Source organism: Pseudochaenichthys georgianus, chromosome 20, assembly GCF_902827115.2.
Source record: "Pseudochaenichthys georgianus chromosome 20, fPseGeo1.2, whole genome shotgun sequence".
Taxonomy (NCBI): domain Eukaryota; kingdom Metazoa; phylum Chordata; class Actinopteri; order Perciformes; family Channichthyidae; genus Pseudochaenichthys; species Pseudochaenichthys georgianus.
The window spans coordinates 2,136,015-2,280,193 of record NC_047522.1 but is presented as its reverse complement, the minus strand read 5'-3'; the positions used below and the strand labels follow the sequence as shown (position 1 = coordinate 2,280,193).

General features: G+C 42.1%; 3 protein-coding genes and 4 long non-coding RNA genes across 8 annotated transcripts; 5 read left to right on the top strand and 2 right to left on the bottom strand.

Annotated features, from left to right (window-relative positions):
- Window positions 1-3,041: 3,041 nt before the first annotated feature.
- Window positions 3,042-4,640, top strand: LOC139432866 (lipocalin-like). Its single transcript, XM_071206905.1, has 6 exons — window positions 3,042-3,200; window positions 3,416-3,555; window positions 3,817-3,896; window positions 4,032-4,145; window positions 4,225-4,326; window positions 4,412-4,640. The coding sequence occupies exons 1-6, from the start codon at window positions 3,108-3,110 to the stop codon at window positions 4,429-4,431; spliced, it is 549 nt and encodes a 182-aa protein (XP_071063006.1). The 5' UTR covers window positions 3,042-3,107; the 3' UTR covers window positions 4,432-4,640.
- A 61,834-nt stretch (window positions 4,641-66,474) lies between these two features.
- On the top strand, window positions 66,475-68,006 carry LOC117465841 (lipocalin-like). The gene is made up of 6 exons (XM_034108891.2): window positions 66,475-66,710; window positions 66,926-67,065; window positions 67,327-67,406; window positions 67,498-67,599; window positions 67,679-67,780; window positions 67,865-68,006. The coding sequence occupies exons 1-6, from the start codon at window positions 66,618-66,620 to the stop codon at window positions 67,882-67,884; spliced, it is 537 nt and encodes a 178-aa protein (XP_033964782.1). The 5' UTR covers window positions 66,475-66,617; the 3' UTR covers window positions 67,885-68,006.
- Window positions 68,007-75,570: 7,564 nt separating this feature from the next.
- LOC117466007 (uncharacterized) lies at window positions 75,571-77,413 on the top strand. The gene is made up of 4 exons (XR_004554232.2): window positions 75,571-75,632; window positions 75,730-75,900; window positions 76,148-76,324; window positions 76,693-77,413. It is a non-coding gene; the product is annotated as an uncharacterized lncRNA (long non-coding RNA).
- A 6,752-nt stretch (window positions 77,414-84,165) lies between these two features.
- Window positions 84,166-92,681, bottom strand: LOC139435892 (uncharacterized). The gene is made up of 3 exons (XR_011645102.1): window positions 92,608-92,681; window positions 91,700-92,007; window positions 84,166-84,533 (listed from the first exon to the last, which is right to left on the bottom strand). It is a non-coding gene; the product is annotated as an uncharacterized lncRNA (long non-coding RNA).
- An 8,309-nt stretch (window positions 92,682-100,990) lies between these two features.
- Window positions 100,991-104,681, top strand: LOC117465982 (uncharacterized). 2 transcript variants are annotated; one of them, XM_071206944.1, is made up of 9 exons: window positions 100,991-101,065; window positions 101,654-101,720; window positions 101,878-102,557; window positions 102,676-102,721; window positions 102,923-103,014; window positions 103,297-103,407; window positions 103,517-103,620; window positions 103,873-104,042; window positions 104,303-104,681. In XM_071206944.1, exons 2-9 carry the CDS (start codon window positions 101,694-101,696, stop codon window positions 104,504-104,506), a joined length of 1,434 nt encoding a protein of 477 aa, XP_071063045.1. In that variant the 5' UTR covers window positions 100,991-101,065; window positions 101,654-101,693; the 3' UTR covers window positions 104,507-104,681. The 2 variants fall into 2 exon arrangements, with proteins under 2 accessions (XP_071063045.1, XP_033964998.1); XM_034109107.2 differs by having other exon boundaries at window positions 103,870-104,042.
- An 8,237-nt stretch (window positions 104,682-112,918) lies between these two features.
- On the top strand, window positions 112,919-114,068 carry LOC139435871 (uncharacterized). Its single transcript, XR_011645079.1, has 5 exons — window positions 112,919-113,021; window positions 113,140-113,185; window positions 113,387-113,478; window positions 113,760-113,870; window positions 113,980-114,068. It is a non-coding gene; the product is annotated as an uncharacterized lncRNA (long non-coding RNA).
- A 22,767-nt stretch (window positions 114,069-136,835) lies between these two features.
- Window positions 136,836-137,227, bottom strand: LOC139435914 (uncharacterized). Its single transcript, XR_011645126.1, has 2 exons — window positions 137,155-137,227; window positions 136,836-136,934 (listed from the first exon to the last, which is right to left on the bottom strand). It is a non-coding gene; the product is annotated as an uncharacterized lncRNA (long non-coding RNA).
- Between the last annotated feature and the right edge of the window lie 6,952 nt (window positions 137,228-144,179).

Here is a 144,179-nt window from a genome sequence, read left to right as displayed (position 1 = left end):
ATGAGTTCATGTGTAAAAAGGGGGAGTGTAAACTTCACAATTTACATTTTTCAATCTGACCATTGATTGACAGTTTTAGAATTAACCTGCTCCATATCTGGGGATAAGATACTGTTTGATGGATGTTGACATGTTTCTAATATTGATTGAGTTATAACAGGTAATGCAGAATCAGTGGCCAAGGGGCTACTGTGAGAGATGTAATTCCAGAATGGAATACTGAATAAGTTGACCTGTGATAATGAAACAATTGTGTAATATTTCAACAGGTATTAAAGTAACTGAGGTTTGAAATGTAGAAAAGAACATATTCAAGTTAAAGCTAAAACATAGTAATGTAATGAGACAACATCATGTAACTAGCCTGGTAAAGAGGTACAAGCCATATACTTTATTGTTTAGGTCATTATGGGGATATACATTTAATCTAAATTCATAATAGAAAGACATTTGATGATAGTTTGTTGGAATTCTGTATTCATTTTTTCCGATTGATAATATCTAAGCACTGACAGGTAGAAGCAGTATCACCAGGAAATCATTCACTTTGTCAGTATCATGATTTTGGTTGTTTTTGAATCCATAACATTAGTGTGTTTCTTTACCAGAAACATTAGCAGTTCATATTATATTTAGATTTTAAATAGGATCTCAAGGATTTCATTAAAAATAACACGGAAACTTGTCAGAAATTCAGAGCTATTGAAATATGTTATTTAGTTCACCTAAAGATGTTGGGGTTTTGTTTTGTTGGCACAGTCCAAGTATTATGATTCTGAAGCTGCACTGGCAGATAGGAGGTCTACAATTAATTTAGAAAACCTGTTCACAGACGGCTGTTGTTTTAAGACGGAGGAGGAGGATCCAGAAGACATCTCTCTAGCAGGCAGCCCAGAAGCCGCCGTCAGCGGATCGGGGGACAAAGACACGGCAAGCCAAGACAGCACAGGGGACTACACTCTCCGCTGAAACAGGTTGATATAGCCGGTGTGGACTTTGTTTTAATATCCCATTTTTTGAGGAACTTTGTTTTAATATCCCATTTTTTGAGGAACTTTGTTTTAATAACCCATTTTTTGAGGGAGAAGCTGCCCCTTCCCCTTCGTACCAAATGCCCTTGCTGGCTTACCCGTCGGAGGAGGACGAGCACGATGACTCAGCCGACAACGACACATTTTTTTAACATATTTTGGTCACTGTCATAAGAAATTGTTATGGTGGACTGTTCCTAAATGTTTAAAAGTGCTCTAAATCCCAGCGACTGATGGATTTATATAAATGTTGGGGAACAGACAGTAGAAAATAATGACAGTGGTTATGTTTAAACTGCTGTGTATAAGTTGAGCTCTGAAGGTGAGATCAAAAGAGGGATTAAAGCAAACAGATATTGTTCTAAACTGTATTAAAGTAAACAGGTATTATCTTGAACTGTATTGAAGTGAACATGTATTATTTGGGACTGTTTTAAAGTTTGAACCTTCTTACTTACACTCCATGACCCAGATACCCTGCCACACACACATACACCTCCTCTCATCAGCAGACACACACATACACTTCCTCTCACCAGCACACACACATACACTCACTGACCCAGCTATCAGCACACACACACACACACACACACACACACACACACACACACACACACACACACACACACACACACACCACACACACACACACACACACACACACACACACACACACACACACACACACACACATACACTTCCCCCTACCAGCACACACACAGGTTATTTTCAAGGTTCTTTCTGGGGCCAATATAGTCTCAAGCACCAATATATCTGTGTACAATGTTTGATACCAATATATCTGTGTACAATGTTTGCTACCAATATATCTGTGTACAATGTTTGATTGTTTGGGAAAGAATAGTTTGTGTGAAACCTTCCTTGGGAAATTAAAGGAGTGGAGTCCGGTGGAAGATAAGAAGTGACTCTCCGCCCCAAATATATCCATATATACTGTTGTTTATTCATGCAAAATGCCCCCTGTTTCTGACTGGCTGGTCCCGATATCTGTATCGCACGGCAGTAGAGCGGGGAGCCCGGAGTGCTCTGTTACAGGGCACTCTGTATTTCGTATTGTGTTTTTTACCATTAAAACCAGATTATTGTTATAACTTTTATGCCGGTGTTTTGAACTCCTTATTTTATTAAATCTGACCAGGCTCATCTAACGGACGGCGCGGAGCGGAGGTGGGCTTTAAGCCACCACTACTGTGTTTGCTCCTACAGGTGTCAAACTCAATTTCATCGCGGGCCACATTAGCATTATGGTTACACGCAAAGGGCCGGTTGTAACTATAAATATACAGTACCAGTCAAAAGGTGGACACACCTTCTCATCAAGGTTTTTATTTATTTTAATAATTGTCTACATTGTAGATAATTACTAAATAATTCAAAACTATAAAAGAACACATATGGAATTATCTAGTAAACAAAAAATTGTTAAAAAATCCAGAATATGATTTATATTTTAGATATTAGCCCCCTTTTGCCTTGATGACAGCTTTGCACACTCTTGGCTTCTCAATATAAATATAAATATGTAAATATATAATATTAAATAATGTATTATATTACATTATTGTCTCTGCATTGGATTATTATCAGTTCTCATAATAACTTCACAAATAACTACGTCTGAAAGCAGAAGTCTAGGGAAAATAATTGAAAGCAAATATTCAACAATTACACCAATTGTATTGAATATAATAATCTTTGCAAGCTCTTGCGGGCCACATAAACTGAGTTCACGGGCCAGATTTGGCCCACGGGCCTTGAGTTTGACACCCCTGCTCTAGACCGACAATTTTTTGGAGCTGGAAGTGAACCGGATTCCGGAGCTAAGAGGCGGCGCCGCTGCGGTGTGAACAGGAAAAACCGGCACTTTTCAGGCTCCAGCTCCGAGCCGGAGCTGAAAACGCGTTGGTGTGAAAGGGGAGGCTAGCAGGGGGAGGAGACAGGAGGAGGAGGGAACAGGACTCTGCAGGATATAAGGAGCCTGCACCCTTACTCTTTTACCTTACATTCCTGAACTCTTCTTACTGCTGAAGCCCAGAACACAAAGGAGCAGCCATGAAGAACACGCTGATGATGCTGGTCGCCCTCATGTGTGCGCTGACCGTCTGCGCTGACATCACACCGGCCGCAGACTTCGACCTGCAGAAGGTAAGAGACGGATTAGATTCTGCTGATATTCCACAAACAAATAAAGCTGGTTATTCCTGCAGTAACTGTGGTTGTGTAACATGTTTATTGCATGAGGTTTTAAGAGTTTAAATGAAATGATTCAATATGCTGCTGTTCAGATAACCTCTCACCTACTTTGCATTGATATATTTGAGTTTATAAGTCTTTATTGACCCCTTCTATTTTTCTTTTAGATGTCAGGCAAGTGGTACACTGTCGCATTCGCCAGCAACGCTCAGTGGTTTGTGAACCACAAGGCAGGAATAAAGACTGGGACAGCTGTAATTGTGCTGACTGAAGGAGGGGACATGGACCTCACCTATGCCAGCTTGAAGTGAGTGATCTCTATGCAATAATACTTTAAATCAATATAAGGATTCTCCTGGGGAAAAAAGAAAAATAAACTGACACGGGCTGACACTTACTGCATATTATTGTTAAGTTGTATTGCTTTGTTAGTCCAAAAACCCCAATATACTGTATAATCAGAAAAGCAGGTATTTATGGGGAATATTCTCTGAAATGTCTGTATTATATAATATGATTGATCAACAAATCAACAATTCTAAAACAAACCTCTTCTTCAATCTTTTAGAGACGACGGTTCCTGCTTCAGAGCAACTCACACCGCTCAGAAAACAGAGACTCCTGGTCGCTTCACCTTCCACAGCCAGGGTGAGTAGAGCACAACATACACACACACACACACACACACACACACACACACACACACACACACACACACACACACACACACACATTTGACGTAGCGATTCAACAGCCTGACCTTTCTATTTCTGCTCTCATCAGTTGGGAACAACGACAACGTCATGACCATTGTTGAAGTTGTGAACGACGACTACGCCCTGCTGCACACCATCAAGACGAAGGAGGAAGTGTCTGAGGCCTTCATCGCAGTCTACAGTGAGTGAAGAGAGACACACTGTGTGATGGAATAGCTGTGTGATTTGGTGAAGGTGAAATAAACTCTGTGTGTTTGCAGGCCGCACTCCTGAGTCCAGTGAGGTGGTGCAGCAGAAGTTCACCCAGCTCGTTCTGGAAACTGGAGTCCTGCCCGACAACGCCGTCATCCTGCCACAGATCGGTAATGCAGAAAAACAGCACTTTCATAAAAACTAATTTAACGTTTCCTCACTTATACTCATTGTCCTCATCATGTGTTGTTACAGCTGAGTGTCCCGCAGTCTGAGGACCCCCTGCTGACTCCCCCCCCTCACTGTGATCCGCAACATCACAAAGCTACACCTGAGACGGTTTTCTTTCCTGCTGCTGCTGCATACTAAAGAGCAATCCTGACCCTCCTTCAGGGCTCACCCCCCCCCCACTCTGCCCCTAAACTGTGGCTTCAGAGCGACACAACAGAAGAGCTGATAGTGAACAGAGGGAATGATTGCAAGAGACCGTGAATGCTGTTTGTTGTCTGAGTGTTTGTTGATATAAACTTAAAGCCACAAAAAAAAAAAGATGGGTTCAGTGTTAAGATTCTTCCTAGAAACGGCAACGTTTCAAATCTTTAGAATCATGAATGTCAAATCAATTTTTCCAATTACATTACACACATGATTAACAGGCATACAATTAGATCTCCAGGAATTACACAGGGGCTAGTTTTTTTGTAAACAGCCCTACAGACAGATTAAAGGGTTAATGTAATACTAGATTAGCTAAATACACAAACAAAGTTCTATTATGGGCCTCTTTGCAAGTAATCACATATAATAAAGCTCTGCATAGGACTTTATGAATCAAACCAGGAAGGAGCAATCTTCAATTGTAATTAAACTGACACTGGACTCGGTACTAGTTTGACTTCTACCAAAATAAAGTACTTTTACTGTGTACTTTGTGAGTAATCCTCTGTCAGAGTCCCCTCCATAGTACATAATGCATGTTTTTCTGCTATCTTTGATGAATGATAAAAATACAATTTTACCATTACTTCTTAATGAAATTGATAATGGTTGACTTTGTATTAGTTAGCCTAACAATACATTGAAGTACTTTTACTGTGTATTTATTGAGAAATACTCTGTCAAAGTCCCCTGCTGAGAACAAAATCAAGCCACTTCTGCTAAGTTTGATGAGGGAATTATTTGTTGTTGCCATTAGTTATTCATGAGATTGATCCTGTTGGACTCAGTACTAGTGAAACTACCCCCACAAGTACTATGAAGTACTTACTGTGTACTTTCCCAATAATCCTCTGTCAAGGTCCCCTCATGAGTAAGAATGCATGTTTTTCTGCTATTTTTAATAAGCGTTAAAAAAACTTTCTTCCTGAGACTGATATTATTGGACAGAGTATTTTAAGAGGATGGTATACTATGATATCAACAATACTTCCAGTCAGTACTCCGGCGGCAGCATTTTTACCCCTTGGAAAGTATTTAGAGACTATCCTGGATAACTGGCCCCAAATATCCTTCAGAAAAGTGACACACCCTGTCACTCCGATTGGCCTCTTATGAAGCTGCTGTCTTTTAATAAATGACTATTTCTGTGCTGCTAATTATTTCCTCGCAGATTCATCAGCCTCATCCTTCCATCAGTCCCAGTCAACGCCTCCAGCACACTTCCAGTGTCTGACTCCATATGATATTGTCCTGATGCCCCATGATCACAAAATGACGACTCTAGAGTCTGAGTGCCAAGGACCTCATATTATGTCTGTCATTAATGTTACATCACCCATTATAACAGTTGTCATTCATTTGTTCTCTTCTCTTGACTGTAAAGTCCTTTTCCTGCACCATTTTAAGGCTTCAAGAACAGGCATTTTAACTGTATGTGTTTGGAGAAATAACACAATCAATGGCCAATAATTGTACTTTAAACTCTGAATCTTGTAGTGCTTGAACAATTACATACTGGCTAAGCTGGCCAAGTTATATGCCTTTTTTTGTAAACTATTTTTCAACTATTTTAGGCTGTAAACCTTTATTGACTAAACATTTTTGAATAATTTACTATAATTTAGAAAGGTTTTTGCGACAAATAATTTCCAAATTAAACTTTTTCTCATTTGATATTTAAATTTTGAAATGTTTATGTAACACAACTCAGACCGCAAGGGCATTATAGGTGTAGAAAACGTTCATTTATTAACTTCCACAAGGCACATGTGCTAGATGTCAGCATCTCAAACGATCTCAAAGCACAACACACAGAAACACTTCTTCTGTTCATGTCCAGAATAAAACAATCATGAACCATGAGGTGATCTGCCCCCTTGTGGTATAAACATGCATGTGCAGGTAGACAACCTCAGCCTTATGGTTGCTACATTCCTCCTATAGTTCCGTCTAATCCAAATATCCATTCACAGGTAGCAATTAGCTTGACTCGGACAAAAAAGGTCTCAGGATAGTTTGTCTTTACTTAAAACAAAATGTATCAATTACAAACACATATTTTCACAGGTCAAAGAACTACGTTGCTCTGTGCTTCTTTTTCCTTCTCACACACAATCACCAGCAGCTGCCGTCGGCTATAATGTCTCGTAATCACAAAACAGCTGCGGTCGTCTATGCCGTCAATTCCACACGGCTGGTTCAAATAAATGATACAACACTATCAACAAAGGATTATAATATACAAATATATCAAATTATACATTTTAACATACCGTCACCTTCTTAAACTAATGGCCTAAGTTATATTTTAGAGAACAAATTTGTTTTGCCTAAATCATCTCTGACACACACACACACACACACACACACACACACACACACACACACACACACACACACACACACACACACACACACACACACACACACACACACACACACACACACACACACACACACACACACACACACACACACACACACACACACACACACACACACACACACACACACACACACACACACACACACACACACACACACACACACACACACACACACACACACACACACACACCCTGGTGACCGGACATCTCCTTCATAAAACGAGGTGATCTGCCCCCTTGTGATATAAACATATATGTGCAGGTAGACAACCTCAGCCTTATGGTTGCTTCATTCCTCCTATAGTTCCATCTAATCCAAATATCCATTCACAGGTAGCAATAAGCTTGACTCGGACAAAATACGTCTCAGGATAGTTTGTCTTTACTTAAAACAAAAGGTATCAATTACAAACACATATTTTCACAGGTCAAAAAACTACCTTGCTCTGTGCTTCTTTTTCCTTCTCACACACAATGACCGGCAGCTGCCGTCGGCTATAATGTCTCGTAATCACAAAACAGCTGCGGTCGTCTCTGCCGTCAATTCCACACGGCTGGTTCAAATAAATGATATAACACTATCAACAAAGGATTATAATATACAAATATATCAAATTATACATTTTAACATACCGTCACCTTCTTAAACTAATGGCCTAAGTCATATTTTAGAGAAAATGTTTTTTTTGCCTAAATCATCTCTGACACACACACGCGCGCACACACACACACACACACACACACACACACACACACACACACACACACACACCCTGGTGACCGGACATCTCCTTCATAAAACGAATAATAAGGCATAATAATCAATAATAAGGCAGTTCAATGTGTGTGTGTGTGTGTGTGTGTGTGTGTGTGTGTGTGTGTGTGTGTGTGTGTGTGTGTGTGTGTGTGTGTGTGTGTGTGTGTGTGTGTGTGTGTGTGTGGTTAAAACAAAGCAGCCTGCAGTTGCTCTTTCGCTGTTTTAAAGAAGGTAAACACAGTGAAGGCACAGCTCCACTTCCCACTTGGCGAACCGGTAACTTTCTTGTGCACACGAGAGCGTATCTCTTGTGCACAAGAAAGTATATCGTGATTAGCAAAACTGTTTTTTTGTCCGTTCCACAAAACATGTTTAACGACCATAAACACACTCGTACCGTCCATAGGTACCGGCGGTCTATCTGCCAAAACAAACTTAAAGTGGACCTATCATGCTATATTTGAAAAATATATTGTAGGGCCATACCTATATAAAACATGTCGGTGAAGTTTTTTTCTTCAAAATATCAAACAGATCATGCATTTTAGCCATGCCTCATTTCGCTCTATTTGCTCTTTTCCAGCCCTGTTTTTGCAAGGGCTGATTCTGTGAGAAATCTTCTTCGCTGGTTTTGTGGCAGACTACAGCGCCACTTACAGGCCTGGCATATGTACTACAGCGTCTCCAGCGCTTTCGAGCGATCTCTCATTCCCCTGATAGGTGGAGAGTTGCCCATATAGGCGGAGCACCCCTTTTCTGACGTCAGAAAAATTCAAATCTCAAATTTGGGTATGGAGGAAAAGATAGAAGGTTGTGTTTTCTGACACTTGGTGAGTTCCCTGACACACCAGGGACACATATTCATGTATAAAAGACGTACAAAAGTGAATTTTGCATGATAGGTCCCCTTTAACCTCTTAAGCCCCACGGGCCCGAGCTCGGGTCCGAAAATGCTATATATGTAGCAACAGTGCTATATCTGAAGTGTCATTCATGAAACTATTAACATTCCATACCCATCTGACCGGAGGAAACTTGGCTAACTGACGATACGAAAAAAAAAAAAAATTCCGAAAAATAAGTCTCACAAGAAGCCTCTAAATGAGCCCATGTCAAAAACGGGCACTTGCTATTTCTGCTCATAACTCACAAAAACGATCATTTATAATTCATACTTTCTGCACAAACAACACATTTTCTGAAAGCTGAGATTCCACAGATTCCATGGGTATACACCCCATCACTACAGGCACAACCTTAACCGAGCTAGCAGCCAGAACATAGCAAGTAAACAATATCATTTGTCAAATCAATGACAATAATTAGGTCTTACCTTGGCTGTTTTGTGATCAAAAGTTGTGTTCAAAGGAATAAAAACGCTGCTCAGGGTTAATCCAATGTCCCGTGTCACTTTAAAATGAGTACTGATAATCAATCCTTTCATTCACGGCAGAAGAGTAGGTCCAACGATTAACAGTCCGTGGCTTCAGCTGCGGGAGATGCAGTTTACGCATAGCTCCCCCTCCGCAGGCGTAACGTATTTACGTATTTTGAAACTGCTACTCGATTTGATTGGCTCTAACGATTCAAAAAAGGTGTCAATCGCCCAAATCGACCAATGGGTTCCAGAGATAGGAGCTTGCGTAACTATAGATAAAGGCAGAAAAGCTGGTTTACGCACAGCCCACTCGTTTGAAGCAGCATACTAGGCTATAGCATAGCATAGCATGTCCCGCAGCGACAGGAGAGAAGAGAACGGCAGATCGATCAGCAAAACAGCTGGATTTGTTTTCTTTGTCTTCATTGTAACAATGGCAGCCAGAAAGAATACTTTTTTGTCCGTCGAGGAGGCATTGGACATCGTATTTCAGGACTCTCCGTCGGAAGATAGTGATCTCGTCACACATACAGGGGACAGTAATGACTCTGATTATGAACCCCCGTCACCGGAAAGGTATGTAATCTCTCTGTTTGTATCTATTATTTATTTGGTGTAAGAGTATTCTTCTGTTTGTATCTATTTGTTATTTATTTTGTGTAAGAGTGTATTCAACTTTAGTAATTTCACACACGTGACAATAACACGACGGCATCCATCTTGTGATATAATGTTCTTTCACACACTCAACAACAAACAGAGAAGATGGATGACGTTTCTTGTTCTTGTTGTTGAAATAAACAAGACATACATGTACGGTATTACATTAAATTTCATTTAGCTGACGCTTTTATCCGAAGTGACTTACAACTATATATATATATAATATACATATATACATATATATACACATATATATATATATACATACATATATATACACATATATACATATATATACATACATATACACATATATATATACATATATATACATACATATACACATATATATATATATATATATATACATACATATATATATATATACATACATATACATACATACATATACATATACATATATATATATGTATATATGTATATATATGTATGTGTGTATGTATATTTATGTATATATATGTATGTATATATATGTGTATATGTATGTCGATTAAATATGTTAATCGACTGACAGCCCTAATATATACACATGTGTATATATATATATACTCATGTGTACAACAAACACATATATGACGGACGGAATATTAATATTAAATATTGAACAGGTTATATGAAACCCGTCTCACATAATTTACACGGTATACATTTTGAGTGATATAATGTTATTTCACACACTCAACATTGATGTTCTGCTGTTGTTGTAGAGAAATTATTTCTGATTTGAGTTACATTTTTGAAAGTACAAGCCAGAGAATTAATCTATTTGTTTTTTCCACATTTGTTTTCACAGTGAGGAAGGCGATGAGGATATGGCTTCTGGATGCCCGAGTATTATGGGGAAGATGCCACCAAGGTCAGGAGGTACTGCAGAAGGTGCTCTGATGCTGGCAACAGAAGGGTGAAGACACCTGTGTGCTGCAGGAAGTGTCAGGTCCCTCTGTGCTTCACTTCCAAAAATAACTGTTATGACTTACTGGAGTAATACTGTAACATTCAGGGTTTGTATACATTTTTTTTTTTTACCCAAAAAATGCTTCTGGTATTGTGTGTTGCTAATTTTTTTTAAATAAATCTGCTCCAGTTGGAGTCAAATGTTTCCTAAATTTCCTAATTTGTATTGTGCAAGTAACATGCATCTCATGCAAAGAGGGAACTTCCCACACACACACACCGCACATACAGACACACACATACTCATATATATATATTAGGGCTGTCAAGTTAACGCGTTAATAACGCGTTAACGCAAAAAAAAATTAACGCCACTAACTATTTTAACGCGATTAACGCATGTGTATTTTTTTTCCTCGGCCGCCCCGTAGTTTCAGAGCGCATCGAGTTTAAAATACCATCTGCTGACAGCCCCGCTCCTGCCGCCCGCTTGTGGCAGACCCTATGGGCAGACCACACTTCCACGCTCACCGGCAGGCACCGACTGGCCATCGGGAGGACCGGGAGGGTGTGTGTTTGTGTGGCCCGAGCGAGCGAGAGAGAGACCTTACGTGCATTGTTGTTGTTGTTAGCATCTGGTTCTAGCTAGCTGTGCTAACGGATATAAGGAGCTGTTTAAATGAAAACAGAGGAGCGACATTTCGCCACAACTGCACCGAGCACTTGACTTGATGCAGGAAGCCAGACAGTGGGACATTGTAGGAGAAGTCAGCACACTCATGATTGCAGCGTCCAGGCAGCTCCCGTTCGAGCATATGCCTTGAGTTGCACATAGCTCCAACGATCACACACACACACACACACACACACACACACACACACACACACACACACACACACACACACACACACACACTCCATTTGTATTGTATGAGAGAGGTTCCAGGTTGTTGTGTTTAATATTCATGAGAATATTTGTCATTGTTCAAATGATAATAAACATTAGCATAAAGCATATTTGTCCACTCATATGTTGATAAGAGTATTAAAAACTTGAAAAATATTCCTCTAAGGTACATTTAGAACAGATAAAAAATGTGCGATTAATCGCGATTAACTATGGACAATCATGCGATTAATCGCGATTAAATATTTTAATCGACTCACAGCCCTAATTAGGACACATCCTGGGGATTGTGTTTACAAACATTGACCAGACCGTTCACCACCCCCCACCCCCCATGTTGCCAATGCTGTCCTGTGTTGCGAACTCTTTGTTTAAAACGAATTGGCCATCGGAATGTGTGGAGGAAGGGTCACATTCCACAGCTCTCCCCCCCCCCACTCTGTAGGTTAATTCATACTGGTCCTCTCACGCACATACATCCTCCTTACAGTATGCATATAGGCTATATGAGTCCGTGTATCTATGGACCATTTGTTTTTCTTTATTAAAAAAGTAAACGGAAGAGCGTCTTACTAAATGGTCTAATGGTCAGTGGAGCGAGGGGGGGGGGGCCGCAAAACTCGCGGAAGTGATTTAAAAACAAAAAGCACTCGTTTGCTTGGAACAAAGAAAACGGCCAAGAAACACATTGAGTCCAGAAAATGAATGTTATTAAGGGCTGTAAATATAATAAGCCTGTGTCTAAAATTGACAACAAGCTTATTATATTTACAGCCCTTAAGATACACTTTTGTGTAACAGCTGACCACCATGACATACTTTGTTTTAGTAGATTTTGCATGTGAGCAAAATGTATAAATATGAGCATTACATTATATGAATATGAGAATAAAATGCATGAATGTGTGAGTGACAATATATGAATGTGTGCATTGAAATATGATAATATGAGAGCAAAATGTATGAATGTGTGAGTGTAAATATATACGTGTGTGAGAGTGAAAATGTATGTATGTATGTAAAAGGAGAATATATGTGTGTGAGAGTGAAAATGTATGTATGTGTCACAGTCTTAAGGAGAACCCAAATGCAGCACTCGAGAAACCAAGGAGAATTGGTAATATCCTTTATTGGAGATTCCACTGGATCGGAGGAATACCAACCGGGCAGTATAACGCACCGGAGGACAGCGGGCAGAAGGTGAGTCAGGGACAGGCAGAGAGTCAGGGACAGGCAGAGGGTCAGGGAGTAAGCGAGGCGGTCAGCGTGGATACAGGCAGGGTCGGATAACAGGCCAGGCAGGATAGTCGAGGGACAGGCAGGATCAGGAAACAGGCAGAGCAGGCAGGTCGGGGACAGGCAGGGTCGGAACCGGGTAGGCAATCTAGTGTTGAACGCGGGAGAGACAAGCATGAGGCAAAGTACAATCTGGCAAAGAGTGTGTGTCAGGTGCGAGTTTAAATACTGGCAGAAGCTAATGGGTGCAGAAGAGAAAGAGAGTGAGTTAACGAGTGGGTGTGGAAAACAGGTGAGACAGGTGAATGGAAAACTACTGGTGAATGATGGAGCAGACTATGACAGAACCCCCCCCTTAATGGACGGCTCCTGACGTCCCTAAATGCTAATCTACAGATGAAGGTGGGAGGTGGGATTAGTACTCATCTGAAAAAGTTCTTTCCGCCTCCCTCTCCTGCCCCCTGTGGGAATCTGCATCTTCATCAGAAGCCTGCCCCTCGCTGTCCTCCTCTGACGAGCTGACGGTAAGAGGAGAGACTCTCCCTGTGTCTCTGCCCGTCAACGTGACGGTCTTAGACGGTTGCTCGGGATTACGCCGATGGAACTCCCTGATGAGCCGGGGGTCCAACACATGACGAGCTGGAACCCAACACCTCTCCTCAGGGCCGTAACCCTTCCAGTCCACCAGGTACTGGACTCCTCTTCCTCTGCGACGGGAACGAAGAAGTCGTCGGAGAGTGTACGTAGGCCCGCCGTCAATCATCCGGGGGGGTGGTGGGGGAGGGATCGCAGGAACCAAGGCACTCTCTCGGACAGGTTTGATCCTGGAAACGTGGAAGGTGGGATGGATCCGCAGAGTCCGAGGCAGTCTTAGCCTTACTGCTGCGGGATTGATTATTCTGACAATCTCAAACGGTCCAATGAATTTAGGTGCAAGTTTCTTTGAATCCACCCGTAAAGGAATATCCCGGGAGGAAAGCCATACCTTTTGGCCCACCTGGTAGACAGGTGCTTCAGAACGTCGGCGGTTGGCAGAGGAGGCGTACCGGTTGGCCGAACAGACGAGAGTTCTCCGGGCTTGATTCCAGGTCTGTCGACAACGACGGATGAAAGCCTGGACGGACGGACAGGTAACCTCCCTCTCCAGGGCCGGAAACAGAGGGGGTTGAAGCCCGTAAGCACACTGAAATGGGGACAGCTTGGTGGCCGAACTGACCAGAGTGTTGTGGGCGTACTCGACCCAGAGCAGCTGTTTAGCCCAGGCCGCTGGGTTCTTGGAGACTATACATCGTAAGGTTGTCTCCATCTCCTGGTTCTTTCTTTCTGTCTGACCATTGGACTGCGGATGGAAACCGGATGACAGACTGACCGTGGCCCCAAGGAGCGTGCAGAATTCCCTCCAGAACACCGAGGTAAATTGAGGACCACGATCGGAAACCACATCAGTAGGCAGCCCATGGAGCCGGAACACATGGAGCAGGACCAGCTCTGCCGTCTCTTTAGCTGAGGGGAGCTTGGGTATCGGCACAAAATGAGCCATCTTACTGAATCGGTCTACCACCGTCAAGATGGCAGTGTGTCCGTTGGACGGTGGCAGACCAGTAACAAAGTCCAAAGAAATGTGAGACCAGGGGCGATGAGGGATAGGCAGAGGTCGTAGGAGACCAGCAGGAGCTTGGTGAGAAGTCTTGTTCTGATTGCAAACGGGGCAGGCATTAACAAATTCCCTGGTGTCCTCCTTAAGTGTTGCCCACCAGAACCTTTGCTGGACTACCTCCCATGTGCGTTGGATCCCAGGATGGCAGGTGAGTCTGGAGTTATGAGCCAACTGGAGAACATCAGACCTCAACGTCTGCGGAACGAACAGGCGGTTCGGAGGACAGGCACTGGGTCCCGGCTGGTCCTGCTGGGCAGCCTTGACCCTCTCCTCCACCTCCCAGATGAGGGCGGCGACAAGCTGAGAAGTCGGAAGGATGGTGTCCAAGCCCCTGGGAATGTTACCTCCCTCTCCAAACTGACGAGAAAGAGCGTCAGCCTTAATGTTCCGAGAACCAGGGCGGTAGGAGAGGGAGAAATTGAACCTAGTGAAGAAAAGGGCCCATCTAGCCTGTCGGGAATTCAGTCTGCGGGCCGACCGGATGTACTCCAAATTCTTGTGGTCGGTCCACACCAGGAAAGGTTGACTGGTCCCCTCGAGCCAGTGACGCCACTCCTCCAGAGCCAACTTCACTGCTAGCAGCTCCCGGTTTCCCACATCATAATTCCTTTCCGCTGGAGTCAAACGCTTTGAAAAGAAAGCACAGGGATGGAGTTTTTGGCTGTCCATTGCTCGCTGAGACAGGATGGCTCCCACCCCCATATCAGAAGCATCCACCTCCAAAACAAACTGTCTTACAGGATCGGGTACTCGGAGGATGGGGCCGGAGGTGAACCTCGCCTTAAGGTTCTGGAATGCCTCCTCAGCCGAGAAGGACCACTGGAACATGACCTTAGAGGAGGTCAGGGCTGTGAGAGGAGCGGCCAAGGTACTGTATCCACGAATGAACCTCCGGTAGAAGTTGGCGAACCCGAGGAACTGTTGTAGCCGCTTCCGGGAATCTGGAACCGGCCAGGAAGTGACTGCATCAACCTTGGCAGGATCCATCTCGATGCTCCCTTGTCCCACGATGTATCCCAGAAAAGAGACAGAGGATGTGTGAAACTCGCACTTCTCCGTTTTAACAAACAGCGAGTTCTCGAGTAATCTCCTGAGAACCGCCTGGACGTGGTGCACGTGTTCTTTCAGTGTCTTGGAAAAGATCAGGATGTCATCCAAGTAAACAAACACGTGTCGGTCCAACATGTCTCTGAGCACATCATTTACCAACGCCTGGAATACTGCAGGGGCGTTGGTAAGCCCAAAAGGCATGACTAGGTACTCGTAGTGCCCCGAGGTGGTGTTGAAGGCGGTCTTCCACTCATCCCCCTCGCGAATACGTACCAAGTGGTACGCGTTACGCAAGTCCAGCTTCGTGAATATGGTTGCTCCCTGCAACAACTCAAATGCAGAAGAGATAAGAGGCAGTGGGTATCGATTCTTGATTGTAATGTTATTAAGACCCCGAAAGTCGATACAGGGCCTTAGGGTCTTGTCTTTCTTCTCTACAAAGAAGAACCCTGCGCCAGCAGGTGATGAGGACGGGCGAATAATCCCAGCCGCCAGAGCGTCATTGATATAAGTCTCCATGGAAACTCTTTCCGGAGCAGACAGGGAGTACAATCGACCCCTGGGAGGGCTGGTGCCGGGATGCAGGTCGATGGCACAGTCGTAGGGCTGGTGTGGTGGTAGGGAAGTAGCCCTCGACTTGCTGAATACTTCCTTGAAGTCCAGATATTCCGGTGGAACTCCTGTAACATCCAGAACTTGGCTGGGGTTCCCCGAGCGTTGAGGCGCGGCAGCCTGTTTCAGACAGATCTGATGACAAGAGGGGCTCCATCCCAAAATGGCTCCCGTCTCCCAGTCAATGTTAGGGTTGTGGCGGCGGAGCCATGGGTAACCCAGGATAAGCGGGATATGTGGAGACCGGAGAACATGAAACTGAATAGTCTCGTGATGGTTCCCAGACAGGAGCATGTGAACGGGTACAGTCTGATGAGTCACTGTCCCCAGCAGGTGACCGTCTAAGGCGTTGGCTGGAACTGGGCGAGATAAGGGAACCCGGTCTATACCCAACTGCAGCATAAGCTCTTCATCCATAATACTCGCGTCCGAACCAGAGTCAATAAAAACTGCAAGAGCCTGAGAGCTATCCGGCAATAGCAACCTGGCGTGGCTCAATGGTCTCTGAGTGGGAACAAATCCAGGGGTTTGGCTCACCAGTATGTTCCCCATTACTGCTGAGCCTTGCCTTTTACCGGGCAGTGAGAAACGAAATGGCCGGCCCGGCCGCAGTAGAGACACAGGTTACGACGTCTGCGATGCTCACGTTCCTCCAAAGTGAGGTTGGTGCGACCCACCTGCATGGGCTCATCCCCCCCTGGTTGCGGCTCTGGAGTGAGGTGAGGAGTCGCAGCCAAACTCGGACGTCGGGGCGCCCAGGCATGTTGAACTTCCGCCGATCGTCGCTCCCGTCTCCGTGTCTGGATGCGCCGATCCATGCGGGAAGTCAGTTCAATCAACCCATCCAGTGAATTGGGCAAATCAAACGACACAAGCTCATCTTTGATGTAATCCGCCAACCCACGCAGATAGGCGTCACACTGGGCTGCAGAATTCCAGTTGCTGAGGCGGCTCCGGGTGCGAAACTCAATGGCATAATCCACTATAGATCCATTACCCTGGCTCAGGTTCAATAGTCCTCCTGCAGCGTCTGGACCCACAGACACGGGTCCAAACACCTTGCGCAGCTCCGCAGAAAAAGCGGGGAACGAAGAGCAGGCGGGTGTTTGTTGCTCCCATTCCGCTGTGCCCCACAGTCGGGCTTTCCCAGTCAAATGATTGACCGTGAACGCCACACGAGCAGCTTCAGAAGCGAAAGTGTGTGGCTGCAGTGCAAACAGGATAGAACAGTTCGTAAGAAACGGGCTGCAGCCCTCCGGTTCCCCGGCGTAGCGCTCCGGAGTTCCCACCCGAGGCTCCGGGGTAAATCCCATCAGAGGTGATGCAGAAGCGGATGTCGACGGCATAGGAAGAGGCGCTGGAGCGGCCACTCCTGCCACTAGCTGCTGCACAGTAGCCGTTAGCTGCTGTAGCTGTGCAGCTAAATAGGTTAGCGTCTGGTCATGTGAAGATGTAGCATGATGAGCCTCGGTGGCCAGGGCGGCTATCGAGGCTTCCTGCCTCTGGAAAGCGTCCTCAACTCTCTCGAAACGGTCTCTTGGTGAAGAGGAGTGCGCTGGGTCCATGTTCTGGCCAGATTGTTCTGTCACAGTCTTAAGGAGAACCCAAATGCAGCACTCGAGAAACCAAGGAGAATTGGTAATATCCTTTATTGGAGATTCCACTGGATCGGAGGAATACCAACCGGGCAGTATAACGCACCGGAGGACAGCGGGCAGAAGGTGAGTCAGGGACAGGCAGAGAGTCAGGGACAGGCAGAGGGTCAGGGAGTAAGCGAGGCGGTCAGCGTGGATACAGGCAGGGTCGGATAACAGGCCAGGCAGGATAGTCGAGGGACAGGCAGGATCAGGAAACAGGCAGAGCAGGCAGGTCGGGGACAGGCAGGGTCGGAACCGGGTAGGCAATCTAGTGTTGAACGCGGGAGAGACAAGCATGAGGCAAAGTACAATCTGGCAAAGAGTGTGTGTCAGGTGCGAGTTTAAATACTGGCAGAAGCTAATGGGTGCAGAAGAGAAAGAGAGTGAGTTAACGAGTGGGTGTGGAAAACAGGTGAGACAGGTGAATGGAAAACTACTGGTGAATGATGGAGCAGACTATGACAGTATGTAAAAGGAGAATATATGTGTGTGAGAGTGAACATGTATGTAAAAGGAGAATATATGTGTGTAAGAGTGAAAATGTATGTATATAAAAGGAGAATATATGTGTGTAAGAGTGAAAATGTATGTATGTAAAAGGAGAATATATGTGTGTAAGAGTGAAAATGTATGTATGTAAAAGGAGAATATATGTGTGTAAGAGTGAAAATGTATGTATGTAAAAGGAGAATATATGTGTGTGAGAGTGAAAATATGCTGCATTTTGAATGTCCGATAGTCCACCATTTCCACCGGAAATATCAAACATTTAATAAAAGTGAAAAACAATGAACAAGACTTAACGTATTCATCATAATTAATTATATTTATTTCGTATGGATGTAGGATTTTTGACTTTATTTAGAGCAGTGATCTTCTACTATATGAACATTTTGGACCCAAAATCACAAAAAAAACGTAAAAACAGATTTTGAAAATGATATTATTTTTCATATAGGTAACACAAACATACACAATGAAACCATTTAAAAGCTGTAAATATATACATGGGATGTCACTATGATAATGTGAAAGTTTGATTGAGGTAGCATGGGATTTCATTCTGATAAGGCAAAAGTGTTATTATAAATATAATACAAATATATATATACACATTATGTACAAAAATCTGTTTTTTCTGTCTTTATCTGTGCCACGCTTCAAAGCGGTTTCTGTCAACTACGACACAGAGGGCAACATCACAGATTTCTCCTCCTCCATGTCAAAAAACAAGCTTACAGCTTGACTCACGTTCAGAGTTCTCTTCATCATAGTTGAATCTTCAAAACTCTAAATCTATCTAACTATATCTAAATTCTCAATGTTTGTCTGTCACTTTACTTCAATCGCAGTCTCCCGCTGTCTCTCTTTGTCTCCCGCCGCCTGTCTTCGTATATCTTTGTCTCTCTCCATTTCCCGCCGTCTCTCTTCGGTTCCCACCGTCTCTCTTCGGTTCCCACCGTCTCTCTTCGTCTATTTTCGTCTCGTTTCGTCTCGTTTCGTATCACTCCGTTTACCTGATTACCTCACCCCCTCCCTGGTAAATACATCCTGTTGAGCAGAATCTACAGTTTCCAGTATTTTCCGTTTCGTAAAATGATAAAATTCGGTGAAGATATTAAAATATGTGCTTCCATTATTCATACTTCTGAAATATATCTGTATTAACTTTATATCATCGTATGTCTGTGTTTATTGGCTATTTTTGCATGAAACAAAGACTGGCATATAGTTTCAAGCCAGTACTTTCGACAGAAATACACATATACATCCTGTTAAGCAGGATATACAGTTTCCAGTATTTTCCGTTTCGTAAAATGATCAAATTCGGCGAAGATATTCAAATATGTGCTTCCATTTTTCATACTTTTGAAATGTATTAACTTTATATCATCGTATCTCCGTGTTTACTGGGTATTTTTGCATGAAACAAAGACTGGGATATAGTTTCAAGCCAGTACTTTCGACAGAAACACACGGCAATGTTGTCCGGACTGTTGTTTTTATGCGGCACCGGCTTGAACAGGTCATGTGATCTGATCACATCGGCGTGACGGTCGACTCCAAAGGGTTATTATTAAATACCTATAAGTATTTTTACAACTTGTATTTAGAAATATTCCGTTGTAATTATTGATGCATACATGTGTTCATCCATTCAATGTGGCATCTGCTATAATGGGGTTAATGTATGATATTACTTAATAATACAATACATTATAATATATGATATGATAATTACATTTTAGTTTTATTAATTTCTTATTTCATAGTTTCTCATTATTATTATTTGTATCGCTCATCTTATTTTTGATTTTATTAATCTGTGTGAATCTGTGCTGTCCTGTTTTTCACTCTCACCCTGTTGCTGTTTGAACTGCTGAATTTCCCCACGGGATTAATAAAAGTCCATCTTATCTTATCTTAATGTATAAGTTGATTTACTTCAATCTACTGTACTGTGTAAAAACACCCCAACAATATTACAAGAAATATACTGCATAAAGCAAACTATATACTTTATTTGATCTAACATATTGATGTTTCTACAACACCCATGTCTTTGTGTATTTTGTGAATAAACCATCTCATGGTTAAATCCTGTAATTGAACAAATGGGGAAATTGGGCAACGCCCTCTAGCAATTTGGCAACACCCCCAGCCACTGGCATCCGCTGGGCTTTTGACTGGGACACACCCATTTGTATCACTATCTGGGGTGCTACATCTGTATATGGGCAACTCTCCACCTATCAGGGGAATGAGAGACCGCTCGAAAGTGCTGGATACGCTGTAGTACATATGCCAGGCCTGTAAGTGGCGCTGTAGTCTGCCACAAAAGCAGCGAAGAAGACTTCTCACAGAATCAGCCCTTGCAAAAACAGGGCTGGAAAAGAGCAAATAGAGCGAAATGAGGCATGGCTAAAATGCATGATCTGTTTGATATTTTGAAGAAAAAAACGTCACCGACATGTTTTATATAGGTATGGCCCTACAATATATGTTTCAAATATAGCATGATAGGTCCACTTTTAGTTTGTTTTGGCGGATAGACCGCCGGTACCTATGGACGGTACGAGTGTGTTTATGGTCGTTAAACATGTTTTGTGAAACGGACAAAAAAACGGTTTTGCTAATCACGATATACTTTCTTGTGCACAAGAGATACGCTCTCGTGTGCACGAGAAAGTTACCGGTTCGCCAAGTAGGAAGTGGAGCTGTCTCTTCACTGTGTTTACCTTCATTAAAACAGCTAAAGAGCAACTGCAGGCTGCTTTGTTTTAACCACACACACACACACACACACACACACACATCGAACTGCCTTATTATTGATTATTACGCCTTATTATTCGTTTTATGAAGGACATGTCCGGTCACCAGGGTGTGTGTGTGTGTGTGTGTGTGTGTGTGTGTGTGTGTGTGTGTGTGTGTGTGTGTGTGTGTGTGTGTGTGTGTGTGTGTGTGTGTGTGCGTGCGCGCGTGTGTGTGTGTGTGTGTGTCAGAGATGATTTAGGCAAAAAAAACATTTTCTCTAAAATATGACTTAGGCCATTAGTTTAAGAAGGTGACGGTATGTTAAAATGTATAATTTGATATATTTGTATATTATAATCCTTTGTTGATAGTGTTATATCATTTAGTTGAACCAGCCGTGTGGAATTGACGGCATAGACGACCGCAGCTGTTTTGTGATTACGAGACATTATAGCCGACGGCAGCTGCTGGTGATTGTGTGTGAGAAGGAAAAAGAAGCACAGAGCAACGTAGTTTTTTGACCTGTGAAAATATATGTTTGTAATTGATACCTTTTGTTTTAAGTAAAGACAAACTATCATGAGACGTATTTTGTCCGAGTCAAGCTTATTGCTACCTGTGAATGGATTTTTGGATTAGATGGAACTATAGGAGGAATGAAGCAACCATAAGGCTGAGGTTGTCTACCTGCACATGCATGTTTATACCACAAGGGGGCAGATCACCTTATGGTTCATGATTGTTTTATTCTGGACATGAACAGAAGAAGTGTTTCTGTGTGTTGTGCTTTGAGATCGTTTGAGATGCTGACATCTTGCACATGTGCCTTGTGGAAGTTAATAAATGAACGTTTTCTACACCTATAATGCCCTTGCGGTCTGAGTTGTGTTACATAAACATTTCAAAATTTAAATATCAAATGAGAAAAAGTTTAATTTGGAAATTATTTGTCACAAAAACCTTTCTAAATTATAGTAAATTATTCAAAAATGTTTAGTCAATAAAGGTTTACAGCCTAAAACAGTTGTAAAATAGTTACCAAAAAAAGGCATATAACTTGGCCGGCTTAGCCAGTGTGTAATTTTTCAAGCACTATAAGATTCAGAGATTAAAGTACAATTCTTGGCTATTGATTGTGTTATTTCCCCAAACACATGACAACAAATGCCTGTTCTTGAAGCCTTAAAATGGTGCAGGAAAAGGACTTTACAGTCAAGAGAAGAGAAAAAAGGAATGAAAACTGTTATAATGGGTGATGTAACATTAATGACAGACATAATATGAGGTCCTTGGCACTCAGACTCTAGAGTCGTCATTTTGTGATCATGGGGCATCAGGACAATATCGGAGTCAGACACTGGAAGTGTGCTGGAGGCGTTGACTGGGACTGATGGAAGGATGAGGCTGATGAATCTGCGAGGAAAGAATTAGCGGCAGAGAAATAGTCATTTATTAAAAGACAGCAGCTTCATAAGAGGCCAACCAGAGTGACAGGGTGTGTCACTTTGCTGAAGGATATTTGGGACCAGTTATCCAGGATAGTCTCTAAATACTTTCCAAGGGGTAAAAATGCTGCTGCCGGAGTACTGACTGGAAGTATTGTTGATATCATAGTATACCATCCTCATAAAATACTCTGTCCAATAATATCAGTCTCAGGAAGAAAGTTTTTTTAACGCTTATTAAAAATAGCAGAAAAACATGCATTCTTACTCATGAGGGGACCTTGACAGAGGATTATTGGGAAAGTACACAGTAAGTACTTCATAGTACTTGTGGGGGTAGTTTCACTAGTACTGAGTCCAACAGGATCAATCTCATGAATAATTAATTGCAACAACAAATAATTCCCTCATCAAACTTAGCAGAAGTGGCTTGATTTTGTTCTCAGCAGGGGACTTTGACAGAGTATTTCTCAATAAATACACAGTAAAAGTACTTCAATGTATTGTTAGTAGTAGGCTAACTAATACAAAGTCAACAATTATCAATTTCATTAAGAAGTAATGGTAAAATTGTATTTTTATCATTCATCAAAGATAGCAGAAAAACATGCATTATGTACTATGGAGGGGACTCTGACAGAGGATTACTCACAAAGTACACAGTAAAAGTACTTTATTGTGGTAGAAGTCAAACTAGTACCGAGTCCAGTGTCAGTTTAATTACAATTGAAGATTGCTCCTTCCTGGTTTGATTCATAAAGTCCTATGCAGAGCTTTATTATATGTGATTACTTGCAAAGAGGCCCACAATAGAACTTTGTTTGTGTATTTAGCTAATCTAGTATTACATTAACCCTTCAATCTGTCTGTAGGGTTGTTTAAAAAAAAAACTAGCACCTGTGTAATTCCTGGAGATCTAATTGTATGCCTGTTAATCATGTGTGTAATGTAATTTGCAAAATTGATTTGACATTCATGATTCTAAAGATTTGAAACGTTGCCGTTTCTAGGAAGAATCTTAACACTGAAACACTATATTTTTTTCTGGCTTTACATGTAAGTTTATTTCAACAAACACTCAGACGACAAACAGCATTCACGGTCTCTTGCAATCATTCCCTCTGTTCACTATCAGCTCTTCTGTTGTGTCGCTCTGAAGCCACAGTTTAGGGGCAGAGTGGGGGCGGTGAGCCCTGAACGAGGGTCAGGATTGCTCTTTAGTATGCAGCAGCAGCAGGAAAGAAAACCGTCTCAGGTGTAGCTTTGTGATGTTGCGGATCACAGTCAGGGGGGGGAGTCAGCAGGGGGTCCTCAGACTGCGGGACACTCAGCTGTAACAACACAGGATGAGGACAATGAGTATAAGTGAGGAAACGTTAAATGAGTTTTTATGAAAGTGCTGTTTTTCTGCATTACCGATCTGTGGCAGGATGACGGCGTTGTCGGGCAGGACTCCAACTAACCAGAACGAGCTGGGTGAACTTCTGCTGCACCACCTCACTGGACTCAGGAGTGCGGCCTGCAAACACACAGAGTTTATTTCACCTTCACCAAATCACACAGCTATTCCATCACACAGTGTGTCTCTCTTCACTCACTGTAGACTGCGATGAAGGCCTCAGACACTTCCTCCTTCGTCTTGATGGTGTGCAGCAGGGCGTAGTCGTCGTTCACAACTTCAACAATGGTCATGACGTTGTCGTTGTTCCCAACTGATGAGAGCAGAAATAGAAAGGTCAGGCTGTTGAATCGCTACGTCAAATGTGTGTGTGTGTGTGTGTGTGTGTGTGTGTGCGTGCGTGCGTGCGTGCGTGCGTGCGTGCGTGTGTGTGTGTGTGTGTGTGTGTGTGTGTGTGTGTGTGTGTGTGTGTGTGTGTGTGTGTGTGTGTGTGTGTGTGTGTGTGTGTGTGTGTGTGTGTGTGTTGCTGCATGTAGCAGCTGCGTGTGTGTAAACTGCCCCGCCCCCTCGCACACAGACGGGGATAAATCTCTTAAACGGAGTTGGGGACACTTAAACTGCAATGTAATGTTTGTGTAGCAATAATACATACAACATATATCGGGGGCACAGGTTGTTTATCCTTGACAGTCGCACAGTGGGCACACACTGAGTGTTTTCATATTCAGCAAATGTGAACACGCTAAACTGCAGACCTCAAGAAGAAATAATACTTTCATTCACTCACGGCAAAAGTTACTTTACTTACTATAAGAACTCACGGTAAAAAAATGCACTCCCTATGCCATTGTCATGAAGGTGGAATCTAACTATATCCAGAATAAGTTTGATTGGATCCAGGCTAGAAACATGTTTATTTCTGCTGTAAAGTTAGTTGGGCATTTTAACATGGGGGTCTATGGGAATTGCTCCTTTTTGCATCCATCCCCTGTCGGCCACTAGATGAACTGCAGTTTGTGGCACTTCCTTCTGGGCTTCCCGGCTCTGCGCTATGAAGCGCTGATTGGCTGTGGGTGGGCCAGACGTGCATGTGGGTGGGCCCAGGCCTACCCGGGCCCACCCACAGCTACGCCGCTGTGCAGAAGTATTATTTTAAGCAACACATTAGGTTAACGAAACACTCAACTCAAATGTAATTAAAATCAGATCCACTCGTATCTTAGATGGGGCAGTGATATCATAAAACTGTTACGCTTTCAAACACTCTGTAGTTTATTTATTTTGGAACCAGTTGTTCTGTATTCACCTTGCAGGCTTGTATCCTGGATTATTATGGTTAAGTCATGGATGACTAATATTAGACAAATATTAACTTTAAAGTTCATATTTGTCTAATATTAGTTTACTTTTCAATAATGAAGTATGACGCTGCGCTGTCAGTACACTAATATTAGTCAAATATGAACTTTAAAGTTCATATTTGTCTAATATTAGTTTACTTTTCATTAATGAAGTATGACGCTGCGCTGCCAGTACACCAGTCCCTGTTTGTGATTGGTCAAATGTTGCTAACCCCACCCCTTTCACGTGAACGCGCTCTCAGCTGGTGAGAGAAGCCCTGGCTTGATTTACCAAGTTGATATTAACCAGCGTCGAGATCTCGTTTGTTAGGGTTAGTTTAGATAACTCAAACATATCCAGGGTTTGAACTGGCTTCGTAGTACAGGGCACAGGTGGCTGCATAGCAGTGATGTTACGTATTGCGCCGAGGCTTCGGAGCGTGTGTCGAGTAATCCCCGAAGCTTTTTGTGAAGCTTGTTTCGAGGCATGTATCGTTTTGAGCCAGTGACGTCATCGATGACAAATGAAGCCTCGCTGCCTGTCGATACCACGTGACTGCTTCAGGAAGCGCTTCAGATCGGTTGAACCGTTGAACCACAACGCTCATATTACCCACGCCATGGATGTATAATAAGAACCATATTACCCCTCCTGTACCCGGGCCCGGTGACACGATGGAATTAAGAGAGCTCAGACCCTCACTCATATAGAGGTCGGAACATGTCATAAGTATAAATAGATACAAGCATAAATAAATGCAGGAATAAAAACATGAATAAATACAGGAATAACTATGCTCCAGTGTTTTCAGGGAGATTCAGTATGTGTGTGCTGTGGCTCAGCTGGAAAGCAGTTGACTCACATCCGCAGGGTCCCTGGTTCAACGACTGAACAATACGTCTTTTTTAGCTACAACTAAATGAGATAATGAAGTTAATAAATGTATTCTTTGATATGGTTTAGCCTTTCTCAGGCTACAACATGGTTAAGTTTACGAATATTATTAAGGAATACAAATCCCTCTTTGCAATGTTTACCAGCCTCTTTAATCACAATCATTAAACTGGAATAAATACAATATTGTTAACATGAACATATGATTTAATGTTCGTTGTTTAGAGGTATTCTATGGCTTTACTCATTGTGAACTCGGTATGATAGAGCACACTGTTGAGATGTCCAATCTGCCTGTTTTACACACTTTGACCAACAGGGGGTTTGTGTTCAAATGAAGCCCATGATGAAGCCTCATGAGATGAACCCTTTTGCGAACCAATTGGCTGGAAAGCTTCAAAGCTTCATAAGGCTTCATCTCGCCATCACTACTGCATAGCAGTGCTAATGTCAAAGACACAAACATTATACATTATATTTTTATTTTACCAGGATGCAGTGACACAAATATTTGGGGATATAGCATATAGCACCCGCCGCCCCTGCCGATGAGATTGTGCAGGAGAGACGGAGTTTCCAGCGATACCTCTGATCACATGGTGCACACAGCGGTCGCGGTACTTTATGTTATGTTAGAATGCTAACTTTTGGTGAATTTAGGAGAAATCGAATAGACAAACTATAGTAAAATAAACACTTAAATGTGTATTTTGTACGTTTTCCTTCCAAAAGCCTGAAAGAAAACATTTTATAGAATCAAAATAGCACAAAATCTCAAAATTGACCAGTACTTGAAAACCGATGTTTTTGCCTGCCGTGTCTCGCCTTAAAATACATTAGTAGTTACCTTGTGGAGTATTCACAATAACTAACCGTAACGGGTAATGAATATACTTTATTACTCGTTTCCATGCATGTCAATTGCAGATATATGTTAGTCTTCTCAAGCACCAACTATCAAATATCTCTCCTGATTGTTGGCACTTGACAATCACCTTACCTGAATTTTACTCAGGTCACGTGTAACTAAAGTCTGATTTAAGGGTTGTTTATATTTCACATCATTAATCAGAATCTGCAAAGTAACTCAAATAAATGCAGTGGAGTAAAAATACCAGGTTAACCTCTGAATTGTCGTCGAGTAGAATTACAAAGTAACAATGAGTCATGTATATTAATGCTGCGCATTATGGACACAAGCGATTTTCACCCATTTATTAATTATATGTTTTACATTTGATAACACCAATGTGTTTAATACTGGCAACTTCTAATTGTGGGAAAACCGAAAACGTTCAGTAGAGACGTCCCATAGAACATTTTGCGAAACACAATAGCCAGCATGTGTAGTTCTGGGGGGGCGTTCGATTCCAGTTTTGGATAGTCTGGCGTGGTTTCGTTCCATTTCATACAGCTGTGTGGACGCTCTGCGTAACCTTACGGGGACTGTAGTCCTAAACGATAGCTGGGGATTATGGGTAGTGTAGTGTTTTCAGCCATCCTAAACTCAGAAATGTTGACAATCGCAATGATGCTCGAAATGTCCCTTATAGGCCTACGTCTGTTTCCGGTTATTATTATTTTGAAATTCAGTTCCTGACAGACGCCAAAAAAGCCCGAGATTATGGAATTAAACCAATAAATAAAAGCAAGGATAATTGTGTGTTATTGGTGAGTAAATAACAGTGTGTTATTTTGAAAAGAATAACAAATTAGAAGGAAAAAAATATTTAAAAATACAGATTTCCGTATGCTGAGGCTCTGAGCCCCATTTATTTTCCTCACAGACGGCAACAAAAGTCTGAAATTATACGATTTAAAATAAAAGCAATAATTGTGGCTTGATATTGAGTAAGAACATGTTTTTATGAACCACACAGCTTCCGGTCTCCCACGACCCGACCGGAGTAAAAGACGTGCTGCAGGCAGTAGATTAAAAATTAAAAATCGTGTTCACCAACACGATTTTTAATCTATTGATTCGTGTTCACCATCACGATTTGCCCCTTTTTTTCGTGTTGCACAGCACGATTTTAAAAGCAATGTATTTCTACTGGTAACATGTTTCGTGCCTGCAGGCTGCATCACGTCTTTTTCTCCGGTCGGGTCGTGGAAGACCGGAAGTTGTGTGGTTCATAAAAACATGTTCTTACTCAATATCAAGCCACAATTATTGCTTTTATTTTAAATTGTATAATTTCGGACTTGTGTTGCCATCTGTGAGGAAAATAAATGGGGCTCAGAGCCTCAGGATACTGAAATCTGTATTTTTAAATATTTTTTCCTTCTAATTTGTTATTCTTTTCAAAATAACACACTGTTATTTACTCACCAATAACACACAATTATCCTTGCTTTTATTTATTGGTTTAATTCCATAATCTCGGGCTTTTTTGGTGTCCGTCAGGAACTGAATTTCAAAATAAAAATAACCGGAAACAGACGTAGGCCTGTAAGGGACATTTCGAGCATCATTGCGATTGTCAACATTTCTGAGTTTAGGATGGCCGAAGACACTACACTACCCATAATCCCCAGCTATCGTTTAGGACTACAGTTCCCGTAAGGTTACACCGAGCGTCAAACAGCTGGGTGAAATGGAACGAAACCACGCCAGACTATCCAAAACTGGAATCGAACACCCCTCCAGAACTACACATGCTGGCTATTGTGTTTCGCAAAATGTTCTATGGGACGTCTCTACTGAACGTTTTCGTTTTCCCCACAATTAGAAGTTGCCATTATTAAACACATTGGTGTTATCAAATGTAAAACATATAATTAATAAATGGGTGAAAATCACTTGTGTCCATAATGCGCAGCATTATATTAATGCCGTATATCCACATGACAGCTCATTGCTACTTTGTAATTCTACTCCACTACAATTCAGAGGTTAACCTGGTATTTTTACTCCACTGCATTTATTTGAGTTACTTTGCAGATTCTGATTAATGATGTGAAATATAAACAACCCTTAAATCAGACTTTAGTTACACCTGAGTACAATTCAGGGAAGGTGATTGTCAAGTGCCAACAATCAGGAGAGATATTTGATAGTTGGTGCTTGAGAAGACTAAACATGTATCTGCAATTGACATGAATGGAAACAAGTAATAAAGTATATTCATTACTCGTTATTCTCTACTAATAGTTAATTAAAGACTGTATATTATGGCTATTTTGCACATCCCTTTCAAGATTTTCAAAGGTTTATTGACATATCATACACAACCAGTGTTGGGTGTAACGCGTTACAAAAGTAACGTAGTTACAGTAATATATTACTTTTTGCTGTAACGAAGTCATGTAACGCATTACTAATGAAATGTGGGTAATATATTACCCGTTACAATGCTCAGTAACGCAGTTACAACACATTTTAACCCGAAATTAAATGGTGTTTTGTTTTTTAACAATGTACTAACATAGCGAGACATTCCGACACCAGACATACGTGTGAGTAGATTAGTAAACCAGGTGTTTACCCTTCAGGCCTCGCGCCGGGATCTATTCAAAAAAGAGAACGGAGCGAAAAATACTAACAACAAATTGTGTCAGGTGCGCGTGACCTGCTCCGCTGCGCGTGCATCATTTCCAAAGTGCTTCCACAGCAGTGACACACATCTGTGGATAATCATTTATACGAAAATTGTTAAAGCAACCATCACTAAACGCCAGCAACACTGCATCTACTGCAGACCGTAGCAACGGGTCAGATGGGGACATCACGTTACCCTCCGTTGTGGACACTAGCTTACTCCCGCCTGACTCGCCGCCCTCAACCCCGGAGCAGCAGTCTTCATCGCCCGAAACTACGCCGCCCCTCTGCGGCCCGCAGGTGCCAGCCAGGATACCACGGCGAAACAGAGCCTGCCCAGGTATATCTAAACAAGTACCCGCCTGTACAGTGGGGTTAGGTGGTCATTTTGCAGCTCGTGGTATACAAATAGACAAGGGCTAGAATATGTGAAAATAGTGCCATGCCTGTAGAAATGTTGGGTAAAAAATAATGCATACAATAGCACAGATGCCTTCACCACGAATGGCTACACAAAGATCTCATATCCCAAGCTTCTCACCGAGCTAATGTTGCAGCTGAAATGTTCTCCAGGTCACAAATTCAACCTCACATGATGATGTGATACCAGTTTTCAAGCACAGTAAATATTCTCTTCCCAGAGTATATGATGGGACCAAGGTGATGTTTAGTAGGCTACATGGTTTTAATAATACTTTTGCTTTTCAATGTTTGCCATTTCAAACCATGAGCTGGTTCAAATAATATTTGCCTTGATTTACAATATGTTCTCATTTGTTTTATCAGTACAGTTTTGAAGCTTTTGTGCTTTTCTTTGCCACAGTCCACTTTGGACTATATGAGATATTTCAGGATTGCACTTTTAACTCACTTGAAATGTTCTCACTTGCTTGGTTTCAAAACATAACAAATGCTATAATCTGTTCATTGGGGACCATCAATGCTATTTTTCATTGCTGTTGCCGGCCACTATTGCTCATGTAAACCTGCTACTGCTGCGCCCCCTGTAACCTCAGATGCACCCGGAGTCATGTTGTTCTGGAGCCGGGCCTGCACACGGCCATATACTAAACAAAATACAGAGACCATTCCGTGTCCTGTTAGTGTTTACTTCCTGTCTGCCTTCTTCTGGTGATTTATCTGACGTCCAGCGCTCCGTCTTTTAACCTCTTTTCCTTTCTCTTTCTTGATCCTCCTTAGCAACCTTCATTATAGTCCTTGAGAGTGGTCTGTACTACTGGATTAACAACGTGTCACATGTTAAGAATTTACAATCAGAATCGAGTATTCAACTAAGCCGTGTAATACAAGTTGTTAGTAGCCTTAAGGGCCTACACAGTTGGTATGCTGCTATACCACATTGCCCTTCATTGGATGTATAATGAGCTGCACTAAACTACATTTTAGCATTTAAAATACATAGCCATTCTTTTGCGGTTATTTTGGTGAAAGTAACTAGAGAAGTAACTAAAGTAGTGTAACTCATTACATTTCAGAGAGAGTAATTTTGTAATGTAACTTATTACTTTCAAAAGAGAGTAATAAGTAATATGTAATATATTACATTTTGGAAGTAACTTGCCCAACACTGTACACAACTACGGTGTAGTTATGCAATGAATGAAAAACTTGGGTCACAGGTCGACAGTGCATTACAAGACATCTATCAATATGTGTGTACCTCCACCATTAAACTGTCATATTCTGCACATTTCTTATTCTATCTACATACATAAGAGTATAATTAATGTGTATAATATCAGTTAAAATAAGTGCTTCAACATAGTTAACATTGCAGGAAAGCAATATATTAGACGTTAATTACTTTGTCAGGCTTAATATTTAATGTTTAAATAAAGGTTAATCCGTTTTTCTGTTTTGCACCTCCTCCTATTAATATCTGTGCATCCTGCACTAAACTGTTTTATTGTAGAGATCACTTATAGTATCTTCTTGATTTTTTATATTCTATATTTCTATATTTATACTTTCCCCCTATGAAAGTATGTACTCTTAATATTTTTTTAATCAAATATAACACGTAAAAACAATAATTCAATAATGTGCTTTAACCACTAGGAGGTGCACACAAGGTGCACACAGCCATAATAACTTTGTATTATTAGTGTGTATGTATAACATCTGAAGATGTATAGTTATGCATGCTTTCACATCATTTTACAGCATATTGCTATACTATTTCAGACTCAGTATTTACATTCTTACATTCAAAGAAAATCAGTAATATCTTTAAAAACTACAGTCCTTTTCTATCAGCTGTGCACCGTTATGGTGTAAATATAACCTATCTACGAATTAGATCAAATGTAAAAGTCAGCCGAATTAGTGTTGATACTGCAAGGAGACGTATTGTGTGAAGAGAAATTGAAGATGTTGTTTAATTGTTGATATATTTATGATCCACGTCAAGTATTCAGTTTTGGCGCCATTTCTTCCAGTTTTTCCAAAGGTCTTCTCATCAGGGCTCTCTAAATAAAGAACTACGGCAGATCTGTAATATGTAATGCAGCCGAACCGTGTATTACAATGCCGTTATGTGATGACTTTCAAAGAGAAAAGCAAGAGCACTCGGAATGAAGTATTATTTTATACTTTTTAAATGTTTTCCGGATTTCATATAATATAAACACCAAATCCCAGCATGCATTGCGGCTAACACATCCAATCAGCGAGCTTAAAACCATAGCTGAGGATCTTGGGTAATCGCTCGAAATGCCTACGTCTGTTTCCGGTTATATTTATTTTAAAATTCAGTTCCTGACGGACGCCAAAAAAGCCCGGGATTATGGAATTAAACCAATAAATAAAAGCAAGGATAATTGTGTGTTATTGGTGAGTAAATAAAAGTGTGTTATTTTGAAAATAATAAAAAATTAGAAGGAAAAAAAGATTTAAAAAATACAGATTTCAGTATCCTGAGGCTCTGAGCCCCATTTATTTTCCTCACAGACGACAACAAAAGTCCGAAATTATACGATTTAAAATAAAAGCAATAACTGTGGCTTGATATTGAGTAAGAAGATGTTTTTATGAACCACACAGCTTCCGGTCTTCCACGACCCGACCGGAGAAAAAGACGTGCTGCAGCCTGCAGGCACGAAACACATTACCAGTAGAAATACATTGCTTTTAAAATCGTGCTGTGCAACACGAAAAAAAGGGGCAAATCGTGATGGTGAACACGAATCAATAGATTAAAAATCGTGTTGGTGAACACGAAATACCGTGAGACTGGGTTGGTGTGTCATACTACAGCAAGGAGTATGGAAGAATATGCTTTTGATTTGATATTTATAATGTAAATCTTCAATAAATATGGCCTCATCTTCAATAACTTTACTATTATACAGTATATTTCTACCAAACTCACTATTTGCATTGTTGTTGTTAGCATCTGGTTAGCTAGCTGCGCTAACGGATATTCGAAGCTGTTTCTAAAACAAGAAAAGGGAGAGCTCTGTCCTTTCAGATTGAGAGAGATAACTACAGCTCAGTGAGGTAAGGGACTCTCTGTTTAGATAGTTAACTTTAGTCAAAAGTTATCTCAGTGGGTCTCAAACGGTTTGGTCACCATTTATGAGAATACATGAAAAACAGTTATGAAATACTATATATGACAGTAAAACAAGAATACAGTTTAAAAGGTGAGTGATTTGTAAACATATCCATAAAGAAAAAGAAAATCTGGTTACCATAAAGTAATTTTGCTCTCAAAGTGCACCAGGTTGATGCATTTAACTTCAATATTTAAAAATATTGCCCCCGGACCCCCCCCCCCCACTTATAAAATAACACTTTACCTCTGCTTACACCTATATACCATGTTATATGCTGTGAGCTGATTATCGAGCCTTCATTGTAAGAGTCGTGGGTACACTGTGTAAGTGCGTATTCCACTGTAGCGCCGGTACATCCATGGGAAACCCTAGTTTGTACATGTTCAATACATTTGTAACACTGTACACATGAACGTTTCTTTTTTCGGTTCACCAAATGCTCGATCCTTGGTCCTTGAAATGCATTTAGAGAAATGAGATGTCCTTCAACATGGCGCGCTGAAATTCATTTCCGGGTCACTACCGGAGGACCAAGGGGTCGAGGAGTCGAGGAGGGGGATTTGATGAAATGAGAAAGGGCCCTGGTATCACCGACTGACCAGTTGCATTGTGGGTAATGTAGGTGCCATGTTTTGGACAAGGAAGATCAATAATATGGCAAGAGAAATAGATAAACTGGCTTCAGTCTGATAATCATTTCTAATACTGTAGCAGGTGCTCTGTTAAAAGACTATTGCAGTCTAATTTGTGTAACGTAAATGGAAAATCCTAGAAAGTTATTAGGACATTGAACCTATCACTGTTGCCTTCAGGGCATGCTTTTATCCTCTGTTTATTTATGTGTCAATTTCTTCCCTCTGGTAGCCGACTGCTTATTCTTACTATGTCATGTTGTACCTTTTATAGCGTCCTTGGGTTTAAAATAAATAAATATTTTATTTCATTTACTTGTAGTCTTTAATACTTTCAATTTGGTTGTTCATTTGATTTGCATTATTTATCACTCTTTTCGTATATTGTTTCGGTAGTTGTTCACCTGGCTGTTGTCAGCTGCCAACAAATACCAGGGGATAAATATATTTGCATTAAATTGCACTGAATTCGGTTAATAATGTTTTTTTCCTAAACAATACAGAATCTCCCCACAAGGGGGCAGCCTATGACCTGTCTCTGACTGACCTTCACAGTATATTTTAAAGATAATTAAGCCAATGACAATGAGTTAATGAAATTAGAGGTATGAAACGTGAAATAAACTGTCCATATTACCTGCAAAAATACTTTAAAATTAGCTATTTTATTCCAATAGGTTTGTGAGAGCAAGATATAGATTGTTGTGTTTTTTGAATAATTGAAAAAAGCCTAGATTTTTTTTTTTTTTTTTGTTCTTACTCAATATCAAGCCACAATTATTGCTTTTATTTTAAATCGTATAATTTCGGACTTTTGTTGCCGTCTGTGAGGAAAATAAATGGGGCTCAGAGCCTCAGGATACTGAAATCTGTATTTTTAAATCTTTTTTTCCTTCTAATTTGTTATTCTTTTCTAAATAACACACTGTTATTTACTCACCAAAAACACACAATTATCCTTGCTTTTATTTATTGGTTTAATTCCATAATCTCTGGCTTTTTTGGTGTCCGTCAGAAACTGAATTTCAAAATAAAAATAACCGGAAACAGACGTAGGCCTGTAAGGGACATTTCGAGCATCATTGCGATTGTCAACATTTCTGAGTTTAGGATGGCCGAAGACACTACACTACCCATAATCCCCAGCTATCGTTTAGGACTACAGTTCCCGTAAGGTTACGCAGAGCGTCAAACAGCTGGGTGAAATGGAACGAAACCAAGCCAGACTATCCACAACTGGAATCGAACACCCCTCCAGAACTACACATGCTGGCTATTGTGTTTCGCAAAATGTTCTATGGGACGTCTCTACTGAACGTTTTCGTTTTTCCCACAATTAGAAGTTGCCATTAGTAAACACATTGGTGTTATCAAATGTAAAACATATAATTAATAAATGGGTGAAAATCGCTTGTGTCCATAATGCGCAGCATTATATTAATGCCGTATACCCACATGACAGCTCATTGCTACTTTGTAATTCTACTCCACTACAATTCAGAGGTTAACCTGGTATTTTTACTCCACTGCATTTATTTGAGTTACTTTGCAGATTCTGATTAATTATGTGAAATATAAACAACCCTTAAATCAGACTTTAGTTACACCTGAGTAAAATTCAGGGAAGGTGATTGTCAAGTGCCAACAATCAGGAGAGATATTTGATAGTTGGTGCTTGAGAAGACTAAACATGTATCTGCAATTGACATGAATGGAAACAAGTAATAAAGTATATTCATTACTCGTTATTCTCTACTAATAGTTAATTAAAGACTGTATATTATGGCTATTTTGCACATCCCCTTCAAGATTTTCAAAGGTTTATTGACATATCATACACAACTACGGTGTAGTTATGCAATGAATGAAAAACTTGGGTCACAGGTTCCTCAACAGTGCATTACAAGACATCTATCAATATGTGTGTACCACCATTAAACTGTCATATTCTGCACATTTCTTATTCTATCTACATACATAAGAGTATAATTAATGTGTATAATATCAGTTAAAATAAGTGCTTCAACATAGTTAACATTGCAGGAAAGCAATATATTAGACGTTAATTACTTTGTCAGGCTTAATATTTAATATTTAATGTTTAAATAAAGGTTAATCCGTGTTTCTGTTTTGCACCTCCTCCTATTAATATCTGTGCATCCTGCACTAAACTGTTTTATTGTAGAGATCACTTATAGTATCTTCTTGATTTTTTATATTCTATATTTCTATATTTATACTTTCCCCCTATGAAAGTATGTACTCTTAATATTTTTTTAATCAAATATAACACGTAAAAACAATAATTCAATAATGTGCTTTAACCACTAGGAGGTGCACACAAGGTGCACACAGCCATAATAACTTTGTATTATTAGTGTGTATGTACAACATCTGAAGATGTATAGTTTTATGCATGCTTTCACATCATTTTACAGCATATTGCTATACTATTTCAGACTCAGTATTTACATTCTTACATTCAAAGAAAATCAGTAATATCTTTAAAAACTACAGTCCTTTTCTATCAGCTGTGCACCGTTATGGTGTAAATATAACCTATCTATGAATTAGATCAAATGTAAAAGTCAGCCGAATTAGTGTTGATACTGCAAGGAGACGTATTGTGTCAAGAGAAATTGAAGATGTTGTTTAATTGTTGATATATTTATGATCCACGTCAAGTATTCAGTTTCGGCGCCATTTCTTCCAGTTTTTCCAAAGGTCTTCTCATCAGGGCTCTCTAAATAAAGAACTACAGCAGATCTGTAATATGTAATGCAGCCGAACCGTGTATTACAATGCCGTTATGTGATGACTTTCAAAGAGAAAAGCAAGAGCACTCGGAATTAAGTATTATTTTATACTTTTTAAATGTTTTCTGGATTTCATATAATATAAACACCAAATCCCAGCATGCATTGCGGCTAACACATCCAATCAGCGAGCTTAAAACCATAGCTGAGGATCTTGGGTAATCGCTCGAAATGCCTACTCTGTTTCCGGTTATATTTATTTTTGAAATTCAGTTCCTGACGGACGCCGAAAAAGCCCGAGATTATGGAATTAAACCAATAAATAAAAGCAAGGATAATTGTGTGTTATTGGTGAGTAAATAACAGTGTGTTATTTTGAAAAGAATAACAAATTAGAAGGAAAAAAAGATTTAAAAATACAGATTTCAGTATCCTGAGGTTCTGAGCCCCATTTATTTTCCTCACAGACGACAACAAAAGTCTGAAATTATACGATTTAAAATAAAAGCAATAACTGTGGCTTGATATTGAGTAAGAACATGTTTTTATGAACCACACAGCTTCCGGTCTTCCACGACCTGACCGGAGAAAAATATGTGCTGCAGCCTGCAGGCACGAAACACATTACCAGTTGAAATACATTGCTTTTAAAATCGTGCTGTGCTACACGAAAAAAAGGGGCAAATCGTGTTGGTGAACACGAATCAATAGATTAAAATACGTGTTGGTGAACACGAAATGCCGTGAGACTGGGTTGGATGGACAACAGTGGCACAGAGTGAAGCTCAATTCATCGGCAGCAGCAGCCTCATGAATGTTCAACCTTGACATGCTCTATCAAACATGCATGTTTGCGAGTGTGTGTGCGTGTGTGTGTGTGTGTGTGTGTGTGTGTGTGTGTGTGTGTGTGTGTGTGTGTGTGTGTGTGTGTGTGTGTGTGTGTGTGTGTGTGTGTGTGTGTGTGTGTGTGTGTCACAGAGGGTGGGTGTAAGCCTCTTGGGTATTTGTATAGCGTGCAGCTCTGTCAATGTACCTGCTGCATAAAACCCCACAGATCTATGCTTCAAATGTAAGAATAAAGAAACGTTTACTGGACTTTTATCGCCTACGCATTCTGAATTTGTGGTTAGTTAAACCCATCCCTCAAATCAGGAGACATAAAGATACCTAACTGAATCGGATTAATGAGAATTCATGCAGCAGCAGCAACAGCAAGTCATTGTATTAAGTGTAATAGCAGTAATCTGGGGAAAGGGGCAAAGGCTCAACACCTCGAAGGCACAAAGGATTAAAAAGCCAAATATGATCTTTTCCTTCCCAGATTAGGATCCCAGTTTGAACAAATATTAAGTATATTTTGGGGGAATTTGATGCTTCTTTGACCAATCACTGCATGAAATTAAGAGCATCAATAGAACTCGAGTTGTTTGATCTCATCTGTGTGAACCAATCTCCTTTTATCCAATAAAACAAATCGTCTGACCTACACATAAACATAAATGCACGCACTGCAAACCCACAGCCCAACGTCAGTCTCAGATGTAAAAATACCGGTTTGTAAAATGACGTAAGACTCAAGTGTTTGGCCATAGGCGGCGCATGAGGCTCAGGTTTGGGAAGGCTAAATAACTTTTTTTACCTGACGCTTCCCGCCTCCGGTGTCTATAGAAAAGAGATCAACTCAGTGTGCGGAGTTTAAATCTCTCAAGTCATATTACAGGATAAAGGAAATACAGTTTAAACTGCCGTATGCAGAAAAGACGCCGACATGTCGCACTTATCATTCATATTACATCATCAATCAGATCATCGATCATATAATATCATAATATATCATATATTTCCTTATCTGAGTCAGCTTCTCCAGCCGTATTTGGTCGTGCAACACTTACAGTGTCACATACTGTATGCAGAAGTATTATTTTAAGCAAAACATTATGTTGACGAAACACTTGCCTAGTTAGCTAGCGCGACTTTGTCAGCTTTGAAGGTAAGATGTCAGTAATGAATCGCGAGCAGCTTATATATCAATGATGCTGGGTAACTAACAAGCAGAATTTAGATTGATTATTAAAGCAAACAGATATTGTTCTAAACTGTATTAAAGTAAACAGGTATTATCTTGAACTGTATTGAAGTGAACATGTATTATGTGGGACTGTTTTAAAGTAATCCTATATATATATATAGACCTTCTTACTAACACTCCATGACCCAGATACCCTGCCACACACACATACACCTCCTCTCATCAGCACACACACACACTTCCTCTCACCAGCACACACATACACTCACTGACCCAGATATCAGCACACACACACACACATACACACACACACACACACACACACATACGCGTCCCCCCACCAGCACACACACAGGTTCTTTTCAAGGTTCTTTCTGGGGCCAATATAATCTCAAGCACCAATATATCTGTGTACAATGTTTGATACCAATATATCTGTGTACAATGTTTGATACCAATATATCTTTGTACAATGTTTGATACCAATATATCTGTGTACAATGTTTGATACCAATATATATGTGTACAATGTTTGATACCAATATATCTGTGTACAATGTTTGATTGTTTGGGAAAGAATAGTTTGTGTGAAACCTTCCTTGGGAAATTAAAGGAGTGGAGTCCGGTGGAAGATAAGAAGTGACTCTCCGCCCCAAATATGTCCATATATACTCTTGTTTATTCATGCAAAATGCCCCCTGTTTCTGACTGGCTGGTCCCGATATCTGTATCGCACGGCAGTAGAGCAGGGAGATCGGAGTGCTCTGTTACAGGGCACTCTGTATTTCGTATTGTGTTTTTTTACCATTAAAATCAGATTATTGTTATAACTTTTATGCCGGTGTTTTGAACTCCTTCTTTTATAAATCTGACCAGGCTCATCCAACGGGCGGAGCGGAGGTGGGCTTTAAGCCACCACTACTGTGTTTGCTCCTACAAGTTGGTGACCCCGACGTGATGAGTGCTGGTCTCTAGGAGGACCACCGACAGCTAGCGGACGGAATTCAGTCCAGGGGAGGACACCCCGGATACCACTGACAACTACACCAGGGCGTCCTACATGATACAAAGGTAAAACAGATACCTGTTGATTACCAAAATCTGTGATTTGGCTTTGCTACAAACATTTTAGAGTTGTCAGTGGCGTTCTCAGTGTTCTTAGTCATGGTAAAAAATACAGTAGGCCTACTGTAGAAAGTAAGAAAGTGCTTAGTCAGGTAGGACATTCCGGATCCAAGGCACCGAGTTATAGTTAAAGAAAGTGTTTATAGAGTCAGGTAGGACATTCCGGACCTATGGGGCACTAAGTGTTTGTAGACTCAGGTAGGACATTCCGGACTATCGCTCCTGATATTCTACCGTTTCTCACCCATTTCATCAACACTTCTCTAACTTCTGGTCACTTTCCAAACAGTCTCAAGGAGGCAAGAGTAAACCCTCTCCTAAAGAAACCCATTCTCAACCCGTCTGATGTTATAAACTACAGGCCTGTCTCTCTCCTCCCGTTCCTGTCTAAAACACTTGAACGCGCTGCCTTTAGACAACTCTCCTGTTATCTCCATCAGAACAACCTTCTGGATCCGCACCAGTCTGGTTTCAAGGCAGGTCACTCCACATAAACTGCCCTCCTTGCTGTCACTGAGGAACTGCACACGGCTAAAGCAGCCTCCCTCTCGTCTGTCATCCTCCTGTTGGACCTGTCTGCTGCATTCGACACGGTGAACCATCAGATCCTCCTTCACACTCTCCAAGAACTTGGAGTATCAGGCTCTGCACTTTCCCTCCTCACCTCATACCTCAAAGACCGCACCTTCAGGGTTACTTGGAGAGGGTCGGAGTCCGACCCTTGTCAATTAACTACAGGGGTCCCTCAGGGCTCTGTTCTTGGTCCCCTCCTCTTCTCCTTGTACACAAACTCACTCGGATCAGTCATTAGCCCGCATGGTTTTTCATACCACTGCTACGCTGACGACACCCAATTAATTCTGTCCTTTCCCCGCTCAGAGACCCAGGTCGTCGCACACATCTCTGCTTGTCTAGCTGACATCTCTCAGTGGATGTCTTCTCACCACCTCAAGCTCAACCTTGACAAGACTGAACTGCTTTTCCTTCCGGGAAAAGATTGTCCCACTCTTGACAGGACAATCAACATCGGTACCTCTATTGTTTCCCCGACTCAGACTGCAAGGAATCTGGGTGTGACCCTAGATAACAACCTGTCCTTCACTGCAAACATCACTGCTACAACCCGCTGCTGCAGATACACGCTTTACAACATCAGGAGGATGCGTCCCCAGCTGACCCAGAAAGCGACGCAGGTTCTGGTCCAGGCTCTCGTCATCTCACGCCTACTGCAACGCCTACTGGTCTACCTGCATGTGCCATCTGACCTCTGCAGCTCATGCAGAATGCAGCTGCTCGTCTGGTCTTCAACCTTCCTAAATGTTCCCACACCACGCCGCTCCTCCGCTCCCTTCACTGGCTTCCGGTAACTGCTAGAATCCACTTCAAGACAATGGTACTTGCGTACCATGCTGCGAATGGATCTGGCCCTTCCTACATCCAGGACATGGTTAAACTGTACACCCCAGCATGTGCAATCCGCTCTGCATCAGCCAAACTGCTCGCTGCACCCTCACTGCGAGGGGGACCCAAGTTCCCATCAGCAAAAACATGTGGGTTTGCTATCCTGGCTCCAAAATGGTGGAATGAGCTCCCCATTGACATCAGGACAGCAGAAAGCTTACACACCTTCCGGCGCAGACTGAAAACTCATCTCTTTCGACTCCACTTGGAGCGATAGAACTATTAACAAAGCACTTATATACTAATAAAGGACTGGCTTATCTAAAGCCAGTTGAGTAGCACTTGAAATGTGTTTGCTCTATGAAACCTGATGTACTTATATGATTCTGTTTTCTTCAAGTTTGTATGTTGTTGGTCGAACACACTTATTGTAAGTCGCTTTGGATAAAAGCATCAGCTAAATGCAATGTAATGTAATGTAATGTGGTATTTGTCATTAACTGAGAATTGTACTTAATTATATTTCAAGAAAATAATTATATTACATACAGTAACGTTAAGGGAAAGTAAAACGTGGTTTACTGTGTATATGACGTACCTAGAAAGATTAATGTCTATACAAATTGAATATAATAGTTGATTCCACCTAGATTAGACATAGACAGAGGAGAATTTGTTAGACATGAAATAACAAACTCACTGTAAGAAATATATATATATTATAAATGTTATTTGGGAGTAGTATACAAAGTGACTCTCATTTGATGGTTGTTTAAAGTAGGAAAACGCAAGACCACAATTGTATTTTTAGGTTATGAATAAAACAAAAGGTAGTATAGTGATAAGCAGAAAGGTTTTTGAACGCTTGTCAGTCAGAAGGACTCTATTAATGTGTATATGACAGGGGTGCTTATGCCCGCTTCGGTTTTCAATGTCCGCCATGGTTAAAACAGAGGATTGGTGGCATTTTCAGTTCATTGCTTACTTCCACACGCCTTTTCCCCTCCTTGTCTCTTTCATGACTTTATTTAATGCATTAGAACGATTGCTATCGTAACTTTCCGTGTTTCTAGAAGTTAAACTCACAGTTCATATTACGGAGTATATTTCCGGAACGGCCTTTCAAAATAAAAGCCACAGGCCGCTGTTCACCAGAGATGCCTTCACAATAAAACAGTAATTAGCTTAACAATATATTTAACTTATATTACGTCGTTAAACATTGATTTTAATTCATTACAGTTTTCAAGAGAGAGATTTAAATTGAGTTTTTCTCAGTAGCCGAATGGCTGTGATTACAGCAACATTGGATAGTTGTGCACCACCTTTTGGGTTCTCTGAATCAGTGTGTTGGTGAAGAGTTGCTCACTGCAAAAAGAAGACGTGTGCAAAGAACACATCTCTGAGGAGGTATTGACATTTTGCTTGTGCCTCGTTGTCAAGGCAACAGTGGTGTGAAGAGGTACTGCGGTTTGGGGGGGATTTCTGCTGTACAGAGGACAACGTGTGTCTGCCAAGTGATTCCTTCCCTCATCCCAATGCCAGGGAGAGTTTCCTTGAAGCCCACTGACCAGGGCCGGTCCTAGCTTTTTGGGGACCCTGCCACTGACTACAGCTGCATCACTGACTGTGCTCATTATGACAAGATCTTGAGACATGCTTGTCTCAGATTGTTCAGACTCTGAAGGAATGATGCAATGATTTTACAGCATAATTGTGCAAGAGTTTCCAAGGGAGTGGTGTAGAAACCTTAATGCTTAGTGTTCAGATAAGAGGCTGCTTGTTTAAATGATGGTCTGGAATACTGAAAAGATTAAAGTTTAAATACTTGTTTAGCAAACAAGACATCTGATTATTATGTCACACATAATAATCTTGACATAGAAACTAGCTATGGGTAAAATGTGTGGTTGTTATACCATTGTTATCATGAACAAACGATAAATAAGGAAATAGTATCTGCTTAAAGATGAACGGATTTCATATCCTAGAGAGGATTAGTTATTGTGAATACTCCACAAGGTATCTACTAATGTATTTTAAGGCGAGACACGGCAGGCAAAAACATCGGTTTTCAAGTACTGGTCAATGTTGAGATTTTGTGCTATTTTGATTCTATAACATGTTTTCTTTCAGGCTTTTGGAAGGAAAACTTACAAAATACACATTTAAGTGTTTATTTTACTATAGTTTGTCTATTTGCGTCAATAAATGTCTTCTAAATTCACCAACAGTTAGCATTATAACGTAACATAAAGTACCGCGACCGCTGTGTGCACCATGTGATCAGAGGTATCGCTGGAAAGCTCCGTCTCTCCTGCACAATCTCATCGGCAGGGGCGGCGGGTGCTGTAGGTTAGGGAAAGCTAAGCCTTCCAAAATATTTGTGTCACTGCATCCTGGTAAAATAAAAATATAATGTTTGTGTCTTTGACATTAGCACTGCTATGCAGCCACCTGTGCCCTATACTACGAAGCCAGTTCAAACCCTGGATATGTTTGAGTTATCTAAACTAACCCTAACAAACGAGATCTCGACGCTGGTTAATATCAACTGGGTAAATCAAGCCAGGGCTTCTCTCACCAGCTGAGAGCGCGTTCACGTGAAAGGGGTGGGGTTAGCAATATTTGACCAATCACAAACAGGGACAAGTGTACTGACAGCGCAGCGTCATACTTTATTAATGAAAAGTAAACTAATATTAGACAAATATGAACTTTTAGTTCATATTTGTCTAATATTAGTCATCCATGACTTAAACATAATAATCCAGGATACAAGCCACCTGCAAGGTGAATACAGAACAACTGGTTACAAAATAAATAAACTACCGAGTGTTTGAAAGTGTAACAGTTTTATGATATCACTGCCCCATCTAAGACACGAGTGGATATGACTTTAATTACATTTGAGTTGAGTGTTTCGTCAACCTAATGTGTTGCTTAAAATAATACTTCTGCATACAGTATGTGACACTGTGAGTGTTGCATGGCCAGATACGGCTCAGCTGACTCAGATAAGGAGATAATATAGGCTATGATATTATATGATCGATGATCTGATTGAATGTGATATGAATGATAAGTGCGACACGTCTGCGTCTTCTCTGCATACAGCAGTTTAAACTGTATTTCCTTTATCCTGTAATATGACTTGATAGATTTAAACTCCGCACACTGAGCTCTGATTTTTCAGCAGGCGGTGCTTTCACTGAGTTGATCTCTTTTCTATAGACGCCGGAGGCGGGCAGCGTCAGGTAAAAAAAAGTGATTTAGCCTTCCCAAACCTGAGCCTCACGTGCCGCCTATGCTCATCGGACCCAAATATGGTCATTTTCTTTGTATCAGCAACCAATCGTGAAAGCATAAAGGGGTCTTAAACCAAGAAACGAAATCTCATTGGCTGGTGTCAATTTCTGACAACGTGATTCGTTCAGATGCGTCACGTGGTGTGCTAAAACACTTCCTGGTTAGCTTTCCGCTAGAAATTGATATCTCAAAATAGCAAAAGAACGGCAAAAAAAACGTTCACAGAGAAGACGACAACAATTGTCACTTGCACGAAGCAAGGTTATACAAAAAACAAATGACCTCGAACATGAAATACATTCACGGAGTGCGTTGAGGCGCAAGCTGTCATCCAAAGAACAGGAGGGTTTAGCTAGCGCCTCACTGCAATCCTTAAAGGTCGTTTTCTCAAAATGAGTTTTTTCTCCTACTCTGAGTTCGAAATTTCAACTTCAGTACCACGTAGATACACCAAAGCTTCCAGTTATATTCCTATCAATATTATGAAGGCTTTTACAGAAGGATTTGTTCATATATCATTCATAGCCTGACTTATACAACATTGTATACCTAAAAACATGGCGAAAATTGATATTTTAGGGCTATTGACAGTATTTTCTGATTTATGGAGTGATAAAAAGAGAAATCCAATATCCCTTCTGTAAAAGCCTTAGATACTAATATGACTACAAAATGAAACAAGAATTTTGAACCTGGCTTTATCCAAAGTTCAGATTTCGATTCCTGAAATGTGTTAAAAGCTGTGCATGTTTTATGAGATATGGATAATTTGCATATTTAAACATGCTATTTCAGAAAACTTATAATACAAAAAACAATTGCCTTATTGTAAGTAAGTAACTGGAGAAATGTCTAGCTGATACTTTTAAGTTAAAAAAATTACCCTATTCACCTGGGGTGTCTCGCCTTAAAGAACCACATTTAAAGAACTTGAATTGACTTGATAAATAAGTGAAGATAAGAAGATGTATTAACCATGAATTAATCAATTGGTAAATTAAAAATAGAGGAAAACTATTAAAGTGAAGTGAAAAATCATCCTAAAACACACTGAGGGAAAGGGGGGGAGGCATGATGGAAGTATGCACTACACTTTAAGTAGTGGGTGTTTGGGAGTTAGGAGTACAGTGTAGAACCATATTCTTCAATCTTTTCATCATGTTTACAAATTATTCTTTTAGAGTTTTTATTCATGTGTGAATTTGGTAGTGTTTTAATTTGTTACAGTATTGATCAGTTCAAAGGGAGAGTTTTAGTAACATCTCTATAAGATCAGACACATATTTAATTATATAGGCCATGTTGAAGGGAAAGCTAGTTCTAAACAAAATATAGTATTTCATTTCGAGGTATTGGCTTCACCATTGTGGCATATATTACTACAGGAGAACTTTTTATGGGGAAATAACTGTTGTTTGTTGTTCAAACTGTAGAGTTTAAAAACAGCTAATTTAATTTTGAAAAAGCAATATAATTGGGAGTAAACACATGTGGGGCCTTGGATCACCCATTGTAAAGGTGCATATTATTGACAACCAATAGGGAGAAGGGGTCACTTGACCCACCCTGCAGTGGTTTTTAAAATCTTAGTTGCAGCTTCACAGGGAGCGCACGGCACCAGATTATGAGTTTAAAAGATAAGCGTCACCACCTCCTAATGGACATCTATTTAATTAGTAATTAACTGACATTTAGAGATGTTAGAAAGTAAAAACATAACTACCATAAGTGATCATTCCTAAATTCAACTACAAACCATTGATGAAAGTACTTCTATTTTTAAATCCTTAATAAAGGAATGAGTGATTGTTACATGTTCGTACACCCAAGGTTCCACTCACTGTTAGGGAGGTTAAACGTTGTTCTTTAAGTGGACCAGAATTGAAGATAAATTAATATAATGAGTTATGAAATACATAGCAGAGCTTTACAGATCCTAATAATGTTTTGACTCAAGATAATAATTATATGCACAAGTTTCTGAAATAGATCTATTAGACATTTTAATATAGATTAGGTGTTAATAAACTGCAGTAGTAGTACTATAAGGAAGTGACATTTTTGGCTAACACATTTCAGGGAATGTGGGAAACAGCTGTTCCAATGAAAAGTTGCATTCTTGCATTCTTTCTTTTTAGTAATGCATATTTTACTAATCACTCCCCTTTCAAACTGTGTTTTTGATTTTTTTTTTTACTGACCTATAGTACACATTGGAATTATTTATTAACTTGTTTTTTACAACTAGGCCTATATTGGATAGATGGAGATATTTGTTTACATGTATGACCATTCCCTTTGAGACCCACTGAGATAAGGCCAGTAGATATTAGGCTGGAATGGATGGTTGGTTTAGCTGGTTTGGTTTAGCTACCAGCTAAACCAAACCAGCTAAACCAGCCATCCTGGCCAGCTAAAAAAAACAGCATAGACCAGCACAGTATGCTGGTATGCTGGGCTGGTCACAAGCATCCATCGATCACCAGCTTATGCTTAATAATAGTATTAAATATACAATGCTGGAAGCATACCGGGATTCCAGGTGACCAGCATACATTGTTTAAATACTGGTATAATTATTTAAACCAGAGAACATAAATATATTACAAAGATTGATTGATTGATTGATTGATTGATCGACCAAAATAAAGACATTGTAAAGTGTTCATAACAGTATTTTAATTGAATAAACAGCAATAAATAGCTAGTTAATATAATAAAATGCACAGTAACAATACAATGATTATACAAATAACACCCAACCTGCAAATCAACCTATACACCTATTATCAGTGTCTTGCGCGATTTTTACTCCCGCTATTTTTCTAAATCTAAAAGCGGAAAAGAACGGGGGAATCGCCCGTTGCTGTACAATCAAACATGTGTTGATTTGCACAGACAACAGGCCACTGCTATGGAAGCAACCTACCTCAATTGCCAGGAAGGAGTACGATCTGCGCAGCTTCTGAACGCAGCCAGGCGGCTGCTGTTCTGGACGCGCACACACACGTTGCTCTCCATCAGAGCAATGTATATTCCCGGCGAATTTAACAGAGGGGCTCGCAGAACACAGCAGCCGTTGTATGCGAGGAGTATGGAGACTCAGACCTGTGTCACGCACACTGGCGCCTCAGTAGGATTTGGCTTGGTGTTACGCGCACTAAAGCAAAGCCCCATTTGAACCTCATCAGGTTCCCCTTAACCTGTTAAGCCCTGTTAAGCCCTGGGTTTTCTTTTCAGGGCTTTTCAGGGCATCTTAATATTTAAAAACTATTAATGTGTTATACCAGATTAACAAGAAGAATCTCAGCTAACTGACAATACGAACCATTTTTACAGAAACAAAACACAAGTCTCACAAGAAGCGTTAGCATTAGCCCTTAGCTAAAACGGGCAGATGCTACTTCCGGTGCTAACTAACAAAAACGATCTTTAAAACTTAATATTTTCTGCAAAAACTACATATCATCTGAAAGCTGATACTCCATAGATTATTTGGTTATAAGTATCATCACTGTAGGACACAAACTTACTGAGCTAGCAGCCAGAACAGAGAAGAAAAAAAACAACAGTTTTCAAAACCATAACAATAATTATGTCTTACCGTTGCTGTTTTGTGATCAAAGCTCGTGTTCAAGGGAATAGAAACGCTGCTTAAAGTTAATCCAATGTCTCTTAGTCACTTTAGAATTGTTCCTGATAATCTATCATTACATTCATGGCAGCAGAGTAGGTATAAAGTTTCGCAGTCCCGAGCTAACGTTGTCTCACGTGCTGTTTACGCAAACCTCTCTCTACTTGACGTAAGTGTTTAGCGGGACTTACTAACTGTCACTCGATTCTATTGGTTCTAACGGTTCAGAAAAGGTGTCAATCACCCAAATCGACCAATGGGTTCCAAATATATGATCCTGCGTAGTATAAACTACGCCCGCTCCGGCTCCATTACGCATTACGTAGCCAGAAGGGAGAGCTTCACCACAGAGCAGGTGCTAGAGATGCTAGCTGACGATAGCTATGATCATACCAGATGACTCTTCGTCGGATGATGAAGATCTCCTCCAGCCAGACCTGGATCCGGACAGTAGTGACTCGGATGTTGAACTTCCACCACGGGAAAGGTATGTAATCTCTCTGTTTTTATATATTACTTGTGTGTTTGGTGAAACTGCGTCACAGTGCTAGCTTAGCCAAGAAGCTACAGGAATGATTAGGCAAAATGCTAAATAGTGTTACTTGTCTTTTTGGAGTTACATTTTCTAAATGAATGGCCAGTGAATGAATATAAATGTGTTTACTTATGTATTTGGTGTAATACTATTCATTTATAGTCCAATATTATCCTGTATAAGCCAGTGAATTTATCTAATCTCTTTGTTTTTCCACATTTATTAGATGAGGTGTGACCCCAGCAGGACAAAGCCACACATCCAGAAGACTTTCAGGGAGCAGCTTGCTGCAGAATTGTTGGAGTTTGCTGAATGCCCTGCTGAAGGCCCTGCACCTCCACCACCCCCTCCTCCACCACCCACATGCATGCCCGAGTATTATGGGGAAGATGCCACCAAGGTCAGGAAGAACTGCAGGAGGTGCCTAGATGCTGGACTCAAAAGGGTGAAGACACCTGTGTACTGCAGGAAGTGCCAGGTCCCTCTGTGCTTCACTGTCAAAATGAACTGTTTCAGGGAGTGGCACGACCTAAATACTGGAACATTCAGGTAGGTATAAAGTTCAGGTAGGTATAACATTTTGCGAGTGTTTAATTAAAAAAAAAATACTTGTTGTTTTTATATACCTAGTGTGATTTTATTGTATAGTGTGTTGGTAAAATATTTGTTGTTTTTACAAACCTACAGTGTGGTTTTATTGTATAGTACGTTGGTAAAATAATTGTTTTTACATGCCTATAGTGTGTTGGTAAAATGTTTGAAATAAATCTGCCCCAGTTGGAGTCAAATGTTACCTATGTTTCCGTTTTTTTTTGTTGTGCAAGTACACCTACACACAATGACCTACAGTGTAGTTTTATTGTATAGTGCGTTGGTACAGTTACATACACACACAGCTACACTTACACATACACACCTACACATTACCACACAGCTACACTTACATACCCAAGAATATTTAAAAAAAAAATCTTCCCGGGGAAGATGGACTACCATCATCACCACCATTTTGGACACCAGAATATTTTAGTACTACTGCTGCTCATTTTGCTCCTTGGGCCAAGACGTCTCTGTTTATGGAGACAGTGAAATCGGTGTTGGTTGATATTGTGGAGAGGGTGATACATCGGTACAGAGAAGAAATCTGCAACGGGTGCCGAGTCAGTCACCCCGGCCAGAGGCAACACGATTTTCTGAATCACATGCCCGATTTTTTCTTCAGAAACAATTACAACGCGTGACTGAAAAGACTCTGGCTCACCGACTTCATTACTGAGATCGACCAGACTCTTATTGATAAGGACATTTTCACGGATGATTGGAGGATCCAAGGCGCTTCGGAGGCTCTACTTCACAATCTCAAAAATTGCAGACGCTTCAAGGAGAGACTTGAAAAGATCCATGCCGAGGTGGACGGAGAAGAAGAAGACTAATAACCAGCAGTTGACTGAAGCCAGGGATTTGTTCGATACATTAACTTTTTTTTCCGTTAAAGTAAAATAAAAATGGGAAACTACTATGCAAAATGCTCTGTATATATTGATCATAATGTAGTCAATTCGCTTTTAATAAGTGTGGTGATGAGGACGATTGAAAACAGAACGAGTAGTGACCCCTGTGTAAAAAGAATGGCTGAAGTTTGTAAACTGGAAGACATTTTGGATATCGTTTGTTCTGGCAGTACTATTCCGGGTCATTGGGAAACGATTGTAAACGAAACATTTAAAGTGGTCCTGGAATCTTCATTTTCCGAAACATTCTGTAACATTACCGCAGAAATGAAACAAACATCAAAAGTGTATTATGTGCTCTCATTGTATGCTCTGTTTGTAGATGTAATTCATCTTTGTGTCGAAAACAGCATACACATGAATATTTTGACTGAAGTGAAAAAACTCCATCACGATATCTCCAGTAATATGGGGAATTCTAAACTGGAGACGGTCCTGGGGATGCTACAATCAGTATAACTATTGATTTTGTGTGTGAAAATATAAAAATGTAAATAGGACATTTTAAAAAAAGTTGTTTACATTTAAAAACTGTTGTCTTCATTATAACAAGGGGAGAATAACAGGGAAGATGTAGGATAAATGTGTATCGAAACATGCGTATTATACACCCGCAGAAACGCAGAAACACAGAAACGCAGAAACACAGACACACAGAAAACACTAGTATGGTATTTGTGTTTTCAGTGTTTTCTGTGTGTCTGTACACACAACGCACAAATCATTTAAAACAAACCCTGAATCAAATTTAGAGAGGACCATTAAGGGTCAGATGGTTGACGAAATCTACTAAAACAAAGTACTTCATTATCTACTTTTCAGCTTTTATACACAAAAGTGTATCTTTCAGTAACTTTCTCAGAGAATTTAAGCATAAATCTGTCAAATGTTCAAAACAGCCTTGTTTCACTGAAATAGCCTCAACATCACAAACTGCCATTAAGAGTCAGAATCCTAATTAAATCTACTAAAACAAAGTACTTCATGGTAGTGGTCAGCTTTTAAACACAAAAGTGTATCTTTCAGTCACTTTCTGAGATAATTAGACATACATCTTTAAAATGGTCAAAACAGCCTTGTTTCACTGAAATAGCCTCAAAATCACAAACTGCCATTAAGAGTCAGATGCTTGACGAAATCTACTGACACAGAGTACTTTCATGGTAGTGGTCAGCTTTTAAACACAAAAGTGTATATTTCGGTAACTTTCTGAGAGAATTAAGCATAAATCAGTCAAATGTTCAAAACAGCCTTGTTTCACTGAAATAGCCTCAAAATCACAAACTGCCATTAATGGCTCATTTCCACTGCAGCGGTTAGCGCCGTTTAAGCGTCCTTAACCGTCCTCAAGTGGCCAGGCCAGTTTTTGGTGGCCTTTCCATATAGCCTAGCACCGGCTAGCCGGTACTTTCTCCCTCTTTTTCCGGCCCCATAAAATCGTGGTTCTATCGTGCCAGGGCTGAACTAGTAACGTCAACACTCTCGAATGCTGATTGGTCAGAGAGAATTATCACAAGATCGCGCGCGAGATAATCCCTAGCGTCGCATATATATCTAGAAGCAAGCTTGCAGCATTTTTATAAACAGCATTTTTATAAACAGCATTTTTGTAAACGGAGGAGCTACAAAAATGGCAACGTCTAAGAAAAGCACACCGTGGTCGACCGAGGAGGTGACGACGTTCCTAAATCTCATTGGGGATGATAAAATCCAGCGGGAGCTCGACGGAACAACTAGAAATGTGAAAGTGTTCCAGGATGTCTCTTTACAGATGTCCGAACGCGGATTTTCGAGGACTTTCCTGCAGTGTAGGGAAAAACTCAAAAAGATGAATAGTGAATATCGCCAAGTAAAGGACAACAATAACACGAGTGGTGCGGGTAGGAAACAATGGAAGTGGTTCGACTTGTCGGACCATATTTACGGCCATAGACCGGCCAACGTTGGGAGGGAGAGACGCCTGGACTCTGCAACGGCTTTACTGGAGTCCCTGCAAGGTACGCTCACTTCTAACAAAGAAGTCTATTTTATCCTTACATTAATGTTCGACAACCCATGCTTTTATGGAGCCCCGAAGAGCTACATAGCTAGCTAAGGCAGATAGCCTTAGCTAGAGCTATTGTTTGCTAACACCATATGTGCCATTGTTTACGTTCAGTTTTTCTTTTCTATAGTTGTTGTTGCTATTTAGTATTGTGCTGCAGTAGTTTCTGGAATTAACAAGTCATTTTGCTGTTCTAGATGATTACATCGGGACTAGTGAGGAGGAACATTCCCGAACAACGGGTGATGGCAGTGTTCCGTCCACAACATCGTCATCGAATCCAGAACGGACCCCAGCTCGACCACAGACACCAGCCGAAGAACCGACACCAACTCAACCACCAACGCCGAGTGCCATCACGACGCCGCAGCGTGTGGTTCTAGGTAAGAAATAGAAATGGCAAAACGACTGGAATTGTGTTTTGTTTTTTTAAACCTTGGATCATCCATCATCAGTAATTAAAATAAGCTATACCACTGTGTGGAAATACTCTGTTACAAGTAAAGTCTTAGCTCGTAAGCAGCTAGTACAGTTGTGTGTGACATCCTATCATATACATATATTTATATTCATTATCAACAGGCTGACAATAATGTAATTCACTTTCACAATCATTGTAAACATCTAGGGCCAGAACTTTCTTTAGTTCACCTTACTGTTGTTCTGTTTATACATGTTATTCTTATATCCTTGTGTGACCTGTACCTGTCCAGTGTTTTTTCCTTATTGCTAATTATTATCTTATTGTCACCTAGGCAAGAGGAAACGAGGAACAGAGGATCTGGCCCAGCAGGAACGGCACCATGAACAGCACATGGCCCAGCAGGAACGGCACTTGGACTGGGCCAAAGCGTCTGCTGAGCGGAGATGGGAGTTGGATGCGGCCTTGAGAAGGGAGGAGGCTGTCTTGAGAAGGGAGGAGGCCGTTCAAGCAGAGACCTTCAACCTAGCCTTCCTGCGCACTCTTGGCGAGTTGCTAGGAGGACTGGGCAGCCGATGTCGCCCGTCTCTTCCGTGATACTTCAAATAACCTTAATAGTTATCGTACATATTATATATTTTTTATCTAGTTGATTTTTAAATGCAACATTTGTACTTCCTTGTTTATTTATTTTCTTTAAAATGTTAATTTTATATTTATTTTTACAATGCCATGTATATTTATGCTGGCTGCAATACAGTTTTACATTTTTTATTTGTATTGTTTAATGGCATGCCTTTTTGATGCAACATTTGTTTTGTATTTGTATACTGCCATCAATAAAGTACTTCTTTGACTTATCTTATCTCTTGTTGATAATGAATTGCACCCAACAGATACATAATCTTGATTTAGAGAAGATATAAACATACATGAATTTATAAAAGCAATAACAAACACCATAAGTTAGGAAAAAGCCCATAAGATAAGTTAGTTTTAAGAGATTTAAAGCAAGAAATTGAGTCTGCTAGCTTGAGGTCCTCCTCTAAAACATTATTACATGTTTATTTTGTAATATTATTAAGAATACATGATAAATACATAATACATGTGGTAGAAATTGCTCAATTGTAATACCCTCGTTCTACTAGACTCAAACAACACATTCCTTATTTATTTCAAAGACGAGAGAACAAAAGAAGAAACCTATAACCTATTCAAGCAAGCTTTTAACATGTCTAGAAGAAAGATTGAGGTTATATTTTATATATTTTATGTTGTGGATACTTTAGCCTCCATCCATGTTTACAATTGTCCACACTATTTTACACTTGCATTTATGAATATAGTTTTGCTGTGTTTTACACTTTAGTATTTATGTTTATAGTTAGCTTTGATATTCGCTTAATTTATTAGAACATTTTTCTTTTCATGATCTGATATAATCTCAAATGTTCTTATTATGGGGCAGTACTTAAGGCCCTGTCACACTGTCCCGAAATTGACACCCGATGGACACACGATAAAGGAAATGTTCAAATTCGGCTGTGATCGTAGCAACATCGGGCCATTCGTGAGGGCATCTAAGCCATCGTATGACCGCCGGTGGAGTTTCTCAGGCTCCGGCAGCAACTTCGTGAGCGGCAACTTCGTAAGGCACTCGTGAGGGCATCTTGTCAAATCGTGTCATCTTCGTGTTATCATCGGTGCATTCGCCCTCACTCTGATCGGGGCGAATGCCCGATGGCACCGAGGATAACAAGATGCCCTCACGATGGCCTTACGAAGGGCAAAATTGACACACGAATTCAACACGAAAATGAACCTTCGCAAGGTCCTTCGGCAATTGTTTGGCATGCCAAAGATTTTGCCTCCGCTCACGAAGTTGCTGCCGGAGCCTGAGAAACTCCGCCAGCGGTCATAAGATGGCTTAAGATGCCCTCACGAATGGCCCGATGTTGCTACGATCACAGCCGAATTTGAACATTTCCTTTATCGTGTGTCCATCGGGTTGTTTTATTGCACAACAAAATCATGTAAATATATTATGTAAATAACCCAATTTGTGTTCTGTGAAACTAAAAAGGATATAATATATTATTTTGAAGGATAGTTGACAGGAAATTGTTGTTGTTATGGAAACAACATTTCGGAGAAAACGTAATATTTTCTACATATAAAGACGGATAAAGTAAAGAACAAAGTCTGAAGATATCAGTACAGTATCATAGTACTGTAACATAATTGTTTTTGGTACTTTCATTGCAGTTGTATGTCTTAAATGTAATGTAAATGTTGCCTTCGTGTGTGGTTCGGGGCCATCTTCGTGCGAAATTCACAATTCCATATTCGTGTGTCCATCGGGTGTCAATTTCGGGACAGTGTGACAGGGCCTTTACTGGTGCTTGAAATTCAAATATTTACTAAATATTCAATTCAGATAACAACATTTGTTTAAAACATTTTACAAACACATGTATATGAAAAAAAAAGACTTATTTATGTTCAATACAATGAATACAATACAATGCATATTTAGGTATTCAGGTAGCGCATCAAACCTTCTCTGATGTCAGTGCCCTCCTCCTCTGCACCTTGAGCCACTGCTACCCCAGGCTCTGCTGCTGCTGGTGCATTCCACCCATCATCATAGTCCTCTCCATGACTCTCGCAGAGGTTATGCAGAGCACAGCATGTCAGCACCATGGATTTCACAAGAAACAAGTAAACGATCGCTTCCACATCCTCCATTGTTGTGTGTGTTTTGTGAGTTGTGTCGCATTGAAGATGACGCCACTGCAGTTTTACCCAGCGTCGCTCCGCCCAAAAAGCCCGCTAAAAAGCCGATCTCCCCACCTACACTGCGTTGCTACCCCAGGTCCTAAACTGTAATTGAAATGCGCCACGGCCTCGGACGGCCAGCGAGGCAGCCCGAGGCCTGAGCGAGGACACTTAGGGACGCTTAAACAGGGTTACCCCGCTGCAGTGGAAATGTGCCATTAGAGTCAGATTCTTGACGAAATATACTAAAACAGAGTACTTTCATGGTAGTGGTAAGCTTTTAAACACAAAAGTGTATCCTTCCGTAACTTTTTGAGAGAATTAAGTATAAATCTGTCAAATGTTCAAAACAGCCTTGTTTCACTGAAATAGCCTCACAATCACAAACTGCCATTAAGAGTCAGATTCTTAAGGAAATATACTGACACAAAGTACTTCATTATCTACTTTTCTGCTTTTTAAATACAAAAGTATATCTTTCAGTATCTTTTTGAGAGAATTAAGCATAAATCTGTCAAATGTTCAAAATAGCCTTGTTTCACTGAAATAGCCTCAAAATGGCAAACTGCCATTAAGAGTCAGATGCTTGACGAAATATAATAAAACAGAGTACTTTCATGGTAGTGGTCAGCTTTTAAACATAAAAGTATATCTTTCAGTATCTTTTTGAGAGAATTAAGCATAAATCTGTCAAATGTTCAAAACAGCCTTGTTTCACTGAAATAGCCTCAAAATCACAAACTGCCATTAAGAGTCAGATTATTAAGGAAATATACTGACACAGTACTTCATTATCTACTTTTCTGATTTTTAAATACAAAAGTATATCTTTCAGTATCTTTTTGAGAGAATTAAGCATAAATCTGTCAAATGTTCAAAACAGCCTTGTTTCACTGAAATAGCCTCAAAATGACAAACTGCCATTAAGAGTCAGATGCTTGACGAAATCTAATAAAACAGAGTACTTTCATGGTAGTGGTCAGCTTTTAAACATACAAGTATATCTTTCAGTATCTTTTTGAGAGAATTAAGCATAAATCTGTCAAATGTTCAAAACAGCCTTGTTTCACTGAAATAGCCTCAAAATCACAAACTGCCATTAAGAGTCAGATGCTTGACAAAATCTGATAAAACAGAGTACTTTCATGGTAGTGGTCAGCTTTTTAAGGCGAGAAACCCCAGGTGAATAGGGTAATTTGTTTAACTTAAAGGTATCAGCTAGACATTTCTCCAATTAATTACTTACAATAAGGCAATTGTTTTTTGTATTACAAGGTTTCTGAAATAGCATGTTTCAATATGCAAATTATCCATTATCTCATTAAATATGCACATATTTTAACACATTTCAGGAATAGAAATATGAACTTTGGATAAAGCCAGGTTCGAAATTCTTGTTTCATTTTGTAGTTATATTAGTATCTAAGGCTTTTACTGAAGGGATATTGGATATCTCTTTTTATCACTCCATTTAATCAGAAAATACTGTCAACAGCCCTAAAATATCAATTTTCGCCAGGTTTTTAGGTATACAATGTTGTATAATTCAGGCTATGAATGATATATGAACAAACCCATCTGTAAAAGCCTTCATAATATTGATAGGAATATAACTGGAAGGTTTGGTGTCTCTACGTGCTACTGAAGTTGACATTTCAAACTCAGAGTAGGAGAAAAAACTCATTTTGAGAAAACGACCCTTAAAGATTGCAGTGAGGCGCTAGCTAAACCCTCCTGTTCTTTGGATGATAGCTTGCACATCGACGCACTCCGTGAAGGCATTTCATGTTCGGGGTCATTTGTTTTTTGTATAACCTTGCTTCGTGCAAGTGACAATTGTTGTTGTCTTCTCTGTGAACGTTTTTTTCGCCGTTCTTTTGCCATTTTGAGATTTCAATTTCTAGCGGAAAGCTAACCAGGAAGTGTTTTAGCACACCACGTGATGCATCTGAACGAATCACGTTGTCAGAAATTGACACCAGCCAATGAGATTTCATTTCTTGGTTTAAGACCCCTTTATGCTTTCACGATTGGTTGCTGATACAAAGGAAATGACCATATTTGGATCCGATGAGATTGTGCAGGAGAGACGGAGCTTTCCAGCGATACCTCTGTTGACATGGTGCACACAGCGGTTGCGGTACTTTATGTTACGTTAGAACTTTTGGTGAATTTAGGAGAAATCTACAGACGCAAATAGACAAACTATAGTCAAATAAACACTTAAATGTGTATTTTGTACGTTTTCCTTCCAAAAGCCTGAAAGAAAACATGTTATAGAATCAAAATAGCACAACATCTCAAAATTGACCAGTACTTGAAAAACGATGTTTTTGCCTGCCGTGTCTCGCCTTAAAAAGAAAAGTGTATCTTTCGGTAACTTTTTTGAGAGAATTTAGCATAAATCTGTCAAATGTTCAAAACAGCCTTGTTTAATTGAAATAGCGTCAAAATCACAAACTGGCTGAAACTGTACAGTGACCAAAAATCAAAAAAGATGCATGTGAAAGGGATTACACAAACGCATCACAACCTTTTTTTGATTTTTGGTCAGGTAAGCATAACTTTTAGGGACCCCCCAGATAAACCCCCTAGGGCAGTGGAGTCTCCCCCCTGTCTTGTCACATAGATTATACTATCTGTGTCGTAGTAGAAAACTTTGTGCTGTAATTTCTCTAATTCACTGTACAGTTTCAGCCAGTTTGTGATGTTGACGCTATTTCAATGAAACAAGGCTGTTGTGAATATTTGACAGATTTATGCTTAATTCTCTCAAAAAGATACTGAAAATATACACTTTTGTGTTGAAAAGCTGACCACTACCATGAAAGTACTCTGTGTCAGTAGATTTCGTCAAGCATCTGACTCTTAATTGCAGTTTGTGATTTTGAGGCTATTTCAGTGAAACAAGGCTGTTTTGAACATTTGACAGATTTATGCCTAATTATCTCAGAAAGTTACTGAAAGATACACTTGTGTGTTTAAAAGCTGACCACTACCATGAAGTACTTTGTTTTAGTAGATTTAATTAGGATTCTAACTCTTAATGACAGTTTGTGATTTTGAGGCTATTTCAGTGAAACAAGGCTGTTTTGAACATTTGACAGATGTATGCTTAAATTCTCTTAGAAAGTTACTGAAATATACACTTTTGTGTATAAAAGCTGAAAAGTAGATAATGAAGTACTTTGTTTTAGTAGATTTCGTCAACCATCTGACTCCTAATGGTCCTCTCTAAATTTGATTCAGGGTTTGTTTTAAATGAGTTGTGCGTTGTGTGTACAGACACACAGAAAACACTGAAAACACAAAAACCATACTAGTGTTTTCTGTGTTTCTGCGTTTCTGCGTTTCTGCGTTTATGTGTTTCTGTGTTTCTGCGTTTCTACGTTTCTGTGTTTCTGCGTTTCTGTGGGTGTATAATACGCACGTTTCAATACACATTTATCCTACATCTTCCCTGTTATCCTCCCCTTGTCATAATGAAGACAACAGTGCATGTGAAGGACTGTAATACACATTTATCAGACACGCTCCCCTTGCTATAATGAAGACAACCGTTTTTAAATGTAAAAAAACACTTTTTTTATTTTTTAAAAATGTCCTATTTACATTTTTATTTTTTAACACACAAAATCAATAGTTATACTGATTGTAACATCCCCAGGACTGTCTCCAGCTTAGAATTCCCCAGATTACTGGAGATATCCTGATGGAGTTTTTTCACTTCAGTCAAAATATTCATGTGTATGCTGTTTTCGACACAAAGATGCATTACATCTACAAACAGAGCATACAATGAGAGCACATGATACACTTTTGATGTTTGTTTCATTTCTGAGGTAATGTTACAGAATGTTTCGGAAAATGAAGATTCCAGGACCACTTTAAATGTTTCGTTTACAATCGTTTCCCAATGACCCGGAATAGTACTGCCAGAACGAACGATATCCAAAATGTCTTCCAGTTTACAAACTTCAGCCATTCTTTTTACACAGGGGTCACTACTCGTTCTGTTTTCAATCGTCCCCATCACCACACTTATTAAAAGGGAATTGACTACATTCTGATCTATATATATACAGAGAGTTTTGTATAGTAGTTTCCCATTTTTATTTTACTTTAAAGAAAAACAAAGTCAATGTATCAGACAAATCCCTGGCTTCAGTCAACTGCTGGTTATTAGTCTTCTTCTTCTCCGTCCACCTCGGCATGGATCTTTTCAAGTCTCTCCTTGAGGCGTCTGCAATCTTTGAGATTGTGAAGTAAAGCCTCCGAAGCGCCTTGGATCCTCCAATCATCCGTGAAAATGTCCTTATCAATAAGAGTCTGGTCGATCTCAGTAATGAAGTCGGTGAGCCAGAGTCTTTTCATTCACGCGTTGTAATTGTTTCTGAAGAAAAAATCGGGCATGTCATTCAGAAAATCGTGTTGCCTCTGGCCGGGGTGACTGACTCGGCACCCGTTGCAGATTTCTTCTCTGTACCGATGTATCACCCTCTCCATAATATCAACCAACACCGATTTCACTGTGTCCATAAACAGAGACGTCTTGGCCCAAGGAGCAAAATCAGCAGCAGTAGTACTAAAAGATTTGGGTGTCCAAAATGGTGGTGATGATGGTAGTCCAGGAGTCTGTTCCAGGCTGCAACTCGCGGGGGGAGTCTTGGTTTTTCTCAGATCCATGGCTAGTTTACAACGGTCGTCTTAGTGGGGTCCTTTGTTTTAGATGATTTGCTGAGTGTCATTTATAGAATTGAGAGTTTTTAAAAAAGTTCTTTAAGCGTTTTAGCTTTTTCATCTATCATCTCCAACCAAGCAGCAATAGGTCAAATTTAAGAATAAGTAATAGTTTGTCAAGATTTTACGGAAAAAGTCAAAAAGTATAGTGTGTCAGAAATATGGAAAAGTCATTGTGTACAAATAGTATGTTGAAAATCAAAAGAAAGAAAACTCAATTCATTACAAATTAATGAATAGTTTACCCATTTCTAAAGTTTTGCACCCCTTAAAGAAAAACCCCTTCCTTACCAAGTACTTCATATGTATACTTTGTTACAGATATAGCACTCCAGATCAGACTCAAATGGGTGTGTCCCAGTCAAAATCCCAGCGGATGCCAGTGGCTGGGGGTGTTGCCAAATTGCTAGAGGGCGTTGCCCAATTTCCCCATTTGTTCAATTACAGGATTACATTACATGGCGCTTCATTCACAAAATACACAATGGGTGTTGTAGAAACATCAATATTTTAGATCAAATAAAGTATATAGTTTGCTTTATGCAGTATATTTCTTGTAATATTGTACAGTAGATTGAAGTAAATCAACTTATACATTAAGATAAGATAAGATGGACCTTTATTAATTCCGTGGGGAAATTCAGTAGTTCAAACAGCAACAGGGTGAGAGTGAAAAACAGGACAGCACAGATTCACACAGATTAATAAAATCAAAAATAAGATGAGCGATAAAAATAATAATAATGAGAAACTATGAAATAAGAAATGAATAAAACTAAAATGTAATTATCATATCATATATTATAATGTATTGTATTATTAAGTAATATCATACATTAACCCCATTATAGCAGATGCCCCATTGAATGGATGAACACATGTATGCATCAATAATTTCAGTATTTCTAAATACAAGTTGTAAAAATACTTATATGTATTTAATATTAACCCTTTGGAGTCGACCGTCACGCCGGCGTGATCAGATCACATGACCTGTTCAAGCCGGTGCCGCATAAAAACAACAGTACGGACAACATTGCCGTGTGTTTCTGTCGAAAGTACTGGCTTGAAACTATATGCCAGTCTTTGTTTCATGCAAAAAGACCCAGTAAACACGGAGATACGATGATATAAAGTTAATACAGATATATTTCAGAAGTATGAAATATGGAAGCACATATTTGAATATCTTCGCCGTATTTGATCATTTTACGAAACGGAAAATACTGGAAACTGTGGATCCTGCTCAACAGGATGTATATGTGTATTTCCGTCGAAAGTACTGGCTTGAAACTATATGCCAGTCTTTGTTTCATGCAAAAAGACCCAACAAACACGGACATACGATGATATAAAGTTAATACAGATATATTTCAGAAGTATCAATAATGGAAGCACATATTTTAATATCTTTGCCGTATTTTATCATTTTACGAAACGGAAAATACTGGAAACTGTAGATTCTGCTCAACAGGATGTATTTCCCAGGGAGGGGGTGAGGTAATCAGGTAAACGGAGTGATACGAAAAGAGACGAAGAGGGACGGCGGGAACCGAAGAGGGACGGCGGGAACCAAAGAGAGATGGTGGGAAATGGAAAGAGACAAAGATATACGAAGACAGGCGGCGGGAGACGAAGAGAGGCTGTGGGAGACTGCGATTGAAGTAAAGTGACAGACAAACATTGAGAATTTAGATATAGTTAGATAGATTTAGAGTTTTGATGACTCAACTATGATGAAGAGAACTCTGAACGTGAGTCAAGCTTTAAGCTTGTTTTTTGACATGGAGGAGGAGGAATCTGTGATGTTGCCCTCTGTGTCGTAGTTGACAGAAACCGCTTGGCACAGATAAAGACAGAAAAAACAGATTGTTGTACATAATGTGTATATATATATATTTGTATTATATTTATAATAACACTTTTGCCTTATCAGAATGAAATCCCATGCTACCTCAATCAAACTTTCACATTATTATAGTCACATCCCATGTATATATTTCCAGCTTTTAAATAGTTTCGTTGTGTATGTTTGTGTTATAAAAAATAAAATCATTTTCAAAATCTGTTTTTACGTTTTTTTGTGATTTTGGGTCCAAAATGTTCATATAGTAGAAGATCACTGCTCTAAACAAAGTCAAAAATCCTACATCCAAACGAAATAAATATAATTAATTATGATGAATACGTTAAGTCTTGTTCATTGTTTTTCACTTTTATTAAATGTTTGATATTTCCAGTGGAAATGGTGGACTATCGGACATTCAAAATGCAGCATATTTTCACTCTTACACACATATATTCTCATTTTACATACATACATTTTCACTCTTACACACAGATATTCTCCTTTTGCTCTCATGCAAAATCTACTAAAACAAAGTATGTCATGTATATTTAGTTTTCGTTGATGAGACGAGACGGACTAAGGTGTTAATGGTGGACTATCGGACATTCAAAATGCAGCATATTTCCCCCAAGTGTCTGTCAAAATGCATTTTACGTTTCTAACTCACAGGAGGGGGGGGGGGGGAGAGCTGTGGAATGTGACTCCACACATTCCGATGGCCAATTAGTTTTAAACAAAGGGTCCCCAACATACATCGGAAACATGGGGGGTTGGGCTGGTGAACGGTATGGTCTGCAGCACATCACAGAGGCATTTAAAAAGTGAAGACAATACATTCTGGAAATGTTCACATCAGGCACCTTCAAGTTAAACAATACTACTGTACAGTAAACAATTAACACAGTAAATTATGTGGATTAAATCACATTTATTTCATTGAAAATAAACAAAATGACTCGGTTTGCATTCATAAAGAATGCACAAACGTGTTTAATCGTTAATGTCAGATATGTACTAAGTAAATAGCCTACATTAGTTCCTGCTCAAGATTAGATTCAACTTTATTGTTATTGCACAGATTACAGGTACTGAGACAACGAAATGCAGTTTAGCTTCTAACCAGGTGCAACAAGCAGTAAAGTGAAAAGTAATGTTCACAATCTACAGAATAAAATATATAATGAATTGAATGATGAATAAACAGTGAGGGGTATGAATACACTAGATATCAGCCTGTGAGCAGTATGAACAGTGTGTTAATCGTTAATGTCAGATATGTACTAAGTAAATAGCCTACATGAATTTCATGATGGATTAAACCACATTTATTTCGTTAAAAATAAACAAAATGATTAAATGTAGGGTGAATTGCCCTAATGTGGAACATTTTTGCATTTCAGACTTCGGGAATATATTGCGACATGAAGCCGATACAATAAATCAAAATCCAGTAACATTCTGAAATCCCCAGGATGTGTCCTAATCAAACCAAAAGAGAACATGCGGATATTAAACTCATAAAAGAAATGGTAGACATATTAGTACTCTTAGTGCCAAGTTGTCCCAGACAATCTGTTTTCCTAATGTGGGACACTGAAAAGTCTATATTAAAAAGCCTCAGTCACCTTCATTCATGTAATAAAAAAATATCAGGCCAGTAACACTCAAAGCTACAGTAAATGTGCAATACCATGCTATGTTACTATTTATAATGTTATTGTTGTTACAACAGAAGATGTTTTTATTTAAATTGAAGTTAAATGCATCAATCTGGTGTACTGAGGGCAACATTAGTAGATTTGTGGATACAGCTCTCAACACTCATATGAAACAGAACTGTTCTTACAATGTGTGTTGGAAGGTATTAAATTACTATGCATATTTTATTGTGTAAACACACAGCTGATCACCTGAGAGCTGACGTTTCATTCAGAACGTTTAAAAAAAACGACGGTCTGATTTCAACAACTCAATGTGTGATTATTATAGCAGTAATATTAGACACTAATAATACAGTAAACACTGTACATATTATTGTTTGTCCGTGGGATTAGGATGATCGGTAGTGAGAGCCGCTGCATTTTCCTCCGGTCGGATGTGATATAAAAACAAAGCGATTATTGTTGTTGTTGTAAACTCACGTGGATTAAATTTAGTGCATTCATTTCAACTCGCGAACATAGATACATTAAATGATCGCGAGGTTGACGATCGAACATCGTTTATTTGAACCTGGATGCATTTCCTGATCTAAAAACATAGCGATGGTTTTGTACTTACGCTAACGTGAATTAAACATTATTTTGTTAAATAAAAACATGGTGATGTTTAGTAAATGATTACATGTCTCTTACTTAGCACAGAATATGATCCTATCCGTGACATATGGATCTTAACAAATATCCGCTATATCAGATACCTGTAGATCAGCTGTTTATTTCACATGAGTTTCAGTGTGGCAGCTTTTCACGGCTCCCCCTGGTGGTTCCATGATCCATTGCAGCTGGTTTCATAATTAAATGTATTTATCAAGGGGGCGTTTCAAGTCCTGCGGGGGGTTTTACTTTTCAGCAGGGGCCCACCCCGTGCCGATCACGGACCCGCACGGGTAGGCGTCTGAAACGAAGCGCTACATCTGTAAGTGTTGCGTACATCAAGGTGTATCTTAAAGTATCTTGGTAGCAGAAAATAACTAAAATATGTAAGGTTATCAGAAAAGAAAAAAACTTTTTTTTAAACCTGCCATTAAAAGAAAGCAGATTCCTTACAAAGTACTTCATAATCTACCAGTTGTTAAGTGTTGCATACGCCAAAGTGTGTCTAAAAGTATCTTAGTAACACAAGAAAAGAGAAAAAAGCATTGATGTTAACAAAAACTGGATTGTTCCACTGAAATAATAAATACATCATTTCAAAAAAGTGCGTTTATCTGAATGTATTCAGATAAAGTATTTTGTTAGAATATTAAGTCCAAGATGGTTACATTTTACCCCCTAAACCATCTGTATTATATTTTTGTTTTCCTAATAAAGACAGTCACCTGAATTAATTTTGTCTCCATACCTTTTTATTTTTATTTTTTTTACATTTTGTAACAATCTTTAAACATTTGTAGAGAACAAACACTGTGGTTAAAATGAGTGTCTTTATGACGTCTCTCACACCGTTGGTATTTTTCTTGATACAGAGATAACACATTTTCGTAAGACAGCCTCGACACTCTTTTTACATAGGTAGAAAACACAATGCTTTTCTTTGAGGGGTCCTTAGTTTTAAATGATCTGGTGAGGAGGGTGTGACTTGTTATGTTGAGTGGGAGGCGGAGTCCTCTGCAAAAGTGAGAGTCTTTTTCACCAGTATAATGTCCATCGACTGTCTTTTTATTTAGTTTGAGCGTATTTCTATTTTCACCTTATTCCATCCCCCACTATCTGCTGGCGTCATAGCCACAGGAAGGGGTGGAGAAAAGGGGGAGAGGCCTGGGCTGGGAGGGGGCGGGTAGACAGTCTCACGTATAACTTCAAAGAGAAACCTAGATTAACATCAAAGGCTTATAACACACCAGTGTGAAATCACACCTGCCTGTTATAACACCTCACATCAAAGGGCAAACATCAAAGGCTAATTAGATTAGTCAACTCTGAGGGGACAGGGGCCAGACAGCATAACTTCAAAGAGACTTCCTTAATCAACACCTAGATTAACATCAGAGGCTTATATCACACCTTCCTGTTATAACACCTCACATCAAAGGATTAGACTACAAAGGGGTGTGTGGGGACAGGGGCCCAGACAGTATAACTGTTTTCCAAAATCCTATGGAGAATTTGCATTGCGTTTTTCACAAAGGAACCGGAAGAACTTTACTTCCGGGTTTTACGACGCGTCACTGCGGTTCTCTATGGTCCCAACACATCAGCCGTTAGCACACACTCACAGCTCACAGCTCCTCATATCTGTTCAGAAACTGGACAAAAGTTAAACATGTACAAACCACAGACTGTCTATGTCATGGCGAATACAGTCGCTGCTTTATAAATGTCTGTATGACGTTGTTGTGAGTGTGGAAAAATGACTCCCTTAGAGCAGCTGGCAATACCATATCCTGCAAGAGAACCCTCTAAAGTTGGTTTATAATACCCAGAAAGTTCTTATTTCATACTTTACTTGAAGTGGACTTAACAGGCTCTTACAGTTGATGTGACTTCTCCTTCCATGTTTGTGCTAAAGTGTAGATGAATGCGCCATATGGTGAAGAAATTCACACTCTCACCAAACAGCTGTTGATAGGCATGAACGAGCATTTGTGATGGAGGAGGGAAAAGGGAAGGGTGTTAAGGACCCTATTATGTAACCACCCTCTCTTTTCTTTCTTGACCTCCCTCATTCTCCCCTCCTCACCTCCCCCTCTTCCATCCACCAGTTGTGTAACGGCAGTGATTTGCATGCCAAAACGTTTTTGCAAGAGGCTAGCAGGAGGAGGAGACAGGAGGAGGAGGGAACAGGTCTATGCAGGATATAAGGAGCCTGCACCCCTACTATTTTACCTTACATTCATGAACTCTTCTTACTGCTGAAGCCCAGAACACAAAGGAGCAGCCATGAAGAACACACTGATGATGCTGGTCGCCCTGATGTGTGCGCTGACCGTCTGCGCTGACATCACACCGGCCGCAGACTTCGACCTGCAGAAGGTAAGAGACGGATTAGATTCTGCTGATATTCCACAAACAAATAAAGCTGGTTAATCCTGCAGTAACTGTGGTTGTGTAACATGTTTATTGCATGAGGTTTTAAGAGTTTAAATGAAATTATTCAATGTGCTGCTGTTCAGATAACCTCTCACCTACTTTGCATTGATAGATTTGAATGTATAAGTCTTTATTGACCCCTTCTGTTTTTATTTTAGATGTCAGGCAAGTGGTACACTGTCGCATTAGCCAACAACGCTAAGTGGTTTGTGAACAAAAAGGCAGGAATGAAGACTGGGACAGCTGTAATTGTGCTGACTGAAGGAGGGGACATGGACCTCACCTATGCCAACTTGAAGTGAGTGATCTCTATGCAATTATACTTTAAATCAATATAAGGATTCTCCTGGGGAAAAAGGAAAAATAAACTGACATGGGCTGACACTTACTGCATATAATTATTAAGTTGTATTGCTTTGTTGGTCCAAAAACCCCAATATACTGTATAATCAGAAAAGCAGGTATTTATGGGGAATATTCTCTGAAATGTTTGTATTATATAATATGATTGATCATCAAATCAACAATTCTAAAACAAACCTCTTCTTCAATATTTTAGAGACGACGGTTCCTGCTTCAGAGCAAATCCCACCGCTCAGAAAACAGAGACTCCTGGTCGCTTCACCTTCCACAGCCAGGGTGAGTAGAGCACAACACACACACACACACACACACACACATTTGACGTAGCGATTCAACAGCCTGACCTTTCTATTTCTGCTCTCATCAGACAAAGTCATGACCATTGTTGAAGTTGTGTACGACGACTACGCCCTGATGCTCACCAGCAAGACGAAGGAGGAAGTGTCTGAGGCCTCCATCGTAGTCTACAGTGAGTGAAGAGAGACACACTGTGTGATGGAATAGCTGTGTGATTTGGTGAAGGTGAAATTAACTCTGTGTGTTTGCAGGCCGCACTATTGAGTCCAGTGAGGTGGTGCAGCAGAAGTTCACCCAGCTCGCTCTGGAAGCTGGAGTCCTGCCCGACAACACCGTCATCCTGCCACAGATCGGTAATGCAGAAAACAGCACTTTCATAAAAAGTCATTTAACGTTTCCTCACCTATACTCATTGTCCTCATCCTGTGTTGTTACAGCAGAGTGTCCCGCAGTCTGAGGACCCCCTGCTGACTCCCCCCCCTCACTGTGATCTGCAACATCACAAAGCTACACCTGAGACGGTTTCCTTTCCTGCTGCTGCATACTAAAGAGCAATCCTGACCCTCCTTCAGGGCTCACCCCCCCCCCCCCCCCCCCATGAGTGTTTGTTGAAATAAACTTAAAGCCAGAAAAAAATATATTGTTTCAGTGTTAAGATTCTTCCTAGAAACGTCAACGTTTCAAATCTTTAGAATCATGAATGTCAAATCAATTTTGCAAATTATATTACACACATGATTAACAGGCATACAATTAGATCTCCAGGAATTACACAGGGGCTAGTTTTTTTTTAAACAGCCCTACAGACAGATTAAAGGGTTAATGTAATACTAGATTAGCTAAATACACAAACAAAGTTCTATTGTGGGCCTCTTTGCAAGTAATCACATATAATAAAGCTCTGCATAGGACTTTATTAATCAAACCAGGAAGGAGCAATCTTCAATTGTAATTAAACTGACACTGGACTCGGTACTAGTTTGACTTCTACCAAAATAAAGTACTTTTACTGTGTACTTTGTGAGTAATCCTCTGTCAGAGTCCCCTCCATAGTAGCCTACATAATGCATGTGTTTCTGCTATCTTTGATGAATGATAAAAATAAAATGTTACCATTACTTCTTAATGAAATTGATAATGGTTGACTTTGTATTAGTTAGCCTACTACTAACAATACATTGAAGTACTTTTACTGTGTATGTATTGAGAAATACTTTGTCAAAGTCCCCTGCTGAGAACAAAATCAAGCCACTTCTGCTAAGTTTGATGAGGGAATTATTTTTTGTTTCCATTAGTTATTCATGAGATTGATCCTGTTGGACTCAGTACTAGTGAAACTACCCCCACAAGTACAATGAAGTACTTACTGTGTACTTTCCCAATAATCCTCTGTCAAGGTCCCCTCATGAGTAAGAATGCATGTTTTTCTGCTATTTTTAATAAGCGTTAAAAAAACTTTCTTCCTGAGACTGATATTATTGGACAGAGTATTTTAAGAGGATGGTATACTATGATATCAGCAATACTTCCAGTCAGTACTCCGGCAGCAGCATTTTTACCCCTTGGAAAGTATTTAGAGACTATCCTGGATAACTGGTCCCAAATATCCTTCAGCAAAGTGACACACCCTGTCACTCTGGTTGGCCTCTTATGAAGCTGCTGTCTTTTAGGCTGCGGCCCCACGAGGACGAATTCGGTCGTTTGCGTTACTGTTTAGTGTCATATAGACCGTTCGGCCACACGAGGACGACCGAATATGGCACTAGACGACTGAGGAAACGACAACGGGTCCCAAGGTGGATAGAAAGGCATACGCAACTCTCTGGGGGGTCAAACGGCTCCGTGTGTGCGCCCTATACGGACATTTTCAGATCACTGATAGTGATTGCGCAATAGCCCCGCCTCTCCCCACCTCTTCTGCTCACCTCCGCTTACCCCGCGCCAGTGCTGAAGTGTTTCGCCACCAACAACAACAACAATGGCGGATCGCAGAGTTGCTATCGTGCTCCGGACGCTATTGACCATGCTACAGTTGTTTGTGCAACATCTACAGCAATAATGATGAGGCAATAGCCCCGCCTCTCCCCACCTCTGCTACTCACCCCCACGTCAAAGTAAACTGCACCCTGAATTCAGATTATTTATCTTTCTCTCGCGAGTGAAGTCTAATCTGACAGGACGGAGACACGCAGCTCTGCTCACCTGCAGCTCCTCCCGCTGCAGCAAAACACACACTTCAAGTCAGATCATCACCCTTAGCTATTTTAATTACCTCTCAAACTCCCTAAACTAGTTATAAATATGTTTATTTTTACAGTCGGCCGGGTCACTGATTACTGGATGAGCTGCTGCAGTCCCAGTCAACGCCTCCAGCACACTTCCAGTGTCTGACTCCATATGATATTGTCCTGATGCCCCATGATCACAAAATGACGACTCTAGAGTCTGAGTGCCAAGGACCTCATATTATGTCTGTCATTAATGTTACATCACCCATTATAACAGTTTTCATTCCCTTTTTCTCTTCTCTTGACTGTAAAGTCCTTTTCCTGCACCATTTTAAGGCTTCAAGAACAGGCATTTTAACTGTATGTGTTTGGAGAAATAACACAATCAATGGCCAAGAATTGTACTTTAAACTCTGAATCTTGTAGTGCTTGAAAGATTACACACTGACTAAGCCGGCCAAGTTATATGCCTTTTTTTGGCAACTATTTTAGGCTATAAACCTTTATTGACTAAATATTTTTGAATAATGTACTATAATTTAGAAAGGATTTTGTGACAAATAATTTGCAAATTAAACTTTTTCTCATTTGATATTTACATTTTTAAATGTTTATGTAACATAACTCAGACCGCAAGGGCATTATAGGTGTAGAAAACGTTCATTTATTAACTTCCACAAGGCACATGTGCAAGATGTCAGCATCTCAAACGATCTCAAAGCACAACACACAGAAACACTTCTTCTGTTCATGTCCAGAATAAAACAATCATGAACCATAAGGTGATCTGCCCCCTTGGGGTATAAACATGCATGTGCAGGTAGACAACCTCAGCCTTATGGTTGCTACATTCCTCCTATAGTTCCGTCTAATCCAAATATCCATTCACAGGTAGCAATAAGCTTGACTCGGACAAAATACGTCTCAGGATAGTTTGTCTTTACTTAAAACAAAAGGTATCAATTACAAACACATATTTGCACAGGTCAAAAAACTACGTTGCTCTGTTCTTCTTTTTCCTTCTCACACACAATCACCAGCAGCTGCCGTCGGCTATAATGTCTCGTAATCACAAAACAGCTGCGGTCGTCTATGCCGTCAATTCCACACGGCTGGTTCAAATAAATGATACAACACTATCAACAAAGGATTATAATATACAAATATATCAAATTATACATTTTAACATACCGTCACCTTCTTAAACTAATGGCCTAAGTCATATTTTAGAGAAAAAAATGTGTTTTGCCTAAATCATCTCTGACACACACACACAAACACACACACACACACACACACACACACATACACACACCCTGGTGACTGGACATCTCCTTCATAAAACGAATAATAAGGCGTAATAATCAATAATAAGGCAGTTTGATGTGCTTAGAGGTGTGTGTGTGTGTGTGTGTGTGTGTGTGTGTGTGTGTGTGTGTGTGTGTGTGTGTGTGTGTGTGTGTGTGTGTGTGTGTGTGTGTGTGTGCGTGCGTGCGTGCGTGCGTGCGTGCGTGCGTGTGTGTGTGTGTGTGTGTGTGTGTGTGTGTGTGTGTGTGTGTGTGTGTGGGAGGGGGTGTGTGTGTGTGTGTGTGTGTGTGTGTGTGTGTGTGTGTGTGTGTGTGTGTGTGTGTGTGTGTGTGTGTGTGTGTGTGTGTGTGTGTGTGTGTGTGTGTGTGTGTGTGCTCAGCTCTGTGTTTGTGTCTGTCCGACACAGGCATTTGTTTTCAAATGACCATGAACAGTAATTTACACACATCTGGCTAACTCCATAGGTAGCCTATATGCGGGTGTTCCCAAAATAAATTAGTTTAATCTTAATCTCGATGTAATGCTAAATGCTGTCGGACGTGCACCGGAACGAACGTCACTATCATAATATCTTATGAAAACAAATGCCAGTCACACACACACACACACACACACGCACGCACGCACACACACACCTCCTTCATAATGCACCTTCTCCTCGTTTTCCCAGCATTCACTGGATTATCCGTAAATCATACAAACAAAACCAAAACGTTGATTTATCTGTTTTCCCGTTTTGGTTTAAAACTGAATAACGTTGGTTTTTTGGTTTTCCGTTTTTCCGAAAAAACAAAAAACGACACCGGTTCTTTTTTAAACGTTGTTAATATGTTTTGGATGCATATTGTTCTAGTATTTGTTCAGGCTGTTGCATACAATTAGCCTCTGTTGCTACCTGCTGGTGAGTAAATATTCAAATCAGTTACAATTGACAACCGGTCCGCGATTTTCTTTTAATCTATCTGCCGGTCCTTGGCACAATAAAGGCTGGGAACCCCTGGCCTAGTTAATCTTTCACCAGATAACCGTTGAAAATGGCTTTTATGATGTTCCGAGGGATTCGGCGGCTCAGCCTAAGGTTTCAGCCTCTTGTGGGCACGAGAAAGTTACCGGTGCGCCAAGTTGGAAGAAGAGCGTACAGGAGACAACCGTTTGATTGCAGACTGTTATGTTTATGTGGGGAAATGGCAGTGCATACATTATTTGAGATATATTTCAAACTCGGACTTCATTTTAAGGACATGTCGGCCAGGGGTGTAGAGCTATTTGTTTAAGCACTGGATTGGCAAAACAGGAGAGTAAACCAGTCTGCCTTGATCTATGAATTCATGTCCGGGACTCTCACAGTATCTGCTGCCGGAAGCTGTTTTATAGAAGGAAAACCTCCTTCACTTTATGAAATGGCTGCAGGCAGCATCAGGAGGGAGCGTATACTCCGCCTTTGAGAAGTAAAGCACCAGCGGGTAAAGATGTGCCTTTTTACGCACCGCCTTCACTGTGTTTACCTTCATCAGAACAGCGAGTGACTGCAGGCTGCTACGTGTTAACCACACACACCACTGCAGACACCTCTGCACACATCTCTGCACACATCGCACTGCCCGATTACTCCCCCTTTTATTAGTTTTATAAAGGAGATGTCCGGTCACCAAGGTGCATGATGTGTTTGTGTATGTGCTCTGCTCAGCTCAGCTCTGTGTGTTTGGTGTGTTTGTGTCTGTCCGACATCGGCATTTGTTTTCAAATGACCATGAACAGTAATTTACACACATCTGGCTAACTCCATAGGTAGCCTATATGCGGGTGTTCCCAAAATAAATTAGTTTAATCTTAATCTCGATGTAGTGCTAAATGCTGTCGCACGTGCAACGGAACGAACAACACTATCATAATATCTTCTGAAAACAAATGCCAGTGTCTCACACACACACACACACACACACACACACACTTCATAATGCGCTTTCTCCTCGTTTTCCCAGCATTCACTGGATTATCCGTAAATCATACAAACAAAACCAAAACGTTGATTTATCTGTTTTCCCGTTTTGGTTTAAAAACTGAATAACGTTGTTTTTTTGGTTTTCCGAAAAACCAAAAAACGACACCGGTTATTTTTTAAACGTTGTTAATATGTTTTGGATGCATATTGTTCTAGTATTTGTTCAGGCTGTTACATACAATTAGCCTCTGTTGCTACCTGCTAGTGAGTAAATATTAAAAACAGTTAAAATTGACTATATAGCCTGCCTAGCTTTCATTTCCTGAGAAGTACAAATCTGCTGTATAAGGCTCAGGTTTCTCTTCTTGGGAAATGAAATGTATGGATTTTGTACGGCAGAGGGCGTCAACGATATTCCTTGTCGTTAATGAATACAATATTCTTCTCACTGTATTTAGAGCACCAGGAGGAAAACAAAAGACAGTCAAGGTTGAGGAATTCTAACCCAGTTTAGGTTTACCTGCTTTGTGGATAAAATGTCTTCACCGTTTATTTACACATCAATAGTTTCATGCAATTAAAAAGGGAGTCTTATTACATTTTATATTTAAGTCGAGGCACACCAAACACACCATTCTTTATGTGACCATCGCCTGATTTTTATTATGAACGACAAGAAGCAATAACGACAATAATTCACTTTGATGTGATACTGACCTCTCACCAGTGGGAGGCACTGTTTACCAGCAGCAGCAGCAAAGCTTCCTCAGTTGAAAATCCCTTTATGTTGTGTTTGTGGAAAATACGTTGTTTATGATTAGCAGAGGTGGGAATTATGGAGCTAATTTCCTGCCATAACTCCACAAACAAACTAAATGTTTTACAAATGCCTCATGATTCACTAACACAATGTGGTTTGCAAATACAAAACACCATCTTCAAACTAATGCATTTAGCTTTGCAAAGAAAAAACGTATCTATCAAACAAACACATAACATTTTTCTAATAAATCATGTTTCAGAGACAAATTCAGCAGACACAACTTTTTTTTACAAGTACATAACTTTTTCTTCTCATATTCTTTGCCACAAGTTCTTAAAATAAAACTGACACTGTTGCACTCGGTACTAGTTGACTGCTACCAGAAATAAAAGGTACTTTCACTGTGTGCTTTACGAGTAATCCTCTATCTAAAATAAAGCACAGCTATTGTGCAATATATTTGTATTGCATGTATATTTTTTATTTGTAAAAATGTCAGTTAAAGCTTAAAAGAATAAAGATATTGTTGTTATCTAAACGTTTGACCTCTTTCTTTTACATTTTGGATTCGAAACGGGGAATCGATAAGAACCGGAATCGATAAGCAGAACCGGAATCGATACATTTCCAACGATACCCATCCCCAAGGGTGTAACTTTGGTTTGAGAAGTGGGGGGGACACAAAACAGTAATTAAACATTAAGCAATTAAACATTTTCCCGATTTAATTTAAGAGATGTATGGATACAGCTCTCAACACTCATGAAACAGAACTGTAGCTATTTCAATAATCAAAAAGCCATAGAATATGCTCACAACCAATAACGCATATTTGATAAACTCCTCTCTCCTATCTTTATCTAATCTGCATTCTTTCTTTTAGTAATGCATATTTTACTAATCACTCCCCTTTCAAACTGTGTTTTTGATTTTATTTACTGACCTATAGTACACATTGGAATGATTTATTATCTTGTTTTTTACAACTAGGCCTATATTAAATAGATGGAGATATTTGTTTACATGTATGACCATTCCCTTTGAGACCCACTGAGATAACTTAGACTAAAGTTTACAATCGAATCACTCAGAGTCCTTTAGCTCCCTGAGCTGATGTTATCTCAGCCAATAGCTAATTATTGGTGTATTACCAGTTCAACAACCTTTTAACGATTGGGTTTAGTCATGTCTATCAGGTTTCTCACTCAGTATTGCCTTTTTGATGTGAATACTTGCTTTTTTGTTTGTGGATATATTTTTGTGTTTTTTAGGAAGAGTGAACATGCTTACTCAACAGGCCATGGGGTGGAACAGAAGGAAGAGGGACAACCTTCATCAAGTTTTAGCACACAGATATGTCAAAGTAAGGGCAAATTACAATTGTCTTCTCATCTGACATTACATATTTATGAAGGATGTCTGCAATGTAACCTCATGGCTATATACATTATGTTCTCCCTTATCCACACTTCCTCTTGCAAGTCAGATGGTGTCATGGAATGTTTCAACTGTTCTTCTGAAGGTCTTGTACTGAAAACTGGTGTTCTTTGCATTATGGTGTTGCATGGCGCTTTTGCTCTGACATTTTCTTTTTTTTGTAAAGATCACAGAGAGGGCAAAGGTGGAAGCTGCCAGCTTCAGCAACTTCAAAAAGGAGCACAACCTTGATCAGGAGACCATACAGCAGTGGGTGTATGATGTCAGGCAATGGGCGGTCACAGGTAAGACATACCACAGGTTTTCCATATATACATCTGTTAATTACTGTAAGTTTAGACATACAATATAAGTTGGCTATATGTTGAAACTGAGACTGTCACTGATTGTATCTCTTCTCCAATTGTGTTATTGTAACTATTTAGAGAGAGTGTACGCCCCAGGGTGCACTGAAGGACTGAGGGTGGATATTGAGAACATCACTGTCACTCTTTTGCGCAGGAAGCAAGATCTGTATCGTCAGCATGGTTTGTTGTCAAACGTAGTTATTGAAATTACACTTCAAAAACATACAAAAAACATTCTGGCACCATGACACAGTTTTGTTTCCGTTTCACTTTGCAGACAGCAACGAGGCAAGGCAAAGAAAGAGGAAGAGAATGAGAGAGCTGAAAAAGAAGCTTCGCGAAAAAGTTGTGCAATACAACACCGGAGTGTAGGAAGAACAGATTGACGAGGAGTTGGCTTGCAGTCTGACAGAGGGCTACATCCTACCATGGGAGAGGCATGCAAATGGTAGGATAATTGCTAGTTTGGCTTGTTGTTTTTTTAGTCCATACCAAAATATTACAGTTTATCATGGGGCAGAAAAAGCAATGGTGATACCTACAAATATATAATATGTGTTATTAGTTTACATTATAGAGAACCAATGCTATCGCTACAAAGATTTGTGTCTCAGAAATGAAAATCATTCTGTAATAATAGAATTTATGAATAAATATTCCTTGTCCACTACTCCATTCCTTTCCTCAACCTAAAGGCAACACCTTCAGGTTGAAGAGGTCTGTCTTTGACCAGGTAATGCTGGTCAGACGTTTGGAGGAGGAGCAGAGCATCCTGGTGAAAGAGATGTCGCAGCACATCATGTTCCTTCTGAAGGAAGTGCAAGAAGTGGAAGCACTGAGAGGACAGACTTTGGAGGGCATCAAAACCAGCAGTATGTCTGAGATCTTAACATTTGAATATTTTCATCCACTCTTCAACACATTGCATGTCTTACATAAGTAGAACACATCTGTCACTGTGTCAGGCCGAAGTGAAATAGTAAATTACTGAAACTATTCATCATCAAGATCATAATCGATTATTTTCTGTCTATTGACTAATTGTCAAGCACTATATCAAACATTAATCAACATATCCCATTTGGCACCCAATATATACTAACATCCTTCAGTTAGATAAGATGGATTTACCTACTTTGTAGTGTTTTTACATATGCAGCATTGTACAATGCAAAGAGATTTACAATTGTCATGGTTTGTTTACATTGAGCCCTTTTTCTGTGTGGTTATTCCTCTACAGATTTCGGTGACCTGACAGAGGATGCTGCACATGGGCTCAAGAGTGTCCTCAGTCGGAGGTGGCACTTCCTCAAAAGCCAACACAAACAGGCTGTACATGCGGTGTAGCCGCTTTGGAATGCCATGATCTTCAATTACAGCAGGACATTGAGGAGTCGGATGACAATGACTACACTAGCCCTGAGTCTGAGGAAGAAGACTATGGAGTCAGATTTGGGTCAATATTCTAGCGCGTAAAACAAGCTACTCACGAGCGGAAAATGTGCTTTTACACGCGCATAAAATGACCCTCGCGCGCAGATTAAACCCCAACGAGCGGCTCTGAGCCCGCGAGCGGCTCTGCGCTCGCTCGCGAGAGAGACAGTCTCTATGGAACGCCCTTTGCGCCACAATTCACGCGTTTATTCGCGCGTAGTTTCGCGCGGATTAACGGGGAGGTCCGTTTATTCGTGCGAAACTACGCGCGAATAAACGGGGAGGTCCGTTTTATAAACGGGGAGGTCCGTTTTATAAACGGGGAGGTCCGTTTGAGTTCAAAGTCTCAGTAACCAATCAGTGAAGAGCAAAACCAGACCAAAGCAATCTGTAGATGAAAAGTTCCTGACATTGTGAGGCTGGAAATTGTACATTATACCAGCTTCAGGGGACTATGTATTAATTTGGCTTTCAATATAATAAATATATCAATCAATATAACCTGCCTTCATTGTTGTCACAGTCTTAAGGAGAACCCAAATGCAGCACTCGAGAAACCAAGGAGAATTGGTAATATCCTTTATTGGAGATTCCACTGGATCGGAGGAATACCAACCGGGCAGTATAACGCACCGGAGGACAGCGGGCAGAAGGTGAGTCAGGGACAGGCAGAGGGTCAGGGAGTAAGCGAGGCGGTCAGCGTGGATACAGGCAGGGTCGGATAACAGGCCAGGCAGGATAGTCGAGGGACAGGCAGGATCAGGAAACAGGCAGAGCAGGCAGGTCGGGGACAGGCAGGGTCGGAACCGGGTAGGCAATCTAGTGTTGAACGCGGGAGAGACAAGCATGAGGCAAAGTACAATCTGGCAAAGAGTGTGTGTCAGGTGCGAGTTTAAATACTGGCAGAAGCTAATGGGTGCAGAAGAGAAAGAGAGTGAGTTAACGAGTGGGTGTGGAAAACAGGTGAGACAGGTGAATGGAAAACTACTGGTGAATGATGGAGCAGACTATGACAGAACCCCCCCCTTAATGGACGGCTCCTGACGTCCCTAAATGCTAATCTACAGATGAAGGTGGGAGGTGGGATTAGTACTCATCTGAAAAAGTTATTTCCGCCTCCCTCTCCTGCCCCCTGTGGGAATCTGCATCCTCATCAGAAGCCTGCCCCTCGCTGTCCTCCTCTGACGAGCTGACGGTAAGAGGAGAGACTCTCCCTGTGTCTCTGCCCGTCAACGTGACGGTCTTAGACGGTTGCTCGGGATTACGCCGATGGAACTCCCTGATGAGCCGGGGGTCCAACACATGACGAGCTGGAACCCAACACCTCTCCTCAGGGCCGTAACCCTTCCAGTCCACCAGGTACTGGACTCCTCTTCCTCTGCGACGGGAACGAAGAAGTCGTCGGAGAGTGTACGTAGGCCCGCCGTCAATCATCCGGGGGGGTGGTGGGGGAGGGATCGCAGGAACCAAGGCACTCTCTCGGACAGGTTTGATCCTGGAAACGTGGAAGGTGGGATGGATCCGCAGAGTCCGAGGCAGTCTTAGCCTTACTGCTGCGGGATTGATTATTCTGACAATCTCAAACGGTCCAATGAATTTAGGTGCAAGTTTCTTTGAATCCACCCGTAAAGGAATATCCCGGGAGGAAAGCCATACCTTTTGGCCCACCTGGTAGACAGGTGCTTCAGAACGTCGGCGGTTGTCAGAGGAGGCGTACCGGTTGGCCGAACAGATGAGAGTTCTCCGGGCTTGATTCCAGGTCTGTCGACAACGACGGATGAAAGCCTGGACGGACGGACAGGTAACCTCCCTCTCCAGGGCCGGAAACAGAGGGGGTTGAAGCCCGTAAGCACACTGAAATGGGGACAGCTTGGTGGCCGAACTGACCAGAGTGTTGTGGGCGTACTCGACCCAGAGCAGCTGTTTAGCCCAGGCCGCTGGGTTCTTGGAGACTATACATCGTAAGGTTGTCTCCATCTCCTGGTTCTTTCTTTCTGTCTGACCGTTGGACTGCGGATGGAAACCGGATGACAGACTGACCGTGGCCCCAAGGAGCGTGCAGAATTCCCTCCAGAACACCGAGGTAAATTGAGGACCACGATCGGAAACCACATCAGTAGGCAGCCCATGGAGCCGGAACACATGGAGCAGGACCAGCTCTGCCGTCTCTTTAGCTGAGGGGAGCTTGGGTATCGGCACAAAATGAGCCATCTTACTGAATCGGTCTACCACCGTCAAGATGGCAGTGTGTCCGTTGGACGGTGGCAGACCAGTAACAAAGTCCAAAGAAATGTGAGACCAGGGGCGATGAGGGATAGGCAGAGGTCGTAGGAGACCAGCAGGAGCTTGGTGAGAAGACTTGTTCTGATTGCAAACGGGGCAGGCATTAACAAATTCCCTGGTGTCCTCCTTAAGTGTTGCCCACCAGAACCTTTGCTGGACTACCTCCCATGTGCGTTGGATCCCAGGATGGCAGGTGAGTCTGGAGTTATGAGCCAACTGGAGAACATCAGACCTCAACGTCTGCGGAACGAACAGGCGGTTCGGAGGACAGGCACTGGGTCCCGGCTGGTCCTGCTGGGCAGCCTTGACCCTCTCCTCCACCTCCCAGATGAGGGCGGCGACGAGCTGAGAAGTCGGAAGGATGGTGTCCAAGCCCCTGGGAATGTTACCTCCCTCTCCAAACTGACGAGAAAGAGCGTCAGCCTTAATGTTCCGAGAACCAGGGCGGTAGGAGAGGGAGAAATTGAACCTAGTGAAGAAAAGGGCCCATCTAGCCTGTCGGGAATTCAGTCTGCGGGCCGACCGGATGTACTCCAAATTCTTGTGGTCGGTCCACACCAGGAAAGGTTGACTGGTCCCCTCGAGCCAGTGACGCCACTCCTCCAGAGCCAACTTCACTGCTAGCAGCTCCCGGTTTCCCACATCATAATTCCTTTCCGCTGGAGTCAAACGCTTTGAAAAGAAAGCACAGGGATGGAGTTTTTGGCTGTCCATTGCTCGCTGAGACAGGATGGCTCCCACCCCCATATCAGAAGCATCCACCTCCAAAACAAACTGTCTTACAGGATCGGGTACTCGGAGGATGGGGCCGGAGGTGAACCTCGCCTTAAGGTTCTGGAATGCCTCCTCAGCCGAGGAGGACCACTGGAACATGACCTTAGAGGAGGTCAGGGCTGTGAGAGGAGCGGCCAAGGTACTGTATCCACGAATGAACCTCCGGTAGAAGTTGGCGAACCCGAGGAACTGTTGTAGCCGCTTCCGGGAATCTGGAACCGGCCAGGAAGTGACTGCATCAACCTTGGCAGGATCCATCTCGATGCTCCCTTGTCCCACGATGTATCCCAGAAAAGAGACAGAGGATGTGTGAAACTCGCACTTCTCCGTTTTAACAAACAGCGAGTTCTCGAGTAATCTCCTGAGAACCGCCTGGACGTGGTGCACGTGTTCTTTCAGTGTCTTGGAAAAGATCAGGATGTCATCCAAGTAAACAAACACGTGTCGGTCCAACATGTCTCGGAGCACATCATTTACCAACGCCTGGAATACTGCAGGGGCGTTGGTAAGCCCAAAAGGCATGACTAGGTACTCGTAGTGCCCCGAGGTGGTGTTGAAGGCGGTCTTCCACTCATCCCCCTCGCGAATACGTACCAAGTGGTATGCGTTACGCAAGTCCAGCTTCGTGAATATGGTTGCTCCCTGCAACAACTCAAATGCAGAAGAGATAAGAGGCAGTGGGTATCGATTCTTGATTGTAATGTTATTAAGACCCCGAAAGTCGATACAGGGCCTTAGGGTCTTGTCTTTCTTCTCTACAAAGAAGAACCCTGCGCCAGCAGGTGATGAGGACGGGCGAATAATCCCAGCCGCCAGAGCGTCATTGATATAAGTCTCCATGGAAACTCTTTCCGGAGCAGACAGGGAGTACAATCGACCCCTGGGAGGGCTGGTGCCGGGATGCAGGTCGATGGCACAGTCGTAGGAGAACCCAAATGCAGCACTCGAGAAACCAAGGAGAATTGGTAATATCCTTTATTGGAGATTCCACTGGATCGGAGGAATACCAACCGGGCAGTATAACGCACCGGAGGACAGCGGGCAGAAGGTGAGTCAGGGACAGGCAGAGGGTCAGGGAGTAAGCGAGGCGGTCAGCGTGGATACAGGCAGGGTCGGATAACAGGCCAGGCAGGATAGTCGAGGGACAGGCAGGATCAGGAAACAGGCAGAGCAGGCAGGTCGGGGACAGGCAGGGTCGGAACCGGGTAGGCAATCTAGTGTTGAACGCGGGAGAGACAAGCATGAGGCAAAGTACAATCTGGCAAAGAGTGTGTGTCAGGTGCGAGTTTAAATACTGGCAGAAGCTAATGGGTGCAGAAGAGAAAGAGAGTGAGTTAACGAGTGGGTGTGGAAAACAGGTGAGACAGGTGAATGGAAAACTACTGGTGAATGATGGAGCAGACTATGACAATTGTCTTTTAAAATAAAATCGCCGTACCTTATTTTACTGAAGTGAAGGATATTTGTCTCCTTAAATCACCTTTTAAATGTACTTCTTATAACATGGCATGGTGTAACATATCAAAATGTTCAGTCTCTGGTCTTGCTAGAAATGCAATGTCACTCACCTTAGAGCACTGTCTTATGAGATACTTAGCTTAGAAATCAGATTTTTGGAAAACTTAAAAACTTGTGAAAACACAGATGTACTCATGTCATCCATTTTTTTTTGTGTTTCAGATTTGGTTTACCAACGTTTTTGGTTCACAAAAGTAGTGAAATATATGAATTACACTATAGGCCTATATAAATGTGTTGTTCATGTCTATAATGAAAATGTGTAAATTAGAATTTGGAGTAAAATAGTTCTATCACTCTACTTTCACCACAGAAAAGTTACATCAGGACTGATTCATGACTTCATATTCCATACTGAGGTTCATGTAATGTGTACAAATACAAATTGAGCATTACAACTTATTTTTTTCACCCAACTATTTATGTTAACATAATAAACTGTAAAATCTCAATATTTACAATACAGGGTTCATACACTTTTTCACCAATGATTTTAAATGACTCTTTCATGTGGCTAGCATGCGCTGCCTCGCCCATATTCTAAATATCGAATATGTTACAACAGAGTTTGCATTTAGTACGTCTTGGGTCAATGTCTTTTGATAACCACAATTGGTACTTATTCTTTAGAAGCCATACATTGTTGAAACTGCACTTCCCTGGCATCTTTATATCAAATAGTAGCTCCTGTAGACTAGAGGGCGTGATTGTAAACACCTCTCACCAGCGAAATACTGCCACAGTTGCCATTTTACGTTTCATTATACGATACAGTATTTATTATCATTATAGTATTACTATTTCGGCGATTAGATAACATAAATTATATTTGATGCAACTTTATTTATATTTCCAAAACATTGGGGAAAATATTGCATTCCATGACTTTTCCAGGTTTTTAATGACCGTACGAATCCTGACAATATCAGAACTTTCTCAACCAATATTCATTATAAATGTAAAGACAGGGGGAGCAGTGCCATGGTCTTTGTCTGTCTTCCAAGACAGTGGGTCTGGCTGCTGTGTAGGTGATGGTGCATGTGCTGCTGGTGGCTGTGTCGGAGGGAGGGAAGTGTGCTAGGCGAGACTTCTTTGCTGGCTGGGTTGATCGTGATGGCTGTGGTGGAGGCCTTTGTGCTGTGGTGGAGGCCTTTGTACCGAGGTGTATCTTAATCTTGTGGCAGGCACAGATGGAGGTGGAGGCTGCTGTAGTGATGCTGGTCCTCTGGTCCTTGGTGGTGATGGCTCTGGTGAAGGCCCTTGAGCCACGGTAGATCTTGACCTGGGTGCAGGCACAGATGGAGGTTCTTGCTGCTAGGCGCAGGCAGCTGTGAAATCGGAAAGACATATAGGACAATAATTACTAAGTTCATTAAAATATAAAGTTCAAGTAGAATGTTTCTCCCCTCTCTCTATTTAACTATGTTACACCCACACAATGAAAGTACACTATTACTGTAATATTTACCTATCATCAAATGGATCCTTGTTGTTGTTGTTGTATTCTCCAGGTTCTGATGCTCCACCTCCACTGCTGCTAGTGCTACAAGTCCGCTGTGCAGAGCTGCATATTGCATTCCATGACTTTTCCAGGTTTTTAATGACTGTACGAACCCTGACAATATCAGAAATTTCTCAACCAACTATTCATTATAAATGTAAAGACAGGGTCTTTGTCTGTCTTCCAAGACAGTGGGTCTGGCTGCTGTGTAGGTGAGGGTGATGGTGCATGGCCGGGCTCGAGCATAAGGACGTCCCGTCGTAGAAAAATAGTGTCGGGGAGGATACAAAATAATTTTGGGACGAGTTAAAATAAAAATACCCTGCTAACTCTACTACAAACGGCGATGAAAATGAAACCGACTGCACATTTTGTGTAGCACAGTTATTAAACCTCCTTGTCAACATAAACACCATGATAAACACACACGCACAAAACATTCAGAAACCCTCGAAATACACACATGTAGCTACAGCTGGCTGTGCCCGCAAATGTGCGGGTCTAGCTATGTTCTGTTCGCGGGTTGAGTGATGTACAATGGCATCCCGTGGAGGAATTCTGAAATGTTTTACCGTTACATCACAAAAACGCACAGCAGAACCAGACCCTGGAGCGCCGGCCTCTTTATTTACTTACTCCTCTTCATCCCCTATGGGTGATAAGGCTGAGAAGAGAACCCTCCATCATATTTAGTCCTTAGCAATATGCTGCGCCTCTCCCCATGTAGGGATGGGTACCGAGCCCCGGTATTAAACGGGCCGGAATTATTAAAGACAGTGGTAACGTTAAGCTCCGACGTAATCTGACTTTTTATCGGTACTGGAGACATTTAAAAAATATATGTCATATGTATTATTGCTACATCCACATTATATTGCAGTTTTAGTTTCACCAACTCCGTTTCTAATATGCAATAAGACTAAAACATGCGTCTATGATGTATTTTTGAGCTTTCCAATCCAGACGAGATCTCTCTCTCCCGTCTGGGTGCGAGGGGGCGGGGCCGTTTGTAAAGGTCTCCTGACTGTGTTACAGACTGTCATCCTGGTTAGTGGTTACTCTGGGTTCTGTCTTCAGGACAGTGTTGATTTTTTTTGTTAATTGGATGAGTAATTTTCCCATTTGTGTGTTTGTTTAAATATATTTGGCCTTTGTTTATGTGATTGAATGATTTGCTCAAATAAAAAGGTTGATGAATTATCATCTAATGATTTGTATGATGTTTTATTTATGTTAAAGGTCACTTTGAATGATTTTAACTCGTGATAATGTAGAAAAACTAACATTTTAAATTCGGGACGGTCCACATTAATTTCGGGACGGCTTATATTGTATTTCGGGACGGTTCCGGGAGGATGGGGAAAAAAGTTAGTCGAGAGCCCTGGTGCATGGGCTGCTGGTGGCTGTGTCGGCGGGAGGGAGGGAGGTGTGCTAGGCGAGACTTCTTTGCTGGCTGGGTTGATCGTGATGGCTGTGGTGGAGGCCTTTGTACCGAGGTGGCCCTTGAGCCACGGTAGATCTTGACCTGGGTGCAGGCACAGGTGGAGGTTCTTGCTGCTAGGCCCAGATAGCTGTGAAATCGGAAAGAAATATAGGACAATATTTACTACTAAGTTCATTAAAATATAAAGTTCAAGTGGAATGTTTCTCAAGCACAAATAACAATGCACAACTCAAAATAAAATGGGGAGCAGGGCTCGCAATTAACGATGTCCCGATGCCCATACAAATTCCTATTGGGACACAAATCTATTTTGTCTGGGACTATTTCGGGACAGTAAAAAAAAAATTAAAAGTAAACTTCAAAATGGGTGTTATTTGCAAAGTCATTGGGCTGTCAAATCATAGAATGCATTCTACTTCATCCACTCTGCTGCTGACTGCTGCTAGACTCGCGCCAATGCAACGCTCACGACAGTTAAAAACAGAAGAAAGAAATGCTGAGGTGGTTGAATAAACAGCCCCCTGTAGCAAGCCCCAATTCTGCCGACTCCCGAAACTAAAACATCCCAAGTCCTGGTCATGATGCACCGTCTTCCATTGTGGTAAATTAGTTAATTTGTCACAGTCTTAAGGAGAACCCAAATGCAGCACTCGAGAAACCAAGGAGAATTGGTAATATCCTTTATTGGAGATTCCACTGGATCGGAGGAATACCTACCGGGCAGTATGACGCACCGGAGGACAGCGGGCAGAAGGTGAGTCAGGGACAGGCAGAGGGTCAGGGAGTAAGCGAGGCAGTCAGCGTGGATACAGGCAGGGTCGGATAACAGGCCAGGCAGGATAGTCGAGGGACAGGCAGGATCAGGAAACAGGCAGAGCAGGCAGGTCGGGGACAGGCAGGGTCGGAACCGGGTAGGCAATCTAGTGTTGAAAGGCGGGAGAGACAAGCATGAGGCAAAGTACAATCTGGCAAAGAGTGTGTGTCAGGTGCGAGTTTAAATACTGGCAGAAGCTAATGGGTGCAGAAGAGAAAGAGAGTGAGTTAACGAGTGGGTGTGGAAAACAGGTGAGACAGGTGAATGGAAAACTACTGGTGAATGATGGAGCAGACTATGACAGAACCCCCCCCTTAATGGACGGCTCCTGACGTCCCTAAATGCTAATCTACAGATGAAGGTGGGAGGTGGGATTAGTACTCATCTGAAAAAGTTCTTTCCGCCTCCCTCTCCTGCCCCCTGTGGGAATCTGCATCTTCATCAGAAGCCTGCCCCTCGCTGTCCTCCTCTGACGAGCTGACGGTAAGAGGAGAGACTCTCCCTGTGTCTCTGCCCGTCAACGTGACGGTCTTAGACGGTTGCTCGGGATTACGCCGATGGAACTCCCTGATGAGCCGGGGGTCCAACACATGACGAGCTGGAACCCAACACCTCTCCTCAGGGCCGTAACCCTTCCAGTCCACCAGGTACTGGACTCCTCTTCCTCTGCGACGGGAACGAAGAAGTCGTCGGAGAGTGTACGTAGGCCCGCCGTCAATCATCCGGGGGGGTGGTGGGGGAGGGATCGCAGGAACCAAGGCAATCTCTCGGACAGGTTTGATCCTGGAAACGTGGAAGGTGGGATGGATCCGCAGAGTCCGAGGCAGTCTTAGCCTTACTGCTGCGGGATTGATTATTCTGACAATCTCAAACGGTCCAATGAATTTAGGTGCAAGTTTCTTTGAATCCACCCGTAAAGGAATATCCCGGGAGGAAAGCCATACCTTTTGGCCCAACTGGTAGACAGGTGCTTCAGAACGTCGGCGGTTGGCAGAGGAGGCGTACCGGTTGGCCGAACAGACGAGAGTTCTCCGGGCTTGATTCCAGGTCTGTCGACAACGACGGATGAAAGCCTGGACGGACGGACAGGTAACCTCCCTCTCCAGGGCCGGAAACAGAGGGGGTTGAAGCCCGTAAGCACACTGAAATGGGGACAGCTTGGTGGCCGAACTGACCAGAGTGTTGTGGGCGTACTCGACCCAGAGTAGCTGTTTAGCCCAGGCCGCTGGGTTCTTGGAGACTATACATCGTAAGGTTGTCTCCATCTCCTGGTTCTTTCTTTCTGTCTGACCGTTGGACTGCGGATGGAAACCGGATGACAGACTGACCGTGGCCCCAAGGAGCGTGCAGAATTCCCTCCAGAACACCGAGGTAAATTGAGGACCACGATCGGAAACCACATCAGTAGGCAGCCCATGGAGCCGGAACACATGGAGCAGGACCAGCTCTGCCGTCTCTTTAGCTGAGGGGAGCTTGGGTATCGGCACAAAATGAGCCATCTTACTGAATCGGTCTACCACCGTCAAGATGGCAGTGTGTCCGTTGGACGGTGGCAGACCAGTAACAAAGTCCAAAGAAATGTGAGACCAGGGGCGATGAGGGATAGGCAGAGGTCGTAGGAGACCAGCAGGAGCTTGGTGAGAAGACTTGTTCTGATTGCAAACGGGGCAGGCATTAATAAATTCCCTGGTGTCCTCCTTAAGTGTTGCCCACCAGAACCTTTGCTGGACTACCTCCCATGTGCGTTGGATCCCAGGATGGCAGGTGAGTCTGGAGTTATGAGCCAACTGGAGAACATCAGACCTCAACGTCTGCGGAACGAACAGGCGGTTCGGAGGACAGGCACTGGGTCCCGGCTGGTCCTGCTGGGCAGCCTTGACCCTCTCCTCCACCTCCCAGATGAGGGCGGCGACGAGCTGAGAAGTCGGAAGGATGGTGTCCAAGCCCCTGGGAATGTTACCTCCCTCTCCAAACTGACGAGAAAGAGCGTCAGCCTTAATGTTCCGAGAACCAGGGCGGTAGGAGAGGGAGAAATTGAACCTAGTGAAGAAAAGGGCCCATCTAGCCTGTCGGGAATTCAGTCTGCGGGCCGACCGGATGTACTCCAAATTCTTGTGGTCGGTCCACACCAGGAAAGGTTGACTGGTCCCCTCGAGCCAGTGACGCCACTCCTCCAGAGCCAACTTCACTGCTAGCAGCTCCCGGTTTCCCACATCATAATTCCTTTCCGCTGGAGTCAAACGCTTTGAAAAGAAAGCACAGGGATGGAGTTTTTGGCTGTCCATTGCTCGCTGAGACAGGATGGCTCCCACCCCCATATCAGAAGCATCCACCTCCAAAACAAACTGTCTTACAGGATCGGGTACTCGGAGGATGGGGCCGGAGGTGAACCTCGCCTTAAGGTTCTGGAATGCCTCCTCAGCCGAGGAGGACCACTGGAACATGACCTTAGAGGAGGTCAGGGCTGTGAGAGGAGCGGCCAAGGTACTGTATCCACGAATGAACCTCCGGTAGAAGTTGGCGAACCCGAGGAACTGTTGTAGCCGCTTCCGGGAATCTGGAACCGGCCAGGAAGTGACTGCATCAACCTTGGCAGGATCCATCTCGATGCTCCCTTGTCCCACGATGTATCCCAGAAAAGAGACAGAGGATGTGTGAAACTCGCACTTCTCCGTTTTAACAAACAGCGAGTTCTCGAGTAATCTCCTGAGAACCGCCTGGACGTGGTGCACGTGTTCTTTCAGTGTCTTGGAAAAGATCAGGATGTCATCCAAGTAAACAAACACGTGTCGGTCCAACATGTCTCGGAGCACATCATTTACCAACGCCTGGAATACTGCAGGGGCGTTGGTAAGCCCAAAAGGCATGACTAGGTACTCGTAGTGCCCCGAGGTGGTGTTGAAGGCGGTCTTCCACTCATCCCCCTCGCGAATACGTACCAAGTGGTACGCGTTACGCAAGTCCAGCTTCGTGAATATGGTTGCTCCCTGCAACAACTCAAATGCAGAAGAGATAAGAGGCAGTGGGTATCGATTCTTGATTGTAATATTATTAAGACCCCGAAAGTCGATACAGGGCCTTAGGGTCTTGTCTTTCTTCTCTACAAAGAAGAACCCTGCGCCAGCAGGTGATGAGGACGGGCGAATAATCCCAGCCGCCAGAGCGTCATTGATATAAGTCTCCATGGAAACTCTTTCCGGAGCAGACAGGGAGTACAATCGACCCCTGGGAGGGCTGGTGCCGGGATGCAGGTCGATGGCACAGTCGTAGGGCCGGTGTGGTGGTAGGGAAGTAGCCCTCGACTTGCTGAATACTTCCTTGAAGTCCAGATATTCCGGTGGAACTCCTGTAACATCCAGAACTTGGCTGGGGTTCCCCGAGCGTTGAGGCGCGGCAGCCTGTTTCAGACAGATCTGATGACAAGAGGGGCTCCATCCCAAAATGGCTCCCGTCTCCCAGTCAATGTTAGGGTTGTGGCGGCGGAGCCATGGGTAACCCAGGATAAGCGGGATATGTGGAGACCGGAGAACATGAAACTGAATAGTCTCGTGATGGTTCCCAGACAGGAGCATGTGAACGGGTACAGTCTGATGAGTCACTGTCCCCAGCAGGTGACCGTCTAAGGCGTTGGCTGGAACTGGGCGAGATAAGGGAACCCGGTCTATACCCAACTGCAGCATAAGCTCTTCATCCATAATACTCGCGTCCGAACCAGAGTCAATAAAAACTGCAAGAGCCTGAGAGCTATCCGGCAATAGCAACCTGGCGTGGCTCAATGGTCTCTGAGTGGGAACAAATCCAGGGGTTTGGCTCACCAGTATGTTCCCCATTACTGCTGAGCCTTGCCTTTTACCGGGCAGTGAGAAACGAAATGGCCGGCCCGGCCGCAGTAGAGACACAGGTTACGACGTCTGCGATGCTCACGTTCCTCCAAAGTGAGGTTGGTGCGACCCACCTGCATGGGCTCATCCCCCCCTGGTTGCGGCTCTGGAGTGAGGTGAGGAGTCGCAGCCAAACTCGGACGTCGGGGCGCCCAGGCATGTTGAACTTCCGCCGATCGTCGCTCCCGTCTCCGTGTCTGGATGCGCCGATCCATGCGGGAAGTCAGTTCAATCAACCCATCCAGTGAATTGGGCAAATCAAACGACACAAGCTCATCTTTGATGTAATCCGCCAACCCACGCAGATAGGCGTCACACTGGGCTGCAGAATTCCAGTTGCTGAGGCGGCTCCGGGTGCGAAACTCAATGGCATCCACTATAGATCCATTACCCTGGCTCAGGTTCAATAGTCCTCCTGCAGCGTCTGGACCCACAGACACGGGTCCAAACACCTTGCGCAGCTCCGCAGAAAAAGCGGGGAACGAAGAGCAGGCGGGTGTTTGTTGCTCCCATTCCGCTGTGCCCCACAGTCGGGCTTTCCCAGTCAAATGATTGACCGTGAACGCCACACGAGCAGCTTCAGAAGCGAAAGTGTGTGGCTGCAGTGCAAACAGGATAGAACAGTTCGTAAGAAACGGGCTGCAGCCCTCCGGTTCCCCGGCGTAGCGCTCCGGAGTTCCCACCCGAGGCTCCGGGGTAAATCCCATCAGAGGTGATGCAGAAGCGGGTGTCGACGGCATAGGAAGAGGCGCTGGAGCGGCCACTCCTGCCACTAGCTGCTGCACAGTAGCCGTTAGCTGCTGTAGCTGCGCAGCTAAATAGGTTAGCGTCTGGTCATGTGAAGATGTAGCATGATGAGCCTCGGTGGCCAGGGCGGCTATCGAGGCTTCCTGCCTCTGGAGAGCGTCCTCAACTCTCTCGAAACGGTCTCTTGGTGAAGAGGAGTGCGCTGGGTCCATGTTCTGGCCAGATTGTTCTGTCACAGTCTTAAGGAGAACCCAAATGCAGCACTCGAGAAACCAAGGAGAATTGGTAATATCCTTTATTGGAGATTCCACTGGATCGGAGGAATACCTACCGGGCAGTATAACGCACCGGAGGACAGCGGGCAGAAGGTGAGTCAGGGACAGGCAGAGGGTCAGGGAGTAAGCGAGGCAGTCAGCGTGGATACAGGCAGGGTCGGATAACAGGCCAGGCAGGATAGTCGAGGGACAGGCAGGATCAGGAAACAGGCAGAGCAGGCAGGTCGGGGACAGGCAGGGTCGGAACCGGGTAGGCAATCTAGTGTTGAACGCGGGAGAGACAAGCATGAGGCAAAGTACAATCTGGCAAAGAGTGTGTGTCAGGTGCGAGTTTAAATACTGGCAGAAGCTAATGGGTGCAGAAGAGAAAGAGAGTGAGTTAACGAGTGGGTGTGGAAAACAGGTGAGACAGGTGAATGGAAAACTACTGGTGAATGATGGAGCAGACTATGACATAATTAGTCTTAAGTGCCAATGTTAGTGCTAACTAACGCTAGCAACTGAAGTGTGCCTTACAATGCATACAAACGTCCTAAAATGCGATGTCATGTTCTTTTGAAGTTTGTGAAAATGATGTGAAATACAGTTGATCAGAATAAGAGGTGTAGCCTATCATTTTTGTATTTTCTTTGTCAGCCAGTCAGTGAGCAGGCTAAAATCTTTAGCTGCAAAAACGTAAGGCATTTAGCTTTTCATCTTTTTTTAGTGTTTTACTTTTTTTGGGTCAAGAACGTCAGTCAGATTGGGTGACGATTAGAAAGGGGGTCGCAAGGTAATTTTAGTTTGTCAATCAACTCTGGTATGACAATAATGTGTCATGTTAGAGAGAGTAATGTTCCAGTTGTGTTTGTGCCTAGGGGGGGGGGGGGTGGTGAATGATTGAGAGCAAGATGATTGACATTCATGAATGAAGATAGAAGATCAATTTATATTCCTATAGTACTACTGACGACTTGTGAGGATAACTTGTAATTAGAACTGAAAACAGATACATTTATTAAACTGTATTATGGAACTTCTGTTTTTTTATTATCATTCATACCACTTTTATTGCCAGACAGAGGGTTCCGATCATAAAACACAGAGACCATACAGCCATACCGTATTGAATTGAAAAATACAAATCAGAATTCTTCAATGTTGACATGACAATGATAAATTAGTGTGGATATTGAGAAACAATAGAAAAACATGTCTTAAATCAACTCTCTTCCCTTCTACTCTAGGAGAGGCAACAGATCAGACTAATATTCATATGTTTAAAAGAATAAGTATTTTAAACATACATGGTGGACCAGAGTCTATGGTGTGATGATTAAGTGACAAAAAAGTATCAAATTATATGTATTCTGCATAATTGGGGGGGCAACGATACAAATTTAAATTTGGGACTCTGCTGGTTATATCCGGGACAATACAAAGTAGAATTCGGGACAGTTGTGGGACACTGAAGAAAAAAGTTAATTTTGAGCCCTGATGGGGAGGTGGGACAGGAGTCTCTCTCTCTTTCTCTTACAAACTATTTAACTAAACCCACACAATGAAAGTACACTATTACTGTAATATTTACATTTACCTATCTTCAAATGGATCCTTGTTGTTGTTGCTGTATTCTCCAGGTTCTGATGCTCCATCTCCACTGCTGCTAGTGCTACAAGTCCGCTGTGCAGAGCTGGTAATCAGATAATAAGCCTGTTGAACAGGAGAAAAGAATGAAGCAGAGGGAAAGTTGCTGCCGTTTGTGTGGTTGTCCTAGCCAGAATTTATTAAACCCATTAATAAATACACTTACAAATTATATCCGTTTTCTCTATTTATGTATCTCTGCGTTGTGTTGTGTGGTCGAATGAATATGACTTCCTTCTTGCCAACCAGCTTTATTATCTGTGCAAACAGAATATAAGGAAATGGCTTCACCAGCGTTCTACCTCAATACTTCTCCTCAGTGAGGCCTGAAGCTAACTGAGAATGTAAAAATACATTTAGCCAATCAAAATAACTATGTCTGACATATTTCGTTTTCTATTAAAAAATGGACATAAATCCACATGCCATATTATGACTTTCATGAGGGATTAAAGCCTTTTTCATTTACAGTATATAATAGAGTGATAACAGATAACACACACAACCCGACTGTACTCACTTTAACATGGCTGTTGTACAGGCACAATATTAGCATAGCATTAGCGCTTTAGCTTTTAAATAATATGAACAATTATGACCTTAGACCAACATTTCACATATTTATACAAACAGAATAAACTTGAAATGTAAGCCAGACTAGTGCACGGGACAGATACACATAGTAGAGCTACATTATCCAGGGAGCCTGTGTTAAAGAAGCTAGCGGACGCTATTATCCATTAGCCACACGCTAGTGGCGTAGCTCACAGAATGACATTAAAGTTAACTACACATAAAACAGTTTCAAAGACACTTCTTAGATCGAAATATGACATAATCTGTGTACACACTACTAACCTGTTGAACAGGAGAAATGAATGAAGCAGAGGGAAAGTTGCTGCCATGTGTCTGTCGTCTGTGGTCTTCTTCTTCTTCTCTCAGACCATTCCGTTCTCTAACGCTAAACCTGAAGTGAGGCTAAGAACGGCGAATTTAAATATAACAATACCATTATCACTCCTAGTGGTGACTTTATGAACTGCAAACAAATTATAACATTATAAAATGCCTTTAAGGCGGCACACTGTTTGAAGCGCTGCACATTATATAAACTAACGCTACTAACGGCAACGACATTAACTGCAAACAGTCGTGACTTGTGTGAAGTGTAACATTAAACAATATATTAACATATTAAATACAACATTTATGACACCACTCGTTCCACTCAGTAACCCTCTTTGTTCTAAGACATGTGATAGTCTATACACTATCATCTTCTCCATCCATTTACACAAGTGTGATGTTACTGGGTAATGATCACTTCCTATGGTACAGGCACTTTTTACATACCATTCACACGATTTAACTAAACTATCCGTCACAAGTATGAGGTCCAAACATGATTGTGTCCCCCTATTCAGGTCTATTCTTGTTTTTTGTCCATCATTAAGGCAAAAACAATGCCCTGTGAAAAAGTATCTCTTTAGCCCTTTCCAAAGTCCTTTAAAAACTCATGCAGCAGTTGCATCTCAAAAGGCCTTAAGGGAAGGTTTTGTGACATTTTAAGGCGTAACCTTTGACATTTAGTTGGACCAGAGGCATCAATCTGCATGTACTTTCCGAGCCGGATCCAACAAGACCAAGCTTAAAGCCCTCGGACATTCCTTTGCACCGTCGAGGGTACTGTCGACATGCACATTTGACCTCTGACCTCGATTTTGACCTTGTTCGAAGGTCGCAGGGTCCCCACATTTTGCACGCGGGTTCCACACAAGTTAAGCAACACACTCTCAAAGTCTCGGAGCGCCACACACCTTTTTTCAATTTTGTTCATGTTCTACTCCTCCCCCACCACAAGCCTGTCAGACCCTTAGCTTATGAGAGGATTTTGTGATACAGTTTGACATTTAATTGAATAAACATGCCCTCGAGGGTCAGAACCGACCATGGGGACGAAAACAACTCTGTCTGCCTATTGATGAGCATCTTCAGATGCTCTCACAGAGGCAGTGCTCTCCGTGGAAGAAGCACCCACAACCAGAGAATAGAACGGCTCTGGGGTGACCTGTGGCGAGGTGTGAGCAATGTCTATTACGACCTCTTCAACTTCCTGGAGAGTGAAGGCATAATAGACATAGACAATGAAATGCACATGTGGGCCCTGCATTATGTCTATCTCCCGCGCATAAACCATGACCTACGGGGTTTTTGGAGCAGTGGAACAATCATGGGTTGAGGACCGAAAGACACCAGAGTCCCACACAACTTTTTGTCCAAGGTTGCCTGGAACGGCAGGGCCAGACCACTTCTGCCATGCAGAGCCTCTTTGGTGGAGGACAAGGAGATGGTCAGGAGGAGCCAGACAGAGAGGGTAGAGCTGATGCAGGAGAGGATGCTCAGGAGGAGCCAGACAGAGAGGGTAGAGCTGATGCAGGAGAGGATGCTCAGGAGGAGCCAGACAGAGAGGGTAGAGCTGATGCAGGAGAGGATGCTCAGGAGGAGCCAGAGAGAGAGAGTAGAGCTGATGCAGAGTAGAGGATGCTCAGGAGGAGCCAGAGACAGAGAGGGTAGAGCTGATGCAGGAGAGGATGCTCAGGAGGAGCCAGAGAGAGAGGGTAAAGCTGATGCAGAGTAGAGGATGCTCAGGAGGAGCCAGAGAGAGAGGGTGGAGCTGATGCAGGAGAGGATGCTCAGGAGGAGCCAGAGAGGGTCACCGTACCTTGAAACCAGCACCTGCTCAGCGATGAGGACATGGAGCAACTCACCGCAGGTTGATCCTCTTGCTGGTCGTAGAGGAGATCTTGGACGTCATCCAGAATATACTGTCATTCATGGCAACATTGAATGTTGTCTGATTTCGTCACGGACACATGTTTCCCAGCGGCTCCCCGCAGGCTGTTCTTTGGCCTTTGAACTCACACTAATTGCCTTTTTTAAAACTACTACTTTGCACATTTTTCTAGTGTGTCGTGTATATATGTGTGTACCTATGTTTTTATGTTGTAGTATTCGAGTGAATTTTCCTTAAATAAATTACTTTGTTTAAACAATGGTCTCTGTCATTGATGTTGTGCAGTTATAGCCCCGCTTGTGGCAACCACTCCTTGCTTCACATGACAATGATTGATTTGTATATATCGAATTGCTATTTTTGCCATTATTGTATTGTTATTAGTGCTTTTGCAGGGAATTATTATTATTATTATTACTTTAAATCTCATAGATATTAACACTATTAATACATATGGCTGAAATAATCATCATCATTAATTGTTTTGTGATATTATGTCCCTCTTGTTTTCATATATATATATATTAGGGCTGTCAAACGATTACAATTTTTAATCAGATTAATCACAGCTTAAAAATTAATTAATCATGATTAATCACCATTCGAACTATGTCCAAAATATGCCATTTATTTATGTATATTGTTGTGGGAATGGAAAGATAAATGAAAGAAGGCGGATATATCCATTTAACATACGTATGTATGTTTATTGTAACATTGTTCTGTGTGACAGCCCACACACCTATCAATCATCAAACCGTGGGGTCTTATTTCATTACGTGTTGATTTCTATCAACACGTAATGTTGTATCGATGTATATATAGATGTACTTCAGCAAACATATTCTCCGTCGGGACTTCCTGCAACAACATCACGCCGTTATCTTGATTCTGATTGGCCAGAAGACATTATCAAAGATGTTCTATTGCGAAGACAATCACTACGTGACAAAAGTTTTCAAAACCGTTTCTAGTCCTCGGTATTTCCAGACAAGTGGCTACTGAAATCAATCTTACTAACTGCTGTCTGTGCAATTTACTCCGCGAGTTGGTGGACTTTATTTTGCTTACTTTAACATCATTTTTCATGGTGGGGGCTAAGCCATTTCTTGGTATGACTGTAGCCTATCTCAGCGCTGGAAAGAGGGTTACTGAGTGGAACGAGTGGTGTCATAAATGTTGTATTTAATATGTTAATATATTGTTTAATGTTACACTTCACACAAGTCACGACTGTTTGCAGTTAATGTCGTTGCCGTGTGTAACGTTAGTTTATATAATGTGCAGCGCTTCAAACAGTGTGCTGCCTTAAAGGCATTTTATAATGTTATAATTTGTTTGCAGTTCATAAAGTCACCACTAGGAGTGCTAATGGTATTGTTATCTTTAAATTCGCCGTTCTTAGCCTCACTTCCGGTTTAGCGTTAAAGAAACCATATGTCTATGAAAGAAACCGCATGGTCTGAAAGAAGAAGAAGAAGAAGAAGAAGAAGAAGAAGAAGAAGAAGAAGAAGACACATGGCAGCAACTTTCCCTCTGCTTCATTCATTTCTCCTGTTCAACAGGTTAGTAGTGTGTACACAGATTATGTCATATTTCGGTCTGAGAACTGAAACGTTTTTCTGTCGCAATATTATCGTTGAGCAAACTTAACTAGCATCACTATCTGCTAACGTTAGCTTTAGCCTTCGTTTTCTATTAGTTAAGTATATATCTTGTACTTGTAGTAAAAGTAGAAGTACCCAGGTCTTGTACTTGAGTTAAAGTAGAAGTACCAGAATGTAGGAACAATCCTGCAATCAAAATGTTCCTCAAGTGAAAGTAGAAAAGTATTCTCATCAAAATATAGTGAAAATAGCGACAGTAAAAGTAGTCGTTGTGCAGATTTGTCCATTTCAGAATAATATATCTGATATGTTTTATAATGATTGATCATGAAAGTGTTCTCCAAGCTGGTGAAGGTGCAGCTAGTCTGAAGTACTTTGTAGACTGCAGGGTAGCTGGTGACTTTACTCCAGGTGGAACTAAAGTCTGATTCAACACTTGGTTAGATTTCACATCATTCATCCACATCTGTAAAGTAACTAAAGGTATTAATACATGTAGTGGAGGAAAAGTACACCATGTACCTCTGAACTGTAGTGGATTAGAAGTACAAAGTAGCAAAAGAAACATTGAAATACTTAAATAAAGTACAAGTATCTCAAAATTGTACCCAAGTAGTACTTGAGTTTATGAACTTAGTTACTTTACACCAGTGGCTATAAAGATAGAAAGACTAAGCCTTGCACAGAGGCATGAAAATACATTTTCAAAATGCTCAACAGTGCTGCCAAAATGTTAAACTCACTGCTACACAATTAAAATAAACGCTTTTATATATATTTATATTAGATGTGACTCTTTGGCGTTTCTGTTATTAGTACCTGCTGCTTTAGTTGTTCTGACTGCTAAAATCATCTGTTATTCCTAATTTTAAAGCCGATATTCCGTGGGGTCCGGGATCCTTGACACCTTTTTCATACCTGATGAGTTTGCATCCCTGTATCTGTTATCACCGTATTATATACTGTAAATGAAAACGGCTTTAATCCCTCATGAAAGTCATAATATGGCATGTGGATTTATGTCCATTTGATTAGAAAACGAAATATGTCAGACATAGTTATTTTGATTGGCTAAATGTATTTTTACATTCTCAGTTAGCTTCAGGCCTCACTGAGGAGAAGTATTGAGGTAGAACGCTGGTGAAGCCATTTCCTTATATTCTGTTTGCACAGATAATAAAGCTGGTTGGCAAGAAGGAAGTCATATTCATTCGACCACACAACACAACGCAGAGATACATAAATAGAGAAAACGGATATAATTTGTAAGTGTATTTATTAATGGGTTTAATAAATTCTGGCTAGGACAACCACACAAACGGCAGCAACTTTCCCTCTGCTTCATTCTTTTCTCCTGTTCAACAGGCTTATTATCTGATTACCAGCTCTGCACAGCGGACTTGTAGCACTAGCAGCAGTGGAGATGGAGCATCAGAACCTGGAGAATACAGCAACAACAACAAGGATCCATTTGAAGATAGGTAAATGTAAATATTACAGTAATAGTGTACTTTCATTGTGTGGGTTTAGTTAAATAGTTTGTAAGAGAGAGAGAGAGACTCCTGTCCCACCTCCCCACCAGGGCTCAAAATTAACTTTTTTCCTCAGTGTCCCACAACTGTCCCGAATTCTACTTTGTATTGTCCCGGATATAACCAGCAGTGTCCCAAATTTAAATTTGTATCGTCGCCCCCCCAATTATGCAGAATACATATAATTTGATACTTTTTTGTCACTTAATCATCACACCATAGACTCTGGTCCACCATGTAAGTTTAAAATACTTATTCTTTTAAACATATGAATATTAGTCTGATCTGTTGCCTCTCCTAGAGTAGAAGGGAAGAGAGTTTTAAGACATGTTTTTCGATTGTTTCTCAATATCCAGACTAATTTATCATTGTCATGTCAACATTGAAGAATTCTGATTTGTATTTTTCAATTCAATACGGTATGGCTGTATGGTCTCTGTGTTTTATGATCGGAACCCTCTATCTGGCAATAAAAGTGGTATGAATGATAATAAAAAAACAGAAGTTCCATAATACAGTTTAATAAATGTATCTGTTTTCAGTTCTAATTACAAGTTATCCTCACAAGTCGTCAGTAGTACTATAGGAATATAAATTGATCTTCTATCTTCATTCATGAATGTCAATCATCTTGCTCTCACTCACTCACCCCCCCCCCCCCCCCCCCCCCCTAGGCACAAACACAACTGGAACATTACTCTCTCTAACATGACACATTATTGTCATACCAGAGTTGATTGACAAACTAAAATTACCTTGCGACCCCCTTTCTAATCGTCACCCAATCTGACTGACATTCTTGACCAAAAAAAAGTAAAACACTAAAAAAAGATGAAAAGCTAAATGCCTTACGTTTTTGCAGCTAAAGATTCTAGCCTGCTCACTGACTGGCTGACAAAGAAAATACAAAAATGATAGGCTACACCTCTTATTCTGATCAACTGTATTTCACATCATTTTCACAAACTTCAAAAGAACATGACACCGCATTTTAGGACGTTTGTATGCATTGTAAGGCACACTTCAGTTGCTAGCGTTAGTTAGCACTAACATTGGCACTTAAGACTAATTAACTAATGTACCACAATGGAAGACGGTGCATCATGACCAGGACTTGGGATGTTTTAGTTTCGGGAGTCGGCAGAATTGGGGCTTGCTACAGGGGGCTGTTTATTCAACCACCTCAGCATTTCTTTCTTCTGTTTTTAACTGTCGTGAGCGTTGCATTGGCGCGAGTCTAGCAGCAGTCAGCAGCAGAGTGGATGAAGTAGAATGCATTCTATGATTTGACAGCCCAATGACTTTGCAAATAACACCCATTTTGAAGTTTACTTTTAATTTTTTTTTTACTGTCCCGAAATAGTCCCAGACAAAATAGATTTGTGTCCCAGTAGGAATTTGTATGTGCATCGGGACATCGTTAATTGCGAGCCCTGCTCCCCATTTTATTTTGAGTTGTGCATTGTTATTTGTGCTTGAGAAACATTCCACTTGAACTTTATATTTTAATGAACTTAGTAGTAAATATTGTCCTATATTTCTTTCCGATTTCACAGCTATCTGGGCCTAGCAGCAAGAACCTCCACCTGTGCCTGCACCCAGGTCAAGATCTACCGTGGCTCAAGGGCCACCTCGGTACAAAGGCCTCCACCACAGCCATCACGATCAACCCAGCCAGCAAAGAAGTCTCGCCTAGCACACCTCCCTCCCGCCGACACAGCCACCAGCAGCACATGCACCATCACCTACACAGCAGCCAGACCCACTGTCTTGGAAGACAGACAAAGACCATGGCACTGCTCCCCCTGTCTTTACATTTATAATGAATATTGGTTGAGAAAGTTCCGATATTGTCAGGATTCGTACGGTCATTAAAAACCTGGAAAAGTCATGGAATGCAATATTTTTCCCAAAGTTTTGGAAAAGTCGTGGAAATATAACTAAAGTTGCATCAAATATAATTGATATGTTATCTAATCGCCGAAATAGTAATACTATAATGATAATAAATACTGTATCGTATAATGAAATGTAAAATGGCAACTGTGGCAGTATTTCGCTGGTGAGAGATGTTTACAATCACGCTCTCTAGTCTACAGGAGCTACTATTTGATATAAAGATGCCAGGGAAGTGCAGTTTCAACAATGTATGGCTTCTAAAGAATAAGTACCAATTGTGGTTATCAAAAGACATTGACCCAAGACGTGCTAAATGCAAACTGTGTTGTAACATATTCGATATTTAGAATATGGGCGAGGCAGCGCATGCTAGCCACATGAATGAGTCATTTTTTTGGTCGTGGAAAAGTCATTTAAAATCACTGGTGAAAAAGTGTATGAACTCTGTATTGTAAATATTGAGATGTTACTGTTTCTTATGTTAACATAAATAGTTGGTTAAAAATGTAATTTGTATTTGTACACATCATATCAACCTCAGTATGGAATATGAAGTCATGATGTAACTTTTCTGTGGTGAAAGTAGAGTGATGGAACTATTTTACACATTTTCATTTTAGACATGAACAACACATTTATATAGGCCTATAGTGTAATTCATATATTTCACTACTTTTGTGAACCAAAAACGTTGGTAAACCAAATCTGAAACACCAAAATAAAATGGATGACATGAGTACATCTGTGTTTTCACAAGTTTTTAAGTTTTCCAAAAATCTGATTTATAAGCTAAGTATCTCATAAGACAGTGCTCTAAGGTGAGTGACATTGCATTTCTAGCAAGACCAGAGACTGAACATTTTTGATATGTTACACCATGCCATGTTATAAGAATTACATTTAAAAGGTGATTTAAGGAGACAAATACCCTTCACTTCAGTAAAATAAGGTAAGGCGATTTTATTTTAAAAGACAATGAAGGCAGGTTATAGATTGATTGATATATTTATTATATTGAAAGCCAAATTAATACATAGTCCCCTGAAGCTGGAATAACGTACAACTTCCAGCCTCACAATGTCAGGAACTTTTCATCTACAGATTGCTTTGGTCTGGTTTTGCTCTTCACTGATTGGTTACTGAGACTTTGAATTTAAACGGACCTCCCCGTTTAGAAAACGGACCTCCCCGTTTATTCGCGCGTAGTTTCGCGCGAATAAACGGACCTCCCCGTTAATCCGCGCGAAACTACGCGCGAATTGTGACGCAAAGGGCGTTCCATAGCCTTCTTGCTCGCTCGCGGGAGTGTCAGCCTCGCGGAGTCTGTCTACGCGCGCGTGAACAGTTTCTGGGATTTTGGGGCGGAGCCACTGGACTTTGATTGACAGCTCCAAGGAAACCCGGGGTTGCCAGGTTTGATAAATGCCTGAACTACCAAGAGCCGAGGAGTGACGGCAGCAAAATCAGTTGGACGAGATTGAATGGTAAAGTTGTCCATAAAAAACTATTATATTCGTAAAGTGTACAGCTAATATATATATATATATATAAAAATGTATTTTATATAAAACAATATATTTTTGAGTGGGCTGTATCTGTCGAAAACTGCTAGCTACTGTCTGCTGTACGCACCTAGCCTACATTTATAAGCTAAGTAAAAATATGTCGGATCCTTAACAGCTATGCTGTGTGCCCATGTATGGAATCGTTGTACAGTACCAGGTCCATCCTCTGTTAGTGACTGACAGAATGACATAAGAAAATCAAGTAGAAAACAAGTTAACCTAGAGGCCGTAAAAACAATATTTTAAAGCAATGAATCAATACACTAACAGGGCGTTGCGTAATGTAAAACTAAATACATATATATATATATAGTTAGTTTTAAGATCATTGGTTGTCTTTGTAGTAGACATATTTGCATGTCCTCACTAAGTCAATTATACCAAAACGTTCCAGCTAATATATCTATATGCTTGTCTACTTTAACTGGAAAAGAAATCTGAAAAAATACATGAATTATCTATGAAATTGCAATATTAACACACGTCCCCCGGTTTGTTTCAACCCAGTCACGCCATACAAGCGATACCTAAAGGAAAGACGGGAAAAATGGCTCTGACACCTGAAGATATACATGTAAGTGATGATTTAAATGTTGTCTTTCTCAACAAAAGTGAGGTGTAGCGTTGGGCGTCTGCTCTCTGATTAAATAAATGATCTAAGCTAGCACTCAGTGAGTCTGTCGACTAAGAGTTAATTATATGAAAATATGTTTATTTCTCTATGGTTACAGGGCATGCTCAGAAATGATTTCATTTCAAGACTGATAACTAAATTGGAGTCGGCTCTCTTAAGAAACCCTCTAGACCTGGACTTTCTTGATTTTGCGTGTCGCCAAGAGCTGTACCTCTGGGACGCACTCTCGAGACACGTTCACATTTCGCAAGAATGTATACAGGCCTTAAGGGAGTTTCATAGGCTGGTGAAAATCCATATTGAAGAGGCTGAGGATAGAAGCCATCACACTGAAATTGAATCTGGAGCAGGGTCCCAGGGACGTCCCAGGTACGATATTGAAAAAGAGAGACTGGAGCATCTGTTGGAACTGAATATGTCTGTGGAGAGCATCGCAAGGTTCCTATGTGTCTCAAGCAGTACAGTGAAGAGGCGGATGAGGGAATATCGTCTTTACAGCAGGCAAAGATACACTGATGCCACTGACCAGGAGCTGGACCTGGCAGTCCAAAGGATAACAATTGAAATGCCAACAGTGGGCTATAGGATGGTGAAAGGCAGACTGCTGTCAATGGGGATGCACGTCCAGTGGAGGAGAGTGATGGCATCAATGCACAGAGTTGACTCCCTGGGTATTCTATCCAGGCTTGCAGGATTGAACTGCATTGTGAGAAGGACATACTCTGTCAGGGGCCCCCTTTCACTGTGGCATGTTGATACTAATCACAAGCTGATCAGGTTAGTACTTTTGGAGAGATCTTGTAAAATATCTTTGCTAAATTCTAAGTTGATATTTATATTTTCTGCAAAAAATCAATTAGACAATATTAACATAGTACTATGTGTTGTTCACCAGGTACAACATTGTACTGTTTGGTGCAGTGGATGGCTACTCCAGGAAGGTAGGATTGCATAACACACAAATGTTATTTTATGATTTGATATTCTCTTTCTAAGTAGGTTTTGCTTTCAGATGTACATTATATTTTACTGGTGTTCCAGTATCACAAAAACATTACAATATGCTCTTCCTTAAGATTTGCAGGGACCAGAATATAAGAAAGTGTTTTTATATATTGAAAACATTTCCTATAATTACACAGGTGATGTGCTTGGAAGCTGCAACCAACAATCGTGCATTAACAGCATTTTCTGCCTTCAAAGAAGCAACTGAAAAGCATGGCATACCCTTAAGGTACATTTTATAAGCTATAATGTACTGACAGTGATGGATGTTGGTTAACTGAGAACAATTGTTTATATTGTTGTATTTTCTCTATTCACCCACTTCTCTCATAAAAGTCCCACAATTTCATACCTTTTCAGTGATCTCATATGCTAAACATATTTATTTTTTATCATCTTTATGTTAAGTCTTCACACAGACAAAACATGACAGGGAATGCATACGTATTGCTTGTAATGTACAATACCGATGGATTTGTTTTAACTTTGGTCATCTGTGTGTACACTACAGGGTCAGAGCTGATCAGGGTGTGGAGAATGTGGACATTGCCCGATACATGTTCAATGTCCGGGGAACTGATCAAGGAAGCTTCATGTCAGGAAAAAGCGTCCACAATCAAAGGTTTCTTTATATGCCTTCAAGGTCTATTTTGTATATTTATTTATTTGACTTGCCAAAAGACAATTTAACATATCATTGATGTTTAACAACAATGCACTGTTATATGTAGGATTGAACGTTTGTGGCGTGATGTCAGAACGTGTGTCACATCAAAATACTACAACACACTACACAGCCTGGAGATGGATGGCCTTCTTGATGTGTCCTCAAGAGGTACGGATGGGGAAAACCAGTAAGGTACTGGGACCTGTACGTTTGGTGAATATCACTGATTAGCAAGCTTTAAAATGTCTGGGGCACTTAAATGAACATTGTTGACCCAGCATAACTATAGCTAAATCAACTTTAAACATGTTTGCACATACTTTATTGTGACAATGTATAAAAACATAATTTCATGGTTTTGTATTAAATGGTATGTTATTATTATTATTAATAATAATTATTTCCCGTCTTTTACAGAAGATATTTTTGCTGTCCACATGACCTTTCTTCCCAAACTTAAGGGAGACCTGGAGGCTTTTGTGGAGGGATGGAATAACCACCCCCTCAGAACAGAAAGGAATCGAACTCCGGAGCAGTTGTGGCACACTGGAATGATGCTTCACCCAATCAACCAACCAGAGAATCTTGAGGTTATATTTGCGACAACTTTGTACACTTAAATAGTTGGCTGAATTGTAAATCCAAAGTAAACTGTTAAAGAAGGATTTTGGCCTACTACTGGCTTCTCTAGATATTTCACACATCTTCTAGAACTGATAAATAACCTGAAAATGTATTATTGTAAACTCTAAGCTAGTAACCGGACTACATATAAATTCATAAAAATGCAGAGCCGTACAGGTTGATTTGTTCTCTTATATTGATAGCCTCTGTCTTTTTCAACTTTCAGAACATCCAAGAGCCAGAAGTTGACTGGGATGTTGCAGCAGATTATGGAGAAGATGTGGATGGGGTGGTAGTGGTCCCAGAATTTCAGTACCCCTTGGATGAACAGCAGCGAGCAGAGCTTCAGTGTATAATGGATGAAAATGAAGGACAAACTGAAGAAGCAACAAGAAACCAATACCTCCTTTGCCGTGCTTACCTGGTTTAAATCTTCATTCATGCTGAGACAAAGGGTCTGGCTGCAGGTCTTCATTCCAACAAAGCAGGAACACACCTGACTCAACTGATTCTGTCAACTGAACTGTCACATGTTGGATAAGGTGTGCTCTTGCTCTGTTGGAACAAAAACCTGCTGCCACACGGCTTGCTCTAATAAACTAAAAAGGGCCACTGTCAAATGTGTTGTCTTTATTGAATATAACAAAAAAACTTCTAAGAATGAACAAACAAATTATTATTTACATGGACAAAATAAAGATAAAAACAAACAAACAATAAAGATACGGCCAGAGAAGCATTTTTATGAAATAATGCTATTACATTTCTTAAACTATTTACAATAATAATGCTGGTAGGATGACACGGTTTAGTGCAGGTTAAATTCAAACCCAGCAAGGATTGCCTCGGTCATGTTGACCTCAAATTCACTCGCCTTTTCAAAGTGGCGTGTAGGAATTGTGATGGCAGCTGAGCAAGCATTAACTATGGGGTAACACACTCCATTTTCCCCATACTTGAGATGACACTCATGATCAAACAGTACAGTCACTCTGAAGTTGCTCCTCTCTGCCTCCCCCAGAGGGATGTGGGCCTGGCCAGTTACCCACTGACAAAAGGTCTTGACAGTTGGAGGCTTGATGTTGCTGCATGTATTCAAATCGTCCTCCTGGGACTCCTTAGGATTCTCCTCTCCTTCAAAACAGAAATACCAAAAAGTAAAGTCAGCATGGAAATGCAGGATAATCAAACTAGAAATGACTTATAGGCTTGATGAGTGTGCCCCAATAAGAGATATACATTGTGCAAATAGTATTAAGTTTGACAGACACACATACATGTAAAATTGAAAAAGTGTTACCTTTGTCTTCCAGCTCCTGCAGGTAGTCCTGCAGAAGATTAACTATCCTCATCTCGCACTGCCGCCTGACTGACCCCTCTGGGCTGTATTCAGGTGACAGTGCAAGGATCAAGAAATCGGCATCCACCTTTAAAAAACAAAAACAAAAAATGAAACAAATACCCCTCTGAGGTGTGGTTCGGTAAATTGAATTATTACAATCATTTTCATGTGATGTTTTGTAGTTCATTACTCTATATTACTGAATAAGCTATGGAAATCTGGGAAATATTTAATGAATGTACTTACTCCCTGAAGGCTGCCTGGCACAAACAGTTGCTGGCACAACAGTGGCTGTTCTACCAGCAGCTCATCCAACCCGTAGAGGGCCAGTCCGTCTCGCAACTGCTGCAGGATTTGGAGGAGCCTGAGCCATGAGTGTAACACTATGGCCCTAATGCAAAAATACTGTATTAATTAAGACAGAATTTGTCACAGCTGAAGAAATTTGTGAATTCAATAACTGACATACTCTAGAATGTCCTTCTTGCGGTCCACCTTGATGGGCCCAGAGTACCCACAGGCTATGATGCGGTCAGTGAGAGCCATTAGGCTGTCTTCTTCTGCATCTTGAACCTGATGAGGCATTGACAAAGAAGGAAAACTTATTCTGATACATTTAAATTCAAGAGAGGGAAAAGGTATGTGTATTTGAAAATGTTTCAATACCTCAGTGACCAAGTTCTCCATATCTACTGATGCTGTTCCTGCTTTCACAACATCCTTGTCCAGCTGCCCATGGCAGAGATAATGGTAGGTGTGATGGGTTAGAACATTTGGTGCCGGCCCCCCCCTGCACCACACTAGCAGCAAAAATCTCTCCACAGTACCTTTTGATATTGATGGGAAAACATTTTTTTTTTTTTAAATATTATGCGTAATTTAAAAATACAATGACTACCATACAATACATAGCACTACATACCTGAACGTGTTGTCTTGATATGCTGACACATTGTACTTTGGGTTTTTTCCCCGTTCGTCCCCTTCAAAAAATCTTGACTCAATTGCCCGGACCATTTCTGTAAAGAGGAAAGAAGACATTCAAGATTATTCACATTGGCAACATAGGACATTTGCACTTAACGAATGGTGTCAGCCTTAACGGGGACCACATACCAGTGAGGAATTCTTTCCTCAGAGCCCCCTGATCGATAGCATTTTCTCCAATGAAGGAGACGATGATGGTGTTCTGGGGGGAGGCCTGTTTCTGCCTCGCCCACTGTTTCAGGCCCCTCTGAAGTAGATCTTCCTTGTGACATTTATTTTAAACATTTTGTGTTGTCTATTTTCCCCTTGAGGTTGTCCAGGAGGTCTGACAAGCTACATCAAAGAAAAACAATATTTTAAAACATTCAGCTCTGGTGGTAAACATAATCTCTTCACAATAGATTTTCTGCATACCTGTTCTTCCCTGGTCCGGTCCGGTCAGTGGTGCTTGGCTCTGGCACTTCCTCGTTAATGACGCTGGAAAGATGTAACATGTTTTAAATATCCATAAATGAAACCTGAATCCATCAAATGTTCAAATGTAGGATGCCCTCAGTAAAAGGGGGGCAAATAAAGTGACTCTACAAAGGAATGCAAATCCAAATGCACAAGGAATTCATACAACAATGTTAGACATGCATTTATTGAAAATACTTTTACCTTCCTCTGTAATCCCACAGAATTCTGCATGGATATTTATGACCGCCTGTGAAAAGAGTTCTCCACACACCGGACAAGCAACCTGTGACATAAGAGAAAAACATTTACAAAAAAAAGAAGAAGATCACATGTTTTACAAAGCACAGGAAACATTTTTCCATTAAGACACAAAAAAGTATTTAAAAAAATATATACTAAAAAGAAAGGCCTGTATTGTAGCACTGTAGTTTCCTCACCTTATGACCTGATGATGTTGCCTTATCAGTGGACACCTGTAAAATGTCATTGTTACTAATTCACATCATGCGTTTGGATGCTCAACATATGAAATAATACTAACAAGGATGAAACTTAAGTTTTGATTGCTTACTTGATTGTCATTGTCCTCTGTGGTGTTGAGAAACTGGACATCATCATCAGACTCATCTGTGTGGGTCTATAAGAGCAAACATCAAACAATACAGGAGTTATAAGATATAGAGTTACCAAAAAAAACAATATTATTACAAAGTATGGGATAGGCTGATGGGAACTGTGCTGACATATTTTAAACACCTGTATGTCATCAAACAGGCAGAAAAGACAATTTATGTTTCATTCAGCATGCCTTACCTCAAAAGGGGCATCAAGCTCTGGGCCAGATATCTGCTCCGGCCTACAACTCTGTACATGCATTGTAAGCAGCTGCAAAGGCACATCCTTATAACACGTCATGCACCGTGCCTTTGGCATGCTCTCGAACTCTGGTGCTGTGAGGGCCAAGGGAGAAGTGCCCAAAGTGTGCTGGATGGGCATTATGTAGAGGCAACCCTTGCCTCCCCAGGCCTTCACGAGACTGGCCCCTGAGTAGCCCTCCTCCTCCGGGGATATTACACACAACTTTCTTTGACCAGATCCTCCTGTTGGGGTTGAAACATATATTTGTCTTATACGGTTGTTGGAAGGATCATACATTTCAAATCAATTTATTACAAACATTCTTAAATCAGCTTGTAATAAATAAAATACAAATTGAATCTTCTGCTTTTTACCCGTAGCCTTGTGTATAAGCCAGGCTCCCTGACACGAAGGACTCACAAGAACTCAGATGCACGATTCTTTCTTGACTTCAGAACTATCTTTTAATATAAAAAAGACTTCTCAAAGTACAAGGTAATCTAGGATCTACTAGGACACTCAAAAGTTCACTAGGTTCGACTAGGTTGCTCAAAGTTACACGAGGAAATACAGACATGGACTTAGTGTTGAGACAAGACGAACCGACAAAAGACAACAGGAAAACAGGGCTACATATAGTGCTGGGGGGAAACGATTATTTCGAAAACAATTAATCGGGCGATTATTTGATCGATTAGTCGACTAATCTAACGATTATTTTTCTGTTGTTCAATTCATAAAAAACGTAATGTAAAAAAAAACGTAATGTAAAATATATTTTTTTTCACAATACTGTGTCTCAGGGGATCTTAATATTTAACAAACTATTAATGTGTTATACCAGATTAACGGAAATAATCTCAGCTAACTGCCGATACAAACCATGTTTACCAAAACAAAAACACAAGTCTCATAAGAAGCATCTAAATGACCCATGAGCGAAAAATGCTAACGGACATTGGCACAGAACTCAAGATAAAAGTACACTTATTACTCATCGTAGCTGCACATACAATATATCCGATTAAAGCTGAGACTCCACAGATTATGTAGGTATATAGTATCATCACTGAGTGATCCGGACTCGCGACAGGGGATGCAAATACAGTCATCACAACACGTACCTTTACAGAGCTTCTAGGGAGATCGTCTCACCACCGTAGCCTGTCAATCTGATCAAAAGACGTGTTCAATGGCATTAAAATGAGAAAAAAACGCGGCTGAAATCGGTTAATCCATAGGTTTTTTAACATCTATGTATAAAAAAATGATTGAATTTATAATCCATAATTCCATTTTTATGTAAAAATCGGAGAGCAAATGCTAGCTGCTAATGGTAGCCACCACAGCTAGCTGCCGCTTTAAATGTTCCAACATAGCCGTTGTGCTTGTGTGATATGCCAACTCCATTTGGCAAAGACTGCAAATGACAATATCTTGCGTTTTGGACTATCTTTAAAATATTCCATGCTTTTGAAGACCTAGGGCGAGATGTTTTCGTTTGAGGGCTTCGTGCGCAATCCTGTGAGGAGGTGGTAGCCGTTTCAGTCTCCATTGTGTTTGAAGTGCGATTGCGAACTGCTTGTTGCTTTGTTTACACACCCACGTGTGTGTAGCGACGCGTCGACGCGGAAATATGTCGTCGACGATATTTTGAAGTCGACGCGTCGACGCGTCGCTCCAGCACTAGCTACATATACACAACAGTTAATGAGGCACAGGTGCAAACAATCCAGAACAGGAGATCACTATATCAAGCTGACAAGTGACACACCACCACAGGAAGTGATGACACCTGAAACGAGAGGACAGAGTCAACATAAAAATAAACTGCAAGGCCACCAGAATAAACACAAAACAATAAGCTCACAGACTCTAACGCTGAAACCTTACAGTACCCCCCCCTCGTTACGGACGGCTCCAGACGTCCCTAACCTGAGACTGTTCTCTATCGAAGTCAGATATAAGGGTTCTGTCCACAATGAAGCTGCCTGGGATCCAGCACCTCTTCCTCTAATCCGTACGCCGGGTACCCAGTCGACCAGGAACTGTCTACCTCTGCCACCTCTTCCTTTCAGACAGTATTTTGTCCACACTGTATACTTGACCCCCGTCGACAATCCGGGGAGGTGGAGGGGGCGTGGAGGCGGGGACCAGTCTGCTCTCTTTGACTGGTTTCAACTTGCTGACATGAAACGTGGGGTGGACCTTGATGGACTTTGGAAGACATAAACGGACAGCAACAGGGTTAATCCCTTTGGCTATGGGAAAAGGACCAACGAACCGGGGAGCCAGCTTCCTGGAGGCGACATGGAGAGGAAGATCCTTGGTAGATAGCCACACTCGTTGTCCGGCCTGGTACTTGGGGGCTGGACGTCGTTTCCGGTCGGCCAATACCTTCATGCGAACGGCACTCCTCTGCAACATATGGCGAACTCCCGCCCAGACCCGACGGCAGCGGCGAACCAGAGCATGGCTGATGGTACGGTGACCTCCTTCTCGAGCTCCGGAAACAATGGAGGTTGGTACCCATGGACACATTGAAACGGGGAGATACCAGTGGCTGATGTGGGTAAAGTGTTGTGCGCATACTCCACCCAAATCAGATTCTTACTCCAGGTGGTAGGTTTCTCGGACGCTAGACATCTCAAACAGGTCTCCAAATCCTGATTCATCCTCTCCGCTTGTCCATTCGACTGTGGGTGGTATCCGGAGGTCAGACTAACAGTGGCTGGATTAGGTGACCAAAACTCCTTCCAAAAACGTGACACGAACTGAGGGCCTCGGTCTGAAACGACATCACTGGGGAAACCGTGGATCCTGAACACATGGGACAACATGGCCTCTGCTGTTTCTTTGGCATTAGGTACTTGGGCATGGCGACAAAGTGTGCCATTTTAGAAAAACGATCAATCACAGTGAGTATGGTGGTATTACCCTGCCGATGTTGGTAATCCCGTCACAAAATCCAACGCAATGTGAGACCATGGTCTGTTGGGAATGGTGGTTGGAGAAGACCTGCCGCAGCTTGCCGAGAAGTTTTGTTCCTGGCGCACACAGGACATGCCGCCACATATTCTGCAACATCCTTCCACATCCCCGGCCACCAGAATCTGTGTCTCACCATGAACAGGGTCCTTTTGTTTCCAGGATGACAGGTAAGTACAGACGTATGGGCCCAATGAACAACTTGAGATCGAAGTTGCTCGGCACAAACAAGCGATTCTGAGGACACCCTCTTGGGACAGGATTTCCAACGTTTGCCTGTTTGACCTTGGCTTCAATGGGCCAGGTCACCCTCCCTATCACTCGGTCTGGCCGCAGAATGGGATCTGGATCTTGGGGACTGGCTCAGGATCAAACATCCTGGAGAGTGCATCAGGCTTTCCATTCTGCGAACCAGGTCGATATGACAGAGTGAACCTAAATCTGTTAAAGAACAAAGCCCATCTGGCCTGCCTAGAGTTCAGACGTTTGACCTTCCTGATGTATTGCAGGTTTTTATGATCCGTCCAGACCAGGAAATCCTGCTCCGCTCCCTCCAACCAGTGCCGCCACTCCTCCAAAGCAATCTTCACAGCCCAGTTCCCGATTTCCCACGTCGTAATTCCTCTCAGCAGAAGATAGCTTACGGGAGAGATATGCACATGGATGAAGCTTGTTGTCCCCCGCTGACCTCTGAGACAGTATAGCTCCAACGCCGTCGTTGGAGGCGTCCACTTCCACCACAAACTGTCGGTGGCGATCAGGTACCGTCAGGATGGGAGCTGTGGTGAACCTCCTCTTCAGTTCCAGGAAAGATTTCTCTGCCTGTGGATTCCACACAAACTGAACATGGGGAGAAAGGGCATGGAGAGGAGAGGCAATAGCACTGAAATTGCGTATGAACCGTCTGTAAAAGTTAGCAAACCCCAGGAATTGCTGAACTTCTTTCTAGAGTCTGGCGTGGGCCAATTAGCCACGTCACTGACCTTAGCTGGGTCCATTTCCACCTTGTTAGGGGAAATCACAAAGCCCAAAAATGCCACAGAGTTCACATGAAACTCGCATTTCTCGGCCTTTACAAACAAATGGTTAGCCAGGAGTCTCTGAAGAACAAGGTGAACATGAGTTTTCTTATCTGGGGAAAAGATGAGAATATCATCGAGATACACAAAACAGAAAACATTCAGGAAATCTCGTAACACATCATTAATGAGGGCTTGGAAAACAGCAGGTGCATTGCAAAGTCCAAAAGGCATTACCAAATATTCATAATGTCCCGTAGGTGTATTGAAACCCGTTTTCCACTCATCCCCCTCCCGGATGCGCACAAGATGATATGCATTCCTTAAGTCAAGCTTGGTAAATATCTTGGCTCCCTGTAACAGATCGAATGCCGTAGAGATGAGTGGAAGGGGATATCTGTTCTTAACTGTGATCTGATTAAGTGGACTGTAATCAATACAGGGCCTTAATGAACCGTCCTTTTTCCCTACAAAAAAGAAACCTGCTTCTGCTGGGGATGATGATGGCCGAATCAAGCCAGCTTTGAGTGATGATCCGATATACTCTTCCATGGCCTCCCTTTCAGGACCAGAGAGAGAATACAACCGTCCTTTGGGGATAGTAGAGCCCGAGAGAAGGTCTATGGGGCAATCATACGGTCTATGGGGAGGCAAGGAAGTAGCTCGTGTCTTGTTAAACACCTCCTTAATGTCAAGGTAACACTCTGGCACTTTGGATAAGTCAGGAAAGTCAGAATGTTTAGAAGAAGTGACACTGTCCCTATCTGACGCCTGTTTAAAGTTCCCAGATCTGGGCGGTTCCCTTAACCTTTCCTGTAAGCCAGTCCATGTGAGGGTTATGTTTAACAAGCCAAGGGTAACCCAAAATGAGAGGCTGTTGAGCTGAGTTAAATAAATGAATAATACGCTCACGGTGCTCCTGATCTATGACAATTTCTATGGGTTCCGTGCGATGAGTAACTGTACATAACAGGCGGCCATCCAACGCGCTAGCCTCTAATGGCTGATCTAAAAGGACAATGTTTAAGTTCAACTCTTTAGCCAGCTCCCAGTCTAACAAGCTCTCATCAGCCCCAGAATCAATTAATGCATCCTGAGTCACAGTTTTATCATTCAGTTTCATTTGTACCTGAGTCAGTCTTCTCGAGGAGAGTGATGGCATCAATGCACAGAGTTGACTCCCTGGGTATTCTATCCAGGCTTGCAGGATTGAACTGCATTGTGAGAAGGACATACTCTGTCAGGGGCCCCCTTTCACTGTGGCATGTTGATACTAATCACAAGCTGATCAGGTTAGTACTTTTGGAGAGATCTTGTAAAATATCTTTGCTAAATTCTAAGTTGATATTTATATTTTCTGCAAAAAATCAATTAGACAATATTAACATAGTACTATGTGTTGTTCACCAGGTACAACATTGTACTGTTTGGTGCAGTGGATGGCTACTCCAGGAAGGTAGGATTGCATAACACACAAATGTTATTTTATGATTTGATATTCTCTTTCTAAGTAGGTTTTGCTTTCAGATGTACATTATATTTTACTGGTGTTCCAGTATCACAAAAACATTACAATATGCTCTTCCTTAAGATTTGCAGGGACCAGAATATAAGAAAGTGTTTTTATATATTGAAAACATTTCCTATAATTACACAGGTGATGTGCTTGGAAGCTGCAACCAACAATCGTGCATTAACAGCATTTTCTGCCTTCAAAGAAGCAACTGAAAAGCATGGCATACCCTTAAGGTACATTTTATAAGCTATAATGTACTGACAGTGATGGATGTTGGTTAACTGAGAACAATTGTTTATATTGTTGTATTTTCTCTATTCACCCACTTCTCTCATAAAAGTCCCACAATTTCATACCTTTTCAGTGATCTCATATGCTAAACATATTTATTTTTTATCATCTTTATGTTAAGTCTTCACACAGACAAAACATGACAGGGAATGCATACGTATTGCTTGTAATGTACATACCGATGGATTTGTTTTAACTTTGGTCATCTGTGTGTACACTACAGGGTCAGAGCTGATCAGGGTGTGGAGAATGTGGACATTGCCCGATACATGTTCAATGTCCGGGGAACTGATCAAGGAAGCTTCATGTCAGGAAAAAGCGTCCACAATCAAAGGTTTCTTTATATGCCTTCAAGGTCTATTTTGTATATTTATTTATTTGACTTGCCAAAAGACAATTTAACATATCATTGATGTTTAACAACAATGCACTGTTATATGTAGGATTGAACGTTTGTGGCGTGATGTCAGAACGTGTGTCACATCAAAATACTACAACACACTACACAGCCTGGAGATGGATGGCCTTCTTGATGTGTCCTCAAGAGGTACGGATGGGGAAAACCAGTAAGGTACTGGGACCTGTACGTTTGGTGAATATCACTGATTAGCAAGCTTTAAAATGTCTGGGGCACTTAAATGAACATTGTGACCCAGCATAACTATAGCTAAATCAACTTTAAACATGTTTGCACATACTTTATTGTGACAATGTATAAAAACATAATTTCATGGTTTTGTATTAAATGGTATGTTATTATTATTATTAATAATAATTATTTCCCGTCTTTTACAGAAGATTTTTGCTGTCCACATGACCTTTCTTCCCAAACTTAAGGGAGACCTGGAGGCTTTTGTGGAGGGATGGAATAACCACCCCCCTCAGAACAGAAGGAATCGAACTCCGGAGCAGTTGTGGCACACTGGAATGATGCTTCACCCAATCAACCAACCAGAGAATCTTGAGGTTATATTTGCGACAACTTTGTACACTTAATAGTTGGCTGAATTGTAAATCCAAAGTAAACTGTTAAAGAAGGATTTTGGCCTACTACTGGCTTCTCTAGATATTTCACACATCTTCTAGAACTGATAAATAACCTGAAATGTATTATTGTAACCTCTAAGGCTAGTAACCGGACTACATATAAATTCATAAAAATGCAGAGCCGTACAGGTTGATTTGTTCTCTTATATTGATAGCCTCTGTCTTTTTCAACTTCAGAACATCCAAGAGCCAGAAGTTGACTGGGATGTTGCAGCAGATTATGGAGAGATGTGGATGGGGTGGTAGTGGTCCCAGAATTTCAGTACCCCCTTGGATGAACAGCAGCGAGCAGAGCTTCAGTGTATAATGGATGAAAATGAGGACAAACTGAAGAAGCAACAAGAAACCAATACCTCCTTTGCCGTGCTTACCTGGTTTAAATCTTCATTCATGCTGAGACAAAGGGTCTGGCTGCAGGTCTTCATTCCAACAAAGCAGGAAACACACCTGACTCAACTGATTCTGTCAACTGAAACTGTCACATGTTGGATAAGGTGTGCTCTTGCTCTGTTGGAACAAAAACCTGCTGCCACACGGCTTTGCTCTAATAAACTAAAAAGGGCCACTGTCAAATGTGTTGTCTTTATTGAATATAACAAAAAAACTTCTAAGAATGAACAAACAAATTATTATTTACATGGACAAAATAAAGATAAAAACAAACAAACAATAAAGATACGGCCAGAGAAGCATTTTTATGAAATAATGCTATTACATTTCTTAAACTATTTACAATAATAATGCTGGTAGGATGACACGGTTTAGTGCAGGTTAATTCAAACCAGCAAGGATTGCCTCGGTCATGTTGACCTCAAATTCACTCGCCTTTTCAAAGTGGCGTGTAGGAATTGTGATGGCAGCTGAGCAAGCATTAACTATGGGGTAACACACTCCATTTTCCCCATACTTGAGATGACACTCATGATCAAACAGTACAGTCACTCTGAAGTTGCTCCTCTCTGCCTCCCCCAGAGGGATGTGGGCCTGGCCAGTTACCCACTGACAAAAGGTCTTGACAGTTGGAGGCTTGATGTTGCTGCATGTATTCAAATCGTCCTCCTGGGACTCCTTAGGATTCTCCTCTCCTTCAAAACAGAAATACCAAAAAGTAAAGTCAGCATGGAAATGCAGGATAATCAAACTAGAATGACTTATAGGCTTGATGAGTGTGCCCCAATAAGAGATATACATTGTGCAAATAGTATTAAGTTTGACAGACACACATACATGTAAAATTGAAAAGTGTTACCTTTGTCTTCCAGCTCCTGCAGGTAGTCCTGCAGAAGATTAACTATCCTCATCTCGCACTGCCGCCTGACTGACCCCTCTGGGGCTGTATTCAGGTGACAGTGCAAGGATCAAGAAATCGGCATCCACCTTTAAAAAACAAAAACAAAAAATGAAACAATACCCCTCTGAGGTGTGGTTCGGTAAATTGAATTATTACAATCATTTTCATGTGATGTTTTGTAGTTCATTACTCTATATTACTGAATAAGCTATGGAAATCTGGGAAATATTTAATGAATGTACTTACTCCCTGAAGGCTGCCTGGCACAAACAGTTGCTGGCACAACAGTGGCTGTTCTACCAGCAGCTCATCCAACCCGTAGAGGGCCAGTCCGTCTCGCAACTGCTGCAGGATTTGGAGGAGCCTGAGCCATGAGTGTAACACTATGGCCCTAATGCAAAAATACTGTATTAATTAAGACAGAATTTGTCACAGCTGAAGAAATTTGTGAATTCAATAACTGACATACTCTAGAATGTCCTTCTTGCGGTCCACCTTGATGGGCCCAGAGTACCCACAGGCTATGATGCGGTCAGTGAGAGCCATTAGGCTGTCTTCTTCTGCATCTTGAACCTGATGAGGCATTGACAAAGAAGGAAAACTTATTCTGATACATTTAAATTCAAGAGAGGGAAAAGGTATGTGTATTTGAAAATGTTTCAATACCTCAGTGACCAAGTTCTCCATATCTACTGATGCTGTTCCTGCTTTCACAACATCCTTGTCCAGCTGCCCATGGCAGAGATAATGGTAGGTGTGATGGGTTAGAACATTTGGTGCCGGCCCCCCCCTGCACCACACTAGCAGCAAAAATCTCTCCACAGTACCTTTTGATATTGATGGGAAAACATTTTTTTTTTTTTAAATATTATGCGTAATTTAAAAATACAATGACTACCATACAATACATAGCACTACATACCTGAACGTGTTGTCTTGATATGCTGACACATTGTACTTTGGGTTTTTTCCCCGTTCGTCCCCTTCAAAAAATCTTGACTCAATTGCCCGGACCATTTCTGTAAAGAGGAAAGAAGACATTCAAGATTATTCACATTGGCAACATAGGACATTTGCACTTAACGAATGGTGTCAGCCTTAACGGGGACCACATACCAGTGAGGAATTCTTTCCTCAGAGCCCCCTGATCGATAGCATTTTCTCCAATGAAGGAGACGATGATGGTGTTCTGGGGGGAGGCCTGTTTCTGCCTCGCCCACTGTTTCAGGCCCCTCTGAAGTAGATCTTCCCTTGTGACATTTATTTTAAACATTTTTGTGTTGTCTATTTTCCCCTTGAGGTTGTCCAGGAGGTCTGACAAGCTACATCAAAGAAAAACAATATTTTAAAACATTCAGCTCTGGTGGTAAACATAATCTCTTCACAATAGATTTTCTGCATACCTGTTCTTCCCTGGTCCGGTCCGGTCAGTGGTGCTTGGCTCTGGCACTTCCTCGTTAATGACGCTGGAAAGATGTAACATGTTTTAAATATCCATAAATGAAACCTGAATCCATCAAATGTTCAAATGTAGGATGCCCTCAGTAAAAGGGGGGCAAATAAAGTGACTCTACAAAGGAATGCAAATCCAAATGCACAAGGAATTCATACAACAATGTTAGACATGCATTTATTGAAAATACTTTTACCTTTCCTCTGTAATCCCACAGAATTCTGCATGGATATTTATGACCGCCTGTGAAAAGAGTTCTCCACACACCGGACAAGCAACCTGTGACATAAGAGAAAAACATTTACAAAAAAAAGAAGAAGATCACATGTTTTACAAAGCACAGGAAACATTTTTTCCATTAAGACACAAAAAAGTATTTAAAAAATATATACTAAAAAGAAAGGCCTGTATTGTAGCACTGTAGTTTCCTCACCTTATGACCTGATGATGTTGCCTTATCAGTGGACACCTGTAAAATGTCATTGTTACTAATTCACATCATGCGTTTGGATGCTCAAACATATGAAATAATACTAACAAGGATGAAACTTAAGTTTTGATTGCTTACTTGATTGTCATTGTCCTCTGTGGTGTTGAGAAACTGGACATCATCATCAGACTCATCTGTGTGGGTCTATAAGAGCAAACATCAAACAATAACAGGAGTTATAAGATATAGAGTTACCAAAAAAACAATATTATTACAAAGTATGGGATAGGCTGATGGGAACTGTGCTGACATATTTTAAACACCTGTATGTCATCAAACAGGCAGAAAAGACAATTTATGTTTCATTCAGCATGCCTTACCTCAAAAGGGGCATCAAGCTCTGGGCCAGATATCTGCTCCGGCCTACAACTCTGTACATGCATTGTAAGCAGCTGCAAAGGCACATCCTTATAACACGTCATGCACCGTGCCTTTGGCATGCTCTCGAACTCTGGTGCTGTGAGGGCCAAGGGAGAAGTGCCCAAAGTGTGCTGGATGGGCATTATGTAGAGGCAACCCTTGCCTCCCCAGGCCTTCACGAGACTGGCCCCTGAGTAGCCCTCCTCCTCCGGGGATATTACACACAACTTTCTTTGACCAGATCCTCCTGTTGGGGTTGAAACATATATTTGTCTTATACGGTTTGTTGGAAGGATCATACATTTCAAATCAATTTATTACAAACATTCTTAAATCAGCTTGTAATAAATAAAATACAAATTGAATCTTCTGCTTTTTACCCGTAGCCTTGTGTATAAGCCAGGCTCCCTGACACGAAGGACTCACAAGAACTCAGATGCACGATTCTTTCTTGACTTCAGAACTATCTTTTAATATAAAAAAGACTTCTCAAAGTACAAAGGTATCTAGGATCTACTAGGACACTCAAAAGTTCACTAGGTTCGACTAGGTTGCTCAAAGTTACACGAGGAAATACAGACATGGACTTAGTGTTGAGACAAGACGAACCGACAAAAGACAACAGGAAAACAGGGCTACATATAGTGCTGGGGGGAAACGATTATTTCGAAAACAATTAATCGGGCGATTATTTGATCGATTAGTCGACTAATCTAACGATTATTTTTCTGTTGTTCAATTCATAAAAAACGTAATGTAAAAAAAACGTAATGTAAAATATATTTTTTTTCACAATACTGTGTCTCAGGGGATCTTAATATTTAACAAACTATTAATGTGTTATACCAGATTAACGGAAATAATCTCAGCTAACTGCCGATACAAACCATGTTTACCAAAACAAAAACACAAGTCTCATAAGAAGCATCTAAATGACCCATGAGCGAAAAATGCTAACGGACATTGGCACAGAACTCAAGATAAAAGTACACTTATTACTCATCGTAGCTGCACATACAATATATCCGATTAAAGCTGAGACTCCACAGATTATGTAGGTATATAGTATCATCACTGAGTGATCCGGACTCGCGACAGGGGATGCAAATACAGTCATCACAACACGTACCTTTACAGAGCTTCTAGGGAGATCGTCTCACCACCGTAGCTGTCAATCTGATCAAAAGACGTGTTCAATGGCATTAAAATGAGAAAAAACGCGGCTGAATCGGTTAATCCATAGGTTTTTAACATCTATGTATAAAAAAATGATTGAATTTATAATCCATAATTCCATTTTTATGTAAAAATCGGAGAGCAAATGCTAGCTGCTAATGGTAGCCACCACAGCTAGCTGCCGCTTTAAATGTTCCAACATAGCCGTTGTGCTTGTGTGATATGCCAACTCCATTTGGCAAAGACTGCAAATGACAATATCTTTGCGTTTTGGACTATCTTTAAAATATTCCCATGCTTTTGAAGACCTAGGGCGAGATGTTTTCGTTTGAGGGCTTCGTGCGCAATCCTGTGAGGAGGTGGTAGCCGTTTCAGTCTCCATTGTGTTTGAAGTGCGATTGCGAACTGCTTGTTGCTTTGTTTACACACCCACGTGTGTGTAGCGACGCGTCGACGCGGAAATATGTCGTCGACGATATTTTGAAGTCGACGCGTCGACGCGTCGCTCCAGCACTAGCTACATATACACAACAGTTAATGAGGCACAGGTGCAAACAATCCAGAACAGGAGATCACTATCAAGCTGACAAGTGACACACCACCACAGGAAGTGATGACACCTGAAACGAGAGGACAGAGTCAACATAAAAATAAACTGCAAGGCCACCAGAATAAACACAAAACAATAAGCTCACAGACTCTAACGCTGAAACCTTACAGTACCCCCCCCTCTTACGGACGGCTCCAGACGTCCCTGAAGCCTGAGACTGTTCTCTATCGAAGTCAGATATAAGGGTCTTGTCCACAATGAAGCTGCCTGGGATCCAGCACCTCTCCTCTAATCCGTACCCTACCCAGTCGACCAGGAACTGTCTACCTCTGCCCCTCTTCCTTTCAGACAGTATTTTGTCCACACTGTATACTTGACCCCCGTCGACAATCCGGGGAGGTGGAGGGGGCGTGGAGGCGGGGACCAGTCTGCTCTCTTTGACTGGTTTCAACTTGCTGACATGAAACGTGGGGTGGACCTTGATGGACTTTGGAAGACATAAACGGACAGCAACAGGGTTAATCCCTTTGGCTATGGGAAAAGGACCAACGAACCGGGGAGCCAGCTTCCTGGAGGCGACATGGAGAGGAAGATCCTTGGTAGATAGCCACACTCGTTGTCCGGCCTGGTACTTGGGGGCTGGACGTCGTTTCCGGTCGGCCAATACCTTCATGCGAACGGCACTCCTCTGCAACATATGGCGAACTCCCGCCCAGACCCGACGGCAGCGGCGAACCAGAGCATGGGCTGATGGTACGGTGACCTCCTTCTCGAGCTCCGGAAACAATGGAGGTTGGTACCCATGGACACATTGAAACGGGGAGATACCAGTGGCTGATGTGGGTAAAGTGTTGTGCGCATACTCCACCCAAATCAGATTCTTACTCCAGGTGGTAGGTTTCTCGGACGCTAGACATCTCAAACAGGTCTCCAAATCCTGATTCATCCTCTCCGCTTGTCCATTCGACTGTGGGTGGTATCCGGAGGTCAGACTAACAGTGGCTTGGATTAGGTGACAAAACTCCTTCCAAAAACGTGACACGAACTGAGGGCCTCGGTCTGAAACGACATCACTGGGGAAACCGTGGATCCTGAACACATGGGACAACATGGCCTCTGCTGTTTCTTTGGCATTAGGTAACTTGGGCATGGCGACAAAGTGTGCCATTTTAGAAAAACGATCAATCACAGTGAGTATGGTGGTATTACCTGCCGATGTTGGTAATCCCGTCACAAAATCCAACGCAATGTGAGACCATGGTCTGTTGGGAATGGTGGTTGGAGAAGACCTGCCGCAGCTTGCCGAGAAGTTTTGTTCCTGGCGCACACAGGACATGCCGCCACATATTCTGCAACATCCTTCCACATCCCCGGCCACCAGAATCTGTGTCTCACCATGAACAGGGTCCTTTTGTTTCCAGGATGACAGGTAAGTACAGACGTATGGGCCCAATGAACAACTTGAGATCGAAGTTGCTTCGGCACAAACAAGCGATTCTGAGGACACCCTCTTGGGACAGGATTTCCAACGTTTGCCTGTTTGACCTTGGCTTCAATGGGCCAGGTCACCCTCCCTATCACTCGGTCTGGCCGCAGAATGGGATCTGGATTCTTGGGGACTGGCTCAGGATCAAACATCCTGGAGAGTGCATCAGGCTTTCCATTCTGCGAACCAGGTCGATATGACAGAGTGAACCTAAATCTGTTAAAGAACAAAGCCCATCTGGCCTGCCTAGAGTTCAGACGTTTGACCTTCCTGATGTATTGCAGGTTTTTATGATCCGTCCAGACCAGGAAATCCTGCTCCGCTCCCTCCAACCAGTGCCGCCACTCCTCCAAAGCAATCTTCACAGCCAACAGTTCCCGATTTCCCACGTCGTAATTCCTCTCAGCAGAAGATAGCTTACGGGAGAGATATGCACATGGATGAAGCTTGTTGTCCCCCGCTGACCTCTGAGACAGTATAGCTCCAACGCCGTCGTTGGAGGCGTCCACTTCCACCACAAACTGTCGGTGGCGATCAGGTACCGTCAGGATGGGAGCTGTGGTGAACCTCCTCTTCAGTTCCAGGAAAGATTTCTCTGCCTGTGGATTCCACACAAACTGAACATGGGGAGAGGTAAGGGCATGGAGAGGAGAGGCAATAGCACTGAAATTGCGTATGAACCGTCTGTAAAAGTTAGCAAACCCCAGGAATTGCTGAACCTTCTTTCTAGAGTCTGGCGTGGGCCAATTAGCCACGTCACTGACCTTAGCTGGGTCCATTTCCACCTTGTTAGGGGAAATCACAAAGCCCAAAAATGCCACAGAGTTCACATGAAACTCGCATTTCTCGGCCTTTACAAACAAATGGTTAGCCAGGAGTCTCTGAAGAACAAGGTGAACATGAGTTTTCTTATCTGGGGAAAAGATGAGAATATCATCGAGATACACAAAACAGAAAACATTCAGGAAATCTCGTAACACATCATTAATGAGGGCTTGGAAAACAGCAGGTGCATTGCAAAGTCCAAAAGGCATTACCAAATATTCATAATGTCCCGTAGGTGTATTGAAACCCGTTTTCCACTCATCCCCCTCCCGGATGCGCACAAGATGATATGCATTCCTTAAGTCAAGCTTGGTAAATATCTTGGCTCCCTGTAACAGATCGAATGCCGTAGAGATGAGTGGAAGGGGATATCTGTTCTTAACTGTGATCTGATTAAGTGGACTGTAATCAATACAGGGCCTTAATGAACCGTCCTTTTTCCCTACAAAAAAGAAACCTGCTTCTGCTGGGGATGATGATGGCCGAATCAAGCCAGCTTTGAGTGATGATCCGATATACTCTTCCATGGCCTCCCTTTCAGGACCAGAGAGAGAATACAACCGTCCGTTGGGGATAGTAGAGCCCGAGAGAAGGTCTATGGGGCAATCATACGGTCTATGGGGAGGCAAGGAAGTAGCTCGTGTCTTGTTAAACACCTCCTTAATGTCAAGGTAACACTCTGGCACTTTGGATAAGTCAGGAAAGTCAGAATGTTTAGAAGAAGTGACACTGTCCCTATCTGACGCCTGTTTAAAGTTCCCAGATCTGGGCGGTTCCCTTAACCTTTCCTGTAAGCCAGTCCATGTGAGGGTTATGTTTAACAAGCCAAGGGTAACCCAAAATGAGAGGCTGTTGAGCTGAGTTAAATAAATGAAAGCTAATACGCTCACGGTGCTCCTGATCTATGACAATTTCTATGGGTTCCGTGCGATGAGTAACTGTACATAACAGGCGGCCATCCAACGCGCTAGCCTCTAATGGCTGATCTAAAAGGACAATGTTTAAGTTCAACTCTTTAGCCAGCTCCCAGTCTAACAAGCTCTCATCAGCCCCAGAATCAATTAATGCATCCTGAGTCACAGTTTTATCATTCAGTTTCATTTGTACCTGAGTCAGTCTTCTCGAGGAAGGGTTGAAAGAAGTCACTCGGCTCACCAGCGTCCCTCTTCCCACTGATGAGCCTGATCTTTTGCCGGACAAGCTGACCGCAGTAGAAACACAGCCGCTCCCGTAGGCGGTGCTGACATTCCTCCGGAGTGAGTTTGGCTCTTCCGAGCTGCATCTGTTCCTCCGCAGCGCTAGGGGGCGCTGGTCGCTCTGGAGACGAAGTCCGGGTATTACTCCGCCAACCGTAGTGTTCCCTCTGTAACTCCCGTCCGAACAGTGGAGTGAAAGCTGTTTTCTCCCGACGTCTCTCTGCTAGACGTTGGTCCACCCGGATAGCCATGGCGATGAGCGAGTCCAATTCTACAGGCAACTCTAATGGAGCCAACTGATCCTTTATGGGATCCGCTAATCCAGGGTCCGGAATTCGATCGCGTAATCCGCCACTCTCCTCTGCTGTTGTTTGATGTTCACCAGGGCTCTCGCTGACTCTCTCCCGGGTGATGTCTGGTCAAAAATGTTTTTCATAGAATCCATGAATACCCTTAACGACTGGCAAACAGGCGAGTCTCGGGCCCATTCAGCTGTTGCCCAGGCTCCCGCTCTTCCCGTCAAGTGAGATACTATGAAAGCTACCTCAGCTTGATCTGTGGGAAATGCTGCGGGCTGATGTTTGAAATGGAGATCGCACTGTATCAGGAATGGACGAGTTTCCAGAATCCCCGGAGAACTTCTCCGGTGAAGCGAGGCGGAGTGAAGACGATGGCATGGGTATTTGAACGGGGATCTCAGCAAACCCGACCTCCGCTGGACCGGAAAACTCTGCCGCAGGAACAGCAGGACGTGCCTCGAGGTGCTTAAGTATGTCACGCATCTTTTCCGCCAGGTGATTTATTTCCGTTGTCACTGTTGACTGGAAGTGTTGCTGACGGGCATTTAAGTCCTGAACCCCCTGATTCATTGTTGTCAGCTGTTCCTCATGGTGATGCAGGCGTGTTCCTTGCGCCTGAAAAGCCGTCTTTAACACGGTGGAATCGGCCGAGTCCATCTTGTTTGGTCGGTTCGTTCTGACACGAAGGACTCACAAGAACGATAGTTACGGCTGTAACTACGGTTCTATGAGTCCCGGATGACCGCCAGAGGCGGTGCTTTAGCACTGGATATGTCCATCGCGCGCATGCGCAGCTTGAGTACCAATAACAACAAAGTCACCTGTGACCCACGTGACACCGGTATTGTCAGAGGATCTGTTCCCCGAATCTTCTCGCGAGCACACAAGAATTCTGAGTGACAGGGAACTCTGGCGGTCATCCGGGACTCATAGAACCGTAGTTACAGCCGTAACTATCGTTCTATTTCGTCCCTACTGACCGCCAGAGGCGGTGCTTTAGCACTGGATGACCTATACCAACAATGTCATGAAGAATCCAAGCCCTTGCTCACCACTGGAAGCAGCGGAGCTCGGCAAAAGGACCACGCCCAAAGAATGGGGAGTGGCGACATTGACCTGATGACAACTGGAGAATGTGCCAGAAGACGCCCACGACGCAGATGGTCTCCAGGGGCACCCCTCTCAGGGCAGCCCAATATGTTGAGATGCTCCTTGTAGAGTGGCATCTCAGCCTGGTGGCAGGGGGCGGCCACTGGCCCCGTAAGCCTGTGAGATGGTATCGACAACCCAGTGGGGAAGCCACTGGTTAGAGGGCCTAACCTCCTTTAGTGCCGCCAGGGCAAACTCAAGAGTTGCTCCTCCTGCCGTATACAGGCAGTAGCCTTGATATACGCCCTTTGGGCACCCCCCGGGCACAGCAACTTCGATGTGCCGTACTCCTGAATGTCAAAGCGTGCCAGCTGGGCAGGCTGATTGAAGTGAGTTTGTGGAAGGACCCCGGGCGGGAATGCCACATTTGCCCAAAGGGCAACGCATGAGAGTCCCACCTCGGGCATGTATTGTTTATGGAGAGGACATGCAACTCCCCGACTCACTTCCCTGAGGCTATGGCAAGCAGAAATGCTGCCTTTGTGGGCAGCCACCTAAGCCCCACCTGGGCCAGGGGCTCGAAGGGAGGAGGTGATCGGGCATCCGGCAGCAAGGGCAGGTCCCAAGCCGGAGCCCTCGGGGTGCAAGGGGGACGCTGCCGTAAAGCCCCTCTCATAAAGAGGGACACCGACCTGTGGCACCCCGCCGTGGCGCCGTCGACCCGAACATGTTGGGCAGAATCGCAGCCACATAAATTCAGAGTGGAGTGAGAACGTCCACTATCTAGAAGGGACTGTTGTCTAAGCAACAATGTACATGCTGTCCCCAAGGAACACGCACATTCTTGCCCCCCAGTTGGGGTAGAAAGTGCGTGAGTGCAAGCTGCACGGCCCGAAGCTCTAGCACGTTGACCCGGCGCGCACTCTGCTGGGCAGACCACTGACCCTGAACGGTCCTGCCCTGCCGCACTGCACCCCACCCTGAGAGACATGCACCTATGGTGATGGTCTCCTGGCGGGATGGGATGGCGCCCATGGGCACGCCTACCAGAGATAGGCCCTGCCCCTCCAGCGTGATGGAGAGTGGAGCAATGCTGCGACACCCTGACTTCACTGTGCCTGTGCCACTTGGCGTCCAAGTGAAGGCTGTTCAGCCACATCTGCATGGGGCACAACGACAGCGGGCCTAAGGGCCCAGCGGCCGAGGCAGCTGCCAGTCTGCCCAAGGGCCGGAGGAACTGAATATAAGGCACCCTCTTGCCCGGCCCACGTGGAAGTAGGCATCCCTCGGTTGGGAACCACTCCACCTGTGCGTATGCAGTAGTCAGCATATAGAATGGCAGCACCTTCAGGAATCTGTTGATTCCTCTGAGGTCCAAGATCGGGCGAAATCCGCCGACTTTCTTGCTCACGAGAAAGTATGCCGAGTAGAACCCCCTTGGACAAAAGGACGGACAACTCTTGGCCCAGAGGTAGGGCCCCTGCCGGATCGCTGACGACTGTCAATTAGACCCAGCCGAAGGCTAGGGGCCGGAGCTGCGGTCCGTACCCCTGGGTTAAGGTGAAAACCACCCAAGGGACGGAAGTACAGACTGCCCAGAAACTGAGCTGCTGCTGGGAAAGCAGCCGCCGACCACCCCCGGGATTTCAGAGCCCAGCCCCCCGGACCCTGGAGCCTCTTGGGGGGTTCCGGTCAGGCTCTGGGGCACGAGGCCGCCTGGAAGGCGGGCGACATGGGGCACGAAAGTCATTGGGAGGCGGTTGAGTGGGCCGCTAAGACCTCTGCAGACCACCCCTGTAATCCAGCGGCTGAGTGCGGCTGCTAGAGCGGCCCCTGGGCCTGCTGGGAGTGGGCACAGGTCTGCGAGGACCCGAGTGCTGCTGCCTGGTCTGCCTAGCTTGGGCGGCACACTCCAGTGCCTCCGAGGGCAGCTGATCTAAACAGCTCCCCTGGCTCGACTGGTACGCGACGGAGGACTCTCCGTCAACCGGAGGAGGTGCGTCAGCCGAAGGAGGGGCGCCAACCGAAGGAGGGGGGGGGGGGGGCAGCCCCTACACCGGGCCCAGGCTGAAGGGCCAAGAGGCGACTTCATCATGCCACTATCGGCAGCTAGCCGATCCACTTTAGAGGACAGCCTATTTCTAGTCCTTCTATTGGGGGGAGCACACAAAGCCATTGCTCCCTCAAGTCGCCGGGAACGGCCGAATTGATCTGGAGGAGTACGTGACAAGGAGAGGTGTCTGTTGGCTGCTGCCAGACGTTCCACCTCAGTGATTCGAGCCACTCTGAGCACCCGAGGCATGCAGCTACAGCTCATGCAGGCGTTTTCCGTGAGAACCTCCCTCAGATGCTCGAATTTCATCCCCACTGACCGCCAGAAGCGGCCGAGGCAGGAGGGGCAGCGGTCGTGGCCGTCCTCGGGCTCAAGAGAAACCCTACAGGCGCTACATGAATGAACCATTCTGTAGGTAGCCAGATGCAGCGTAGCCGGGAGCGGGTGCGGGAACACGCCTTCACCAGCTACCTGCTTAATGGAAAGAGTAGAGCGTTGCTGCTACTCGCCGAACAGAAAGAGGGATGTAATTACACCCACATTACGGCAGAGGGAGCGGGAGCGAGATCACTGCCTTCACCTAGCTGGATTAGTAAATAAGGCAGTTTACCAAGAGCGGGGGCGAAAACACTGCCTTCACTGGCTGAGCTAGAGGCGAGTGCCAGATGCAGCGTAACCGGGAGCGGGAACACAGCCTTCACCAGCTACCTGCTTAACAGAACCAGGCAGTTTAGCGTCTACCAGGAGCGGGGGCGAGAACACTGCCTTCACTGGTTAAATTAAGACGAATGCCAGATGCAGCGTAATCGGGAGCGGGTGCGGGAACGCAGCCTTCACCAGCTACCTGCTTAACAGAATAAACAAGGCAGTTTAGCGTCTACCAGGAGCGGGGGCGAGAACACTGCCTTCACTGGTTGAGTTAGAGACGAATGCCAGATGCAGCGTAACCGGGAGCGGGTGCGGGAACACAGCCTTCACCAGCTACCTGCTTAACAGAAAAACAAGGCAGTTTGGCGTCTACCAGGAGCGGGGGCGAGAACTGCCTTCACTGGTTGAGTTAGAGACGAATGCCACATGCAGTGTAACCGGGAGCGGGTGCGGGAACACAGCCTTCACCGGCTACCTGCTTAACGGAGAAACAAGGCAGTTCCACGTCTACCAGGAGCGGGGGCGAGAACACTGCCTTCACTGGTCGAGTTAGAGACGAATGCCAGATGCAGCGTAACCGGGAGCGGGTGCGGGAACACAGCCTTCACCAGCTACCTGCTTAACAGAAAAAACAAGGCGGTTTGGCGTCTACCAGGAGTGGGGGCGAGAACTGCCTTCACTGGTTAAGTTAGAGTCGAACGCCAGATGCAGTGTAACCGGGAGCGGGAACACAGCCTTCACCGGCTACCTGCTGAACGGGAAGAGTAGAGCGGTGCTACTACTCGCCGAACAGAAAAAGGGATGTAGCTACATCCGCATTACCGGTAGAGGGAGCGGGAGCGAGAGCACTGCCTTCACCTAGCTGGGTAAAATAAAGAAGCTAACAGTATACGCAAGACGTTAGCCGAGCGGCTGCTGCTAACGATCAAGCGAGATCAAGTCAACTAACACACATGTTTAAGACCAGATAACTAGCTTCTAAAGAATAGAATAGCACAGAGCCGTAGTTACCGCAGTAACCATGGCCAGGGCTCACACGGCATCTAACCGTAGTTACAGTAGTAACTATGGCCAGTACTTACACGGCTTAGGACCGTAGTTACAGTCGTAACTCTGGCCAGTACTTGCACGGCTTGGAACCGTAGTTACAGTAGTAACTATGGCCAGTACTTACATGGTTTAGAACCGTAGTTACAGTAGTAACTATGGCCAGTACTTACACGGCATAGAGCCGTATTTACGGTATTGCCTATGGCAGTACGTGCACGGCTTGGAACCGTAGTTACAGTAGTAACTATGGCCAGTACTTACGGCCTAACCCCGTAGTTACAGTATTAACTATGGCCAGTACTTACACAGCTTGGAACCGTAGTTACAGTAGTAATTATGGCCAGTACTTACGGCTTAGAACCTTAGTTACAATAGTAACTGTGGCCGGTGCCTAAAAGTGTCAGCCAACGGCTGCCCACTAGACAATATAATATTGGGAGGATGAAATCCTCCTTAATGGCCATACATGCAGAGCACACGGCACACACAGTGAAGATTGTTCTCTGCATATCGTCCTAGTGCTAGGAGTCTAGTACTAGGAGCAGTAAATACCACGATATATCGCTACTGCAACCATACCATGCGTTTACTGGGAGCAGCAGCGAGAGCACTGCCCTCACCGGCTGAGTTAAATAATGAAGCTTAACCGTACATGCAAGGTGTTAGCCAAGCGGCTGCTGCTAACAATCAAGCAACCAAGTCAGAACACAATGTTAAGACCAGATAATTAGCTTCTAAGAAAGAGAACAGCCCGCATAGAACCGTGTCTGGTTACAGTAGTAACCGCACATGCCGAGCACACAGCACCCGCCGTGAAGATGTTCTCTGCATATCATCCTAGTGCTAGGAGTCTAGTACAACGAACTAGCGCTACTGCAATCAAACCCTATGCTACAGGGAGCGGGAGCACTGCCCTGAGTTAATAGTTAAGCTCAACAGCAAGGTGTTAGCCAAGCGGCTGCTGCTAACAATCAAGCGACCAAGTCAGAACACAAATGTTAAGACCAGATAATAGCTTCTAGAAAATAGAAAGTACTTACCTTACTTTCTGCATCTAAACGAAAAACGGGTTTAAAGTATGACACTCTTGGCTTTCCATACTAAATCGAATGAGGGACGCAGCCAAAGCTGGGACTCAAATGCTAATGATAGCTCGGGCACAACGCCACAAGCAGAACTTTCAAAAGAGCATAAGGGCAACTTTATGGGAGAGGAAGCGGGAACACTTTCGTCACCAGAAAGTCTAAGCCACAAACAATAAGACGGTAATCAGGACAACTTGGCTGGGAGCGGGTGTGGAAACACAGCCATCACCAGCAACAAGCTGACACAAACCTGTCTGTCGAGGCTCTGCACAGCCGGCGCAGCTCCTGGAGGACGCGTCTAACGACCCGTAGCTCCGACTGTCAGTCGCGAAGCTTCACGCGGCCAGCTGTTTGCAGAGAAATCCCTCCGATCAAACGTTCAAACCTGAACGCTGTAGGCTACGAAAACGTAGCCCCGGTACCCTCGCGCAGCGAGAAGATGAAAAGGAACAGATCCTCTGACAATACCGGCTGATATAGCCGGTGTCACGTGGGTCACAGGTGACTTTGTTGTTATTGGTACTCAAGCTGCGCATGCGCGCGATGGACATATCCGGTGCTAAAGCACCGCCTCTGGCGGTCAGTAGGGACGAAATAGAACTCAGATGCACGATTCTTTCTTGACTTCAGAACTATCTTTTAATATAAAAAAGACTTCTCAAAGTACAAAGGTATCTAGGATCTACTAGGACACTCAAAAGTTCACTAGGTTCGACTAGGTTGCTCAAAGTTACACGAGGAAATACAGACATGGATTTAGTGTTGAGACAAGACGAACCGACAAAAGACAACAGGAAAACAGGGCTACATATACACAACAGTTAATGAGGCACAGGTGCAAACAATCCAGAACAGGAGATCACTATCAAGCTGACAAGTGACACACCACCACAGGAAGTGATGACACCTGAAACGAGAGGACAGAGTCAACATAAAAATAAACTGCAAGGCCACCAGAATAAACACAAAACAATAAGCTCACAGACTCTAACGCTGAAACCTTACACTCCCTCTAGCTCAGTCATCTTGGGGTAGACCTCACAAAGGATATTTGTAATCTATTGATTAGAATGAATGCAAATAGGGGTTAACAAAATGTTCTTTAATTGTATTAGACAGTTTGTATTCCTGTTGGATGCACATTACTCATTATGATATCAGTATTAACACTAAAATATCTAACTTACTGATAAAGTGATTGTGAGAACACACTTTCTTTTCCAATTTTATTTTGTTGCTCTTATAAAACCAAAGAGTCATATTTACCTCCTTATGGTCAGCATCCTCCGGGACATGTGCAGACCTTCTTCCCAGCCCAGCCTGCAAAAGAATAAGCTCCTCAGAGGGCTTAGGGGTTTTCTCGGAGGAATAGGCGAGGAAGAAGAATGGAACACGAACAGTTTTAGGGCCTGTTCTTTTCTTTGCACTTTTGGGAAAGGATCTTACATTTTTGTTTGACCGGAATAGTCCAGGAAAAGACCTGAAAGACAGGGTGTAGATGACATTTGAAGTAATACAAAAGCGGAAAAACTGTGGAACGAACTTTAACAGAACTATTTAAGAAATAATTGTATATTTCCCTGGCTTGAATCCTTTCAAAAGAAGGTAATAAATAATGACTATCTAATTTCAATAAGAATAACATAAATAACAGGTCCAGTCTAACATGGGAATTGTATATATACTGTAAGAACATTCAAACCTGGTCATTTGGTCCTGAACAGAACTCCCTGCACGAACAGGCAGGGTTTGCTGGTGTTCCTGCACTGTCTGCTGTCTGCTTTCCCCTGACTGTCCCTGGTCTTCAGTTTTCATTAAACATGATGTAGGTTACATGATGTCAAAAACGTAACATTTATGGGCTATATTCATAGGTTATACACAAATACCAAACATGTTCGTTACCTCAGGTAGAATGCTTTGAGTTAATATTTACATCTCTGCTTTTATACACAGGCTAACATATAAAGTTTCCAAGCTGCCAATGTCCTCCAGTATCCAAGTGAAAATAAATACAATATATAAAACATACCGCCACTCGCTTCTGCCTTCAGTATGGCCAACAGATCCTGTGCCGCTTTGCGCATTTTTGTCTAAGGAAACAGGACAAATAATATATATATTTAGTTTTACATTCATTTACATTAATTCATTGCTTTAAAATATGAGAATCACCCAGCTAAAGTTTGCTAGCTAAATAGCTAACTAAACAGCAAACTGACAGGGTAATCATAAAACGGCCTCGAGGTAAACTTGTATTCTACATGTTAACACTGTGGACCTTCATTTTCTTATGTCATCCTGTCAGTCACTAACAGAGGATGGACATTGTACTGTAAAATGATTCTATACATGGGCACACAGCATAGCTGTTAAGGATCCGAAATCCATTGGATCCATCCACACTCTGTGTGCTTGTGTGTGTGTTAGGGCTGTGCAATTAATCGTATTTTAATCGCAATTACGATTTTGGCCTGCCACAATTACAAAAACAACATAATCGGAAAAAAAATGTTATTTAGCTTTGCTAGGTTGTGACAGTGCACTACAACATATTTGATCTAATTAATTGTAGTCTAATTTATTTTTATTTATCATATTTATATATGTTTAGTCGCTTGTGGAAGTGCACTCCAAAATATTTGTTGATGTTGTTTATTGGTATTTATTATTTTGATATTATTTATTTAATTTATTTTTGTATTGAGTTTTCAATTATACATTCAGGGTAATCAACAGTTAAAAAGATACTGTTCAAATTATTTGTTTTAAAGTTCAATAAATGGATGTTTTCAAAGTCAATGAATAATCGTATTTAATAATCGTGATATAAATTATTGACCAAAAATAATCGAGATTATGATTTTTGCCATAATCGAGCAGCCCTAGAGAGTGTGTGTGTGTGTGTGTGTGTGTGTGAGAGAGAGAGAGAGAGAGAGAGAGAGAGAGAGAGAGAGAGAGAGAGAGAGAGAGAGAGAGAGAGAGAGAGAGAGAGAGAGAGAAAGAAAGTAACACGAGCTATATTCAGAGCTCTGCTGCCTTGGCTACAATCTTTCATTGTTGTTGTTGTTGTTGTTGTTGTAGTATGATTGGCGTTTAGCTACGGTATTTAGCGTCTACAGCAGCTCCGCTTTTAGGGTTGTCGTAGACCCAAACTTTGCCCAGAGGTCCCCCGGTGTTGTTGCGGGAGCTGCTGCACTAGCTAACGCTCCACTAGCTAACGCTGCACTAGCTAACGCTACATTAGCAAAACAAACGCTAATTATTTTGCAAAAGGTGCAGCGTGCTTCAAACACGTTCCCTCCACTGGTTTCAACCAAGCACTACATTCGATGTTTTCCAACCAAATACGGTTGAACTGACACTTCCCCATATTTATTTGTAAGTAGATTCGAAGAGACATGAGTTTCTGACTGCCGCTAGCTGAAGCTTGGTTGCTAGGTTACTAGCTGGGTGTTCTCCGATAAGGGGCCGGAGGAAACAAAGTTAGTGCTTACTGGTTCCATGTTGATTTATTTCTATAGAGAGGCGAAGTCCCTCCCTTTCCGGGAGCCTCCATGGGACCCCGGAAGCGTAAAATTATACATTGAAGTCAATGGAGAGAGAAAGGTTATCTTTTGATCCCGTTTGAATTGTGCCACGAATGACACATATGATGTTTGTCAATTTAAAAGAATATTTTGCAAGTCAAAAAAATTAAAATGTGTCGTAAAACTATGAAGTTACACATTTTTTTGTGTGAAACCGCTGAGTGAACTACAGGTCTCTTGGTCTCGCACAATACGCGTCACCATCACAAAGATGGCCGTGACGTAGCAAATGTCACCTGTTTCTTTCAGAATGAGAATAAAAGTATAAAACGAGGTGACTACAAGTCTGGACACGTTGAGAGCTGTACATACACGAAAGGGGAGTTATTCGGTTCTGTAAGAGCAGCGGGACTGGCTTTACAAGATGTTGGTGAGTAATATGAGTGCAATGTGTAACGTTAATGTCAGCTAGCTAACATTAGCTAACAAGGTACACTAACGTGTTTTGTTTCAGTAACTAGTGTTCTCCTTTAGAACTTCGTGGTCTGTGTGTGCTGTGGATAACATTAGTGTTCACAAGAACAAGGTATACTCCCGTGTTTTGTTTTAGTTGCTCTTCAGATTGAAACGGCCAGTTTTACATCGACTATACTGTATGTGTGATCTCCTTTTACATCTCGTTGTGTCATTTGAGTTTATTTGCTGTGTGTAGATTCAAGGGTTTTGGTTATCTTGTCAATTTGTTTGGTTATCCAGGCACAGCTGTGCGTGACTCCCTCGGGTACACTGGTATGTGTTTTCCTAATGTAGAGAGCATTGATTAATTAATAAACTACACACTGAGTCTAGATCCTGACCAAATCCTTTTTTATTGTTGATCAAATGTTTTTCAAAAATGTATTCATACACATTTAGAAAAATACAATGTACAATCACAACCAGTACAACACACATTACAAAAAATACAGAAAAAACAAACAATAACAACAATCAGACAAAACTATGGAAAAATAACCCCTCCCACCCCCAGATCCGGACCATCCTTGTATTATTGCTCATTCAATCTATTATAGCATGCTAACAAACATGGTACTTTCTTTATTTGTACAGATCTGCATGGGAGGCGATGGCGCGATGCAGAGCGCTGTCTGTGATTGTGCACGGGGGATGTACAAATGCAACCACGCTGCAGCATTGGCAATATGTGCCATGTGGCAGATCAGCTCCACAGATGTTGAGTGCCAGTGGAGGAAGCCTGGCACTTCCAAAGTAGTCCAGCCGGTGTCTCAACTTTACCAACAGTGAGAGGAGACATACAACCCACTGGCCAGAGACATCGCCACTCAGGATGTAGACTGGTTCAGGTCTGCACTGAGGGGCGCACAGTGTGGCATGGCATGGCTTTTGTCACCTGAGCCAGAGCAGACAGCCACCGGAGGACAGCGGACAAAGTGGCAGTTACACAGGCGGGGCAGGTTGACAGCCAGCAAGTTTGGTTCTGTGCTGCGGTCGGGACTTTCATCCACTCCATGCGCGTCCCTCATGAAGAGGGTGCTCGGGGGGTACAACTTGGACAGAGTCATGGCTGTCAACTGGGGGGTTGTAAACGAGGCCGAAGCGGTGAAGGCTTTTGTGCAGGCCTATCAGGAGACAGTGTTCGAGTCTGGTCTCTTTGTGAGTGAGTCGGTGTTTTGGGAGCATCCCCCGATGGACTTGTGCAGCCATCTGCCCTGCTGGAGGTGAAGTGTCCACCATCATTATATAGGATAGATATATATATATATATATATTAGGGCTGTCAAACGATTAAAATGTTTAATCAGATTAATCACAGCTTAAAAATTAATTAATCATGATTAATCACCATTCGAACTATGTCCAAAATATGCCATTTATTTATGTATATTGTTGTGGGAACGGAAAGATAAATGAAAGAAGGCGGATATATCCATTTAACATACAGTATCTATGTTTATTATAACATTTTTCTGTGTGTCAAAATGAAAGACAGCCCACACACCTATCAATCATCAAACCGTGGGGTCTTAATTCATTACGTGTTGATTTCTATCAACGGGGGAGTACTTCAGGAAAGTCGACAGAGGGATGGGGGGCGGCGGCGGCTAGTGGAGTACTTCAGGAAAGTCTACGGGGGGGGCTAGTGGAGTCCGACTCTGTCGTCCGGTGATCTAACCGCCTTCTGGAAAAGCTTCACAAGTACGTCGGTACGCAAATGCGCTTTGTGACACAAGTGACGGTACGCATTTCAGAGTACATAACCTGCGTACCAGTTATGTGCACCCCTGCACTACAGCAAAAGTATTCTCCGTCAGGACTTCCTGCAACAACACCACGCAGTTATCAAAGATGTTCTATTGAGAAGACGATCACTACGTGACAAAAGTTTTCAAAACCGTGGCTGCAATCAATCTGACTAACTGCTGTCTGTGCAATTTACTCCGCGCGAGTTGGCAGACTTTATTTTGCTTACTTTAACATCATTTTTCATGGTGGGGCTAAGCCATTTCTTGGTATGGGTGTAGCCTACCCCAGCCATACCCTGGCGCTGCCACTGGTGGCACGTATGGGGCGGGCCATTCTGCACATGCGTTAAATGCGTTAAATATTTTAACGCAATTAATTCATAAAATTAATTACCGCCGTTAACGCGATAATTTTGACAGCACTAATATATATATATTTGTATACATATCTGTAAATTGTATAATTTTATTTGATTTAAAAGTATTTTTGATCTCTGTCTATAAACACAAACTGAGTAAGATTGACAATAAAGTTGACTTTGAAAAATATATATATTCTTTATGAAAATAGTTGACTGTTGGAGAAATGAATCCAAATGAAACGTTGGACTGAACTACAACTACGCCTTTAAATCTCTACGGACTGTTTTTCAGTGGGATGGCAAGTTCCTATCTTTAAACATTTATTAGTTTTTTCTCAGAACAGATTTGATTTTCTGAAGTTAATTTAACTTAACCATGTAAGGTCATTATTAAAAAGGTACAATCAATTTGTTTAGGGTTGAATAAAATAATGATAAACATTTCATTTGGATAATTTACTGTCAGAATAAGAAACTCAATAATGCTCTACTCACCTGTTCCTTTTTATAAAGTGAAACAGTTGAAACGATAGATTTTAGTAAACTTAAAAACAACCTTCTCCAAAAGCTATCAAGGAATATACCGAATACTTGTTTTAGAACTTTATTACATATTTTTATATAAATAGTTTGAGTGATCCATAATTGACAGAAGCTTGTGTTTACACTGACCTGTCACTCATATATTAATGTCTTTGTAACTTCAGTAAACCACTACCTCACTCATTTCTTTCATCACGGTTCAGTAAACTAAGTGACACATGAACCAGTTTAATAATTATAATAACGTAGGATTGCAACTCTTTGAAACTGTAGGTGGCTCTTAAAAGAGCCGTTGTATTTGGGTGTGCTGGTCTCAGGTCAGTCTAAGCCCTCTCTCGCGGATGCAGCGGGCCAGCTGGATGTCCTTAGGCATGATGTTGACCCTCTTTGCTTGGTTCATCTTACTGGGGGGCAGCTACATGGATGTCGGTGCAGTCCACAATCATTGTGCAGTTGAAGGCAGAATGAATTTATTATTGACTCCGAATGAAGCACAACTTCATGTCATACAACACATTGACTTTATTTGTAATTGTGTAAAAAAATAAAGCATTGATTAGCAAGCAGGACCTGCAGGAACAGAGCACGGTGATGGATGGAGCTGGGAAGAGAGAAGAATAAAGAAAACAGATCAACTTCATTATCGGATATTAAAAATTCAATTTCAAAACAAGTTGCCACTCCTACAGTTTTCTAGTATGTAAAGATGATTTCACATGACCTATGCAAAATATCACACTCAATACATGTGTGTCTCTGGGGGGTGCATTGTGCCTTTGATGTATATAAATAATATACCATAACCAAATACTATTACGTACAGTGGAAATCAGGTTGCCAGAGCAGGTCAGTCCAGTGTGCATGTTCCTCAGGGTCTCAGCAGTTACAGGTGAGGGAAAGGAAATAAAAGAGAAAAAGGTCAGTAACACCACTTTAAAGTAACAACACTTTGAATAATTATCTCTTTTAATAATGTTCTATCAGTAATCACTCAACTACTGTCTTTCCAACAAACAGATTGACTCACTATCATCACAATGAAACACGTCCAGAAGAATGGACCACAGATGGAAATTAGCTATTAGCTATAATCTGGCATATTGCATCTCTTCTCTTTGCTGAGATTAATGTTTGTGTATGCATGGTCCTTCTATAAATAAATACATGTCATGCAAAGCTGCCTGCCTGCCTTCCTTCCTTCCTTCGACTCTCCCTGAACTGCCTGATCTTTTAATGTTCAATGTGAACCATTTGAGCAGATAGCATTAAGTAGAAAAGATCGCAGATGCTAATCTGCCGTTAGCCTACCTCCCGCCCCCTTAGCACCTGGCGATAGGTTCCTCTTCAAATGTTTCACAAAATACTTAACATCATGACTACTCTTACTGTTTAACATTTGGGTTCACTTCATGTTAAGGCTAATACAAATGACAAGGCTAAGTAATGTGATGCTAACTAACGTGCTCGCTACTAGCTATGTAGCTAGCTTGACTGTGTTCCATGCACAACATGTGTATTACCTGAGATCTCTGATCCAGCGACTCCTGGTCCTTTCATCAGACGGGAAGCGATAGAACGAGCTATGATCTATAAGTATGATCACTTATGTGATTGCAACCTGGTACAAAGCACACAGGCATCTTGTAAAAGTGAATTTATTTTTAGCAATCTCTTATTTATTGGAGGGAATAAATCAGTTATGAGATCTTCTTCTTCGCTTTAATTATGAGTCGCAACCACTTGGAGCATTATCGCCTGTGACATCACTTACGCGAGCCAGAATGGGATTTGGGATTTGTAGTCTTTGTAGTCGCGTATTTTTCATAGTCTTATATTTCAACAGTTTTACGACAAAATGTGACTTTTTTGACATGGAACTTATTGTTTAAGATTGAAAAACATCATATGTGTAGTTCGTGGTACAATTCAAACGGGATCAAAAGATACGTGTTCTCTCTCCATTGAATTCAATGTTAATTTTTCGCTTCCGGGGTCCCATGGGCCGGAAGTAGATGGGCGTGACTTCGCCTCTCTATACAAATTGTTGGGGGGAACTGAACGCCTATTACCGTATTGGTTACTTTGCGGCCCGGACATTTCCCCCAAAACACATTTTAGACGCGATCGCAACACAGAGGTACCTTTCAAATCCCATCATTTTTAAGACCTTCTAAATCATATTTAAGACCCTTCTTATTTTTTTTGGTCATATTCAAGACCTTTTTAATTCAGATTATCACATTTAAGAGTTTTTAAAACTTTTTAAGACCCTGCGGGAACCCTGTAGTTAGCTGTTCAACATTGGCAAAACATTTAATTAAGTAACAAAATATTTATTTAGACCCCTAGCTTGCTCACATTATGACAATATATCTGCTCACTGTGTTAAAAACGTTTTGTTTCTGTATAACTTACCTAGTGTTAAGACTCCTCCACTGACATCCATCCACCACAGCAGCCAGAGGTGAAATGGCAGTTGGGATATTTGATGGACAGTTGGACAGTTGAAAAATGATACATTTGAAATAACTCAACCGTGATTGGGCAGGACAGTGGATACACTAATAGAGAACCGCAGTGACGCGTCCTAAAACCCGGATGTAAACTTCTTCCGGTTCCTTCGTCAAAAACGCAATGCAATTTCTCCATAGGATTTTGGAAAATAGCTCGAAATAAGGTCTGTGGTTGACACACATTTAAGAGAAGGATCACGTTTTGTTCAGCCGGATAATCTCCACATGTCTCCCCTACTTTTATAATTTTTGAATCATAAATCTAGTCGCCAAAAGCGAAATGCTAACGTTATGCTATAAACGAACTACAAGCCAGTACAGCAGCAGGGTCGCACGACTTCAACGTCACGCCAACTTAAGATCGTTTCAACTGACTTGCACTGAAACTGCACTTTGAACACTTTAAATATATTAACATTTTAAACTGTATACCCCGTTTATCTAGGCCCTTTTTGTTTTGTTTTATGTATAGGCTACATATCACACTGTGGGAAACGATATTTCTGGATGTATAACACATGTAGAATTTGTTTACAATAAAGCTGACTTTGACTTCCGCGTGCTCGCATATTTTAACAAAGCTTTTCATTTTAGCCACACTGAATTTAACTAGAAGTCATGGCTGTGTCAATTACCAGTCTGATATCGTTTTACAAAGATGACAAGAAGAATGGAGATAGAAGAGAGAACCACTACAAGTCAGGACACGTGCAGCCTCGATGAAGGTGTACTTACCGGTGTTGTCAGGGCTAGCATGAGGGAGAAGGTTTATAGTGTCGGTGAGTAGAGATAGCAAGAGTACCGTTAACCTAGTGTTAATTTATTCACATTAATTCCCATCAACAAATCCATTTTATGTGTCACATGAAATCTTTATTAGGCAAGGCAAGTTTATTTATATAGCACTTTTCAACACATGGCAATTCAAAGTGCTTTACAAAAAATGAAAGACATTAAGAAATGGCATTTAAAACCAGTCATTAAAAAGAAAAGCTAATAAAATAAACATTAAAAGAAAAAGTACATGGATAAAAGTTACAGTGCAGTCTAAGATATGAATAGTTCAATTAAAAGCAGCGGCAAAAAGAAAAGTCTTCTTGCTGGAGAGTTGCAGCGGACCTGCAGGTTTCTGGGAGTTGGTTCCAGATGTTTGGAGCATAATAACTGAACGCTGCTTCTCCGTGTTTAGTTCTGACTCTGGGGACAGAAAGCTGACCAGTCGCTGAAGACCTGAGAGATCTGGATGGTTCATCATTTAGCAGGAGGTCAGTAATGTATTTTGGGCCTAAACCATTCAGTGCTTTATAAACCAGCAGCAGTATTTAGAAATCTATTCTTTGACACACAGGAAGCCAGTGTAAAGACTTCAGAGCTGGAGTGATGTGATCCACTTTCTTAGTGTTAGTGAGGACTCGAGCAGCGGCGTTCTGAATCAGCTGCAGCTTCCTAATAGATTGTTAGTGAGACCTGTGAAGACACCATTGCAGTAGTCGAGTCTACTGAAGATAAAAGCATGGACACGTTTTTCCAAATCCTGCTGTGACATTAGTCTTTTAATCCTAGATATATTCTTTAGATGATAGTAGGCTGATTTAGTAACTGTTTTAATGTGACTGTTGAAACTCAGGTCAGAGTCCATGACTACACCTACATTTCTGGCTCCATCTGTTGGTTTGAACATTGCAGACTGAAGCTCAGCGCTAACTTGTATACGTTCTGACTTTGCTCCAAAAACCATTACCTCAGTTTTATCTTTGTTTAATTGGAGAAAGTTCTGACACATCCAGTCATTGATTTGTTTAAGTGTTTGAATTGGAGCATAGTCTCCTGGTGAAATTGTTACGTAAATGTGTGTGTCATCTGCATAGCTATGGTAACTTATTTTGTTGTTCTTCATTATCTGAGCCAGTGGTAGCATGTAGACGTTAAAGAGAAGAGGCCCCAAGATTACAAATATTACACACCAGAGAACACAGAAATATCCATGAAATAAACATACAGTAGGCTATAAAAAATTAAAGGGATAATTGGGAAGGCATTACAAATGTAAATATATTTTAAATAATAAAGGGTATATACAGGAATCCTGAAGCCAAATTTAATACCTTTTAAGACCTTTTTTAAGACCCTTTCCATACATTTTAAGACCTCATCGCAACTTCGAGTTCTAACCGGTTACATTGGCGACACACTTTACCTCACATTTACTATATTGATTGTAAGATAGCACAACTAAACAGAGTGCAGACAGACTACTGAAGCCTCCTCTCCACATGACCTTCAACCTCTCTGTGAAGGTCAGGTTTAATGCAGTATGCTGCTTTGTTGCTTCTGTACTCCGTGCTCTTTCATTCCAGTAGAACTCCTCAGAAACCATTAGAAACCAGTATTTGACCAATAAACAAAACAATTGACAAAACTTTGAACTATGAAATATATTAAACTTTGGTGAGCTTCAGTGGGGTAATGCCATATAGGAGCTCCCACACAAATATCCAGGGGTTAAATTGGGCTGGGGCTGGCACATAGGACGATGCTCTGACGTCATCACCCTCACACATTTGTCATATGTTTACAAAAAACGATATATATGTTAAGACTTTTCTCGTTCTTAATATAGACTATATTTAGGGTCGATATGTGTTGAACTTACTTTAAAATAGCAGATCTCTGTGACCGGATATAGTTTGGCTTAGACCCCGGCCCCACGAGGACGCATACAGTAAAACGCATACGCAAAAAAGTCTTCCGTTCACACGCATTCGATTCATTAACGTGTCCGTTCACACTAGACCGCTGGAAATGCTGTAGTACATATGCCAGGCCTGTAAGTGGCGCTGCTGCCGCCACAAAATACACCAAAAGCAGCGAAGAAGACCCCGGAGCATGGTTTTCATGGTTGCCCTTCTGTTTATTCTCCGCGGTGGACGGCGTGTTCTCCTGCTGTATATCTCTCAGGTAGTCCACCAGCAGATAAACCCCCCCCCCCCCCCCCCCCACAGAGCGGAGCAAGGCAACGAAACTTCAAATAAGAAGCAGCATTTTAAGGCACGCTATGCATGGGGCCACCTTGAGGGGGTTTCCCGACATGTTGTTTCAGTAAATTAAAGGGTGTTTCATGTTGTCATTGCTGTGGACCTTCTTAATACCTTGGAAAATCCCGTTTAATACTTTTTAATAGCCTTAATTTTCACTAAATTGATTTATCAACTTTTAATACTTTTTAAGACCCCGCGGACACCCTGTAATAAAACAATCCCACCACCACAGGTATCTACAGGAGAAGAGGGAGTTCTCTCCACAGAATGTGAATGCCCACGTGGAGAATGGAAATGCAGTCAAGCAGCTCATTAGCCATCTTTGCCATCCACAGTTTCAGCTGCACTGACGTGACACCCCCTGTCAGTGGAAGAAGCCAAAGGCAGCTAAATGTACGCATTCAGTGGAGGAGCTGTTTCCTCCAACCAATAACTCATTCAACCCGCTGACAAGAGAGCCCACCTCCGCAGATCGTGACTGGCTGAGGGACAGACTCGGGGGCAGGTTCTCAGGAATGTCTTGGCTTCTCTCCCCCGAGCCAGAAGAGGAACACTACAGCTTGGAAACACTTACTGTTCCTGAAATTCTCAAATCTGTTGGGCATCAGGGACCTGGGGCAACTGTGGCAAGCATGGCATTGTCTGAGGAGCAACAGAGGGCAATTCAGGTGGCTACACTGGTCAGCGAACCAACACAAACTGGCATTTGTTCAGGAAAGGAAGGTTGACTGCCAGCAACTTTGGAGCTGTCCTGAGGTCAAAGCGTGTGACTGCTTCCCTTAGTGCCAGGGTGCTAGGGCAACAACAGGCCCTTGATGGTGTTTTGTCTGTACAGTGGGGGACTATGAATGAATGTGAGGGCGTCAGGGCATTCACCACTGCATCCCAGATGCAGGTCCATGAGTCAGGTTTGTGGCTCTCCCAATCAGGAGTGTTGGGGGCATCTCCAGGTGGTCTGGTAGGGTCTCCGCTGTGCTGGAGGTAAAGTGTCCCTACGGAGCCAGGGAAATGACAATTAGTCAAGCATTGCAAATCAAGGGCTTCTGTCTCAGTAAGGAAGGAGTAACATTCAGCCCGCGTGAGGAGCATCCTTACTGGCACCAAGTGCAAGGTCAGCTTCACCTCACTGCAAGAAAGAGGAAGACATTAAGAAATTGTGAATCGTTTTTAATTTACATTTACTCGCCTTTGCAATGTTGTGGTTGTTAGAGTGTTAGGCTTCCTGTCAGCTCGTCTGTTGGGAAGATATACAATATTAGTTTCATGGAAGTCACACCGTCACATATAAGAGCATTAAGACATACAGTACATAGGCTAAAACAAAACATCTAAAGATAACCTTGCACTTTGTCTCGTGAACATTTTCACTATTTTGACATTTTTATAGATCAAAATTGAACTAAAGAAATAAAGGTAGATTAATCCATATTGAAAATAGGTGTCAGCTGCTACACTGATTATAATAGTTATATTTCTTAATTAATTAAGATATTACTGTATTGATCCCAATTGGGGAAATGTTTGTGTTGCAGCAGCATAACAAGAAAAACAAAATATAAGTTATTATATATACAAAAGTATGTGAGGGATGGAATATTAAATTGAATATAAATGTAAAATGTAGCCTACATGTGATGTGACGTCCAAGAGAAGCTATGGAGCAGAGAGTTCTCTGCCAGGCAGAGGTGATTTGTTATTAGTTCAATATGTCAAACTGATTTCCCTGAATACAATCTTTAGTTACATGGTGAAACGTTATGCTGCTTGTACTAATTAGACTTATCATATAAGCCACACAGGTTTTAATAGGATGTATTCATTATCTTTACTTATGTTGCGGTCTTTTCAGCAGTGCCATCTCTAAAACGGCGATACACTACCCATCATTTACATTTCACCGTGACATGGACAACAATGTAACGTCAGATTACCTCATGGCACGAATCCAGACTCTCCTTTGGAAAACATTGGCCGGGAAACGATAGAACGAGCACGTTTCATGCGAAGACCTGTGGCTGCAACCCGGAGCAAAGCAACAAACCATTGCGTAGCTAACTAGTAGCGCTAGCTTTAGCTAGCTTTAGCTAACGTTAGCCAACGAAACGAACTGCCGAGTCAAATTGGAAAACACTGGTAATTAATTGTTCTATAATTTGTCAAACTACGGTGTTAAAAATGACCATTTCAAAAATAGAGATTCTAAGGGTCAGATATAGATATACAGATACTAAAGATACTACAGATAGGCTACTAAAGATAGGCAGGTACTTGCTTTCAAGCAGAACACAGGGGAAA

Excerpts from the sequence above, each read along its gene's own strand:
- LOC117465982 (XM_034109107.2), top strand. The coding sequence starts at position 101,694 with ATGGCTCTGACACCTGAAGATATACAT. Across the intron at positions 102,558-102,675 it reads ACTAATCACAAGCTGATCAG|GTACAACATTGTACTGTTTG; the intron begins GTTAGTACTTTT and ends GTTGTTCACCAG. Across the intron at positions 103,015-103,296 it reads AAGCATGGCATACCCTTAAG|GGTCAGAGCTGATCAGGGTG; the intron begins GTACATTTTATA and ends TGTACACTACAG.
- LOC117465841 (XM_034108891.2), top strand. The coding sequence starts at position 66,618 with ATGAAGAACACACTGATGATGCTGGTCGCCCTGATGTGTGCGCTGACC. Across the intron at positions 67,407-67,497 it reads CTTCACCTTCCACAGCCAGG|ACAAAGTCATGACCATTGTT; the intron begins GTGAGTAGAGCA and ends TGCTCTCATCAG. Across the intron at positions 67,600-67,678 it reads GGCCTCCATCGTAGTCTACA|GCCGCACTATTGAGTCCAGT; the intron begins GTGAGTGAAGAG and ends GTGTGTTTGCAG.
- LOC139432866 (XM_071206905.1), top strand. The coding sequence starts at position 3,108 with ATGAAGAACACGCTGATGATGCTGGTCGCCCTCATGTGTGCGCTGACC. Across the intron at positions 3,201-3,415 it reads CAGACTTCGACCTGCAGAAG|ATGTCAGGCAAGTGGTACAC; the intron begins GTAAGAGACGGA and ends TTTTTCTTTTAG. Across the intron at positions 3,897-4,031 it reads CTTCACCTTCCACAGCCAGG|TTGGGAACAACGACAACGTC; the intron begins GTGAGTAGAGCA and ends TGCTCTCATCAG.